Here is a 122,620-nt window from a genome sequence, read left to right as displayed (position 1 = left end):
ATGCGGAGACACCATTTTTATGGTTGCCATATTTATCGGAAATATGGCTTGCGAGATATGAACCATTTTTTACTGGAGTCGTTCTGTCTAGCTAGTTCCATAGCCTTGCTAATGAGATACAACTCTTGTTACAGGGTGACGGCAGGGAGTCATCCTGTGTCCATTGTTCCCACACCACCTCATCTCCATATCACAGGAGATGGCCATGGGATTTGTTGCTAAACCAGTTGTGTGAAGGAAAGGGGGGGTGACACCAGGAGAGGGCTTCCTGACATACTTGAATATCATGATTTATCGTCATATCTCCGGATTTACCTCACAGAAGGGCTTGCCCTAAAGAAATCGCCAGGTCCAGATGGCTTAACATCTGAGTTCTACAAGACCATTTAAGACGCCTTGGTTCCCCTCTTGACTGAGGTATGCAATGAGTGTCTTTCCTTGGGCACTCTGCCGAAGTCAATGAGGAGGTCTGCCCTGATCATCTTGTCAAAGGGTAAGGATCCATCTTACATTGAGAATTGACGTCCCATAGCGCTTCTCAATGCGGACAGGAATGTTTTGGCAAAGGTGCTATTTAATCGGCTGGTGAATTTTGCACCCCGGCTCCTTTCAGAGGCCCAGCATTGCTCTGTTCCACGCCGCAGTACATTTAGTGCTGTGCTATGTGTCTGAGAGGCTGTGGAGCAGGGTAGGGCTGACCACTGGAAGGGGTACATGCTGTCACTGGATCAGGCAAAAGCATGTGATCAGGTAAATCATGAGTACCTCTGGTCTGTCCTTCTGAGGTATGGCCTGCCGGGGAGCTTTGTTGATTGGCTTAAGACCTTGTACGCTGGGGCAGAGAGTTTCCCGCATGTGAACAGTTGGATTGGCAGCTCTTTTGAGGTTTACGTGTTTGCGATTGACCCTTTCCTTAGGAGGGTGGAGAGTGGACCATTGGCAGGGGTCGAGATGGACCGTACGGCACTGGAATCCACTCTAAGGGTGGTGGCGTATCCTGATGACATCACCATTTTTGTTTCCTCGGATGAGAAGACAGAGTGGCTAATGTCAGAGGTAGATCGCTACTCGGAGGCATCCGGGTCCAGGATCAACCGGGATAAGTGTGAGTCTCTGGTTGGGAGGAGGAGATTCTGGTTTTGATCTCCGGGACACCCTTCCAGGACCCAAAGCCTCTGCAAAAGTCCTTGGCATCGAATTTGGCCAGGGGGATTACCCCAAACAAAATTGGGACAGCAGGCTAGAGTTCGCCGCTCAGAAGGTCAACCAATGGAAGGGTTGGTCTTTGACCCTAAGGGAAAGGATAAACCTGATCAAAACTTACCTGCTCCCTTTACTCATCTATCTGGAAGCATCTGCATCTTGCCGTCTCTGGATTCGGGTCTACAGTTTGTTCTTCCAGATGTTATGGGGGAATAGCTTGAAACTGGTCAAGAGGAAGGTTACTTACCATAAGAGGAGACTAGTAGGGTCGGGTATGGTCAACCCTGTGGTATTCCTTGTGAGAGGGCTCCTCCGTGGGTATTCTCCTGTAGGGGATGGTTTCAGCCTTTCTTCCAGGAATGGGAGACAGGAGGACAAGTGAAGGATCTTCACACCACATGGACATCTTCCGGCTTATGCTACCCTGGTTCTGAAGGTAATTCGCCGGTGGGGTCTGAGAATGTGGGAGATCAGGACTCTACCAAGGAAGCTCCTTGATAATAGGGTTCTGTTGACCCAGGGCGGCTCTCCTCTGGAGCATGAGAGACTCTGCACGCAGAGGGCGGCTTCTTGGGGTACACACTGGGGCTGCCTGATCTGGTCCTCGGACGTTGGACATGGACTGAGGTATGAGACGCAGGACCAGCTCTCAGGTCAGTGCGAGGGTGGGGATGGTGGTCTGGAGTGTGGGGAGGGGGATACTTTATAGATTAGTCTTGTGTATAGTTAGTATTTTTTTATATTAAAACGCTTCGCTGGATAGGCTACTGTTTATTTATTTATTGGTTTGATTGTTTTCTTTGGCTGATGGAGCAGAAGTTGGTGATGTAATTAGTAATGTGTGTGAGGAGCGATTGGAGGACAGAGCGAACAGAGGAGCGAGTGTAGGAGAGCGTGAGCGGAGGAGCGAGCGGAGAAGAGAACAGAGGAGCGAGCGGAGGAGAGCGCCAGTGAAGAAGAGCGTGAGCAGAGGAGGGAGCAGAGGAATGAGGGGAGCAGAGAGTGAGCAGAGGAGGGAGGGGAGGAGAGTGCGAGTGGAGGAGTGAGCGGAGGAGAGCGGGAGCGCAGAAGAGATCAGAGGAGCAAGCAGAGGAGAGAGCGAGCAGAGGAAAGCGTGAGCGGAGAAGAGATCAGAGGAGCGAGCGGAGGAGAGCGCGAGCGGAGAAGAGATCAGAGGAGCGAGCAGAGGAGAGCGCGAGCGCAGGAGAGTGGGAGCGCAGAAGAGATCAGAGGAGCAAGCAGAGGAGAGAGCAAGCAGAGGAGAGAGCGAGCGGAGGAGACCGTGAGTGGAGAAGAGATCAGAGGAGCGAGCGAGGAGAGCGTTAGCGGAAAAGAGATCAGAGGAGCGAGCAGAGGAGAGCGCGAGCGGAGAAGAGAGCCAGCGGAGGAGAGAGCGAGCAGAGGAGAGCGGGAGCTCAGAAGAGATCAGAGGAGCAAGCAGAGGAGAGAGCGAGCGGAGGAGAGCATGAGTGGAGAAGAGATCAGAGGAGCGAGCAGAGGCGAGCGTGAGTGGAGAAGAGATCAAATGAGCGAGCGGAGCGGAGGAGAGTGCCAGCGGAGGAGAGAGTGAGTGGAGGAGAGCGGGAGCGCAGAAGAGATCAGAGGAGCAAGCAGAGGAGAGAGCGAGCAGAGGAGAGCGTGAGCGGAGAAGAGATCAGAGGAGCGAGCGGAGGAGAGAGCGAGCAAAGGAGAGAGCGAGTGGAGGAGAGAGCATGAGTGGAGAGAGCGAGCGGAGGAGAAAGCAAGGGGAGGATCGGAGGAGACAGCGAGCGGAGGAGAGAGCAAGGGGAGGAGAGTGCGAGTGGAGGAGAGTGTGAGCAGAGGAGAGTGTGAGTGGAGGCGAGAGCGAGCGAAGGAGAGAGCGAGCGGAGGAGAGAGCGAGCGAAGGAGAGAGCGAGTGGAGGAGAGTGTGAGCGGAGGAGAGAGCGGGCGGAAGAGAGATCAAGCGGAGGAGAGAGCATGAGTGGAGAGAGCGAGTGGAGGAGAAAGCGAGGGGAGGATTGGAGGAGAGAGCGAGCAGAGGAGAGTGCGAGGGTAGGAGAGTGCGAGGGGAGGAGAGTGCGAGGGGAGGAGAGTGCGAGTGGAGGAGAGTGCGAGCGGAGGAGAGTGCGAGCGGAGGAGAGTGCGAGCGGAGGAGAGTGCGAGCGGAGGAGAGTGCGAGCGGAGGAGAGTGCGAGCGGAGGAGAGAGCGAGCGGAGGAGAGTGCGAGCGGAGGAGAGAGCGTGCGGAAGAGAGATCAAGCGGAGGAGCGAACATGAGTGGAGAGAGCGAGCGGAGGAAAGAGCACGAGTGGAGAGAGCGAGCGGAGGAGAGAGCACGAGGGGAGGAGCGGAGGAGCGAGCGGCTGAACCAGTTCTCATTAGGTTGATTATTTTCTGATTGATATGTTCTTAGCCGTTGACATTTAACCCTTCGTGTCTTACAGTGATAGTCTAGCCTTGTCCTGGTGTTTTCTGCTCCGCACCCTCCGGCGTCTCCTCCTCTGTCCTTCGGGGGGCGCTGTGGAGGAGGCCGCCTCTGGGTGATAATCCTATTATTAAGACCCCGGGGTCGTGACTTCTCACCTTCGCCAAATTCTCAAGTGGAAAAAAAAAATCAAGAAAGCGACATCATCCCTAAATATATACATTGTAAATCCACCTAGAAAGCGTGTCCCCCGCCCGGGGGGGTCCGGCCGCCCGCTCCAATTATAGAGGGGGCCGACACAGCGGGGATTAGCTCTGCTCTTTATAAAGCTCCGCGCTCCGCACCCTCAGGGCTCCGGCAGGATCTGCGCTCAGTAAGTCCTTGTCCTGATCGGGTGTCCCGGGCGGGGGAGGGGGAGACCACCCTACAATAGCTTTTATAGCTGAGGTGAAAGCGTCCGGGGGGGTCGTCACTTCTGCGCCCCGCGTCCTTCTGTCACATGACCTCGTGATGTGGGGCGCTGCGCCATTGGGACTGGGACCCCGGGTCAAGAAGTGCCGAAAAATGGCGGAAATCTGGGGTCAACATTGATCATTTTATGTTCTTTTTCTGCCCCTTCTCGGCTCCGCAGATCTGCACCGCTCCGAGTCCCCCCCCGGCTGACCGGAACAGGTAAGAGGTCTGAGCGGGGAAGGGGTTAATGATTTCTGTGTACCGTGCACCGCCTCTACTGATCCATTACACAGTGTCGCACGCTCCCCCGGCTGAGGTGTCCGTGCACCGCCCCTACTGATCCATTACACAGTGTCGCACGCTCCCCCGGCTGAGGCGTCCGTGCACCGCCTCTACTGATCCATTACACAGTGTCGCACGCTCCCCCGGCTGAGGCGTCCGTGCACCGCCCCTACTGATCCATTACACAGTGTCGCACGCTCCCCCGGCTGAGGCGTCCGTGCACCGCCCCTACTGATCCATTACACAGTGTCGCACGCTCCCCCGGCTGAGGCGTCCGTGCACCGCCCCTACTGATCCATTACACAGTGTCGCACGCTCCCCCGGCTGAGGCGTCCGTGCACCGCCCCTACTGATCCATTACACAGTGTCGCACGCTCCCCCGGCTGAGGCGTCCGTGCACCGCCTCTACTGATCCATTACACAGTGTCGCACGCTCCCCCGGCTGAGGCGTCCGTGCACCGCCCCTACTGATCCATTACACAGTGTCGCACGCTCCCCCGGCTGAGGCGTCCGTGCACCGCCTCTACTGATCCATTACACAGTGTCGCACGCTCCCCCGGCTGAGGCGTCCGTGCACCGCCCCTACTGATCCATTACACAGTGTCGCACGCTCCCCCGGCTGAGGCGTCCGTGCACCACCTCTACTGATCCATTACACAGTGTCGCACGCTCCCCCGGCTGAGGCGTCCGTGCACCGCCCCTACTGATCCATTACACAGTGTCGCACGCTCCCCCGGCTGAGGCGTCCGTGCACCGCCTCTACTGATCCATTACACAGTGTCGCACGCTCCCCCGGCTGAGGCGTCCGTGCACCGCCCCTACTGATCCATTACACAGTGTCGCACGCTCCCCCGGCTGAGGCGTCCGTGCACCGCCCCTACTGATCCATTACACAGTGTCGCACGCTCCCCCGGCTGAGGCGTCCATACACCGCCCCTACTGATCCATTACACAGTGTCGCACGCTCCCCCGGCTGAGGCGTCCGTGCACCGCCCCTACTGATCCATTACACAGTGTCGCACGCTCCCCCGGCTGAGGCGTCCGTGCACCGCCCCTACTGATCCATTACACAGTGTTGCACGCTCCCCCGGCTGAGGCGTCCGTGCACCGCCTCTACTGATCCATTACACAGTGTCGCACGCTCCCCCGGCTGAGGCGTCCGTGCACCGCCTCTACTGATCCATTACACAGTGTCGCACGCTCCCCCGGCTGAGGCGTCCGTGCACCGCCTCTACTGATCCATTACACAGTGTCGCACGCTCCCCCGGCTGAGGCGTCCGTGCACCGCCCCTACTGATCCATTACACAGTGTCGCACGCTCCCCCGGCTGAGGCGTCCGTGCACCGCCCCTACTGATCCATTACACAGTGTCGCACGCTCCCCCGGCTGAGGCGTCCGTGCACCGCCTCTACTGATCCATTACACAGTGTCGCACGCTCCCCCGGCTGAGGCGTCCGTGCACCGCCCCTACTGATCCATTACACAGTGTCGCACGCTCCCCCGGCTGAGGCGTCCGTGCACCGCCCCTACTGATCCATTACACAGTGTCGCACGCTCCCCCGGCTGAGGCGTCCATACACCGCCCCTACTGATCCATTACACAGTGTCGCACGCTCCCCCGGCTGAGGCGTCCGTGCACCGCCCCTACTGATCCATTACACAGTGTCGCACGCTCCCCCGGCTGAGGCGTCCGTGCACCGCCCCTACTGATCCATTACACAGTGTTGCACGCTCCCCCGGCTGAGGCGTCCGTGCACCGCCTCTACTGATCCATTACACAGTGTCGCACGCTCCCCCGGCTGAGGCGTCCGTGCACCGCCCCTACTGATCCATTACACAGTGTCGCACGCTCCCCCGGCTGAGGCGTCCGTGCACCGCCCCTACTGATCCATTACACAGTGTCGCACGCTCCCCCGGCTGAGGCGTCCGTGCACCGCCTCTACTGATCCATTACACAGTGTCGCACGCTCCCCCGGCTGAGGCGTCCGTGCACCGCCTCTACTGATCCATTACACAGTGTCGCACGCTCCCCCGGCTGAGGCGTCCGTGCACCGCCCCTACTGATCCATTACACAGTGTCGCACGCTCCCCCGGCTGAGGCGTCCGTGCACCGCCTCTACTGATCCATTACACAGTGTCGCACGCTCCCCCGGCTGAGGCGTCCGTGCACCGCCTCTACTGATCCATTACACAGTGTCGCACGCTCCCCCGGCTGAGGCGTCCGTGCACCGCCCCTACTGATCCATTACACAGTGTCGCACGCTCCCCCGGCTGAGGCGTCCGTGCACCGCCTCTACTGATCCATTACACAGTGTCGCACGCTCCCCCGGCTGAGGCGTCCGTGCACCGCCTCTACTGATCCATTACACAGTGTCGCACGCTCCCCCGGCTGAGGCGTCTGTGCACCACCTCTACTGATCCATTACACAGTGTCGCACGCTCCCCCGGCTGAGGCGTCCGTGCACCGCCCCTACTGATCCATTACACAGTGTCGCACGCTCCCCCGGCTGAGGCGTCTGTGCACCACCTCTACTGATCCATTACACAGTGTCGCACGCTCCCCCGGCTGAGGCGTCCGTGCACCGCCCCTACTGATCCATTACACAGTGTCGCACGCTCCCCCGGCTGAGGCGTCCGTGCACCGCCCCTACTGATCCATTACACAGTGTCGCACGCTCCCCCGGCTGAGGCGTCCGTGCACCGCCTCTACTGATCCATTACACAGTGTTGCACGCTCCCCCGGCTGAGGCGTCCATGCACTGCCTCTACTGATCCATTACACAGTGTCGCACGCTCCCCCGGCTGAGGCGTCCGTGCACCGCCCCTACTGATCCATTACACAGTGTCGCACGCTCCCCCGGCTGAGGCGTCCGTGTACCGCCTCTACTGATCCATTACACAGTGTCGCACGCTCCCCCGGCTGAGGCGTCCGAGCACCGCCCCTACTGATCCATTACACAGTGTCGCACGCTCCCTCGGCTGAGGCGTCCGTGCACCGCCCCTACTGATCCATTACACAGTGTCGCACGCTCCCCCGGCTGAGGCGTCCGAGCACCGCCCCTACTGATCCATTACACAGTGTCGCACGCTCCCTCGGCTGAGGCGTCCGTGCACCGCCCCTACTGATCCATTACACAGTGTCGCACGCTCCCCCGGCTGAGGCGTCCGTGCACCGCCTCTACTGATCCATTACACAGTGTCGCACGCTCCCCCGGCTGAGGCGTCCGTGCACCGCCCCTACTGATCCATTACACAGTGTCGCACGCTCCCCCGGCTGAGGCGTCCGTGCACCGCCCCTACTGATCCATTACACAGTGTCGCACGCTCCCCCGGCTGAGGCGTCCGTGCACCGCCCCTACTGATCCATTACACAGTGTCGCACGCTCCCCCGGCTGAGGCGTCCGTGCACCGCCCCTACTGATCCATTACACAGTGTCGCACGCTCCCCCGGCTGAGGCGTCCGTGCACCGCCCCTACTGATCCATTACACAGTGTCGCACGCTCACCCGGCTGAGGCGTCCGTGCACCGCCCCTACTGATCCATTACACAGTGTCGCACGCTCCCCCGGCTGAGGCGTCCGTGCACTGCCTCTACTGATCCATTACACAGTGTCGCACGCTCCCCCGGCTGAGGCGTCCGTGCACCGCCTCTACTGATCCATTACACAGTGTCGCACGTTCCCCCGGCTGAGGCGTCCGTGCACCGCCCCTACTGATCCATTACACAGTGTCGCACGCTCCCCCGGCTGAGGCGTCCGTGCACCGCCCCTACTGATCCATTACACAGTGTCGCACGCTCCCCCGGCTGAGGCGTCCGTGCACCGCCCCTACTGATCCATTACACAGTGTCGCACGCTCCCCCGGCTGAGGCGTCCGTGCACCGCCTCTACTGATCCATTACACAGTGTCGCACGCTCCCCCGGCTGAGGCGTCCGTGCACCGCCTCTACTGATCCATTACACAGTGTCGCACGCTCCCCCGGCTGAGGCGTCCGTGCACCGCCTCTACTGATCCATTACACAGTGTCGCACGCTCCCCCGGCTGAGGCGTCCGTGCACCGCCCCTACTGATCCATTACACAGTGTCGCACGCTCCCCCGGCTGAGGCGTCCGTGCACCGCCCCTACTGATCCATTACACAGTGTCGCACGCTCCCCCGGCTGAGGCGTCCGTGCACCGCCCCTACTGATCCATTACACAGTGTCGCACGCTCCCCCGGCTGAGGCGTCCGTGCACCGCCTCTACTGATCCATTACACAGTGTCGCACGCTCCCCCGGCTGAGGCGTCCGTGCACCGCCCCTACTGATCCATTACACAGTGTCGCACGCTCCCCCGGCTGAGGCGTCCGTGCACCGCCTTTACTGATCCATTACACAGTGTCGCAGGCTCCCCCGGCTGAGGCGTCCTTGCACCGCCCCTACTGATCCATTACACAGTGTCGCACGCTCCCCCGGCTGAGGCGTCCTTGCACCGCCCCTACTGATCCATTACACAGTGTCGCACGCTCCCCCGGCTGAGGCGTCCGTGCACCGCCCCTACTGATCCATTACACAGTGTCGCACGCTTCCCCGGCTGAGGCGTCCGTGCACCGCCCCTACTGATCCATTACACAGTGTCGCACGCTCCCCCGGCTGAGGCGTCCGTGCACCGCCTCTACTGATCCATTACACAGTGTCGCACGCTCCCCCGGCTGAGGCGTCCGTGCACCGCCTCTACTGATCCATTACACAGTGTCGCACGCTTCCCCGGCTGAGGCGTCCGTACAGCGCCTCTACTGATCCATTACACAGTGTCGCACGCTCCCCCGGCTGAGGCGTCCGTGCACCGCCCCTACTGATCCATTACACAGTGTCGCACACTCCCCCGGCTGAGGCGTCCGTGCACCGCCCCTACTGATCCATTACACAGTGTCGCACGCTCCCCCGGCTGAGGCGTCCGTACACCGCCCCTACTGATCCATTACACAGTGTCGCACGCTCCCCCGGCTGAGGCGTCCGTGCACCGCCTCTACTGATCCATTACACAGTGTCGCACGCTCCCCCGGCTGAGGCGTCCGTGCACCGCCCCTACTGATCCATTACACAGTGTCGCACGCTCCCCCGGCTGAGGCGTCCGTGCACCGCCTCTACTGATCCATTACACAGTGTCGCACGCTTCCCCGGCTGAGGCGTCCGTGCACCGCCTCTACTGATCCATTACACAGTGTCGCACGCTCCCGGCTGAGGCGTCCGTGCACCGCCCCTACTGATCCATTACACAGTGTCGCACGCTCCCCCGGCTGAGGCGTCCGTGCACCGCCTCTACTGATCCATTACACAGTGTCGCACGCTCCCCCGGCTGAGGCGTCCGTGCACCGCCCCTACTGATCCATTACACAGTGCCGCACGCTCCCCCGGCTGAGGCGTCCGTGCACCGCCTCTACTGATCCATTACACAGTGTCGCACGCTCCCCCGGCTGAGGCGTCCGTGCACCGCCTCTACTGATCCATTACACAGTGCCGCACGCTCCCCCGGCTGAGGCGTCCGTGCACCGCCTCTACTGATCCATTACACAGTGTCGCACGCTCCCCCGGCTGAGGCGTCCGTGCACCGCCTCTACTGATCCATTACACAGTGTCGCACGCTCCCCCGGCTGAGGCGTCCGTGCACCGCCTCTACTGATCCATTACACAGTGTCGCACGCTCCCCCGGCTGAGGCGTCCGTGCACCGCCTCTACTGATCCATTACACAGTGTCGCACGCTCCCCCGGCTGAGGCGTCCGTGCACCGCCTCTACTGATCCATTACACAGTGTCGCACGCTCCCCCGGCTGAGGCGTCCGTGCACCGCTCACGCTGTTCTCAGACGGTGCACCTGTCCCCCGTGGCTTTCTTACGTGGGCGGATGATGCTTCTCCTGGGTTTGTGCGGCGGGTCTTGGATGATGTTGGAGGATGAGGTCTCCGGCACTGAAATAGCCCCCCAGTCTTATCGGAACCTTGTAAATGCCGCGGTCACATTCTGGAGTCATGATGAAGACTTCAACTTCAGCTGCAGCTCGTCTCATCCCTGACACCCACGCGAGCACCATTAACCCCTTCCCATTATCCGCCATATCTGTTGAGTTTCTGCTCCGTGTGCACAGACCCCGGGGGCCGCGGGTCACTAATGTCTCCACTTTCTGCTCCGTGTGCACAGATCCCGGGGGCCGCGGGTCACTAATGTCTCCACTTTCTGCTCCGTGTGCACAGACCCCGGGGGCCGCGGGTCACTAAACATCTCCACTTTCTGCTCCGTGTGCACAGATCCCGGGGGCCGCGGGTCACTAAACATCTCCACTTTCTGCTCCGTGTGCACAGACCCCGGGGGCCGCGGGTCACTAATGTCTCCACTTTCTGCTCCGTGTGCACAGACCCCGGGGGCCGCGGGTCACTAAACATTGCCACTTTCTGCTCCGTGTGCACAGATCCCGGGGGCCGCGGGTCACTAAACATTGCCACTTTCTGCTCCGTGTGCACAGACCCCGGGGACCGCGGTCACTAAACATCGCCACTTTCTGCTCCGTGTGCACAGACCCCGGGGGCCGCGGGTCACTAATGTCTCCACTTTCTGCTCCGTGTGCACAGACCCCGGGGGCCGCGGGTCACTAATGTCTCCACTTTCTGCTCCGTGTGCACAGACCCCGGGGGCCGCGGGTCGCTAATGTCTCCACTTTCTGCTCCGTGTGCACAGACCCCGGGGGCCGCGGGTCACTAATGTCTCCACTTTCTGCTCCGTGTGCACAGACCCCGGGGGTCGCGGGTCACTAAACATCTCCACTTTCTGCTCCGTGTGCACAGATCCCGGGGGCCGCGGGTCACTAATGTCTCCACTTTCTGCTCCGTGTGCACAGACCCCGGGGGCCGCGGGTCACTAAACATCTCCACTTTCTGCTCCGTGTGCACAGACCCCGGGGGCCGCGGGTCACTAATGTCTCCACATTCTGCTCCGTGTGCACAGACCCCGGGGGCCGCGGGTCACTAAACATCTCCACTTTCTCCTCCGTGTGCACAGACCCCGGGGGCCGCGGGTCACTAATGTCTCCACTTTCTGCTCCGTGTGCACAGATCCCGGGGGCCGCGGGTCACTAATGTCTCCACTTTCTGCTCCGTGTGCACAGACCCCGGGGGTCGCGGGTCACTAATGTCTCCACTTTCTGCTCCGTGTGCACAGACCCCGGGGGCCGCGGGTCACTAAACATCTCCACTATCTGCTCCGTGTGCACAGACCCCGGGGGCCGCGGGTCACTAAACATCTCCACTTTCTGCTCCGTGTGCACAGACCCCGGGGGCCGCGGGTCACTAAACATCTCCACTTTCTGCTCCGTGTGCACAGTCCCCGGGGGCCGCGGGTCACTAAACATCGCCACTTTCTGCTCCGTGTGCAGAGACCCCGGGGGCCGCGGGTCACTAAACATCACTTTCTGCTCCGTGTGCACAGACCCCGGGGGCCGCGGGTCACTAAACATTGCCACTTTCTGCTCCGTGTGCACAGACCCCGGGGACCGCGGGTCACTAATGTCTCCACTTTCTGCTCCGTGTGCACAGACCCCGGGGGCCGCGGGTCACTAAACATCTCCACTTTCTCCTCCGTGTGCACAGACCCCGGGGGCCGCGGGTCACTAATGTCTCCACTTTCTGCTCCGTGTGCACAGACCCCGGGGGCCGCGGGTCACTAAACATCTCCACTTTCTGCTCCGTGTGCACAGACCCCGGGGGCCGCGGGTCACTAATGTCTCCACTTTCTGCTCCGTGTGCACAGATCCCGGGGGCCGCGGGTCACTAATGTCTCCACTTTCTGCTCCGTGTGCACAGACCCCGGGGGTCGCGGGTCACTAAACATCTCCACTTTCTGCTCCGTGTGCACAGATCCCGGGGGCCGCGGGTCACTAAACATCTCCACTTTCTGCTCCGTGTGCACAGACCCCGGGGGCCGCGGGTCACTAAACATCTCCACTTTCTGCTCCGTGTGCACAGACCCCGGGGGCCGCGGGTCACTAAACATTGCCACTTTCTGCTCCGTGTGCACAGACCCCGGGGGCCACGGGTCACTAAACATTTCCACTTTCTGCTCCGTGTGCACAGACCCCGGGGGCCGCGGGTCACTAAACATCTCCACTTTCTGCTCCGTGTGCACAGACCCCGGGGGCCGCGGGTCACTAAACATCTCCACTTTCTGCTCTGTGTGCACAGACCCCGGGGGCCGCGGGTCACTAAACATCTCCACTTTCTGCTCTGTGTGCACAGACCCCGGGGGCCGCGGGTCACTAAACATCTCCACTTTCTGCTCCGTGTGCACAGATCCCGGGGACCGCGGTCACTAAACATCTCCACTTTCTGCTCCGTGTGCACAGACCCCGGGGGCCGCGGGTCACTAAACATCTCCACTTTCTGCTCTGTGTGCACAGACCCCGGGGGCCGCGGGTCACTAAACATTGCCACTTTCTGCTCCGTGTGCACAGACCCCGGGGACCGCGGGTCACTAAACATTTCCACTTTCTGCTCCGTGTGCACAGACCCCGGGGGCCGCGGGTCACTAAACATCTCCACTTTCTGCTCCGTGTGCACAGACCCCGGGGGCCGCGGGTCACTAAACATCTCCACTATCTGCTCCGTGTGCACAGACCCCGGGGGCCGCGGGTCACTAAACATCTCCACTTTCTGCTCCGTGTGCACAGACCCCGGGGGCCGCGGGTCACTAAACATCTCCACTTTCTGCTCCGTGTGCACAGACCCTGGGGGCCGCGGGTCACTAAACATTGCCACTTTCTGCTCCGTGTGCACAGACCCCGGGGGCCGCGGGTCACTAATGTCTCCACTTTCTGCTCCGTGTGCACAGATCCCGGGGACCGCGGTCACTAAACATCTCCACTTTCTGCTCCGTGTGCACAGACCCCGGGGGCCGCGGGTCACTAAACATCTCCACTTTCTGCTCCGTGTGCACAGACCCCGGGAGCCGCGGGTCACTAAACATCTCCACTTTCTGCTCCGTGTGCACAGACCCCGGGGGCCGCGGGTCACTAAACATTGCCACTTTCTGCTCCGTGTGCACAGACCCCGGGAGCCGCGGGTCACTAAACATCTCCACTTTCTGCTCCGTGTGCACAGACCCCGGGGGCCGCGGGTCACTAAACATCTCCACTTTCTGCTCCGTGTGCACAGACCCCGGGGACCGCGGGTCACTAAACATTGCCACTTTCTGCTCCGTGTGCACAGACCCCGGGGGCCGCGGGTCACTAAACATCTCCACTTTCTGCTCCGTGTGCACAGACCCCGGGGGCCGCGGGTCACTAAACATCTCCACTTTCTGCTCCGTGTGCACAGACCCCGGGGGCCGCGGGTCACTAAACATTGCCACTTTCTGCTCCGTGTGCACAGACCCCGGGGGCCGCGGGTCACTAATGTCTCCACTTTCTGCTCCGTGTGCACAGATCCCGGGGACCGCGGGTCACTAAACATCTCCACTTTCTGCTCCGTGTGCACAGACCCCGGGGACCGCGGTCACTAAACATCTCCACTTTCTGCTCCGTGTGCACAGACCCCGGGGGCCGCGGGTCACTAAACATCTCCACTTTCTGCTCCGTGTGCACAGACCCCGGGGGCCGCGGGTCACTAAACATTGCCACTTTCTGCTCCGTGTGCACAGACCCCGGGGGCCGCGGGTCACTAAACATTGCCACTTTCTGCTCCGTGTGCACAGACCCCGGGAGCCGCGGGTCACTAAACATCTCCACTTTCTGCTCCGTGTGCACAGACCCCGGGGGCCGCGGGTCACTAAACATCTCCACTTTCTGCTCCGTGTGCACAGACCCCGGGGACCGCGGGTCACTAAACATTGCCACTTTCTGCTCTGTGTGCACAGACCCCGGGGGCCGCGGGTCACTAAACATCTCCACTTTCTGCTCCGTGTGCACAGACCCCGGGGGCCGCGGGTCACTAATGTCTCCACTTTCTGCTCCGTGTGCACAGACCCCGGGGGCCGCGGGTCACTAAACATTGCCACTTTCTGCTCCGTGTGCACAGACCCCGGGGGCCACGGGTCACTAAACATTTCCACTTTCTGCTCCGTGTGCACAGACCCCGGGGGCCGCGGGTCACTAAACATCTCCACTTTCTGCTCCGTGTGCACAGATCCCGGGGACCGCGGTCACTAAACATCTCCACTTTCTGCTCCGTGTGCACAGACCCCGGGGGCCGCGGGTCACTAAACATCTCCACTTTCTGCTCTGTGTGCACAGACCCCGGGGGCCGCGGGTCACTAAACATTGCCACTTTCTGCTCCGTGTGCACAGACCCCGGGGACCGCGGGTCACTAAACATTTCCACTTTCTGCTCCGTGTGCACAGACCCCGGGGGCCGCGGGTCACTAAACATCTCCACTTTCTGCTCCGTGTGCACAGACCCCGGGGGCCGCGGGTCACTAAACATCTCCACTTTCTGCTCCGTGTGCACAGACCCCGGGGGCCGCGGGTCACTAAACATCTCCACTATCTGCTCCGTGTGCACAGACCCCGGGGGCCGCGGGTCACTAAACATCTCCACTTTCTGCTCCGTGTGCACAGACCCCGGGGGCCGCGGGTCACTAAACATCTCCACTTTCTGCTCCGTGTGCACAGACCCTGGGGGCCGCGGGTCACTAAACATTGCCACTTTCTGCTCCGTGTGCACAGACCCCGGGGGCCGCGGGTCACTAATGTCTCCACTTTCTGCTCCGTGTGCACAGATCCCGGGGACCGCGGTCACTAAACATCTCCACTTTCTGCTCCGTGTGCACAGACCCCGGGGGCCGCGGGTCACTAAACATCTCCACTTTCTGCTCCGTGTGCACAGACCCCGGGAGCCGCGGGTCACTAAACATCTCCACTTTCTGCTCCGTGTGCACAGACCCCGGGGGCCGCGGGTCACTAAACATTGCCACTTTCTGCTCCGTGTGCACAGACCCCGGGGGCCACGGGTCACTAAACATTTCCACTTTCTGCTCCGTGTGCACAGACCCCGGGGGCCGCGGGTCACTAAACATCTCCACTTTCTGCTCCGTGTGCACAGATCCCGGGGACCGCGGTCACTAAACATCTCCACTTTCTGCTCCGTGTGCACAGACCCCGGGGGCCGCGGGTCACTAAACATCTCCACTTTCTGCTCTGTGTGCACAGACCCCGGGGGCCGCGGGTCACTAAACATTGCCACTTTCTGCTCCGTGTGCACAGACCCCGGGGACCGCGGGTCACTAAACATTTCCACTTTCTGCTCCGTGTGCACAGACCCCGGGGGCCGCGGGTCACTAAACATTGCCACTTTCTGCTCCGTGTGCACAGACCCCGGGGGCCGCGGGTCACTAAACATCTCCACTTTCTGCTCCGTGTGCACAGACCCCGGGGGCCGCGGGTCACTAAACATCTCCACTATCTGCTCCGTGTGCACAGACCCCGGGGGCCGCGGGTCACTAAACATCTCCACTTTCTGCTCCGTGTGCACAGACCCCGGGGGCCGCGGGTCACTAAACATCTCCACTTTCTGCTCCGTGTGCACAGACCCTGGGGGCCGCGGGTCACTAAACATTGCCACTTTCTGCTCCGTGTGCACAGACCCCGGGGGCCGCGGGTCACTAATGTCTCCACTTTCTGCTCCGTGTGCACAGATCCCGGGGACCGCGGTCACTAAACATCTCCACTTTCTGCTCCGTGTGCACAGACCCCGGGGGCCGCGGGTCACTAAACATCTCCACTTTCTGCTCCGTGTGCACAGACCCCGGGAGCCGCGGGTCACTAAACATCTCCACTTTCTGCTCCGTGTGCACAGACCCCGGGGGCCGCGGGTCACTAAACATTGCCACTTTCTGCTCCGTGTGCACAGACCCCGGGAGCCGCGGGTCACTAAACATCTCCACTTTCTGCTCCGTGTGCACAGACCCCGGGGGCCGCGGGTCACTAAACATCTCCACTTTCTGCTCCGTGTGCACAGACCCCGGGGACCGCGGGTCACTAAACATTGCCACTTTCTGCTCCGTGTGCACAGACCCCGGGGGCCGCGGGTCACTAAACATCTCCACTTTCTGCTCCGTGTGCACAGACCCCGGGGGCCGCGGGTCACTAATGTCTCCACTTTCTGCTCCGTGTGCACAGACCCCGGGGGCCGCGGGTCACTAATGTCTCCACTTTCTGCTCCGTGTGCACAGACCCCGGGGACCGCGGGTCACTAAACATCTCCACTTTCTGCTCCGTGTGCACAGACCCCGGGGGCCGCGGGTCACTAATGTCTCCACTTTCTGCTCCGTGTGCACAGACCCCGGGGGCCGCGGGTCACTAATGTCTCCACTTTCTGCTCCGTGTGCACAGACCCCGGGGACCGCGGGTCACTAAACATCTCCACTTTCTGCTCCGTGTGCACAGACCCCGGGGACCGCGGGTCACTAAACATTTCCACTTTCTGCTCCGTGTGCACAGACCCCGGGGGCCGCGGGTCATTAAACATCTCCACTTTCTGCTCCGTGTGCACAGACCCCGGGGGCCGCGGGTCACTAAACATCTCCACTATCTGCTCCGTGTGCACAGACCCCGGGGGCCGCGGGTCACTAAACATCTCCACTTTCTGCTCCGTGTGCACAGACCCCGGGGGCCGCGGGTCACTAAACATCTCCACTTTCTGCTCCGTGTGCACAGACCCCGGGGGCCGCGGGTCACTAAACATTGCCACTTTCTGCTCCGTGTGCACAGACCCCGGGGGCCGCGGGTCACTAATGTCTCCACTTTCTGCTCCGTGTGCACAGATCCCGGGGACCGCGGTCACTAAACATCTCCACTTTCTGCTCCGTGTGCACAGACCCCGGGGGCCGCGGGTCACTAAACATCTCCACTTTCTGCTCCGTGTGCACAGACCCCGGGGGCCGCGGGTCACTAAACATTGCCACTTTCTGCTCCATGTGCACAGACCCCGGGGGCCGCGGGTCACTAAACATTGCCACTTTCTGCTCCGTGTGCACAGACCCCGGGAGCCGCGGGTCACTAAACATCTCCACTTTCTGCTCCGTGTGCACAGACCCCGGGGGCCGCGGGTCACTAAACATCTCCACTTTCTGCTCCGTGTGCACAGACCCCGGGGACCGCGGGTCACTAAACATTGCCACTTTCTGCTCTGTGTGCACAGACCCCGGGGGCCGCGGGTCACTAAACATCTCCACTTTCTGCTCCGTGTGCACAGACCCCGGGGGCCGCGGGTCACTAATGTCTCCACTTTCTGCTCCGTGTGCACAGACCCCGGGGGCCGCGGGTCACTAATGTCTCCACTTTCTGCTCCGTGTGCACAGACCCCGGGAGCCGCGGGTCACTAAACATTGCCACTTTCTGCTCCGTGTGCACAGACCCCGGGAGCCGCAGGTCACTAATGTCTCCACTCTCTGCTCCGTGTGCACAGACCCCGGGGGCCGCGGGTCACTAAACATCTCCACTTTCTGCTCCGTGTGCACAGACCCCGGGGACCGCGGGTCACTAAACATTGCCACTTTCTGCTCTGTGTGCACAGACCCCGGGGGCCGCGGGTCACTAAACATCTCCACTTTCTGCTCCGTGTGCACAGACCCCGGGGGCCGCGGGTCACTAATGTCTCCACTTTCTGCTCCGTGTGCACAGACCCCGGGGGCCGCGGGTCACTAATGTCTCCACTTTCTGCTCCGTGTGCACAGACCCCGGGAGCCGCGGGTCACTAAACATTGCCACTTTCTGCTCCGTGTGCACAGACCCCGGGAGCCGCAGGTCACTAATGTCTCCACTTTCTGCTCCGTGTGCACAGACCCCGGGGACCGCGGTCACTAAACATCTCCACTTTCTGCTCCGTGTGCACAGACCCCGGGGACCGCGGGTCACTAAACATCTCCACTTTCTGCTCCGTGTGCACAGACCCCGGGAGCCGCGGGTCACTAAACATCTCCACTTTCTGCTCCGTGTGCACAGATCCCGGGGGCCGCGGGTCACTAAACATCTCCACTTTCTGCTCCGTGTGCACAGATCCCGGGGGCCGCGGGTCACTAAACATCTCCACTTTCTGCTCCGTGTGCACAGACCCCGGGGGCCGCGGGTCACTAAACATTGCCACTTTCTGCTCCGTGTGCACAGACCCCGGGGGCCGCGGGTCACTAATGTCTCCACTTTCTGCTCCGTGTGCACAGACTCCGGGGGGCCGCGGGTCACTAAACATCTCCACTTTCTGCTCCGTGTGCACAGACCCCGGGGGCCGCGGGTCACTAAACATCTCCACTTTCTGCTCCGTGTGCACAGACCCCGGGAGCCGCGGGTCACTAAACATCTCCACTTTCTGCTCCATGTGCACAGACCCCGGGGGCCGCGGGTCACTAAACATCTCCACTTTCTGCTCCGTGTGCACAGACCCCGGGGGCCGCGGGTCACTAAACATCTCCACTTTCTGCTCTGTGTGCACAGACCCCGGGGGCCGCGGGTCACTAATGTCTCCACTTTCTGCTCCGTGTGCACAGATCCCGGGGGCCGCGGGTCACTAAACATCTCCACTTTCTGCTCCGTGTGCACAGACCCCGGGGACCGCGGGTCACTAAACATTGCCACTTTCTGCTCCGTGTGCACAGACCCCGGGGGCCGCGGGTCACTAAACATCTCCACTTTCTGCTCCGTGTGCACAGACCCCGGGGGCCGCGGGTCACTAACATCTCCACTTTCTGCTCCGTGTGCACAGACCCCGGGGGCCGCGGGTCACTAAACTTCTCCACTTTCTGCTCCGTGTGCACAGACCCCGGGGGCCGCGGGTCACTAAACATCTCCACTTTCTGCTCTGTGTGCACAGACCCCGGGGGCCGCGGGTCACTAAACATTGCCACTTTCTGCTCCGTGTGCACAGACCCCGGGGGCCGCGGGTCACTAAACATCTCCACTTTCTGCTCCGTGTGCACAGACCCCGGGGGCCGCGGGTCACTAAACATCTCCACTTTCTGCTCTGTGTGCACAGACCCCGGGGGCCGCGGGTCACTAAACATTGCCACTTTCTGCTCCGTGTGCACAGATCCCGGGGGCCGCGGGTCACTAAACATCTCCACTTTCTGCTCTGTGTGCACAGACCCCGGGGGCCGCGGGTCACTAAACATTGCCACTTTCTGCTCCGTGTGCACAGACCCCGGGGGCCGCGGGTCACTAAACATCTCCACTTTCTGCTCCGTGTGCACAGACCCCGGGAGCCGCGGGTCACTAAACATCTCCACTTTCTGCTCCGTGTGCACAGACCCCGGGGGCCGCGGGTCACTAATGTCTCCACTTTCTGCTCCGTGTACACAGATCCCGGGGGCCGCGGGTCACTAAACATCTCCACTTTCTGCTCCGTGTGCACAGACCCCGGGGGCCGCGGGTCACTAAACATCTCCACTTTCTGCTCCGTGTGCACAGACCCCGAGAGCCGCGGGTCACTAAACATCTCCACTTTCTGCTCCGTGTGCACAGACCCCGGGGGCCGCGGGTCACTAAACATCTCCACTTTCTGCTCCGTGTGCACAGACCCCGGGGGCCGCGGGTCACTAAACATCTCCACTTTCTGCTCCGTGTGCACAGACCCCGGGGGCCGCGGGTCACTAAACATCTCCACTTTCTGCTCCATGTGCACAGACCCCGGGAGCCGCGGGTCACTAAACATCTCCACTTTCTGCTCCGTGTGCACAGACCCCGGGGGCCGCGGGTCACTAAACATCTCCACTTTCTGCTCCATGTGCACAGACCCCGGGAGCCGCGGGTCACTAAACATCTCCACTTTCTGCTCCGTGTGCACAGACCCCGGGGGCCGCGGGTCACTAAACATCTCCACTTTCTGCTCCGTGTGCACAGACCCCGGGGACCGCGGGTCACTAAACATTGCCACTTTCTGCTCCGTGTGCACATACCCCGGGGGCCGCGGGTCACTAAACATTTCCACTTTCTGCTCTGTGTGCACAGACCCCGGGGGCCGCGGGTCACTAAACATCTCCACTTTCTGCTCCGTGTGCACAGACCCCGGGGGCCGCGGGTCACTAATGTCTCCACTTTGTGCTCCGTGTGCACAGACCCCGGGGGCCGCGGGTCACTAAACATCTCCACTTTCTGCTCCGTGTGCACAGACCCCGGGGGCCGCGGGTCACTAAACATTGCCACTTTCTGCTCCGTGTGCACAGACCCCGGGAGCCGCGGGTCACTAAACATCTCCACTTTCTGCTCCATGTGCACAGACCCCGGGGGCCGCGGGTCACTAAACATCTCCACTTTCTGCTCCGTGTGCACAGACCCCGGGGGCCGCGGGTCACTAAACATCTCCACTTTCTGCTCCGTGTGCACAGACCCCGGGGGCCGCGGGTCACTAAACATTGCCACTTTCTGCTCCGTGTGCACAGACCCCGGGAGCCGCGGGTCACTAAACATCTCCACTTTCTGCTCCATGTGCACAGACCCCGGGGGCCGCGGGTCACTAAACATCTCCACTTTCTGCTCCATGTGCACAGACCCCGGGGGCCGCGGGTCACTAAACATCTCCACTTTCTGCTCCGTGTGCACAGACCCCGGGGGCCGCGGGTCACTAAACATCTCCACTTTCTGCTCCGTGTGCACAGACCCCGGGGGCCGCGGTCACTAAACATCTCCACTTTCTGCTCCGTGTGCACAGACCCCGGGGGCCGCGGGTCACTAAACATCTCCACTTTCTGCTCCGTGTGCACAGACCCCGGGGGCCGCGGGTCACTAAACATCTCCACTTTCTGCTCCGTGTGCACAGACCCCGGGGACCGCGGGTCACTAAACATCTCCACTTTCTGCTCCGTGTGCACAGACCCCGGGGGCCGCGGGTCACTAAACCTCTCCACTTTCTGCTCTGTGTGCACAGACCCCGGGGGCCGCGGGTCACTAAACATCTCCACTTTCTGCTCCGTGTGCACAGACCCCGGGGGCCGCGGGTCACTAAACATCTCCACTTTCTGCTCCGTGTGCACAGACCCCGGGGGCCGTGGGGCACTAAACATCTCCACTTTCTGCTCCGTGTGCACAGACCCCGGGGGCCGCGGGTCACTAAACATCTCCACTTTCTGCTCCGTGTGCACAGACCCCGGGGGCCGCGGGTCACTAAACATCTCCACTTTCTGCTCCGTGTGCACAGACCCCGGGGGCCGCGGGTCACTAAACATTGCCACTTTCTGCTCCGTGTGCACAGACCCCGGGGACCGCGGGTCACTAAACATTTCCACTTTCTGCTCTGTGTGCACAGACCCCGGGAGCCGCGGGTCACTAAACATTGCCACTTTCTGCTCCGTGTGCACAGACCCCGGGGGCCGCGGGTCACTAAACATCTCCACTTTCTGCTCCGTGTGCACAGACCCCGGGGGCCGCGGTTCACTAAACATCTCCACTTTCTGCTCCGTGTGCACAGACCCCGGGGGCCGCGGTCACTAAACATCTCCACTTTCTGCTCCGTGTGCACAGATCCCGGGGGCCGCGGGTCACTAAACATCTCCACTTTCTGCTCTGTGTGCACAGACCCCGGGGGCCGCGGGTCACTAAACATCTCCACTTTCTGCTCCGTGTGCACAGACCCCGGGGGCCGCGGGTCACTAAACATCTCCACTTTCTGCTCCGTGTGCACAGACCCCGGGGGCCGCGGGTCACTAATGTCTCCACTTTCTGCTCCGTGTGCACAGACCCCGGGGGCCGCGGGTCACTAAACATCTCCACTTTCTGCTCCGTGTGCACAGACCCCGGGGGCCGCGGGTCACTAATGTCTCCACTTTCTGCTCCGTGTGCACAGACCCCGGGGACCGCGGGTCACTAAACATCTCCACTTTCTGCTCCGTGTGCACAGACCCCGGGGGCCGCGGGTCACTAAACATCTCCACTTTCTGCTCCGTGTGCACAGACCCCGGGAGCCGCGGGTCACTAAACATCGCCACTTTCTGCTCCGTGTGCACAGACCCCGGGGGCCGCGGGTCACTAATGTCTCCACTTTCTGCTCCGTGTGCACAGACCCCGGGGGTCGCGGGTCACTAAACATCTCCACTTTCTGCTCCGTGTGCACAGACCCCGGGGGCCGCGGGTCACTAAACATTTCCACTTTCTGCTCCGTGTGCACAGACCCCAGGAGCCGCGGGTCACTAAACATTGCCACTTTCTGCTCCGTGTGCACAGACCCCGGGGGCCGCGGGTCACTAAACATTGCCACTTTCTGCTCCGTGTGCACAGATCCCGGGGGCCGCGGGTCACTAATGTCTCCACTTTCTGCTCCGTGTGCACAGACCCCGGGAGCCGCGGGTCACTAAACATCTCCACTTTCTGCTCTGTGTGCACAGACCCCGGGGGCCGCGGGTCACTAAACATCTCCACTTTCTGCTCCGTGTGCACAGACCCCGGGGGCCGCGGGTCACTAAACATCTCCACTTTCTACTCCGTGTGCACAGACCCCGGGGGCCGCGGGTCACTAAACATCTCCACTTTCTGCTCCGTGTGCACAGACCCCGGGGGCCGCGGGTCACTAAACATCTCCACTTTCTGCTCCGTGTGCACAGACCCCGGGAGCCGCGGGTCACTAAACATTTCCACTTTCTGCTCCGTGTGCACAGACCCCGGGGGCCGCGGGTCACTAAACATCTCCACTTTCTGCTCCGTGTGCACAGACCCCGGGAGCCGCGGGTCACTAAACATCGCCACTTTCTGCTCCGTGTGCACAGACCCCGGGGGCCGCGGGTCACTAATGTCTCCACTTTCTGCTCCGTGTGCACAGACCCCGGGGGCCGCGGGTCACTAAACATCTCCACTTTCTGCTCCGTGTGCACAGACCCCGGGGGTCGCGGGTCACTAAACATCTCCACTTTCTGCTCCGTGTGCACAGACCCCGGGGGCCGCGGGTCACTAAACATTGCCACTTTCTGCTCCGTGTGCACAGATCCCGGGGGCCGCGGGTCACTAAACATCTATACTTTCTGCTCTGTGTTCACAGACCCCGGGGGCCGCGGGTCACTAATGTCTCCACTTTCTCCTCCGTGTGCACAGACCCCGGGGACCGCGGGTCACTAAACATCTCCACTTTCTGCTCCGTGTGCACAGACCCCGGGGGCCGCGGGTCACTAAACATCTCCACTTTCTGCTCCGTGTGCACAGACCCCGGGGGCCGCGGGTCACTAATGTCTCCACTTTCTGCTCCGTGTGCACAGACCCCGGGGGCCGCGGGTCACTAAACATCTCCACTTTCTGCTCCGTGTGCACAGACCCCGGGGGCCGCGGGTCACTAATGTCTCCACTTTCTGCTCCGTGTGCACAGACCCCAGGGACCGCGGGTCACTAAACATCTCCACTTTCTGCTCCGTGTGCACAGACCCCGGGGGCCGCGGGTCACTAAACATCTCCACTTTCTGCTCCGTGTGCACAGACCCCGGGAGCCGCGGGTCACTAAACATCGCCACTTTCTGCTCCGTGTGCACAGACCCCGGGGGCCGCGGGTCACTAATGTCTCCACTTTCTGCTCCGTGTGCACAGACCCCGGGGGTCGCGGGTCACTAAACATCTCCACTTTCTGCTCCGTGTGCACAGACCCCGGGGGCCGCGGGTCACTAAACATTTCCACTTTCTGCTCCGTGTGCACAGACCCCAGGAGCCGCGGGTCACTAAACATTGCCACTTTCTGCTCCGTGTGCACAGACCCCGGGGGCCGCGGGTCACTAAACATTGCCACTTTCTGCTCCGTGTGCACAGATCCCGGGGGCCGTGGGTCACTAATGTCTCCACTTTCTGCTCCGTGTGCACAGACCCCGGGAGCCGCGGGTCACTAAACATCTCCACTTTCTGCTCTGTGTGCACAGACCCCGGGGGCCGCGGGTCACTAAACATCTCCACTTTCTGCTCCGTGTGCACAGACCCCGGGGGCCGCGGGTCACTAAACATCTCCACTTTCTACTCCGTGTGCACAGACCCCGGGGGCCGCGGGTCACTAAACCTCTCCACTTTCTGCTCCGTGTGCACAGACCCCGGGGGCCGCGGGTCACTAAACATCTCCACTTTCTGCTCCGTGTGCACAGACCCCGGGAGCCGCGGGTCACTAAACATTTCCACTTTCTGCTCCGTGTGCACAGACCCCGGGGGCCGCGGGTCACTAAACATCTCCACTTTCTGCTCCGTGTGCACAGACCCCGAGGGCCGCGGGTCACTAAACATCTCCACTTTCTGCTCTGTGTGCACAGACCCCGGGGGCCGCGGGTCACTAAACATCTCCACTTTCTGCTCTGTGTGCACAGACCCCGGGGACCGTGGGTCACTAATGTCTCCACTTTCTGCTCCGTGTGCACAGACCCCGGGGGCCGCGGGTCACTAAACATTGCCACTTTCTGCTCCGTGTGCACAGACCCCGGGGGCCGCGGGTCACTAAACATTGCCACTTTCTGCTCCGTGTGCACAGACCCCGGGGGCCGCGGGTCACTAAACATCTCCACTTTCTGCTCCGTGTGCACAGATCCCGGGAGCCGCGGGTCACTAAACATCTCCACTTTCTGCTCCGTGTGCACAGACCCCGGGGACCGCGGGTCACTAAACATCTCCACTTTCTGCTCCGTGTGCACAGACCCCGGGGGCCGCGGGTCACTAAACATCTCCACTTTCTGCTCCGTGTGCACAGACCCCGGGGGCCGCGGGTCACTAAACATCTCCACTTTCTGCTCTGTGTGCACAGACCCCGGGGGCCGCGGGTCACTAAACATTTCCACTTTCTGCTCCGTGTGCACAGACCCCGGGGGCCGCGGGTCACTAAACATCTCCACTTTCTGCTCCGTGTGCACAGACCCCGAGGGCCGCGGGTCACTAAACATTGCCACTTTCTGCTCCGTGTGCACAGACCCCGGGGACCGCGGGTCACTAAACATCTCCACTTTCTGCTCCGTGTGCACAGACCCCGGGGGCCGCGGGTCACTAAACATTGCCACTTTCTGCTCCGTGTGCACAGACCCCGGGGGCTGCGGGTCACTAATGTCTCCACATTCTGCTCCGTGTGCACAGACCCCGGGGGCCGCGGGTCACTAAACATCGCCACTTTCTGCTCCGTGTGCACAGACCCCGGGGGCCGCGGGTCACTAAACATCTCCACTTTCTGCTCCGTGTGCACAGACCCCGGGGGCCGCGGGTCACTAAAGATCTCCACTTTCTGCTCTGTGTGCACAGACCCCGGGGGCCGCGGGTCACTAAACATTGCCACTTTCTGCTCCGTGTGCACAGACCCCGGGGGCCGCGGGTCACTAAACATCGCCACTTTCTGCTCTGTGTGCACAGACCCCGGGGGCCGCGGGTCACTAAACATCGCCACTTTCTGCTCCGTGTGCACAGACCCCGGGGGCCGCGGGTCACTAAACATTGCCACTTTCTGCTCCGTGTGCACAGACCCCGGGGACCGCGGGTCACTAAACATCTCCACTTTCTGCTCCGTGTGCACAGACCCCGGGGGCCGCGGGTCACTAAACATTGCCACTTTCTGCTCCGTGTGCACAGACCCCGGGGGCCGCGGGTCACTAAACATTGCCACTTTCTGCTCCGTGTGCACAGACCCCGGGGGCTGCGGGTCACTAATGTCTCCACATTCTGCTCCGTGTGCACAGACCCCGGGGGCCGCGGGTCACTAATGTCTCCACTTACTGCTCCGTGTGCACAGACCCCGGGGGCCGCGGGTCACTAATGTCTCCACTTACTGCTCCGTGTGCACAGACCCCGGGGGCCGCGGGTCACTAATGTCTCCACTTTCTGCTCCGTGTGCACAGACCCCGGGGGCCGCGGGTAACTAATGTCTCCACATTCTGCTCCGTGTGCACAGACCCCGGGGGCCGCGGGTCACTAAACATCTCCACTTTCTGCTCCGTGTGCACAGACCCCGGGGGCCGCGGGTCACTAAACATCTCCACTTTCTGCTCCGTGTGCACAGACCCCGGGGGCCGCGGGTCACTAAACATCTCCACTTTCTGCTCCGTGTGCACAGACCCCGGGGGCCGCGGGTCACTAATGTCTCCACATTCTGCTCCGTGTGCACAGACCCCGGGGGCCGCGGGTCACTAAACATTGCCACTTTCTGCTCCGCTAGCTGCCGCCATGAGTAGTGACCACGAAATGATGGCGTTCGGCGTGGCCGCACCGTTCCTCCGAAAAACCGAAAAGGAACGTACCGAGGCACAGAATCAGCCATTCGACGCCAAGACGTTCTGCTTCATCACCGACCCGACCATCGAATACATCAAGGGCAAGATCAAGAGCTCAGAAGCCGGAAAAACAACGGTGGACACCGAGGACGGGCGGGTAAGATACCGCAGCGCGAAATATGGCGGCACAGGCATTACATCACTGTGGGGTGGAGTACCAGCGGTCACCACTGGGGGTGCTACAGTCACACAGACACCACATAAAGCAGTGCATAGAGAAACAATAAGGAACCATTGGGATTATTGGGGTCCGAACTTACTGAGCCCCCCGTCTTTCTCACTTTTCAGACGGTCACAGTGAAGCCCGAGAACGTTTTCCCCATGAACCCTCCCAAGTTCGATAAAATCGAAGACATGGCGATGCTGACGCACCTGCACGAGCCGGCCGTCCTCTACAACCTGAAGGACCGCTACAAGGCCTGGATGATATACGTAAGATGTATCACAGGTGGGAGGTCACCACCGGGCCACCAGGACATAGAGCCGAAATATTACTGTATATACATCACTACTGAGGAATCACCTCTAGACCACCAGGACATAGAGCCGAAATATCACTGTGTACACATCATTACTGAGAAATCACCTCCAGACCACCAGGACATAGAGCAGAAATAACACTGTACATCACTACTGAGAAATCACCTCCAGACCACCAGGACATAGAGCCGAAATAACACTGTATATACATCACTACTGAGGAATCACCTCTAGACCACCAGGACATAGAGCCGAAATAACACTGTATATATCAGTACTGAGAAATCACCTCTAGACCACCAGGACATAGAGCCGAAATATCACTGTATATACATCACTACTGAGAAATCACCTCCAGACCACCAGGACATAGAGCCGAAATATCACTGTATATACATCACTACTGAGGAATCACCTCTAGACCACCAGGACATAGAGCCGAAATAACACTGTATATACATCACTACTGAGGAATCACCTCTAGACCACCAGGACATAGAGCCGAAATATCACTGTATATACATCACTACTGAGGAATCACCTCTAGACCACCAGGACATAGAGCCGAAATAACACTGTATATACATCACTACTGAGAAATCACCTCCAGACCACCAGGACATAGAGCCGAAATATCACTGTATATACATCACTACTGAGAAATCACCTCCAGACCACCAGGACATAGAGCCGAAATATCACTGTATATACATCACTACTGAGGAATCACCTCTAGACCACCAGGACATAGAGCCGAAATAACACTGTATATACATCACTACTGAGAAATCACCTCCAGACCACCAGGACATAGAGCAGAAATATCACTGTATATACATCACTACTGAGAAATCACCTCCAGACCACCAGGACATAGAGCCGAAATATCACTGTATATACATCACTACTGAGAAATCACCTCTAGACCACCAGGACATAGAGCAGAAATATCACTGTATATACATCACTACTGAGAAATCACCTCTAGACCACCAGGACATAGAGCCGAAATATCACTGTATATACATCACTACTGAGAAATCACCTCTAGACCACCAGGACATAGAGCCGAAATATCACTGTATATACATCACTACTGAGGAATCACCTCTAGACCACCAGGACATAGAGCCGAAATAACACTGTATATACATCACTACTGAGGAATCACCTCTAGACCACCAGGACATAGAGCCGAAATAACACTGTATATACATCACTACTGAGGAATCACCTCTAGACCACCAGGACATAGAGCCGAAATATCACTGTATATACATCACTACTGAGGAATCACCTCTAGACCACCAGGACATAGAGCCAAGATATCACTGTATATATCACTACTGAGAAATCACCTCCAGACCACCAGGACATAGAGCCGAAATATTACTGTATATACATCACTACTGAGGAATCACCTCTAGACCACCAGGACATAGAGCCGAAATAACACTGTATATACATCACTACTGAGGAATCACCTCTAGACCACCAGGACATAGAGCCGAAATATCACTGTATATACATCACTACTGAGGAATCACCTCTAGACCACCAGGACATAGAGCCGAAATAACACTGTATATACATCCCTACTGAGGAATCACCTCTAGACCACCAGGACATAGAGCCGAAATATCACTGTATATACATCACTACTGAGGAATCACCTCTAGACCACCAGGACATAGAGCCTAATTATCACTATATACACATCACTGGTGGGAGGTCACCCCCAGACCACCAGGACATAGAGCCGAAATAACACTGTATATATCACTACTGAGAAATCACCTGCAGACCACCAGGATATACAGCCAAGATATCACTGTATATATCACTACTGAGAAATCACCTCTAGACCACCAGGACATAGAGCCGAAATAACACTGTATATACATCATTACTGAGGAATCACCTGCAGACCACCAGGACATAGAGCCTAATTATCACTGTATATACATCACTGGTGGGAGGTCACCCCCAGACCACCAGGGCATAGCCGATATATCACTGTATATACATCACTGGTGAGAGGTCACTATAGAGATCAGTACTAACCCCAGATCACCAGGACATCTGTTCCATCATGAGTGACGTGTCCATGTATAGTGATCGATATCTACTCCTCTGCATTGTAGACATATTCTGGATTGTTCTGTGTCACTGTGAACCCCTATAAGTGGCTGCCCGTGTACAACCCGGAGGTGGTGAATGCGTACCGGGGTAAGAAGCGTCAGGAGGCCCCGCCGCACATCTTCTCCATCTCCGATAACGCCTATCAGTTCATGCTGACCGGTGAGTCCCCTCTGTTCATCGCATCGTGTCCTGTACTCCTGTCTAGTGATGGGCGGACGCACCGATACCCGGGATCAGCGGGTCTAACCGGGAGTAAAAAAAAAACGTACCGGACCGGACTTCATCCTGGATATCTGGCCAGACGCCGGTCCCCATATAAGTCCATGGGGACCAGAATCCGGCTCTTAAAAATGGTGGTAGAAGGGATAGGGGGATTGTAGCAGGCGCTCTGTATTTACCGAGTCTCCCGCATGGGTCTGACACTACTTCCTTGGCTGCTCATTATTCTTCATATATATTTACTGCTTCCCCCGCCCACTGGCAGTCCTGGCATCTGTGATTGGTCACAGCTGGACGTTCCCACGGTCCTTCACCTCTGACCTCAGGTGACCTCATTGAACTCAGTGACCTCACCTCAGGTGAATTAAGGTCACAGACCTGCATCTTCTGGCAGAAAGCCACATTGTTTTGCCAAACGATACAGATTTGGTGCTGAAATGTCTACACCATGTTCCTGCACCCAATCTACACCTCATTGCAAGAAAAAAAAATGCATCAAAACATAAAAAAAATATGGTTTCTGCTAGGAGATGCAGGTTTGTGAACTTACTTCACCTGAGATGAGGTCACCTGAGGTCAGGTTCCCTGCAGTCACAGGGGGGAGCACCATGGGATCCTCCAGCTATGACCCCTGATAAACTGAGTGATGTCACCGCTCATTGCTGCGGCTTAGTGTCTGCCTTATGCTCACAATGGGTGGTCATGTTCGATATCCGCATGCTGTGACATCAGATGTAGCAGAGCAGGAATCATTGTGGGACCTTGTGTGGATTACGTCAGACCTTCAGGGGTGTTTTGTGGGTTAATAAACTGGTGAAAGAGGGTGAAAGGTTAAAGGATTTTTTCGGTGTTTGTCTTTATTTCTTTTCACTTACAGAGTAGTCATGGGGTGGTCTCATAGGGGCTTAGTGGCAGTTTTGAGCTGTCATTAACCCCTTATTATCCTGATTTCCATCGCACCGAGGCATTCGGGAAGAGCCGGTTAAAGTTCCAGAATTGTCACATCTAATTGATGTGACAATTCTGGGTGGCTGCAGGCTGCTATTTTTAGGCTGGGTGGATCCCAATAGCCATGGGTCACCCCAGCCTGAGAATACCAGCCCCCAGCTGTCAGGCTTTATCACTACATGTAACTTATTCTGTAACTGAAAGACACAATATAAATTTCATTCATTGTCTCGTTTTCCCCCAGATCGTGAGAACCAGTCCATCCTGATCACGTGCGTATTTAATCGTATTGTTTAGTTTTTGTTTCTGTAAATAATGGAGTACGAGCGTTCTGCCCGGTAACCAGAGTGTGATGTTCTGCAGCGGAGAATCCGGAGCCGGGAAGACTGTGAACACCAAACGCGTCATCCAGTACTTCGCCACCATCGCAGCCGTGGGTGACACCAAGAAGAAGGAGTCCGGGAGCGGCATGAAGGTGCGGCGTGAAACTTGACCAAAGCTTCGTTCCAACACACAAAAATTTCGCAAGAAAATCCATCTTTTTTTTTTGGCCAGGGAACTCTGGAAGATCAGATCATCCAGGCCAACCCCCTCCTGGAAGCCTTCGGCAACGCCAAGACCGTCCGGAATGACAACTCTTCACGATTTGTACGTTTTTTGCGTTGTTTTTTACATTTTATGTTATTTTTACGTCATACGTGAATTTTCGGTTCTTTTCTTCTTAACAGGGAAAGTTTATTCGGATCCACTTTGGCACCACGGGGAAGCTCGCCTCCGCCGATATCGAGACATGTAACTCAGGTTTATGGATTGTTTTGACCGGATTTCATAAATAGATCCCTGACCTTTCCCTTTTCTCGGTGCAGATCTCTTGGAGAAGTCGCGAGTGACTTTCCAGCTTCAGGCGGAACGAAGTTATCACATCTTCTACCAAATCTTGTCAAACAAGAAGCCTGAATTAATTGGTGGGTGGTGGGATCGCGGGGAGGGGTCACCTTCATGAGGACACTGATTAGCTGATGTTCTTCTCTTCAGATATGCTGTTGATCACCACAAATCCATACGATTTCCCATATATCAGCCAAGGGGAGCTGAAGGTGGCCAGCATCGATGACTCCGAGGAGCTGATGGCCACTGATGTACGGAGCTTTGTGGTTTTGATCAGTTTTGGACAGGACTGTTGTTTGTTTTCTGTCTGATTTTTGTTCTGTGATTGCAGAACGCCATCGATATCTTGGGCTTTTCTCCTGAGGAGAAAGTCGGGATTTACAAGTTGACGGGCGCGGTCATGCATTATGGAGTCATGAAGTTCAAACAAAAGCCCAGAGAGGAGCAAGCGGAGCCCGATGGGACTGAAGGTGAGGCCTGGCCGGGGATGGATCACATTGGTAGATTCATGGGCCATCTAGATCAGGTTCTACATGTATGATGACAACTTCAAGACAGTAGTCCTAGCAGGCCTAGGGTTAGGTGTAGAGTAGAGTTATGTACTAAAGTAAGTGGTAGTGCTAAGGTTAGAGGTAGTGCTAGGGTTAGAGGTAGTGCTAGGGTTAGAGGTAGTGCTAGGGTTAGGAATAGTGCAAGGGTTAGGGGTGGTGCAAGGGTTAGAGGTAGTGCTAGGGTTAGAGGTAGTGCTAGGGTTAGAGGTAGTGCTAGGGTTAGGAATAGTGCAAGGGTTAGGGGTGGTGCAAGGGTTAGAGGTAGTGCTAGGGTTAGAGGTAGTGCTAGCGTTAGGAATAGTGCAAGGGTTAGGAGTAGTGTTAGGGTTAGAGGTAGTGCTAGGGTTACGAGTAGTGCAAGGGTTACGAGTAATGCTAGGGTTAGAGGTAGTGCTAGGGTTAGGAGTAGTGCAAGGGTTACGAGTAGTGCAAGGGTTAGAGGTAGTGCTAGGGTTACGAGTAGTGCAAGGGTTAGGGTTGGTGCCAGGGTTAGAGGTAGTGGTAGGGTTAGGAGTATTACTAGGGTCCCTGGTAGTGCTAGTTTTAGGAGTAGTGCAAGGGTTAGGAGTAGTGCAAGGGTTAGGAGTAGTGCTAGGGTTAGAGGTAGTGCTAGGGTTAGAAGTAGTGCCAGGGACAGGAGTAGTGCAAGGGTTACGAGTAGTGCAAGGGTTAGAGGTAGTGCTAGGGTTACGAGTAGTGCAAGGGTTACGAGTAGTGCTAGGGTTAGAGGTAGTGCTAGGGTTAGGAGTAGTACTAGGGTTAGGGGTGGTGCTAGTTTTAGGAGTAGTGCAAGGGTTAGGAGTAGTGTTAGGGTTAGGGGTAGTGCTAGGGTTAGAAGTAGTGCCAGGGACAGGAGTAGTGCTAGGGATAGGTGTAGGGTTAGGGTTAGGTGTAGTGCTAGGTTTAGGGTTAGTGCTAGGTTTAGGGTTAGGGGTAGTGTTAGGGTTGTGTTGACGGCTATTTTCTTCCATCCAAAAACATGAGGTGCCAAGTGTTTTTAGTCCCAACCTTAAAGACTGTGGTCTCACCTTCCAGGCCATCCTTGAATATTCCTTTAATTCAGGTTTCCTAGTGGTCTTTGGACTAGGGTTACGGAATATGCTAGGGATAGGTGTACAGATAGGGTTACAGTGAGGGCTATTTCTTAGTTTTTTTTTTATTGGGGGACACAGAAACCATGTGTAATATGCTGCCACCTGGTGGCTGACACTAAGAATACATCTTAGAAAAAAAAGTTGGCTCCTCCCCAACAGCCCACACCGGGATGGCCGGCACCCAGCGCTTCAGCTCAGCTATTCGCCTCCAGTCCTAGATGGCCGGGTTACAAGATACCAGGAGTGCTTGCATCTCTTGAGCTTCTAGGGGAGCGCTGGCCAGGTCTGTGCCATTTGAGAGTTAAGGTGGCAGGTTGGCTCCCTGACTGCTCTCAGCAGCGCATCGGTGCAACTCGCTGGTTACGATCTTCCAATCCAGAAGATCGGGCTGTAGTTGGGCACCCCTGCCACGGAATGGCTGCTCGTCCTTCTGCAATACCATCATTAGATTTCCAACCTCGGTCACTTTTTTACCATGTCCCATAGTTTCTGTGTCCCCCGGGAGGTGCCCAAGAAAGGAGGATTTTTGGTACTCATCGTAGAATAGCTTTCTTGTAGCCTTCCCTGGGGCACACTGCACCCTCACTTATTTAGGTTTAGCTTTACGTACTGCTTTAGCACTAACTGAAGAGCTGGGTGTTGGCTGTCCAGGTCTAGGCTGTTGGGGAGGAGCTGCCACCCATGGTTTCTGTCTCCTCCAGATTAGGAGAGACATTTTACAGCGAGTACTAAAAAACTCTATTGTTTCCATCCAAAAGTCTGAGGTGATAAGTGTTTTTTGTCCCAATCCTGAAGACCATGGTCCCAACTTCCAAGCCACCGCTGATTATACCGTAAAGACAGTAGTCATAGCAGTCCTAGGTCTCTGTGTAGGGATAGGGTTAGGTGTATTGAAGGGTTAGGTGTAGGGTTAGGGTTAGGTGTAAGGATACGGTTAGGTGTAGGGATAGGGTTCGGTGTAGGGATAGGGTTAGGTGTAGGGATAGGGTTAGGTGTAGGGATAGGGTTAGGTGTAGGGATAGGGTTAGGTGTAGGGATAGGGTTAGGTGTTGGGGTAGCTGTAGGGATTTGGTTAGCGATAGGGTTTGGTGTAGGGTTAGGTGTAGGGATAGGGTTAGGTGTAGGGTTAGGGTTAGGTGTAAGGATACGGTTAGGTGTAGGGATAGGGTTAGGTGTAGGGATAGGGTTCGGTGTAGGGATAGGGTTAGGTGTAGGGATAGGGTTAGGTGTATTGAAGGGTTAGGTGTAGGGTTAGGTGTAGGGATAGGGTTAGGTGTAGGGATAGGGTTAGGTGTAGGGATAGGGTTAGGTGTAGGGATGGGGTTCGGTGTAGGGATAGGGTTAGGTGTAGGGATAGGGTTCGGTGTAGGGATAGGGTTAGGTGTAGGGATGGGGTTCGGTGTAGGGATAGGGTTAGGTGTAGGGATGGGGTTCGGTGTAGGGATAGGGTTCGGTGTAGGGATGGGGTTCGGTGTAGGGATAGGGTTCGGTGTAGGGATAGGGTTAGGTGTAGGGATAGGGTTAGGTGTAAGGATAGGGTTAGGTGTTGGGGTAGCTGTAGGGATTTGGTTAGCGATAGGGTTTGGTGTAGGGTTAGGGTTAGGTGTAGAGATAGGATTAGGTGTAAGGATAGGGTTAGGTGTTGGGTTAGCTGTAGGGATTTGGTTAGTGATAGGGTTTGGTGTAGGGTTAGGTTTAAGTGTAGACATAGGATTAGGTGTAAGGATAGGGTTAGGTGTAGGGATAGGGTTAGATGTAGTGATAGGGTTAGGTGTTGGGTTAGCTGTAGGGATTTGGTTAGGGATAGGGTTAGGTGTAGGGATAGGGTTAGGTGTTGGGTTAGCTGTAGGGATTTGGTTAGGGATAGGGTTAGGTGTAGGGATAGGGTTAGGTGTTGGGTTAGCTGTAGGGATTTGGTTAGGGATAGGGTTTGGTGTAGGGATAGGGTTGGGTGTATGGATTGGGTTTTGTTTGGGGCTGTTTTCTTTTATCCATGAGTCGGAGGTGTCAGGTGTTTTTAGCATAGGTCTCCACCCTGTAGACTACCGTCAAACCTTCCCGGCCATCTGTTAATATAAGTTCACGGCAATAGACATATAGGGTGCTCTTTGGTGTTAGCCAACTTACCCACTGTCACTGTCTCCTACCCAGTTGCTGATAAAATCGCGTACCTGATGGGCCTGAACTCTGCAGACTTGCTTAAAGCACTCTGCTATCCCAGGGTCAAAGTGGGCAATGAATACGTGACCAAGGGGCAAACTGTGGACCAGGTAAGGACACAACCACCCACAGGTCTCATCGTGAGCTGTCCGGCAGCTGACGGTCGCATGCATTCTTATATTGTGCAGGTCCATCAGAACGTCAACGCCCTCTGCAAGTCTGTGTACGAGAAGCTCTTCTTGTGGATGGTAACGCGTATAAACCAACAGCTCGATACCAAGCTCCCCCGACAGCACTTCATCGGGGTCCTGGATATTGCCGGCTTTGAAATCTTTGAGGTTGGTCTCTGATGCTGGTCGTCATTGATGAGAAGTCCAGGCCCGTGTAATCAATGTAGGTCACTTATAGTTCAACAGCTTGGAGCAGCTCTGCATCAACTTCACCAACGAGAAGCTGCAGCAGTTCTTCAACCACCACATGTTTGTCCTGGAGCAGGAGGAGTACAAGAAGGAAGGGATCGAATGGGAGTTCATCGACTTCGGCATGGACCTGGCCGCCTGCATCGAGCTCATCGAGAAGGTACATTTGTGCTTTTAGATTCTGATCTTCATCAACTCATCTAGAAAGACAGAACCTTTGTAATAAGTCTTGACAGGTATTGTATGGGCAAGGAAAGTATTGTGCGCCCCCTAACCTGTGGACCATTAGGACTCTCTTAGTCCCTTCCACGAGTCCAGTATTGAACCTCTTATGTTATTTTATTCTTCTAGGTCTAGCCCTAGACCTATCTACCCCTAGCCCTATCTCTAACCCTAGACCTAACCCTATCTCTACCCCTAGCCCTATCTCTAGTTGTATCCTTAAGTTTATCCCTAACCCTAACTTTAATCCTATCTATAACTTTAGTTGTACCCCTCACTGTAGTCCTTTCCCTAATCATAGTCCTTTTCCTAACCATACTCCTTTCCCTATCTGTCGCCCTTTCCCTATCTGTCGCCCTTTCCCTATCTGTCGCCCTTTCCCTATCTGTCGCCCTTTCCCTATCTGTCGCCCTTTCCCTATCTGTCGCCCTTTCCCTATCTGTCGCCCTTTCCCTATCTGTCGCCCTTTCCCTAACTGCCGTCCTTTCTCTAACTGTCGCCCTTTCCCTATCTGTCGCCCTTTCCCTAACTGCCGTCCTTTCTCTAACTGTCGCCCTTTCCCTAACTGTCGCCCTTTCCCTAACTGTCGTCCTTTCCCTATCTGTCGCCCTTTCCCTATCTGTCGCCCTTTTCCCTATCTGTCGCCCTTTTCCCTATCTGTCGCCCTTTCCCTATCTGTCGCCCTTTCCCTATCTGTCGCCCTTTCCCTATCTGTCGCCCTTTCCCTATCTGTCGCCCTTTCCCTATCTGTCGCCCTTTCCCTATCTGTCGCCCTTTCCCTATCTGTCGCCCTTTCCCTATCTGTCGCCCTTTCCCTATCTGTCGCCCTTTCCCTAACTGCCGTCCTTTCTCTAACTGTCGCCCTTTCCCTATCTGTCGCCCTTTCCCTAACTGCCGTCCTTTCTCTAACTGTCGCCCTTTCCCTAACTGTCGCCCTTTCCCTAACTGTCGTCCTTTCCCTATCTGTCGCCCTTTCCCTATCTGTCGCCCTTTCCCTATCTGTCGCCCTTTTCCCTATCTGTCGCCCTTTCCCTATCTGTCGCCCTTTCCCTATCTGTCGCCCTTTCCCTATCTGTCGCCCTTTCCCTATCTGTCGCCCTTTCCCTATCTGTCGCCCTTTCCCTATCTGTCGCCCTTTCCCTATCTGTCGCCCTTTCCCTATCTGTCGCCCTTTCCCTATCTGTCGCCCTTTCCCTATCTGTCGCCCTTTCCCTAACTGTCGTCCTTTCCCTATCTGTCGCCCTTTCCCTATCTGTCGCCCTTTCCCTATCTGTCGCCCTTTCCCTATCTGTTGCCCTTTCCCTGTCGCCCTTTCCCTAACTGTCGCCCTTTCCCTATCTGTCGCCCTTTCCCTATCTGTCGCCCTTTCCCTATCTGTCGCCCTTTCCCTATCTGTCGCCCTTTCCCTATCTGTCGCCCTTTCCCTATCTGTCGCCCTTTCCCTATCTGTCGCCCTTTCCCTATCAGTCGCCCTTTCCCTATCAGTCGCCCTTTCCCTATCAGTCGCCCTTTCCCTATCAGTCGCCCTTTCCCTATCTGTCGCCCTTTCCCTATCTGTCGCCCTTTCCCTATCTGTCGCCCTTTCCCTATCTGTCGCCCTTTCCCTATCTGTCGCCCTTTCCCTATCTGTCGCCCTTTCCCTATCTGTCGCCCTTTCCCTATCTGTCGCCCTTTCCCTATCTGTCGCCCTTTCCCTATCTGTCGCCCTTTCCCTATCTGTCGCCCTTTCCCTATCTGTCGCCCTTTCCCTAACTGTCGTCCTTTCCCTATCTGTCGCCCTTTCCCTATCTGTCGCCCTTTCCCTATCTGTTGCCCTTTCCCTGTCGCCCTTTCCCTAACTGTCGCCCTTTCCCTATCTGTCGCCCTTTCCCTATCTGTCACCCTTTCCCTATCTGTCGCCCTTTCCCTATCTGTCGCCCTTTCCCTATCTGTCGCCCTTTCCCTATCAGTCGCCCTTTCCCTATCAGTCGCCCTTTCCCTATCAGTCGCCCTTTCCCTATCAGTCGCCCTTTCCCTATCTGTCGCCCTTTCCCTATCTGTCGCCCTTTCCCTATCTGTCGCCCTTTCCCTAACTGTCGCCCTTTCCCTAACTGTCGCCCTTTCCCTAACTGTCGCCCTTTCCCTAACTGTCGCCCTTTCCCTAACTGTCGCCCTTTCCCTAACTGTCGCCCTTTCCCTAACTGTCGCCCTTTCCCTAACTGTCGCCCTTTCCCTAACTGTCGCCCTTTCCCTAACTGTCGCCCTTTCCCTAACTGTCGCCCTTTCCCTAACTGTCGCCCTTTCCCTAACTGTCGTCCATTCATTATCTTAATCCTTTTCATAACCTTAGTAGTTTCCCAAACCTCAGTCCTTTCCCTAACCCTAGTCCTATCTCTAACCTTATTTCTATCTCTAACCATAGTTTTATCCTAAAAACTAGACCTAAAACTAATTAAAGTTATTTCTTTTTACCCCCCCCTCCCCCACCCTGGGACTTAGCTCTTTCTTAATCCCGTCCACTAGTCCAGCATTGAATCCCTTATCCCCAAGCACATATCGTATTTTAACAAAATGCTGATGTAATTTGTTCGCCCTTTTGCCCTCTACATTGTACATTTTGATTTTATTTTTCATTTCTTTTGTACATTTTCTTGCTTTTTTATATAACTATTTTAAAACTTAGCCCTAAAAATAGCCCTAACCCTAGACTTATCAATAACCCTAATTCTAGCTCTAAACATAGCCCTATCCCTAATCCTTGCCCTTGCCCTACTTTTGGCCTTAACCCTAACTAGCCCTAGTTCTCAAACAAACCCTAGTCCTACCCTTAACCCGAGCCCTGTCTTAACCCTAGTCCTAGCCTTAACCCTAGTTCTAGCTTTAACCCTAGTTTTAGTCTTAACCCCAGTCCTACCCATAGTCCTAGCCTTAACCCTAGTTCTAGCCTTAACCCGAGATCTAGCTTTAACCCTAGTTTTAGTCTTAACCCCAGTCCTACCCATAGTCCTAGCCTTAACCCTAGTTCTAGCTTTAACCCTAGTTTTAGTCTTAACCCCAGTCCTACCCATAGTCCTAGCCTTAACCCTAGTTCTAGCCTGAACCCTAGTTCTAGTCTTAAACCCTAGTCCTAGCCTTAACCCGAGCCCTAGTATTAACACTAGTCCTAGCCTTAACCCTAGTTCTAGCCTTAACCCTAGATCTAGCTTTAACCCTAGTTTTAGTCTTAACCCCAGTCCTACCCATAGTCCTAGCCTTAACCCTAGTTCTAGCTTTAACCCTAGTTTTAGTCTTAACCCTAGTCCTACCCATAGTCCTAGCCTTAACCCTAGTTCTAGTCTTAAACCCTAGTCCTAGCCTTAACCCGAGCCCTAGTATTAACACTAGTCCTAGCCTTAACCCTCGTTCTAGCCTTAACCCTATTTTTAGCCTTAACCCTAGCCCAACCCTTAAGCCTAGTTCTAGCCTTAACCCTACTTCTAGCCTTAACCCTAGTCATAATCTTAACCCTAGCCCTAGCCTTTACCATAGTCCTAGCCTTAACCCTATTTCTAGCCTTAACCCTAGTCCTACCCTTAACCCTAGTCTTTACCATAGTCCTAGTCTTAACCATAGTCCCAGCCATAACCTAGTCTTAGCTCTAACCCCATTCTTAGCCATAACCAAATTCTTAGTCCTAACTCTAGTCTTAGCTCTAACCTTAGTCCTAACTGTAGCCCTCACCCTAATCAGGGATAGACTAACCTGTGGACCTCTAACACTCCCTTAGTCCCTTCCACCAGTCCAGTACTGTACGCCATATCCCTCACGCTACATCTTTGAAATCCACCCCCCATGTGTTCTACAGCCAATGGGCATCTTCTCCATCCTGGAAGAGGAGTGCATGTTCCCCAAGGCCACCGACACCTCCTTCAAGAACAAGCTGTATGATCAACATCTAGGCAAATCCAACAACTTCCAGAAGCCCAAGCCGGCTAAAGGCAAAGCCGAGGCTCACTTCTCCCTGGTCCACTACGCCGGGACTGTGGACTACAACATCAAGGGCTGGCTGGAGAAGAACAAGGACCCTCTGAACGAGACTGTGGTGGGACTGTACCAGAAGTCCCCCATGAAGATCCTGGCCAACCTCTACGCCACATACTCTGGATCGGAAGCAGGTGAGATAATAAGAGCCAATGGGCCGGTCAGGGGCCACACATCGGGGACATGACCAAGGTGGTAAGAAGACTAGAAGTTCTACGAGAAGGCCCCTGCAAGACACTTTGAGGTTTCCATCCGCTCTGAATAATGGTGAAATGCTCCTCTTACAGGTGAAGGGGCAACGGCTAAGAAAGGGGCGAAGAAGAAGGGCTCCTCCTTTCAGACGGTATCTGCACTCTTCCGGGTAGGAGATTTCTATTTTACTCTGTGTTACATAGGACTGTGTCGTCTGTGGTGTTACGTGGGACTGCCGGTGACCTCTTGCCCCCTCTCTGTAGGAGAACCTGAATAAGCTGATGTCTAACCTCCGGACCACACATCCACATTTTGTGCGCTGCCTGATCCCTAACGAGACCAAGACCCCCGGTAATGTGACTCCCCTCCCCCCAGTATCAGAAGCTCGCGCCACAGATCATGTGACTGACTGGTTCTCTTCCCGCCAGGTGAGATGGACCACCACCTCGTCCTGCACCAGCTGCGGTGTAACGGGGTCCTGGAGGGGATCCGCATCTGCAGGAAAGGGTTTCCCAACAGGATCCTGTATGGAGACTTCAAGCAAAGGTGCTCAGCCTGCGTGGCCGATACCAGAGAACAATAGCTCTGGTCCACCTGTTCTGCTATCTCCCACGTTACTGTTCTCTGTTATCATCCACTTTGTATGGCCGGTGTTTATGATGATTTTTATTGGACAGGTATCGAATCCTGAACGCCAGCGCCATCCCCGAGGGGCAATTCATTGACAGCAAGAAAGCCTGTGAGAAGCTGCTGGGCTCCATCGACATCGATCACAACCAGTATAAATTTGGGCACACCAAGGTAACCCTGAAATATCGGTCCTGGGCCATCCTGACACCTGCTGGCCGCACTCAGGTATTACAGCACACCCACTCTCTATTCCTGTAGGTGTTCTTTAAGGCCGGTCTCCTGGGGACTCTGGAGGAGATGAGGGACGAGCGCCTGGCTCTGCTCATCACCCGCACACAGGCCTTGTGCCGGGGCTTCCTGATGAGGCAGGAGTTCCAGAAGATGATGGACAGGAGGTGAGGAGGGGACGAGGCCCAAGCAGAGGGGTACGCGCCCGTGCCTGCTCCTTACCATACTATCCTCCTACACTATCCATATACCAATCCTGTGCACAGCTGTACTCCATAATACCACCATACAGTGCACAGAAAAGTGTCATGGAAAAATACCGCTATACACTATCCATATACCAATCCCGTGCACAGCTGTACTCCATAATACCACCATACAGTGCACAGAAAAGTGTCATGGAAAAATACCGCTATACACTATCCATATACCAATCCTGTGCACAGCTGTACTCCATAATACCACCATACAGTGCACAGAAAAGTGTCATGGAAAAATACCGCTATACACTATCCATATACCAATCCTGTGCACAGCTGTACTCCATAATACCACCATACAGTGCACAGAAAAGTGTCATGGAAAAATACCGCTATACACTATCCATATACCAATCCTGTGCACAGCTGTACTCCACAATACCACCATACAGTGCACAGAAAAGTGTCATGGAAAAATACCGCTATACACTATCCATATACCAATCCTGTGCACAGCTGTACTCCATAATACCACCATACAGTGCACAGAAAAGTGTCATGGAAAAATACCGCTATACACTATCCATATACCAATCCTGTGCACAGCTGTACTCCATAATACCACCATACAGTGCACAGAAAAGTGTCATGGAATAATACCGCTATACACTGTCCATGTACTAGTCCCATGCACAGCTGTATTCCATAATAACGCAGAAAAGTGACATGGAATAATACAGCCATACACTTACACTGTCAGTCAGCAACACACAGCTACATATATATTACATTTAAATTCTTTCTTTTCCCCCCTCCCCCACCCTGTTAACATCCCCATCGATAATTTGCTCTGCATCGGCCACTTGTCTCCTGTCTGTAACCTCCTTTCTCGGCCTTTAACAGATACTAATTCCCCTACGTGAAGACAGGAATACTTCGGACCTGGTCTTCTCCTGCCTCTGCTCAGTGCATGACTTTACTAACTCTCCTACGTAAGGCCGGGAATACTCTGCACCTGGTCTTCTCCTGCCTCTGCTCAGTGCATGACTTTACTAACTCTCCTACATGAAGACAGGAATTCTCTGGACCTGGCCTTCTCCTGCCTCTGCTCAGTGCATGACTTTACTAACTCTCCTACGTAAGGACAGGAATACTCTGGACCTGGTCTTCTCCTGGCTCTGCTCAGTGTGTGACTTTACTAACTCTCCTACATGAAGACAGGAATACTCTGGGCCTGGCCTTCTCCCAGCTCTGCTCAGCGTGTGACTTTACTAACTCTCCTACGTAAGGACGGGAATACTATGGACCTGGTCTTCTCCTGGCTCTGCTCAGTGTGTGACTTTACTAACTCTCCTACATGAGGACAGGAATACTCTGGGCCTGGCCTTCTCCCAGCTCTGCTCAGCGTGTGACTTTACTAACTCTCCTACGTAAGGACGGGAATACTATGGACCTGGTCTTCTCCTGGCTCTGCTCAGTGTGTGACTTTACTAACTCTCCTACGTAAGGACAGGAATACTATGGACCTGGTCTTCTCCTGGCTCTGCTCAGTGTGTGACTTTACTAACTCTCCTACGTAAGGACAGGAATACTCTGGACCTGGTCTTCTCCTGCCTCTGCTCAGCGTGTGACTTTACTAACTCTCCTACGTAAGGACAGGAATACTCTGGACCTGGTCTTCTCCTGCCTCTGCTCAGCGTGTGACTTTACTAACTCTCCTACGTAAGGACGGGAATACTATGGACCTGGTCTTCTCCCAGCTCTGCTCAGTGTGTGACTTTACTAACTCTCCTACGTAAGGACGGGAATACTCTGGACCTGGTCTTCTCCTGCCTCTGCTCAGCGTGTGACTTTACTAACTCTCCTACGTAAGGACAGGAATACTCTGGACCTGGTCTTCTCCTGCCTCTGCTCAGCGTGTGACTTTACTAACTCTCCTACGTAAGGACAGGAATACTCTGGACCTGGTCTTCTCCTGGCTCTGCTCAGTGTGTGACTTTACTAACTCTCCTACGTAAGGACGGGAATACTCTGGACCTGGTCTTCTCCTGGCTCTGCTCAGTGTGTGACTTTACTAACTCTCCTACGTAAGGACAGGAATACTCTGGACCTGGCCTTCTCCTGCCTCTGCTCAGTGTGTGACTTTACTAACTCTCCTACGTAAGGACAGGAATACTATGGACCTGATCTTCTCCTGCCTCTGCTCAGTGTGTGACTTTACTAACTCTCCTACGTAAGGACAGGAATACTATGGACCTGGTCTTCTCCTGCCTCTGCTCAGTGTGTGACTTTACTAACTCTCCTACATGAGGACAGGAATACTCTGGACCTGGTCTTCTCCCAGCTCTGCTCAGTGTGTGACTTTACTAACTCTCCTACGTAAGGCCGGGAATACTATGGACCTGGTCTTCTCCTGGCTCTGCTCAGCGTGTGACTTTACTAACTCTCCTACATGAAGACAGGAATACTCTGGACCTGGTCTTCTCCCAGCTCTGCTCAGTGTGTGACTTTACTAACTCTCCTACGTAAGGCCGGGAATACTATGGACCTGGTCTTCTCCTGGCTCTGCTCAGCGTGTGACTTTACTAACTCTCCTACATGAAGACAGGAATACTCTGGACCTGGTCTTCTCCTGCCTCTGCTCAGTGTGTGACTTTACTAACTCTCCTACGTAAGGCCGGGAATACTATGGACCTGGTCTTCTCCTGGCTCTGCTCAGCGTGTGACTTTACTAACTCTCCTACGTTAGGACGGGAATACTCTGGACCTGGTCTTCTCCTGCCTCTGCTCAGTGCATGACTTTACTAACTCTCCTACGTAAGGACGGGAATACTCTGGACCTGGTCTTCTCCTGCCTCTGCTCAGTGCATGACTTTACTAACTCTCCTACGTAAGGACGGGAATACTCTGGACCTGGTCTTCTCCTGCCTCTGCTCAGTGTGTGACTTTACTAACTCTCCTACGTAAGGACAGGAATACTATGGACCTGGCCTTCTCCTGCCTCTGCTCAGTGCATGACTTTACTAACTCTCCTACGTAAGGACAGGAATACTCTGGACCTGGTCTTCTCCTGCCTCTGCTCAGCGTGTGACTTTACTAACTCTCCTACGTAAGGACAGGAATACTCTGGACCTGGTCTTCTCCTGGCTCTGCTCAGTGTGTGACTTTACTAACTCTCCTACGTAAGGACAGGAATACTCTGGACCTGGCCTTCTCCTGCCTCTGCTCAGTGTGTGACTTTACTAACTCTCCTACGTAAGGACAGGAACACTATGGACCTGGTCTTCTCCTGCCTCTGCTCAGTGTGTGACTTTACTAACTCTCCTACGTAAGGACAGGAATACTCTGGACCTGGTCTTCTCCTGCCTCTGCTCAGCGTGTGACTTTACTAACTCTCCTACGTAAGGACAGGAATACTCTGGACCTGGTCTTCTCCTGCCTCTGCTCAGCGTGTGACTTTACTAACTCTCCTACATGAGGACAGGAATACTCTGGACCTGGTCTTCTCCCAGCTCTGCTCAGTGTGTGACTTTACTAACTCTCCTACGTAAGGCCGGGAATACTATGGACCTGGTCTTCTCCTGGCTCTGCTCAGCGTGTGACTTTACTAACTCTCCTACATGAAGACAGGAATACTCTGGACCTGGTCTTCTCCTGGCTCTGCTCAGTGTGGGACTTTACTAACTCTCCTACATGAGGACAGGAATACTCTGGACCTGGTCTTCTCCCAGCTCTGCTCAGTGTGTGACTTTACTAACTCTCCTACGTAAGGCCGGGAATACTATAGACCTGGTCTTCTCCTGGCTCTGCTCAGCGTGTGACTTTACTAACTCTCCTACATGAGGACAGGAATACTCTGGACCTGGTCTTCTCCTGGCTCTGCTCAGTGTGTGACTTTACTAACTCTCCTACGTAAGGATGGGAATACTCTGGACCTGGTCTTCTCCTGGCTCTGCTCAGTGCATGACTTTACTAACTCTCCTACGTAAGGCCGGGAATACTCTGGACCTGGTCTTCTCCTGGCTCTGCTCAGCGTGTGACTTTACTAACTCTCCTACATGAAGACAGGAATACTCTGGACCTGGTCTTCTCCTGGCTGTGCTCAGCATGTGACTTTACTAACTCTCCTACATGAAGACAGGAATACTCTGGACCTGGTCTTCTCCTGCCTTTGCTCAGTGTGTGACTTTACTAATTCTCCTACGCGAAGAAAGGAATACTCTGGACCTGGCCTTCTGTTTCTAACCTCCTCTCTAAGCCTTTCACAGATACTAACTCTCCTACGTAAGGCCGGGAATACTATGGACCTGGTCTTCTCCTGGCTCTGCTCAGCGTGTGACTTTACTAACTCTCCTACATGAGGACAGGAATACTCTGGACCTGGTCTTCTCCCAGCTCTGCTCAGTGTGTGACTTTACTAACTCTCCTACGTAAGGCCGGGAATACTCTGGACCTGGTCTTCTCCTGGCTCTGCTCAGCGTGTGACTTTACTGACTCTCCTACGTAAGGACAGGAATACTCTGGACCTGGTCTTCTCCTGGCTCTGCTCAGCGTGTGACTTTACTAACTCTCCTACATGAGGACAGGAATACTCTGGACCTCGTCTTCTCCTGGCTCTGCTCAGTGTGTGACTTTACTAACTCTCCTACATGAGGACAGGAATACTCTGGGCCTGGCCTTCTCCCAGCTCTGCTCAGCGTGTGACTTTACTAACTCTCCTACGTAAGGACGGGAATACTATGGACCTGGTCTTCTCCTGGCTCTGCTCAGTGTGTGACTTTACTAACTCTCCTACATGAGGACAGGAATACTCTGGGCCTGGCCTTCTCCCAGCTCTGCTCAGCGTGTGACTTTACTAACTCTCCTACGTAAGGACGGGAATACTATGGACCTGGTCTTCTCCTGGCTCTGCTCAGTGTGTGACTTTACTAACTCTCCTACGTAAGGACAGGAATACTATGGACCTGGTCTTCTCCTGGCTCTGCTCAGTGTGTGACTTTACTAACTCTCCTACGTAAGGACAGGAATACTCTGGACCTGGTCTTCTCCTGCCTCTGCTCAGCGTGTGACTTTACTAACTCTCCTACGTAAGGACAGGAATACTCTGGACCTGGTCTTCTCCTGCCTCTGCTCAGCGTGTGACTTTACTAACTCTCCTACGTAAGGACGGGAATACTATGGACCTGGTCTTCTCCCAGCTCTGCTCAGTGTGTGACTTTACTAACTCTCCTACGTAAGGACGGGAATACTCTGGACCTGGTCTTCTCCTGCCTCTGCTCAGCGTGTGACTTTACTAACTCTCCTACGTAAGGACAGGAATACTCTGGACCTGGTCTTCTCCTGCCTCTGCTCAGCGTGTGACTTTACTAACTCTCCTACGTAAGGACAGGAATACTCTGGACCTGGTCTTCTCCTGGCTCTGCTCAGTGTGTGACTTTACTAACTCTCCTACGTAAGGACGGGAATACTCTGGACCTGGTCTTCTCCTGGCTCTGCTCAGTGTGTGACTTTACTAACTCTCCTACGTAAGGACAGGAATACTCTGGACCTGGCCTTCTCCTGCCTCTGCTCAGTGTGTGACTTTACTAACTCTCCTACGTAAGGACAGGAATACTATGGACCTGATCTTCTCCTGCCTCTGCTCAGTGTGTGACTTTACTAACTCTCCTACGTAAGGACAGGAATACTATGGACCTGGTCTTCTCCTGCCTCTGCTCAGTGTGTGACTTTACTAACTCTCCTACATGAGGACAGGAATACTCTGGACCTGGTCTTCTCCCAGCTCTGCTCAGTGTGTGACTTTACTAACTCTCCTACGTAAGGCCGGGAATACTATGGACCTGGTCTTCTCCTGGCTCTGCTCAGCGTGTGACTTTACTAACTCTCCTACATGAAGACAGGAATACTCTGGACCTGGTCTTCTCCTGCCTCTGCTCAGTGTGTGACTTTACTAACTCTCCTACGTAAGGCCGGGAATACTATGGACCTGGTCTTCTCCTGGCTCTGCTCAGCGTGTGACTTTACTAACTCTCCTACGTTAGGACGGGAATACTCTGGACCTGGTCTTCTCCTGCCTCTGCTCAGTGCATGACTTTACTAACTCTCCTACGTAAGGACGGGAATACTCTGGACCTGGTCTTCTCCTGCCTCTGCTCAGTGCATGACTTTACTAACTCTCCTACGTAAGGACGGGAATACTCTGGACCTGGTCTTCTCCTGCCTCTGCTCAGTGTGTGACTTTACTAACTCTCCTACGTAAGGACAGGAATACTATGGACCTGGCCTTCTCCTGCCTCTGCTCAGTGCATGACTTTACTAACTCTCCTACGTAAGGACAGGAATACTCTGGACCTGGTCTTCTCCTGCCTCTGCTCAGCGTGTGACTTTACTAACTCTCCTACGTAAGGACAGGAATACTCTGGACCTGGTCTTCTCCTGGCTCTGCTCAGTGTGTGACTTTACTAACTCTCCTACGTAAGGACAGGAATACTCTGGACCTGGCCTTCTCCTGCCTCTGCTCAGTGTGTGACTTTACTAACTCTCCTACGTAAGGACAGGAACACTATGGACCTGGTCTTCTCCTGCCTCTGCTCAGTGTGTGACTTTACTAACTCTCCTACGTAAGGACAGGAATACTCTGGACCTGGTCTTCTCCTGCCTCTGCTCAGCGTGTGACTTTACTAACTCTCCTACGTAAGGACAGGAATACTCTGGACCTGGTCTTCTCCTGCCTCTGCTCAGCGTGTGACTTTACTAACTCTCCTACATGAGGACAGGAATACTCTGGACCTGGTCTTCTCCCAGCTCTGCTCAGTGTGTGACTTTACTAACTCTCCTACGTAAGGCCGGGAATACTATGGACCTGGTCTTCTCCTGGCTCTGCTCAGCGTGTGACTTTACTAACTCTCCTACATGAAGACAGGAATACTCTGGACCTGGTCTTCTCCTGGCTCTGCTCAGTGTGGGACTTTACTAACTCTCCTACATGAGGACAGGAATACTCTGGACCTGGTCTTCTCCCAGCTCTGCTCAGTGTGTGACTTTACTAACTCTCCTACGTAAGGCCGGGAATACTATAGACCTGGTCTTCTCCTGGCTCTGCTCAGCGTGTGACTTTACTAACTCTCCTACATGAGGACAGGAATACTCTGGACCTGGTCTTCTCCTGCCTCTGCTCAGTGTGTGACTTTACTAACTCTCCTACATGAGGACAGGAATACTCTGGACCTGGTCTTCTCCTGGCTCTGCTCAGTGTGTGACTTTACTAACTCTCCTACGTAAGGATGGGAATACTCTGGACCTGGTCTTCTCCTGGCTCTGCTCAGTGCATGACTTTACTAACTCTCCTACGTAAGGCCGGGAATACTCTGGACCTGGTCTTCTCCTGGCTCTGCTCAGCGTGTGACTTTACTAACTCTCCTACATGAAGACAGGAATACTCTGGACCTGGTCTTCTCCTGGCTGTGCTCAGCATGTGACTTTACTAACTCTCCTACATGAAGACAGGAATACTCTGGACCTGGTCTTCTCCTGCCTTTGCTCAGTGTGTGACTTTACTAATTCTCCTACGCGAAGAAAGGAATACTCTGGACCTGGCCTTCTGTTTCTAACCTCCTCTCTAAGCCTTTCACAGATACTAACTCTCCTACGTAAGGCCGGGAATACTATGGACCTGGTCTTCTCCTGGCTCTGCTCAGCGTGTGACTTTACTAACTCTCCTACATGAGGACAGGAATACTCTGGACCTGGTCTTCTCCCAGCTCTGCTCAGTGTGTGACTTTACTAACTCTCCTACGTAAGGCCGGGAATACTCTGGACCTGGTCTTCTCCTGGCTCTGCTCAGCGTGTGACTTTACTGACTCTCCTACGTAAGGACAGGAATACTCTGGACCTGGTCTTCTCCTGGCTCTGCTCAGCGTGTGACTTTACTAACTCTCCTACATGAGGACAGGAATACTCTGGACCTCGTCTTCTCCTGGCTCTGCTCAGTGTGTGACTTTACTAATTCTCCTACGCGAAGAAAGGAATACTCTGGACCTGGCCTTCTGTTTCTAACCTCCTCTCTAAGCCTTTCACAGATACTAACTCTGCTATGTGAAGATGGGAATACTCTGGACCTGGTCTTCTCCTGGCTCTGCTCAGCGTGTGACTTTACTAACTCTCCTACGTAAGGCCGGAAATACTCTGGACCTGGTCTTCTCCTGGCTCTGCTCAGTGTGTGACTTTACTAACTCTCCTACATGAAGACAGGAATACTCTGGACCTGGTCTTCTCCTGGCTCTGCTCAGTGTGTGACTTTACTAACTCTCCTACATGGGGACAGGAATACTCTGGACCTGGTCTTCTCCTGGCTCTGCTCAGTGTGTGACTTTACTAACTCTCCTACGTAAGGCCGGGAATACTATGAACCTGGTCTTCTCCTGGCTCTGCTCAGCATGTGACTTTACTAACTCTCCTACATGAAGACAGGAATACTCTGGACCTGGTCTTCTCCTGGCTCTGCTCAGTGTGTGACTTTACTAACTCTCCTACGTAAGGACAGGAATACTCTGGACCTGGTCTTCTCCTGCCTCTGCTCAGCGTGTGACTTTACTAACTCTCCTACGTAAGGACAGGAATACTCTGGACCTGGTCTTCTCCTGGCTCTGCTCAGTGTGTGACTTTACTAACTCTCCTACGTAAGGCCGGGAATACTATGAACCTGGTCTTCTCCTGGCTCTGCTCAGCATGTGACTTTACTAACTCTCCTACATGAAGACAGGAATACTCTGGACCTGGTCTTCTCCTGGCTCTGCTCAGTGTGTGACTTTACTAACTCTCCTACGTAAGGACAGGAATACTCTGGACCTGGTCTTCTCCTGCCTCTGCTCAGCGTGTGACTTTACTAACTCTCCTACGTAAGGACAGGAATACTCTGGACCTGGTCTTCTCCTGGCTCTGCTCAGTGTGTGACTTTACTAACTCTCCTACATGAAGACAGGAATACTCTGGACCTGGTCTTCTCCTGGCTCTGCTCAGTGTGTGACTTTACTAACTCTCCTACGTAAGGCCGGGAATACTATGAACCTGGTCTTCTCCTGGCTCTGCTCAGCATGTGACTTTACTAACTCTCCTACATGAAGACAGGAATACTCTGGACCTGGTCTTCTCCTGGCTCTGCTCAGTGTGTGACTTTACTAACTCTCCTACATGAGGACAGGAATACTCTGGACCTGGTCTTCTCCCAGCTCTGCTCAGTGTGTGACTTTACTAACTCTCCTACGTAAGGCCGGGAATACTCTGGACCTGGTCTTCTCCTGGCTCTGCTCAGCGTGTGACTTTACTAACTCTCCTACGTAAGGCCGGGAATACTATAGACCTGGTCTTCTCCTGGCTCTGCTCAGCGTGTGACTTTACTAACTCTCCTACATGAGGACAGGAATACTCTGGACCTGGTCTTCTCCTGGCTCTGCTCAGTGTGTGACTTTACTAACTCTCCTACGTAAGGACGGGAATACTCTGGACCTGGTCTTCTCCTGGCTCTGCTCAGTGTGTGACTTTACTAACTCTCCTACGTAAGGACAGGAATACTCTGGACCTGGCCTTCTCCTGCCTCTGCTCAGTGTGTGACTTTACTAACTCTCCTACGTAAGGACAGGAATACTATGGACCTGATCTTCTCCTGCCTCTGCTCAGTGTGTGACTTTACTAACTCTCCTACGTAAGGACAGGAATACTATGGACCTGGTCTTCTCCTGCCTCTGCTCAGTGTGTGACTTTACTAACTCTCCTACGTAAGGACAGGAATACTCTGGACCTGGCCTTCTCCTGCCTCTGCTCAGTGTGTGACTTTACTAACTCTCTGTCACAAACCACCGGGGGGGTCACTCAGAAATCCCTCGCGCTGGCTACCAGTACGTCACAATCGGGGTGTAACAAGTGGGGGTCACCCCTACTTCATACCTCCCGACCGACAGACAGAGCACGTGACGCGCTCTCTAGCGCCCCTCTTATAGTCAGGCCAATTATGGAATTGCCCGACAATAAGAAAGGAGGCCGCTATACTACTTATGCCGATTATTGAAGGGTCCCCGGTGAGAGTAAGGTATATATTCCCCCGACCTCCGCGGGCGGAATATATAATATCTTCCCGAATCTCACTGGCCTCCCCACAATAATCCTTGGCACAACTCGCTGCCACCAACCGCTTCACGGTAACTATTAGCCGAACACACAGACGTGGGATTCAAGATCGAGATAACAGAACAGCCCAAGATTAATTATATAATTTAATCGCCTAAAGCACACTAGAAACTACAATATATACAATAGGGAATCTACAGAATATACAGTTATGTCAGAGTACAGTTACAATCAAAGCATGGGTTACAAACAGGCATACACAGTTCCAGCAGTTACCTTGTTGCGTCTGGCCACAGGGGGGCGCTGTAGACCAGGTTTCCAGGAACCCCCTCACAGGTCTTTCCCAACCAGGCCCCCGAGCAGAAGAACCCTGGAAAATGGCCGAAGTAGGGTTATCAACCTGGGCAATCCAGGTCCCCTCCTACCTTAGTGACCTCACAGGGAAGCACTGCCACTCCCCCTGCATGGATCAGAATTATCCAGCAAAGGGGATATTGGCCATAACTTTGCCTGGGAGCGTCGTAGGCAGACGCCAATGCTCTCATTGTGACAGTTATGAATTTAGCTACAGAACGAGGGGACTCATGACCTGTCTACGAGTTCCCATATGGCTGATATCACGCCTGGGGTATTTCCCAAGCTCCCCCTTCCATAAAAAAGGTGTGCCAGCATCGTCCGCCTGCGCAAACACCATTTTTATGGTTGCCATATTTATCGGAGATATGGCTTGCGAGATATGAACCATTTTTTACTGGAGTCGTTCTGTCTGGCTACTTCCAAGTCTTGCTAATGAGATACAACTCTTGTTACAGGGTGACGGCAGGGAGCCATCCTGTGTCCATTGTCCGCACAACATCTCATCTCCATATCAGAGGAGATGGCTGTTGGAGGTGTAAGTGGGATGTGACACCTTCACAGATGCTGGACATTTGGGAACAAGGATGGAGGGGGGGCACTGCCAGGGAGTGATGAGAGCAATTATGACTTCTAGTCATAATTCCTCTTCATATCCCAGGATTTACCTCACACCTCCCCCCTTTTGAGGGCGCTAGGGGGCAGCACACTCCGGTGTTCCCCCGTGCGCCCGTCCGCGACCTCTCCTTGTCGGGACAGCCCGTCTGCGTTACCGTGGTCACGGCCCCTTTTGTGGCGAATGGTGAAGTCGTATTGCTGGAGCGCAAGGCTCCATCGCAACAATCGCCCATTCGTCCCAGAGACGGTGTGCAACCAGCTGAGGGGATTGTGGTCCGTCTCCACGATGAAGTGGCGCCCGTATAGATAGGGTTGCAGACGCTGCAGGGCCCACACTATGGCCAGGCACTCCTTCTCCATTGTAGAATAGGCCACTTCCCTTGGTAACAGCTTCCTGCTCAGGTACAAGACTGGGTGCTCTTGGCTCGCAGAGTCCACCTGGCTGAGCACCGCACCGAGGCCGAAGTCACTGGCGTCGGTCTGTACTACAAACGGCTGCGTGAAGTCGGCTGCCTGTAGCACGGGCGGGCTGGACAGGGCGTCCTTTAGGGCCCGGAAGGCTGTCTCGCAGTCCACTGTCCAATCGACTGCAGAGGGCAGCTTCTTCTTGGTGAGGTCCGTCAAGGGCTTTGCCAGGCTACTATAGCATGGAACAAACCTCCTATAGTACCCAGCGGTCCCCAAGAAGGACATCACCTGCTTCTTGGTCCTGGGGGTGGGCCAGGATGCGATGGCCTCCACTTTCTCAGGCTCGGGCTTCAGCGTTCCCCCACCTACCCGGTGACCGAGGTACTGGACCTCGCTCATGGCCAGCTGACACTTTCCCGGCTTGATGGTCAAACCTGCCCGGTGGATCCGCCTGAGCACCTGTGCTAGATGCTCTAGGTGGTCCTCCCAGGTGGGACTGAAGACGGCAATGTCATCCAGGTACGCGGCCGCGTACCCTTCAAGTCCCTTGAGCAGGGTGTTGACCATCCGCTGGAAAGTGGCAGGGGCATTCCTCATCCCGAATGGCATCACCGTGGACTCGTACAGTCCAAATGGGGTAATAAAGGCAGAGCGTTCCCTGGCCTTGCGAGTCAGGGGGATCTGCCAATATCCCCGGCTCAGATCCATGATGGTCAGGTACTGAGCCCCGGCCAACTGATCGAGCAGGTCATCGATGCGTGGCATTGGGTACGCATCGGCGACCGTGACCGCATTGAGCCCCCTGTAGTCCACGCAGAACCGAGTGGTTCGGTCCTTCTTAGGGACGAGGACTACAGGCGAGGCCCAAGCGCTGTTGGATGCCTGGATCACCCCCAGCTCCAGCATCTCGTCAATCTCCTGGCGCATGTGTTGCTGCACCTCCAGGGAGACCCGATATGCTGAACGCCGGATCGGGGGATGATCCCCAGTGTCCACGTGATGGACAGCCAAGTCAGTCCTTCCGGGCTGGTTGGTAAACAACCCCCGGAAGGGGTGTAGGGTGGCCCACAGCTGGGACCGTTGGTCCTCCAAGAGCTGGTGGCCAACCTCCACATCCTCAATGGATCCGCCTGCCCTAACCTGGGCTAGCATATCCAAGAGGGTTTCCGCTTCTCCCTCCTCGGGCAGGTTGCACACGGGGAGCGCACATGCCTCCCGCTCATGATGTGCCTTCATCATGTTCACATGGAAGGGCTTCCGCCTTCCACGGGCAGGGTCCAGGGTGACCAGGTACGTCACAGGGTTGAGCTGCTGGTACACGAGGTATGGGCCTTCCCAGGCTGCCTGAAGCTTGTCCTGTGGTACGGGGACCAGTACCCACACCTCTTGACCCACTTGGTAGGTCCTCTCACAAGCGTTCTGGTCGTACCAACGCTTCTGATCAGCCTGGGCTTGAGCCATATTGTCGTGTACCAGTTGCGTCAAGGCCTGCATTTTGTCCCGGAAGCGCATGACATACTCGATAACCGACACTCCAGGGGTGGCCAAATCCCCTTCCCAAGCCTCTTTCACCAGAGCCAGGGGGCCCCGCACACGTCGCCCGTACAGGAGCTCAAACGGTGAGAATCCTGTTGAGGCCTGTGGAACCTCCCGGTAAGCAAATAACAGGTGTGGGAGATACCGCTCCCAGTCACGCCCATGGGAGTCGACCAACATCTTAAGCATCTGCTTTAAGGTGCCATTGAACCGCTCGCACAGGCCATTAGTCTGTGGATGGTACGGGCTGGCCACCAGATGTCGCACCTGGACTTGCTTACAGAGGGTCTCCATCAGCTGGGACATGAATTGGGTCCCCCGGTCGGTGAGCATTTCCTGGGGAAAACCCACTCGGGAGAAAATCTCCAGCAATGCGGTGGCCACCTTGTCAGCCCGAATGGACGACAAGGCCACTGCTTCTGGGTACCGGGTGGCATAGTCCACTACCGTCAGTATGAAGCGTTTCCCGGAGCTGCTGGGGATGGCCAGCGGGCCGACCAGATCCACAGCCACCCTCCTGAAAGGCTCATCGATGATGGGCAGAGATACCAGTGGGGCTTTGGGGCGTGGCCCCGCCTTCCCCACTCTCTGACAGGTTTCACACGAACGGCAGTAGGCAGCCACATCGGCCCCCATTTTTGGCCAGTAGAAATGCTGGTTTAACCTGGCCTTGGTCTTAGCGATCCCTAGGTGTCCGGCCATCGGAATCTCATGTGCGATCCGCAACAACTCCGTCCGGAACGGATAGGGTACCACCAACTGTCGGTCCCTGGGCCACGCCTCCGGTGAACCCTGCTGGACCGTGGCCCGGTACAGCCGTCCTTGGTCCCAGACCACTCGCTCCGGGTCCGAGTCCGAGGGAGGCTGTGCCGCCTGCTCCTTTAGAGCTTTCAGGCTGTCGTCAGCTTCTAACGCTGCCTGAAACCCCTGACCAGATGTGGCCAGAATCGACGAGACTGTCACATCTTCGGTCAGTACCCCGGGACCTGTGTCCTGGCCTCCACCTGACTCGGCTGCCACTTGGTCAGAAGGGGAAGAGCTATCGGACCTCCGGGAGGCCCCTTGGCTTCCAGCACTCCCACTGCGGGTGACAGCGGCCACAGCCGCTGCGACCGTGGGTCGTGCCTGCTCCTCCTCCGTTCCTGACCAAGTCGCCGGTTCAGGCAGATCTACCTGGCTTCCTGACACCCCGGTTGTGGGGGAACCCTGCACCGAGATCTTACCTGGGAGCACTTCCGCTCCTGGACCGGCCCCAATCTCACCTGCCTGTTCCCCTCCTGCAGCAACAGAACCCCGCTGTGAAATCTCTGGGGACCCCACATTTGCTGTGGTAGCCCCCACCCCACACACTGGTCCTCCCCCTGCAGCACCCTGCTCTCTGCTTATCCCTGCAGAGGGCAACAGATCCCAGCTCACAGGCTGGTTACTTGTAGAGGCATGGTCACACCTTCCTCTGACCCCCTCCCCTGTCACAGCTGCAGCTGAGTGTGTGTCTATGGTGTCTATGCAAGCAGAAATATCAGAGTTCACTCCCTCCTCCCTTACATCATTCATAGATAACACATTAACATTGTCCGGAGGCACGTCAGCACTGGCTGAAGGTTCAGCCTTTGGGGCGGGGCCAAACTGGGAGGTTATTTGCCCCAAATCTGTCCCAAGTAGCACGTTTGCAGGGATCCGATCAGTTACCCCCACCTCCCTCACCCCTCGCCCTGCGCCCCAGTCCACATAAATGTCAGCAACAGGCAGCGCCGGGTCAGTGCCTCCAATCCCGGAGACAGCGAGGGTTTTTCCAGGGATCAAGTCTTGGGGGGACACCATCTCAGGCCGCACCAGAGTCACCTCCGAGGCGCTGTCTCGCAGTCCTATGGTCACAGACTGGCCGACGGTGACAGGTTGGAAGCTGTCCAGGGACCTACCACCACCCCCACCCACACAATACACCTTGGGCGGCCCTTGGGACGGGGACGGAGCCGGGGCCTTGGGACGCTGAGGGCACATGGCCTTGAAGTGTCCAGGTAGGTTGCACTGGTGGCACCGTCTTGGTTCTGCCACGGGCCTGGAGAGGGGAGTTGAGGGGGACACCCCCTGCAGTCTAGGGGCAGGTGGGGCAGTCGCAGAGTTCATCTTACCCCCTCTCCAGGTGCTGCTGGTGGCTGCTCTCCTGGCTTCAGGAGCCCGATTGTTGGTGTAGTCATCTGCCAGGGCAGCTGTAGCCGTGGATCCCTTTGGCTTCTGGTCTCGGATGAACTGGCGGAGATCCTCAGGGCAGTTCCACAAGAGTTGCTCCGTGATGAACAAGTCCAGGATCTCCGGTCCGGTGGAAAGCTGCAGGCCTTGGGTCCAGTGGTCGGCAGCTCGGGCAAGTGCCCGCCGGTGGTCAGCCCAGGAGTCCTTTGGTCCCTTCTGCAGCGTCCGGAACTTCTTGCGGTAGGACTCCGGGGTGAGGTTGTACTGTTGGATCAGGGCCCGCTTGATGGTGTCGTAGCCCTGATCCGCCTCAGCAGGCAAGTCCCCAAGGATATCCAGGGCCTTACCCCTTAAACGGGGGGTCAGGTATTTGGCCCACTGGTCCTTGTTCAGATGATGCTGCAAGCAAGTCCGTTCAAAAGCAGTCAAGAAAGAGTCCAAGTCTCCATCCTTCTCCAGCACTGGGAAGTCCTCAACACGGACCTTTGGAAGTTTGGTGTCTGGAAGGTCACGGGTGGCTGATGAGGGCCGGAGCTGAGCTAGCTGCAGCTGGTAGTTACGCTCTGCCTGGCGCTCTTCACGCGCTGCTTGCTGCTCACGCTCGGCCATGAGTTCCTTGTAGCCCTCCCGGTCTCCAGCCTGGCGTAGGGCCATAGCCATTTGAAGAAGGCTATCCGAGCCTCCCAGGCTCGGTGGAATGGCACGTGGTGATCTGCGGCCCGCTGCGGAGCCTGGTGCTTCACTGTCCATTGCAGAGCGGAGGGCTGGCGTCTGGCTCGTTGAGGACCCTTGGGCGAGCTGCTCCTCATCTTGTCCAGCAGTGCCCGGTTGTGCCATGTCCTCTGCAGAGCTGTTTTCTGGCGTCGAGCTCCTGGAGGACTCGTGGACAACCTCCTCATCGTCTCTGGCCTGAGCATCGGCCATTCCTTTGGCTTTGCTCCTGGTGCTCTCAGCCATTCTTGCAGACTTTTGGTCACTGACACAGAACTGACACCTGATGCCTCCACACACCTTACAGTATCTGCACTCTGACACTCTAGTGTTGAGCTAGTCTGAAGACCCCAGCAGCCACAGCTGCTGCAGGCAGTCTTTAGTGTCTGGGAGTATGGGTCTCACACTCACACACACTATTATCTCGATCCCACCGCTTGCCACCAATATGTCACAAACCACCGGGGGGGTCACTCAGAAATCCCTCGCGCTGGCTACCAGTACGTCACAATCGGGGGGTAACAAGTGGGGGTCACCCCTACTTCATACCTCCCGACCGACAGACAGAGCACGTGACGCGCTCTCTAGCGCCCCTCTTATAGTCAGGCCAATTATGGAATTGCCCGACAATAAGAAAGGAGGCCGCTATACTACTTATGCCGATTATTGAAGGGTCCCCGGTGAGAGTAAGGTATATATTCCCCCGACCTCCGCGGGCGGAATATATAATATCTTCCCGAATCTCACTGGCCTCCCCACAATAATCCTTGGCACAACTCGCTGCCACCAACCGCTTCACGGTAACTATTAGCCGAACACACAGACGTGGGATTCAAGATCGAGATAACAGAACAGCCCAAGATTAATTATATAATTTAATCGCCTAAAGCACACTAGAAACTACAATATATACAATAGGGAATCTACAGAATATACAGTTATGTCAGAGTACAGTTACAATCAAAGCATGGGTTACAAACAGGCATACACAGTTCCAGCAGTTACCTTGTTGCGTCTGGCCACAGGGGGGCGCTGTAGACCAGGTTTCCAGGAACCCCCTCACAGGTCTTTCCCAACCAGGCCCCCGAGCAGAAGAACACTGGAAAATGGCCGAAGTAGGGTTATCAACCTGGGCAGATCCAGGTCCCCTCCTACCTTAGTGACCTCACAGGGAAGCACTGCCACTCCCCCTGCATGGATCAGAATTATCCAGCAAAGGGGATATTGGCCATAACTTTGCCTGGGAGCGTCGTAGGCAGACGCCAATGCTCTCATTGTGACAGTTATGAATTTAGCTACAGAACGAGGGGACTCATGACCTGTCTACGAGTTCCCATATGGCTGATATCACGCCTGGGGTATTTCCCAAGCTCCCCCTTCCATAAAAAAGGTGTGCCAGCATCGTCCGCCTGCGCAAACACCATTTTTATGGTTGCCATATTTATCGGAGATATGGCTTGCGAGATATGAACCATTTTTTACTGGAGTCGTTCTGTCTGGCTACTTCCAAGCCTTGCTAATGAGATACAACTCTTGTTACAGGGTGACGGCAGGGAGCCATCCTGTGTCCATTGTCCGCACAACATCTCATCTCCATATCAGAGGAGATGGCTGTTGGAGGTGTAAGTGGGATGTGACACCTTCACAGATGCTGGACATTTGGGAACAAGGATGGAGGGGGGGCACTGCCAGGGAGTGATGAGAGCAATTATGACTTCTAGTCATAATTCCTCTTCATATCCCAGGATTTACCTCACACTCTCCTACGTAAGGACAGGAATACTATGGACCTGATCTTCTCCTGCCTCTGCTCAGTGTGTGACTTTACTAACTCTCCTACGTAAGGACAGGAATACTATGGACCTGGTCTTCTCCTGCCTCTGCTCAGTGTGTGACTTTACTAACTCTCCTACATGAGGACAGGAATACTCTGGACCTGGTCTTCTCCCAGCTCTGCTCAGTGTGTGACTTTACTAACTCTCCTACGTAAGGCCGGGAATACTATGGACCTGGTCTTCTCCTGGCTCTGCTCAGCGTGTGACTTTACTAACTCTCCTACATGAAGACAGGAATACTCTGGACCTGGTCTTCTCCTGCCTCTGCTCAGTGTGTGACTTTACTAACTCTCCTACGTAAGGCCGGGAATACTATGGACCTGGTCTTCTCCTGGCTCTGCTCAGCGTGTGACTTTACTAACTCTCCTACGTAAGGACGGGAATACTCTGGACCTGGTCTTCTCCTGGCTCTGCTCAGTGCATGACTTTACTAACTCTCCTACGTAAGGCCGGGAATACTCTGGACCTTGTCTTCTCCTGGCTCTGCTCAGCGTGTGACTTTACTAACTCTCCTACATGAAGACAGGAATACTCTGGACCTGGTCTTCTCCTGGCTGTGCTCAGCATGTGACTTTACTAACTCTCCTACATGAAGACAGGAATACTCTGGACCTGGTCTTCTCCTGCCTTTGCTCAGTGTGTGACTTTACTAATTCTCCTACGCGAAGAAAGGAATACTCTGGACCTGGCCTTCTGTTTCTAACCTCCTCTCTAAGCCTTTCACAGATACTAACTCTCCTACGTAAGGCCGGGAATACTATGGACCTGGTCTTCTCCTGGCTCTGCTCAGCGTGTGACTTTACTAACTCTCCTACATGAGGACAGGAATACTCTGGACCTGGTCTTCTCCCAGCTCTGCTCAGTGTGTGACTTTACTAACTCTCCTACGTAAGGCCGGGAATACTCTGGACCTGGTCTTCTCCTGGCTCTGCTCAGCGTGTGACTTTACTAACTCTCCTACGTAAGGACAGGAATACTCTGGACCTGGTCTTCTCCTGGCTCTGCTCAGCGTGTGACTTTACTAACTCTCCTACATGAGGACAGGAATACTCTGGACCTCGTCTTCTCCTGGCTCTGCTCAGTGTGTGACTTTACTAATTCTCCTACGCGAAGAAAGGAATACTCTGGACCTGGCCTTCTGTTTCTAACCTCCTCTCTAAGCCTTTCACAGATACTAACTCTGCTATGTGAAGATGGGAATACTTTGGACCTGGTCTTCTCCTGGCTCTGCTCAGCGTGTGACTTTACTAACTCTCCTACGTAAGGCCGGAAATACTCTGGACCTGGTCTTCTCCTGGCTCTGCTCAGTGTGTGACTTTACTAACTCTCCTACGTAAGGCCGGGAATACTCTGGACCTGGTCTTCTCCTGCCTCTGCTCAGTGTGTGACTTTACTAACTCTCCTACGTAAGGACGGGAATACTCTGGACCTGGTCTTCTCCTGGCTCTGCTCAGTGCATGACTTTACTAACTCTCCTACGTAAGGCCGGGAATACTCTGGACCTGGTCTTCTCCTGGCTCTGCTCAGCGTGTGACTTTACTAACTCTCCTACATGAAGACAGGAATACTCTGGACCTGGTCTTCTCCTGCCTCTGCTCAGTGTGTGACTTTACTAACTCTCCTACGTAAGGACAGGAATACTCTGGACCTGGCCATCTCCTGGCTCTGCTCAGTGTGTGACTTTACTAACTCTCCTACGTAAGGCCGAGAATACTATGGACCTGGTCTTCTCCTGGCTCTGCTCAGCGTGTGACTTTACTAACTCTCCTACATGAGGACAGGAATACTCTGGACCTGGTCTTCTCCCAGCTCTGCTCAGTGTGTGACTTTACTAACTCTCCTACGTAAGGCCGGGAATACTCTGGACCTGGTCTTCTCCTGGCTCTGCTCAGCGTGTCACTTTACTAACTCTCCTACATGAAGACAGGAATACTCTGGACCTGGTCTTCTCCTGCCTCTGCTCAGTGTGTGACTTTACTAACTCTCCTACGTAAGGCCGGGAATACTATGGACCTGGTCTTCTCCTGGCTCTGCTCAGCGTGTGACTTTACTAACTCTCCTACATGAAGACAGGAATACTCTGGACCTGGTCTTCTCCTGGCTCTGCTCAGTGTGTGACTTTACTAACTCTCCTACATGGGGACAGGAATACTCTGGACCTGGTCTTCTCCTGGCTCTGCTCAGTGTGTGACTTTACTAACTCTCCTACGTAAGGCCGGGAATACTATGAACCTGGTCTTCTCCTGGCTCTGCTCAGCATGTGACTTTACTAACTCTCTTACATGAAGACAGGAATACTCTGGACCTGGTCTTCTCCTGGCTCTGCTCAGTGTGTGACTTTACTAACTCTCCTACATGAGGACAGGAATACTCTGGACCTGGTCTTCTCCCAGCTCTGCTCAGTGTGTGACTTTACTAACTCTCCTACGTAAGGCCGGGAATACTCTGGACCTGGTCTTCTCCTGGCTCTGCTCAGCGTGTGACTTTACTAACTCTCCTACGTAAGGCCGGGAATACTATAGACCTGGTCTTCTCCTGGCTCTGCTCAGCGTGTGACTTTACTAACTCTCCTACATGAGGACAGGAATACTCTGGACCTGGTCTTCTCCTGGCTCTGCTCAGTGTGTGACTTTACTAACTCTCCTACGTAAGGACGGGAATACTCTGGACCTGGTCTTCTCCTGGCTCTGCTCAGTGCATGACTTTACTAACTCTCCTACGTAAGGCCGGGAATACTCTGGACCTGGTCTTCTCCTGGCTCTGCTCAGCGTGTGACTTTACTAACTCTCCTACATGAAGACAGGAATACTCTGGACCTGGTCTTCTCCTGGCTGTGCTCAGCATGTGACTTTACTAACTCTCCTACATGAAGACAGGAATACTCTGGACCTGGCCTTCTGTTTCTAACCTCCTCTCTAAGCCTTTCACAGATACTAACTCTCATACGTAAGGCCGGGAATACTATGGACCTGGTCTTCTCCTGGCTCTGCTCAGCGTGTGACTTTACTAACTCTCCTACATGAGGACAGGAATACTCTGGACCTGGTCTTCTCCCAGCTCTGCTCAGTGTGTGACTTTACTAACTCTCCTACGTAAGGCCGGGAATACTCTGGACCTGGTCTTCTCCTGGCTCTGCTCAGCGTGTGACTTTACTAACTCTCCTACGTAAGGACAGGAATACTCTGGACCTGGTCTTCTCCTGGCTCTGCTCAGCGTGTGACTTTACTAACTCTCCTACATGAGGACAGGAATACTCTGGACCTCGTCTTCTCCTGGCTCTGCTCAGTGTGTGACTTTACTAATTCTCCTACGCGAAGAAAGGAATACTCTGGACCTGGCCTTCTGTTTCTAACCTCCTCTCTAAGCCTTTCACAGATACTAACTCTGCTATGTGAAGATGGGAATACTCTGGACCTGGTCTTCTCCTGGCTCTGCTCAGCGTGTGACTTTACTAACTCTCCTACGTAAGGCCGGAAATACTCTGGACCTGGTCTTCTCCTGGCTCTGCTCAGTGTGTGACTTTACTAACTCTCCTACGTAAGGACAGGAATACTCTGGACCTGGCCATCTCCTGGCTCTGCTCAGTGTGTGACTTTACTAACTCTCCTACGTAAGGCCGAGAATACTATGGACCTGGTCTTCTCCTGGCTCTGCTCAGCGTGTGACTTTACTAACTCTCCTACATGAGGACAGGAATACTCTGGACCTGGTCTTCTCCCAGCTCTGCTCAGTGTGTGACTTTACTAACTCTCCTACGTAAGGCCGGGAATACTCTGGACCTGGTCTTCTCCTGGCTCTGCTCAGCGTGTCACTTTACTAACTCTCCTACATGAAGACAGGAATACTCTGGACCTGGTCTTCTCCTGGCTCTGCTCAGTGTGTGACTTTACTAACTCTCCTACATGAAGACAGGAATATTCTGGACCTGGTCTTCTCCTGGCTCTGCTCAGCGCTTGACTTGACTAACTCTCCTACATGAAGACAGGAATACTCTGGACCTGGTCTTCTCCTGCCTCTGCTCAGTGTGTGACTTTACTAACTCTCCTACGTGAAGACAGGAATACTCTGGACCTGGTCTTCTCCTGGCTCTGCTCAGCGTGTGACTTTACTAACTCTCCTACATGAAGACAGGAATACTCTGGACCTGGTCTTCTCCTGGCTCTGCTCAGCATGTGACTTTACTAACTCTCCTACATGAGGACAGGAATACTCTGGACCTGGTCTTCTCCTGGCTCTGCTCAGCATGTGACTTTACTAACTCTCCTACATGAGGACAGGAATACTCTGGACCTGGTCTTCTCCTGGCTCTGCTCAGCATGTGACTTTACTAACTCTCCTACATGAATACTGGAATACTCTGGACCTGGTCTTCTCCTGGCTCTGCTTAGCGCTTGACTTGACTAACTCTCCTACATGAGGACAGGAATACTCTGGACCTGGACATTCGACTTCACCGCCCTGATCAACTCACTACCCAACAATCCTAAACAACCCTTTCACACTTCTTAGTGCCTCTTCAGTCCTAAAGTGCCGGCTCAGATCACCAATCTCAGGGCTAATGATCTGACTACTTACTTCAAACAACAACCATATTAAATGGAAATTGTCCCCCAATCTCCTATTATCATGGATCGCCTTCCCTCGTGAATTTCACCAAGTTCACTTTCCATCTTTGAACCTCACAGTAGAAAGAGTTACCCGGCTCCTCACATCTTCTCGCCCTACAACCTGCACCGGTGACCCTAGTCCCTCACATGTCCTTCAGTCCCTTTCCCCGGCTGTCACCATTCACCTAAGTAAAATACTTATCCTCTCTCTCTCCTCTGGTGTCTTTCCCTCCTCAGTCACACGCGTCGTCATAACCCTTTACTTAAAAAACATCCCTCGATCTTAAGTGCACTAAGTACAGACCGGTCTCTAATCTCCCCTCATCTCTAAACGTCTGGTCCACTCAAAACTAATCCACCATCTTCCAGACAATTTACTTCTTGACCCTTTACAATCCGGTTTCTGCTCCTTTAACTTTACGGAAACTGCTCTTACTAAAGTCTCCAACAATCTACTAACAGCTAAATCTAGTGGTCACTACTCTCGGCTGATCCTCCTGGATCTCTGCTGCATCTGACACTGTGTATTACCAGCTTTTTCTCAATATACTCCGCTCTATCAGGCTCAAGGACACCGCTCTCTCCTGGTTCTCCTCCTACCTCTCTGACCGCTCCTTCACTGTATCTTTTTCTATCTCCTCTTCCTCTTTCTGTTGGGGTGCCTCAAGGGTTCAGTCCTAGGTCCCCTCCTCTTACTGTCAGGGTTCCTTGGGGCTCAGTCCTAGGTACTCTCCTCTTACTGTCAAGGTTCCTCAGGGCTCAGTCCTAGATCCTGTACTCTTACTGTCGGGGTTCCTCAGGGTTCAGTCCTAGATCCTCTCCTCTTACTGTTGGGTTCCTCAGGGTTCAGTCCTAGATCCACTCCTCTTACTGTTGGGTTCCTCAGAGTTCAGTCCTAGGTCCCATCCTCTTACAGTCGGGGTTCCTCAGGGTTCAGTGCTCGGTCTTCTCCTCTTGCTGTCAGGTTCCTCATGGTTCAGTCCTAGGTCCTCTCCTCTTACTGTAGGATTTCCTTAGGGTTCAGTCCTAGGCCGCCTCCTCTTACTGTAGGAATTTTTCAGGGTTTAGTCGTTGGCCTCATCCTCTACTATGGAGTTCCTCGGGGGTTCAGTCCTAGATCCCCTCCTCTTACTGTCTGGTTCCTCAGAGTTCAGTGCTAGGTCTTCTTCTCTTACTGTCAGGTTCCTCATGGTTCAGTCCTAGGTTCTCTCCTCTTACTGTAGGATTTCCTTAGGGTTCAGTTCTAGGCCGCCTCCTCTTACTTTAGGAGTTCCTCAAGGTTTAGTCTTTGGCCTTGTCCTCTACTGTGGAGTTTCCTTGGGGTCCAGTCTTAGATCCCCTCCTCTGACTGTCAGATTCCTCAGAGTTCAGTGCTAGGTCTTCTTCTCTTACTGTCAGGTTCCTCAGGACTCAGTTCTAGGTCCTCTTACTGTAGGATTTCCTTAGGGTTCAGTTCTAGGCCGCCTCCTCTTACTTTAGGGGTTCCTCAAGGTTTAGTCTTTGGCTTTGTCCTCTACTGTGGAGTTTCCTTGGGGTTCAGTCCTAGATTCCTTCCTCTTACTGTCAGGTTCCTCAGAGTTCAGTGCTAGGTCTTCTTCTCATACTGTCAGAGTTCCTCAGGACTCAGTTCTAGGCTCCCTTCTCTTTTCTCTGTACACCGCCCCATTGGATATAATAGACTTAATTTTCAGTACCATCTCTATGCTGATGACACCGCTTATACCCTCATCTCTCGACATCATCCCACATTACTACAAAATACCTGGGATTGTCTGTCCATTATCTCTAACTTCATGTCCTCCCTTTACCTATACCTGAACTTCCCATGTCTCCTCCCTCTACCAACCATCATAAACCCAATATTACCATTTCTATGTGTGGTTCTACCATTACCCCCCAGCAGCACGCCCGCTGTCTTGAGGTCATATTTGACTCCGATCTCTCCTTCACTCCCTACAGCAAATCACTCGCTCGATCATGTCACGTCCACCTCAAAAACATCTCTAGAATCCGACCATTTAACCTTTGACAAACTCTTACTGACATTCTTGTTTGGACTATTTCATCGCTTTACTAATCGGTCTCCATCTTACTAAACTCTCCCCTCTCCAATTCATCCTGAATGCAGCAGCCAGGATCATATTCCTCTCCAACCGTTACACCGATGCCTCCACCCTGTGCCAGTCATTGCACTTGTTACCCATCTGCCGGGAGACAGTCTGAAGGAGGCATGATGGTTCAGGGTGGAGGCTGCTAGATTGCCTCCATGTGCTTCCTCCTGTAATCTAGCCCTGTGGCTGTGAGGACGCCGACCTTGAAGTCACAAGGTATTGTCTCTATCTCCAGGGAGGCCATCTTCTCCATCCAGTACAACATCCGCGCGTTCATGAACGTCAAACACTGGCCATGGATGAAGCTTTACTTCAAGATCAAGCCTCTGCTCAGGAGTGCAGAGACTGAGAAGGAGATGGCGGCTATGAAGGAGGACTTCGCCAAAGCCAAGGAGAACCTGGCAAAGTCGGAGGCGAAAAGGAAGGAGCTGGAGGAGAGGATGGTGAAACTTCTCCAGGAGAAGAATGACCTGCATCTGCAAGTGCAGTCTGTAAGTATGGAGACCTGACTGCCCACCTTGCCTGGAGGAGGATGCATCTGCAGCGCCCCCTAAATGAGGATGTGTTTGCAGCGCCCTCTGGAGGAAGATGTGTCTGCAGTGCCTCCAGAATAAGGATGTGTGTGCAGCGCCCTCTGGAGGAGGATGTGTGTGCAGCGCCCCCTAAATGAGGATGTGTTTGCAGCGCCCTCTGGAGGAAGATGTGTCTGCAGTGCCTCCAGAATAAGGATGTGTGTGCAGCGCCCTCTGGAGGAGGATGTGTGTGCAGCGCCCTCTGGAGGAGGATGTGTGTGCAGTGCCTCCAGAATAAGGATGTGTGTGCAGCACCCTCTGGAGGAGGATGTATGTGCAGCGCCCTCTGGAGGAGGATGTGTGTGCAGCGCCGTCTGGAGGAGGATGTGTGTGCAGCGCCCTCTGGAGGAGGATGTGTCTGCAGCGCCCCCTAAATGAGGATGTGTTTGCAGCGCCCTCTGGAGGAGGATGTGTCTGCAGCGCCCTCTGGAGGAGGATGTGTGTGCAGCGCCCTCTGGAGGAGGATGTGTCTGCAGCGCCCTCTGGAGGTGGATGTGTCTGCAGCGCCCTCTGGAGGAGGATGTGTGTGCAGCGCCCTCTGGAGGAGGATGTGTGTGCAGCGCCCTCTGGAGGAGGATGTGTGTGCAGCGCCCTCTGGAGGAGGATGTGTGTGCAGCGCCCTCTGGAGGAGGATGTGTGTGCAGCGCCCTCTGGAGGAGGATGTGTCTGCAGCGCCCTCTGGAGGTGGATGTGTCTGCAGCGCCCTCTGGAGGTGGATGTGTCTGCAGCGCCCTCTGAAGGAGAATGTGTGTGCAGCGCCCTCTGGAGGAGGATGTGTGTGCAGTGCCCTCTGGAGGAGGATGTGTCTGCAGCGCCCTCTGAAGGAGGATGTGTGTGCAGTGCCCTCTGGAGGAGGATGTGTGTGCAGTGCCCTCTGGAGGAAGATGTGTGTGCAGTGCCCTCTGGAGGAGGATGTGTCTGCAGCGCCCTCTGAAGGAGAATGTGTGTGCAGCGCCCTCTGGAGGAGGATGTGTGTGCAGTGCCCTCTGGAGGAGGATGTGTGTGCAGTGCCCTCTGGAGGAGGATGTGTGTGCAGCGCCCTCTGGAGGAGGATGTGTCTGCAGCGCCCTCTGGAGGAGGATGTGTGTGCAGCGCCCTCTGGAGGAGGATGTGTGTGCAGCGCCCTCTGGAGGAGGATGTGTGTGCAGCGTCCTCTGGAGGAGGATGTGTCTGCAGCGCCCTCTGGAGGAGGATGTGTGTGCAGCGCCCTCTGGAGGAGGATGTGTGTGCAGCGCCCTCTGGAGGAGGATGAGTGTGCAGCGCCCTCTGGAGGAGGATGTGTGTGCAGCTCCCTCTGGAGGAGAATGTGTGTGCAGCTCCCTCTGGAGGAGAATGTGTGTGCAGCGCCCTCTGGAGGAGGATGTGTGTGCAGCGCCCTCTGGAGGAGGATGTGTGTGCAGCGCCCTCTGGAGGAGGATGAGTGTGCAGCTCCCTCTGGAGGAGAATGTGTGTGCAGCTCCCTCTGGAGGAGAATGTGTGTGCAGCGCCCTCTGGAGGAGGATGTGTGTGCAGCGCCCTCTGGAGGAGGATGTGTGTGCAGCGCCCTCTGGAGGAGGATGAGTGTGCAGCGCCCTCTGGAGGAGGATGTGTGTGCAGCGCCCTCTGGAGGAGGATGTGTGTGCAGCGCCCTCTGGAGGAGGATGTGTCTGCAGCGCCCTCTGGAGGAGGATGTGTGTGCAGCGCCCTCTGGAGGAGGATGTGTCTGCAGCGCCCTCTGGAGGAGGATGTGTGTGCAGCTCCCTCTGGAGGAGGATGTGTGTGCAGCTCCCTCTGGAGGAGGATGTGTGTGCAGCGCCCTCTGGAGGAGGATGTGTGTGCAGCGCCCTCTGGAGGAGGATGTGTGTGCAGCGCCCTCTGGAGGAGGATGTGTGTGCAGCGCCCTCTGGAGGAGGATGTGTGTGCAGCGCCCTCTGGAGGAGGATGTGTCTGCAGCGCCCTCTGGAGGAGAATGTGTGTGCAGCGCCCTCTGGAGGAGGATGTGTGTGCAGCGCCCTCTGGAGGAGGATGTGTGTGCAGCGCCCTCTGGAGGAGGATGTGTCTGCAGCGCCCTCTGGAGGAGAATGTGTGTGCAGCGCCCTCTGGAGGAGGATGTGTCTGCAGCGCCCTCTGGAGGAGGATGTGTCTGCAGCGCCCTCTGGAGGAGGATGTGTGTGCAGCGCCCTCTGGAGGAGGATGTGTGTGCAGCGCCCTCTGGAGGAGGATGTGTCTGCAGTGCCCTCTGGAGGAGGATGTGTGTTCAGCGCCCTCTGGAGGAGGATGTGTCTGCAGCGCCCTCTGGAGGAGGATGTGTCTGCAGCGCCCTCTGGAGGAGGATGTGTGTGCAGCGCCCTCTGGAGGAGGATGTGTGTGCAGCGCCCTCTGGAGGAGAATGTGTCTGCAGCGCCCTCTGGAGGAGGATGTGTGTGCAGCGCCCTCTGGAGGAGGATGTGTGTGCAGCGCCCTCTGGAGGAGGATGTGTGTGCAGCTCCCTCTGGAGGAGGATGTGTGTGCAGCGCCCTCTGGAGGAGGATGTGTCTGCAGCGCCCTCTGGAGGAGGATGTGTGTGCAGCGCCCTCTGGAGGAGGATGTGTGTGCAGCGCCCTCTGGAGGAGGATGTGTCTGCAGTGCCCTCTGGAGGAGGATGTGTGTTCAGCGCCCTCTGGAGGAGGATGTGTCTGCAGCGCCCTCTGGAGGAGGATGTGTCTGCAGCGCCCTCTGGAGGAGGATGTGTGTGCAGCGCCCTCTGGAGGAGGATGTGTGTGCAGCGCCCTCTGGAGGAGGATGTGTGTGCAGCGCCCTCTGGAGGAGGATGTGTGTGCAGCGCCCTCTGGAGGAGGATGTGTCTGCAGTGCCCTCTGGAGGAGGATGTGTGTTCAGCGCCCTCTGGAGGAGGATGTGTCTGCAGCGCCCTCTGGAGGAGGATGTGTCTGCAGCGCCCTCTGGAGGAGGATGTGTGTGCAGCGCCCTCTGGAGGAGAATGTGTGTGCAGCGCCCTCTGGAGGAGAATGTGTCTGCAGCGCCCTCTGGAGGAGGATGTGTGTGCAGCGCCCTCTGGAGGAGGATGTGTGTGCAGCGCCCTCTGGAGGAGGATGTGTGTGCAGCGCCCTCTGGAGGAGGATGTGTGTGCAGCGCTCTCTGGAGGTGGATGTGTCTGCAGCGCCCTCTGGAGGAGGATGTGTGTGCAGCGCCCTCTGGAGGAGGATGTGTGTGCAGCGCCCTCTGGAGGAGGATGTGTGTGCAGCGCCCTCTGGAGGAGGATGTGTGTGCAGCGCCCTCTGGAGGAGGATGTGTGTGCAGCGCCCTCTGGAGGAGGATGTGTGTGCAGCGCCCTCTGGAGGAGGATGTGTCTGCAGAGCCCTCTGGAGGAGAATGTGTGTGCAGCGCCCTCTGGAGGAGGATGTGTGTGCAGCGCCCTCTGGAGGAGGATGTGTGTGCAGCGCTCTCTGGAGGTGGATGTGTCTGCAGCGCCCTCTGGAGGAGGATGTGTGTGCAGCGCCCTCTGGAGGAGGATGTGTGTGCAGCGCCCTCTGGAGGAGGATGTGTGTGCAGCGCCCTCTGGAGGAGGATGTGTGTGCAGCGCCCTCTGGAGGAGGATGTGTCTGCAGCGCCCTCTGGAGGAGGATGTGTGTGCAGCTCCCTCTGGAGGAGGATGTGTGTGCAGCTCCCTCTGGAGGAGGATGTGTGTGCAGCGCCCTCTGGAGGAGGATGTGTGTGCAGCGCCCTCTGGAGGAGGATGTGTGTGCAGCGCCCTCTGGAGGAGGATGTGTGTGCAGCGCCCTCTGGAGGAGGATGTGTGTGCAGCGCCCTCTGGAGGAGGATGTGTCTGCAGCGCCCTCTGGAGGAGAATGTGTGTGCAGCGCCCTCTGGAGGAGGATGTGTGTGCAGCGCCCTCTGGAGGAGGATGTGTGTGCAGCGCCCTCTGGAGGAGGATGTGTCTGCAGCGCCCTCTGGAGGAGAATGTGTGTGCAGCGCCCTCTGGAGGAGGATGTGTCTGCAGCGCCCTCTGGAGGAGGATGTGTCTGCAGCGCCCTCTGGAGGAGGATGTGTGTGCAGCGCCCTCTGGAGGAGGATGTGTGTGCAGCGCCCTCTGGAGGAGGATGTGTCTGCAGTGCCCTCTGGAGGAGGATGTGTGTTCAGCGCCCTCTGGAGGAGGATGTGTCTGCAGCGCCCTCTGGAGGAGGATGTGTCTGCAGCGCCCTCTGGAGGAGGATGTGTGTGCAGCGCCCTCTGGAGGAGGATGTGTGTGCAGCGCCCTCTGGAGGAGAATGTGTCTGCAGCGCCCTCTGGAGGAGGATGTGTGTGCAGCGCCCTCTGGAGGAGGATGTGTGTGCAGCGCCCTCTGGAGGAGGATGTGTGTGCAGCTCCCTCTGGAGGAGGATGTGTGTGCAGCGCCCTCTGGAGGAGGATGTGTCTGCAGCGCCCTCTGGAGGAGGATGTGTGTGCAGCGCCCTCTGGAGGAGGATGTGTGTGCAGCGCCCTCTGGAGGAGGATGTGTCTGCAGTGCCCTCTGGAGGAGGATGTGTGTTCAGCGCCCTCTGGAGGAGGATGTGTCTGCAGCGCCCTCTGGAGGAGGATGTGTCTGCAGCGCCCTCTGGAGGAGGATGTGTGTGCAGCGCCCTCTGGAGGAGGATGTGTGTGCAGCGCCCTCTGGAGGAGGATGTGTGTGCAGCGCCCTCTGGAGGAGGATGTGTGTGCAGCGCCCTCTGGAGGAGGATGTGTCTGCAGTGCCCTCTGGAGGAGGATGTGTGTTCAGCGCCCTCTGGAGGAGGATGTGTCTGCAGCGCCCTCTGGAGGAGGATGTGTCTGCAGCGCCCTCTGGAGGAGGATGTGTGTGCAGCGCCCTCTGGAGGAGAATGTGTGTGCAGCGCCCTCTGGAGGAGAATGTGTCTGCAGCGCCCTCTGGAGGAGGATGTGTGTGCAGCGCCCTCTGGAGGAGGATGTGTGTGCAGCGCCCTCTGGAGGAGGATGTGTGTGCAGCGCCCTCTGGAGGAGGATGTGTGTGCAGCGCCCTCTGGAGGAGGATGTGTGTGCAGCGCCCTCTGGAGGAGGATGTGTCTGCAGAGCCCTCTGGAGGAGAATGTGTGTGCAGCGCCCTCTGGAGGAGGATGTGTGTGCAGCGCCCTCTGGAGGAGGATGTGTGTGCAGCGCTCTCTGGAGGTGGATGTGTCTGCAGCGCCCTCTGGAGGAGGATGTGTGTGCAGCGCCCTCTGGAGGAGGATGTGTGTGCAGCGCCCTCTGGAGGAGGATGTGTGTGCAGCGCCCTCTGGAGGAGGATGTGTGTGCAGCGCCCTCTGGAGGAGGATGTGTGTGCAGCGCCCTCTGGAGGAGGATGTGTGTGCAGCGCCCTCTGGAGGAGGATGTGTCTGCAGTGCCCTCTGGAGGAGAATGTGTGTGCAGCGCCCTCTGGAGGAGGATGTGTGTGCAGCGCCCTCTGGAGGAGGATGTGTGTGCAGCGCCCTCTGGAGGAGGATGTGTGTGCAGCGCCCTCTGGAGGAGGATGTGTGTGCAGCGCCCTCTGGAGGAGGATGTGTGTGCAGCGCCCTCTGGAGGAGGATGTGTGTGCAGCGCCCTCTGGAGGAGGATGTGTGTGCAGCTCTCTCTGGAGGAGGATGTGTGTGCAGCGCCCTCTGGAGGAGGATGTGTGTGCAGCGCCCTCTGGAGGAGGATGTGTGTGCAGCGCCCTCTGGAGGAGGATGTGTGTGCAGCGCCATCTGGAGGAGGATGTGTGTGCAGCGCCATCTGGAGGAGGATGTGTGTGCAGCGCCCTCTGGAGGAGGATGTGTGTCCAGCGCCCTCTGGAGGAGGATGTGTCTGCAGTGCCCTCTGGAGGAGGACGTGTGTGCAGCGCCCTCTGGAGGAGGATGTGTGTGCAGCGCCCTCTGGAGGAGGATGTGTGTGCAGCGCCCTCTGGAGGAGGATGTGTGTGCAGCGCCCTCTGGAGGAGGATGTGTGTGCAGCGCCCTCTGGAGGAGGATGTGTGTGCAGCGCCCTCTGGAGGAGGATGTGTGTGCAGCGCCCTCTGGAGGAGGATGTGTGTGTAGCGCCATCTGGAGGAGGATGTGTGTGCAGCGCCCTCTGGAGGAGGATGTGTCTGCAGTGCCCTCTGGAGGAGGATGTGTGTGCAGCGCCCTCTGGAGGAGGATGTGTGTGCAGCGCCCTCTGGAGGAGGATGTGTCTGCAGCGCCCTCTGGAGGAGGATGTGTGTGTAGCGCCTTCTGGAGGAGGATGTGTCTGCAGCGCCCTCTGGAGGAGGATGTGTGTGCAGCGCCCTCTGGAGGAGGATGTGTGTGCAGCGCCCTCTGGAGGAGGATGTGTGTGCAGCGCCCTCTGGAGGAGGATGTGTGTGCAGCGCCCTCTGGAGGAGGATGTGTGTGCAGCGCCCTCTGGAGGAGGATGTGTGTGCAGCGCCCTCTGGAGGAGGATGTGTGTGCAGCGCCCTCTGGAGGAGGATGTGTGTGCAGCGCCCTCTGGAGGTGGATGTGTCTGCAGCGCCCTCTGGAGGAGGATGTGTGTGCAGCGCCCTCTGGAGGAGGATGTGTGTGCAGCGCCCTCTGGAGGAGAATGTGTCTGCAGCGCCCTCTGGAGGAGGATGTGTGTGCAGCGCCCTCTGGAGGTGGATGTGTGTGCAGCGCCCTCTGGAGGTGGATGTGTCTGCAGCGCCCTCTGGAGGAGGATGTGTGTGCAGCGCCCTCTGGAGGTGGATGTGTGTGCAGCGCCCTCTGGAGGAGGATGTGTCTGCAGTGCCCTCTGGAGGAGGATGTGTGTGCAGCACCCTCTGGAGGTGGATGTGTGTGCAGCGCCCTCTGGAGGAGGATGTGTGTGCAGCGCCCTCTGAAGGAGGATGTGTGTGCAGCGCCCTCTGGAGGAGGATGTGTGTGCAGCGCCCTCTGGAGGAGGATGTGTGTGCAGCGCCCTCTGGAGGAGGATGTGTGTGCAGCGCCCTCTGGAGGAGGATGTGTGTGCAGCGCCCTCTGGAGGAGGATGTGTGTGCAGCGCCCTCTGGAGGAGGATGTGTGTGCAGCGCCCTCTGGAGGAGGATGTGTGTGCAGCGCCCTCTGTAGGAGGATGTGTGTGCAGCGCCCTCTGGAGGAGGATGTGTGTGCAGAGCCCTCTGGAGGAGGATGTGTGTGCAGCGCCCTCTGGAGGAGGATGTGTGTGCAGCGCCCTCTGGAGGAGGATGTGTGTGCAGCGCCCTCTGGAGGAGGATGTGTGTGCAGCGCCCTCTGGAGGAGGATGTGTGTGCAGCGCCCTCTGGAGGAGGATGTGTGTGCAGCGCCCTCTGGAGGAGGATGTGTGTGCAGCGCCCTCTGGAGGAGGATGTGTGTGCAGCGCCCTCTGTAGGAGGATGTGTGTGCAGCGCCCTCTGGAGGAGGATGTGTCTGCAGTGCCCTCTGGAGGAGGATGTGTGTGCAGCGCCCTCTGGAGGTGGATGTGTGTGCAGCGCCCTCTGGAGGAGGATGTGTGTGCAGCGCCCTCTGAAGGAGGATGTGTCTGCAGCGCCCTCTGGAGGAGGATGTGTCTGCAGCGCCCTCTGGAGGAGGATGTGTGTGCAGCGCCCTCTGGAGGAGGATGTGTGTGCAGCGCCCTCTGGAGGAGGATGTTTGTGCAGCGCCCTCTGGAGGAGGATGTGTGTGCAGCGCCCTCTGGAGGAGGATGTGTGTGCAGCGCCCTCTGGAGGAGGATGTGTGTGCAGCGCCCTCTGGAGGAGGATGTGTGTGCAGCTCCCTCTGGAGGAGGATGTGTGTGCAGCGCCCTCTGGATGAGGATGTGTGTGCAGCGCCCTCTGGAGGAGGATGTGTGTGCAGCGCTCTCTGGAGGAGGATGTGTCTGCAGCGCCCTCTGGAGGTGCTCTAATCGTAGCCGTTAATAATTTTTTCTCTTTTGCGTTTACCATAAGGAAACCGAGAACCTGACGGATGCGGAGGAGCGATGTGATCAGCTGATCAAGAGTAAGATTCAACTGGAGGCCAAAATCAAGGAGCTGACCGAGAGGCTGGAGGACGAGGAAGAGTCAAACGCCGAACTTTCAGCCAAGAAGCGGAAAATAGAGGACGAGTGCTGCGAGCTGAAGAAGGACATCGATGACCTTGAGTTGACATTGGCCAAGGTTGAGAAGGAGAGACATGCCACTGAGAACAAGGTAGGGTCCTCCGGGGGAGAGGTGTAGGGCGCGGAGTCAGAGGTGTGGGGCGCGGAGTCGTGTGCAGTCGCTCATGTGCATCTGGCCTCTTCTGTAATAGGTTAAAAACCTCACCGAAGAGATGGCCGCCCTGGATGACACCATCGCCAAGCTGACCAAGGAGAAGAAAGCCCTCCAGGAGGCCCATCAGCAGACCCTGGATGACCTACAGGCTGAGGAAGACAAGGTCAACGCCTTGACCAAGCTGAAAACCAAACTGGAGCAGCAGATCGATGATGTAAGAGCAGATGATAGGAGTACGGATCCATAGCACCACAACCACCACCAGACTCTGACATGGGGCTTCTTTACAGTAGAGCGTGGCCTCTATATAGGAGTTACCCTTTAGTTTTGTGACTCCTGCCTGGTCAGAATGAATTATATCTCTTAACCCTTTCTTGTAGCTGCAAGGTTCACTGGAGCAGGAGAAGAAAGCCCGGATGGATAATGAGCGGGCCAGAAGGAAGCTCGAAGGGGACCTGAAGCTGGCCCAGGACTCCATCATGGAACTGGAGAACGACAAGCAGCAGCTGGACGAGAAACTTAAAAAGTACGGAGGAGCTGGGGAACACTTCCAGGAGGAGCTGGGGAACACTTCCAGGAGGAGCTGGGGAACACTTACAGGAGGAGCTGGGGAACACTTACAGGAGAAGCTGGGGAACACTTACAGGAGGAGCTGGGGAACACTTACAGGAGGAGCTGGGGAACACTTACAGGAGAAGCTGGGGAACACTTACAGGAGGAGCTGGGGAACTCTTACAGGAGGAGGTGGGGAACACTTCCAGGAGGAGCTGGGGAACACTTTCAGGAGGAGCTGGGGAACACTTCCAGGAGGAGCTGGGGAACACTTACAGGAGGAGCTGGGGAACACTTACAGGAGGAGCTGGGGAACACTTACAGGAGAAGCTGGGGAACACTTACAGAAGGAGCTGGAGAACACTTACAGGAGGAGCTGGGGAACACTTACAGGAGAAGCTGGGGAACACTTCCAGGAGGAGCTGGGGAACACTTCCAGGAGGAGCTGGGGAACACTTACAGGAGAAGCTGGGGAACACTTACAGGAGAAGCTGGGGAACACTTCCAGGAGGAGCTGGGGAACACTTACAGGAGGAGCTGGGGAACACTTACAGGAGAAGCTGGGGAACACTTACAGGAGAAGCTGGGGAACACTTACAGGAGAAGCTGGGGAACACTTCCAGGAGGAGCTGGGGAACACTTCCAGGAGAAGCTGGGGAACACTTTCAGGAGGAGCTGGGGAACACTTCCAGGAGGAGCTGGGGAACACTTACAGGAGGAGCTGGGGAACACTTCCAGGAGGAGCTGGGGAACACTTCCAGGAGAAGCTGGGGAACACTTACAGGAGGAGCTGGGGAACACTTACAGGAGGAGCTGGGGAACACTTACAGGAGGAGCTGGGGAATACTTTCAGGAGAAGCTGGGAACACTTACAGGAGGAGCTGGGGAACACTTACAGGAGGAGCTGGGGAACACTTACAGGAGGAGCTGGGGAACACTTACAGGAGGAGCTGGGGAACACTTACAGGAGGAGCTGGGGAACACTTACAGGAGAAGCTGGGAACACTTACAGGAGGAGCTGGGGAACACTTACAGGAGGAGCTGGGGAACACTTCCAGGAGGAGCTGGGGAACACTTCCAGGAGGAGCTGGGGAACACTTCCAGGAGGAGCTGGGGAACACTTACAGGAGGAGCTGGGGAACACTTACAGGAGAAGCTGGGGAACACTTCCAGGAGGAGCTGGGGAACACTTACAGGAGAAGTGTCAGACAAGGCGGCTCCTTCTGGGCAATGCAGGGAGTCGCCCAGAGTCACTCCATACATTGCTCCATCATAATCACTCTTCATCTAAAGACTCACTTTATTGTCCTGAGGGTTTGTTACAATGTAACAGTGGAAGTATCACGGTTCTTCCGTCTATTCACAGGAAAGATTTCGAGATCAGTCAACTGCTGAGTCGGATCGGAGATGAGCAAGTCCTGGGGAGCCAACATCAGAAAAAGATCAAAGAGCTGCAGGTGCAAATGACATCACTACACATATCACACATAGACAAGTCACCCAAGACACATATCACACATACTAAGGTAACGCACAGGACACATAATAATAATATAGTAATATTTATTCATTTATATAGCGCTATTAATTCCACAGCGCTTTACTTACATTGGCAACACTGTCCCCATTGAGGCTCACAATCTAGAGTCCCTAACTGTATGTCTTCGGAGTGTGAGAGGAAACCCACGCAAACAAGGGGAGAACATACTCCTTGCAGATGTTGTCCTTGGTGGGATTTTGAACCGAGGACCCCAGCGCTGCAAGGCTGCAGCGCTAACCACTGAGCCACCGTGCCACATATAACACATACCCAAGTAACATCACATACACAGGTCACATATCTCAAGTCACCCACAGGTTACATATCACACATACACAGGTCACATATCACACATACACAAGTCACACACAGGACACATATCACAAATAATAGCTACAAAAGATATACAGCTGCACACTATAATGCTAACAATGAATAAGGGAACTGTTCCCTTATTCATTGTTAGCATTTTAGTGTACAGCTGTATATGCTTTGTAGTTATAATGTGTTTTTTAGTTATAATGTGTTTTTCAGCTAGCACCTGTTCACACCTGTTGGATGTGGGGGTCAGTCTTTTGAGATATTTAAAATACGTATCACACATACACAGATTTCGTATCACACATGCACAAATCACACACAGGACACATATCACATACACAGATCACAACCAAGGACACATATCATACATACACAGATCACATATCACACATTCACAGGCCACACACTAGACACATAGGACACATACACAAGTCACATCGCACATACACAGGACACATATCACACATACACTGGTCACACAGGACACATATCACACGTACACAGGACACATATCACACATACACTGGTCACACAGGACACATATCACACGTACACCAGTCACACACAGGACACATATCACACATACACTGGTCACACACAGGACACATATCACACATACACAGGACACATATCACACATACACAGGACACATATCACACATACACTGGTCACACAGGACACATATCACACATACACAGGACACATATCACACGTACACAGGACACATATCACACATACACTGGTCACACAGGACACATATCACACGTACACCAGTCACACACAGGACACATATCACACATACACTGGTCACACAGGACATATATCACACATACACAGGACACATATCACACATACACAGGACACATATCACACATACACTGGTCACACAGGACACATATCACACGTACACCAGTCACACACAGGACACATATCACACATACACTGGTCACACAGGACATATATCACACATACACAGGACACATATCACACATACACAGGACACATATCACACATACACTGGTCACACAGGACACATATCACACGTACACCAGTCACACACAGGACACATATCACACATACACTGGTCACACAGGACATATATCACACATACACAGGACACATATCACACATACACTGGTCACACAGGACACATATCACATGTACACAGGACACATATCACACATACACTGGTCACACAGGACACATATCACACGTACACCAGTCACACACAGGACACATATCACACATACACTGGTCACACAGGACATATATCACACATACACCGGTCAAACATGGGACACCACACATACACTGTTCACACACATGTCACATATCACACATACATCAGTTACACAGGACACATCTGCTTCATCTCCTGGGTCTTACAGGGGCCCGTCCACCCTTTGGGGCTGCACTTACTGTACAGAATGATCTGTTCCAGTGCATTTAAAGGGATTATTTGTATCGCCGTGCTGTTGTTTTTGACCCTTCTCCTTCATTTTACACTTAGTCTCGTATTGAAGAACTGGAGGAAGAAATTCAAGCTGAGAAGGTGACGCGGGTGAAGGCAGAGAAGCAGCGATCTGAGCTGTCCCGGGAACTGGAGGAGATCAGTGAGCGGCTGGAGGAGGCCGGAGGGGCGACCGCGTCCCAGATTGAGCTCAACAAGAAGCGGGAGTCAGAATTCCAGAAGATGCGGCGAGACCTGGAGGAAATCTCTCTGCAGCACGAGGCCACGGTGGCCGCTCTGCGCAAGAAGCACGCCGACTTCGGAGCCGAGTACAGCGAGCAGGTGGACAGCCTGCAGCGAGTGAAGCAGAAGCTGGAAAAGGAGAAGAGCGAGATGAGAATGGAGATCGATGACATCACCAGCAACCTGGAGTCCATGACCAAGTCCAAGGTCAGGAAGGTGCAGGGCTGGTAGCCACCATACTGTTTCCATTCACTGACATGAAGCAGAGATCTTGAAAATGGTTAAAACTATTCGCTCTGAGTTACCCGAATATTCACCACTGATGTCTGTTCTTGTGTGAATGCCCAGGTGAACCTGGAGAAGATCTGCCGCACACTGGAGGACCACCTGAGCGAGTTCAAGGTCAAGACGGAGGAGAACCAGCGTACGGTGCTGGAGCTCACCGTGCACAAGGCCCGACTGCAAACCGAGACAGGTGAAAACACGAGCCGCGTGTCGAGCCACCGGGGGAGCTCTGTGCACCCCATGGTGGACAGTGTTCTTCTCGTTGTCAGGAGGACATGTTTATTAAGTCCCTCCTGGTGTTATTTTTGGTCCAGTCAGCCATATTGGTTGTAAAATTAGATACAAGTGGCCAGAAGATGGTGAATGTGGGGTCAAATGTATATAAAGGGGAACTACAGAAAAGATCACAGCAGTGGAGGCTTTGAGCTTGGAAGGCCCACGAGTTTTATGGGAATGGCCCCCAGCACAACGTGTATGAGGGACATTATTGATGTAAAAATCCCTTCATAGAAGTCTCTGAGGAGCATCGTGTGACCCTAGCTTATAGTTCTGGGCTCAGGGATTTGATGGTGGGCTCATGCTTATGGAGGGTGGCTCAGGCTTGTAGGTGGTGGGCTCAGACTTGTGGTGTTGGGCTTAGCATTGTGGTGAAGGGCTCAGTAATATGGTAGTGGCATCAGGCTTGTGGTGATGGACTCAGGCTTGTGGTGGTGAGCTCAGGCTTGTGATGGTGATCTTAGGCTTATGGAGGTGGGCTCAGGTTTATGGTGGTGGTCTCCGGCTTTCAAAGGTGAGCTCAGGCTTATGGTGGTCTTCATTGTGGTGGATAGTTCATTGTTATTGTGGTGGGGTCAGTTTTATGGTAGAGCTGGGCTCAGGCTTCTGGTGGTGGGCTCAGCATTGTGGTGAAGGACTCAGTACTATGGTGGTAGGCTCAGGCTTGTGGTGGTAAACTCAGGCTTATGGAAGAGGGCTCAGGCTTGTGATGCTGGACTTAGCTTTATGGTGGTGGGCTCAGGCTTTTGAAGGTGGGCTCAGCAGTATGAAGGTGGGCTCAGCAGTATGGTAGTCTTCATTGTGGTGAAGGGCTCACTGTTACTGTGGTGGGATCAGTATTAGGGTGGAGCTGGGCTTAGGCTTCTGGTAGTAGTGCTCAAGCGTATTGCAGTGGGCTCAGCAGTATACAGTTGGCCTCAGACTTACAGAGGTGGGCTCAGGCTTATGGAGGTGGACTCAGGCTTATGGAAGTGGACTAAGGATTGTGCTGGTGGGCTCAGCATTGTGGTGAAGCACTCAGTATTATGATACAGTTTGGCTCAGGCTTATAGAGGTGGGCTCAGGCATTTGATGGTGGGCTCAGGTGTTTGGTGTTCTTCTCAGCATTATGGTGGAGGGCTCAGGCTTATGTGGGTGGGCTCAGACTTATGCAGGAGGGCTAAGGCATATGGAAAAGGACTCAGGCATATGGAAGTGGGCTCAGGCTCATGGTGGTGGGTTCTCCATTAAGGTGGTCCCGAGTTATGGATGTGACCCCTTTTTCATGCTGTGTATTTATGAAACATCTAGAGATTGCTTTTGGGTGTGGATAATGTTTCTCCGTGGTTTGGGTGTGGAGAACGTTTTTCTGTGGTTTGGGTGTGGAAAACGTTTCTCCGTGGTTTGGGTGTGGAGAACGTTTCTCCGTGGTTTGGGTATGGAGAACGTTTTTCTCTAGTTTGGGTGTGGAGAACGTTTCTCCGTTGTTTGGGGGTGGAGAACGTTTCTCCATGGTTTGAGGGTGGAGAACATTTCTCCATGGTTTGAGGGTGGAGAACATTTCTCCATGGTTTGGGGGTGGAGAACGTTTCTCCATGGTTTGGGGGTGCAGAATGTTTCTCGGTGGTTTGGATGTGGAGAACGTTTCTTCCTGGTTTGGGGGTGGAGAACGTTTCTCCCTGGTTTGGGTGTGGAGAACGTTTCTCCATGGTTTGAGGGTGGAGAATGTTTCTCCCTGGTTTGGGGGTGGAGAACGTTTCTCCGTGGTTTGGGGGTGGAGAATGTTTCTCGGTGGTTTGGATGTGGAGAACGTTTCTTCCTGGTTTGGGGGTGGAGAACGTTTCTCCATGGTTTGAGGGTGGAGAATGTTTCTCCCTGGTTTGGGGGTGGAGAACGTTTCTCCGTGGTTTGGGGGTGGAGAATGTTTCTCGGTGGTTTGGATGTGGAGAACGTTTCTCCCTGGTTTGAGGTTGGAGAATGTTTCTTCCTGGTTTGGGTGTGGAGAACATTTCTCCCTGGTTTGGGGGTGGAGAACGTTTCTCCCTGGTTTGGGGGTGGAGAACGTTTCTCCCTGGTTTGAGGTTGGAGAATGTTTCTTCCTGGTTTGGGTGTGGAGAACGTTTCTCCCTGGTTTGGGGGTGGAGAACATTTCTCCATGGTTTGGGGGTGGAGAACGTTTCTCCATGGTTTGGGGGTGCAGAATGTTTCTCGGTGGTTTGGATGCGGAGAACGTTTCTTCCTGGTTTGGGGGTGGAGAACGTTTCTCCCTGGTTTGGGTGTGGAGAACGTTTCTCCATGGTTTGAGGGTGGAGAATGTTTCTCCCTGGTTTGGGGGTGGAGAACGTTTCTCCGTGGTTTGGGGGTGGAGAATGTTTCTCGGTGGTTTGGATGTGGAGAACGTTTCTTCCTGGTTTGGGGGTGGAGAACGTTTCTCCCTGGTTTGGGTGTGGAGAACGTTTCTCCATGGTTTGAGGGTGGAGAATGTTTCTCCCTGGCTTGGGGGTGGAGAACGTTTCTCCGTGGTTTGGGGGTGGAGAATGTTTCTCGGTGGTTTGGATGTGGAGAACGTTTCTCCCTGGTTTGAGGTTGGAGAATGTTTCTTCCTGGTTTGGGTGTGGAGAACATTTCTCCCTGGTTTGGGGGTGGAGAACGTTTCTCCCTGGTTTGGGGGTGGAGAACGTTTCTCCCTGGTTTGAGGTTGGAGAATGTTTCTTCCTGGTTTGGGTGTGGAGAACATTTCTCCCTGGTTTGGGGGTGGAGAACGTTTCTCCCTGGTTTGAGGTTGGAGAATGTTTCTTCCTGGTTTGGGTGTGGAGAACGTTTCTCCCTGGTTTGGGGGTGGAGAACGTTTCTCCCTGATTTGGGGGTGGAGAACGTTTCTCCCTGGTTTGGGGGTGGAGAACATTTCTCACTGGTTTGGGTGTGGAGAACATTTCTCCGTGGTTTAGTGGTGGAGACCTCTGGTATTTTACATCATGCGTTTGATTTCAGGCGAGCTGTCCCGACATCTGGAAGAGAAGGAGTCTCTGGTGTCTCAGCTGTCCAGATCTAAGCAGGTGTTCATCCAGCAGATCGAGGAGATGAAGAGAAGTCTGGAGGAAGAAGTGAAGGTGAGATGATGGAGACCAGGAACTGTGGGTCTTCTCTAGGCCACGAAACATGTCTGATTCCCAACCTTCCCCTATCGTCTCCCTATAACCAGTCCAAGAATGCCCTGGCTCACGGCCTGCAGTCCTCTCGACATGATTGTGACCTCCTGAGGGAGCAGTACGAGGAGGAGCAGGAGTCCAAGTCTGAGCTGCAGAGAGTCCTGTCAAAGACCAATGGAGAAGTGGCGCAATGGAGGACAAAATACGAGACTGATGCCATTCAACGCACTGAGGAGCTGGAAGATGCCAAGTAAATACTATATATGTATAAACGGGTGGAAAGGAAAATCTACATTCTGGTGGGAGTCTCTACAGTTAGAGCATTATAACTTACTACGATATGAGTCTGAAGGAGAGGACATCACTTCCACCTCTAATGTAAAGATTTCCAGGCTGAGCGTGGGTTGTGTTAACTGATATATGTATGTAGGGTCCTGGGAGGGAGTTTCTGCAGTTAGAGCAGCATAATCCAATGTATTAGAGGTAATGTAGTGTGACTTGCAATATACAGTCAGTATAGACCAGAGTGATTACTGCTTCTCCACCGCAGGAAAAAGTTGGCTCAGCGCCTCCAGGAGGCAGAGGAGCACATCGAGGCTGTAAATGCTAAGTGCGCCTCCATGGAGAAGACTAAGCAGAGGCTGCAAGCCGAGGTGGAGGACCTAATGATTGATGTGCAGAGGGCAAACGCGCTAGCCACGGCTCTCGACAAGAAGCAGAAGAGCTTTGACAAGGTAATAGGATGCGTAAATGTCTACTTCACATCACACAACACCATGCCCAAAGATAACAAACCAATGTGAGATAATAAGTCAGAGCACTGAGATAATTAGAGCACTGGTATGAGGTGAGGATCTGAAATAAGTATCTTATATGTGGTCAGGATCTGAGATAATAAGTCAGAGCACTGAGATAATATCTCAGATGCCAAGGATCGTATATAACAGGTCAGGATCCTTCAAAAATAATTGTGAGCGCTGAGATAAATGAGAAAAAAAGCCAAGATCTGAGCTAATAAGTCAGGGCACTGAGATAATAACTATGAGGTGAGGATCTGAGACACTATATGATCAGGATCTGAGATAATAAGTTAGAGCACTGATATAGGTATGTGGTCAGGATCTGAGATAATAAGTCAGAGCACTGAGGTAAAAGGTATGAGGTGAGGATCTGAGACACTATATGATACGTGATCAAGATCTGAGATAATTAGAGCACTGAGATAATAAGTATGAGGTGAGGATCTGAAATAAGTATCTTATATGTGGTCAGGATCTGAGATAATAAGTCAGGACCCTGAGATAAAAAGTATGAGGTGAGGATCTAAGATATGATATGTAATCAGGATCTGAGCTAATAAGTCAGAGCACTGAGATAATAAGTATGAGGTGAGGATCTGAAATAAGTATCTTATATGTGGTCAGGATCTGAGATAATAAGTCAGGACTCTGAGATAAAAAGTATGAGGTGAGGATCTAAGATATGATATGTAATCAGGATCTGAGATAATAAGTCAGGACCCTGAGATAATACATATAAGGTGAGGATCTAAGATATGATATGTAATCAGGATCTGAGATAATAAGTCAGGACCCTGAGATAATAAGTATGAGATGAGGATCTAAAATAGTGTCTTATATGTGGTCAGGATCTGAGATAATAAGTCAGGGCACTGAGATAATACGTATAAGGTGAGGATCTGTGATAATATGACGTGATCAAGATCTGAGATAATAAGTTAGGGCACTGATATAATAGGTATGAGGGGAGGATCTGAAATAATATCTGATATGTGATCAGGATCTGAGATAATAAGCCAGAGCACTGAGATATTATAAAATATGAGGTAGGGATCGAAGACAACATCAGATGTCAGGTCTAAATCTGAGATAATAAATCAGGGCTCTGATATAATATATATGTAGTAAGGATTTGAGATAATATATCAGGGCTCTTAGCTAATATCAGAGTTGAGGTTAGGATCTGAGATAATATAATCTCAGGTAAAGACCTTTAATCTAAGTCTGAGAAAAAATGGTCAGGGCTTTGAGATAATATCACATTAAAGGTCCAGATCTTAGGTAAGCCAAGGTTCTGATATAATATCAAATAAAGACAGCATTTGAGATAATAAGTCAGAGCTCTGAGATAACATCAGATAAAAGTTAAGGAACTGAGCAAATAAGTCAGGGCTTTAAGATAATATCTGATATGAAGTCGAGATCTGAGATAATAAATCTGTGAGATAGTATCAGATATGTGGTCAGGATTTGAAATGTAATCAGATAAGAGCTTATGATCTGAGATAATAAGGCAGAGACCTGCGATATCAGATCAGGATCTCTGATAATAGATCAGATAGCTAAGACAAAATCTGATATCCGGTTGAGATCTGAGATAATAAATCTGTGAGATAGTATCAGATATGTGGTTAGGGTCTGATATATCACATATGAGCTTATGATCTGAGATAATAAGTCAGGTAGCTGAGATAATATCAGATATCAGGCCAGGATCTGAGATAATAAATCTGTGAGATAATATCAGATATGTGGTTAGGGTCTGATATATCACATATGAGCTTATGATCTGAGATAATAAGTCAGGTAGCTGAGATAATATATCAGGCCAGGATCTGAGATAATAAGTCAGAGCTAATATCCAATATGTCATGATCTGAGATAACATCAGATAGGAAATTATGATCTGAGGTCAGATATGAGATCAGAATCTGAGATAATAACCCTTAGCTCTGAGATATCATATACAAAGTCAGGATCGGTGATAGTAAGTCATAACTCTGAGATAATAAGTCAGAGCTCTGAGATTTGATTTTTGGTTTTAATTTTCCCACGTTAGATCCTGGTAGAATGGCGGCAGAAATACGAGGAATCTCAGTCTGAACTGGAATCTTCTATGAAAGAATCGCGATCTCTGAGCACGGAGCTCTTCAAGATGAAGAACGCCTACGAGGAGACCCTGGACAGTCTGGAGACGATAAGGAGGGAAAACAAGAACCTGCAGCGTGAGTCCCGCCGCACCCGAGCATGAGCAGCCTCAAACATCGGGAATCGTGGGAAATAACCTGCTGTGTGTTACAGAGGAGATCACGGACCTCACGGAGCAGGTGGCCGAGAGCAGTAAGACCATTTATGAGCTGGAGAAGTCCAAGAAGCAGGTGGAGATGGAGAAGAGCGAAATGCAGGCATCACTGGAGGAAGCGGAGGTAACTCGCCCGTACATCAGCTCACGCAGCTCTACCCGAGTCCTACAGGCAGGGGGCGGTGATGTCCTTCTACTTCATCCATGGACCTATCATATTACTGGTCCCCTGTTTTCTACCTAAAGGCGACTCTGGAGCATGAAGAGGCCAAGATCCTCCGCATCCAGCTGGAACTGACCCAAGTCAGGGCTGACATCGAGCGCAGGGTGGCAGAGAAAGACGAGGAGATCGACCAGATGAAGAGGAACTACCAGAGGACATTTGAGACCATGCAGGCGACTCTGGATTCTGAGATCAGGAGCAGAAACGAGGCCATCAAGATTAGGAAGAAGATGGAGGGTGACCTCAATGAGATGGAGATACAGCTCAGCTATTCTCACCGCATCGCAGCAGAAGCTCAGAAATGCTTGAGAAACGTTCAAGGACAACTCAAGGTGAGACTCTTGTGGGTTGGAAGATGGTGACCACCTGATCAAAGCTACTGTGAAGCCTTCAGCATCAGTGGTGACCATTGTGTCGTCCTCAGAGCAGTATGAAATAGTCACTATAGTGTAGTCCTCTCTTCTGGTGGATGGTAGACCTTTGCGAATAAGTCCAGTTCCTCAAAGTTTGGTCATAAAAACGCAATGGAGACTTCTTGGTTTGTCACTGAAAGCCATAAAGTACCATGTCTGGTGGATATTTCTGCCCTTTTCTCAGTAACTCTCGGATGATCTCTCTCCTGCTAGGACACTCAGATCCACCTTGATGATGCTCTGCGCGGTCAGGAAGAGCTCAAGGAGCAGTTTTCCCTTGTTGAACGTAGAAACAGCCTTTTGGTGGTGGAGATCGAGGAGCTGAGGACTTCCCTAGAACAGACCGAGAGGTCCAGGAAGGTGGTGGAACAGGAGCTAATAGACACCACCGAGCGAGTTCAGCTCCTCCACTCCCAGGTAAGGGACTGATTTCCACATATCTCAAGATGGTTCCTGGTGATGCCCACTACTGACGACCTCCAGATCATCCTGCCTCAGGCCTTCTAATTGGCAAGTAGTGACCATGATGGCCTCTGGTTTTCAGAAGATACTTCTCTTTTTACCAGAACACGAGTCTCATCAGCATAAAGAAGAAGCTGGAGAGCGACGTCTCACAGCTTCAAGGAGACATTGAGGATGTGACCAAGGAGGCCATGAACGCCGAGGAGAAAGCCAAGAAAGCCATCACTGATGTGAGACTCGCTTGACACTTATACTCCTATCCATAATCACTGATCGCCTCAGGGAAACTCGTGCTTTCTTATTTTCAGGCAGCCATGATGGCCGAGGAACTGAAGAAGGAGCAAGATACCAGCGCTCACCTCGAGAGGATGAGGAAGAATCTGGATCAGACTGTGAAGGATCTACAGCTGCGTCTGGAGGAAGCCGAACAGCTGGCAATAAAGGGTGGCAGGAAACAACTGCAGAAGCTCGAGGCCAGAGTAAGAACCGGGCAAACAGGATAGGACGTAGAAGGATATAACTACTAGAATACCGCCCCTATATGCAGGAATATAACTGCTATAATACTGCCCCCTGTGGCGGTTTGTGCACAGTCCCGTCCTCATACCCGTGTTTGGCACACAGGTCAGGGAGCTGGAGGTTGAGCTGGATCTGGAGCAGAAGAGAAGTGCAGACGTGATTAAGGGCATTCGGAAGTTTGAGAGACGGGTGAAGGAACTCACGTTCCAGGTAAGAGGCTATCCGGGGATCCGGTGGATTCCTCTGCAGGACGTCTCGTTACCCTTCCCTTTATTGCAGGCTGAGGAGGATAAGAAGAATAATCTGCGGCTGCAGGATCTGGTGGACAAGCTGCAGATGAAAGTGAAGTCCTACAAGAGGCTGACGGAGGAGGCGGTGAGTGCCAGCAGAGGAGTGGAGGAGAGCGCAGCTCTGGATGTGACTGCAGCATATAATAATGGCATATTTCAGGATCGTCACTATGTGTCACTCATCACAGACGCCACTGATTAGCGCACTCATGTCTCTTGTACAGGAAGAACATTCAAACACCCACATGTCAAAGTGCAGGAGGGTTCAGCATGAACTGGAGGAGGCCGAGGAGCGGGCGGACATTGCCGAATGCCAAGTCAACAAGATGCGCCTGAAAACTCGGGAAACCATCACCACCAAGGTAGGTTCCCAAGGGACTGAATTTCCCCAATTAAAATCAAAGTAAGTTTCTCAGGGGTTAGGGTTTATTGTATTACTGATAATGGAGGTTCCTCAGGGGTGGAGATTATTGTATTACTGATCACGGAGGTTCCTCAGGGGCAGAGATTATTGTATTACCGATCACGGAGGTTCCTCAGGGGCAGGTTTTATTGTATTACCGATAATGGAGGTTCCTCAGGAGCAGGTTTTATTGTATTACAGACAAGGCAGGTTCCTCAGGGGCGGAGATTATTGTATTACCGATAAGGCAGGTTCCTCAGGAGCGGGGTGTTTTGTATTACCGATAAGGCAGGTTCCTCAGGAGCAGCATTTATTGTATTACAGATAAGGCAATTTCCTCAGGGGCAGGGTTATTTTATTACTGATAAGGCAGGTTCCTCAGGGGCAGGGTTATTCTATTACTGATAAGGCAGGTTCCTCAGGGGCAGGGTTATTTTATTACTGATAAGGCAGGTTCCTCAGGAGTGAGGTTTATTATATAACCAATAAGGCAGGTTCTTCAGGAGCAAGGTTTATTGTATTACCGACAAGGCAGGTTCCTCAGGAGCGGGGTTTATTGTATTACAGATAAGGCAGGTTCCTCAGGAGCAGCATTTATTGTATTACAGATAAGGCAGGTTCTGCAGGAGCGGTGTTTATTCTATTACTGATAAGGCAGGTTCCTCAGGGGCAGGGTTATTCTATTACTGATAAGGCAGGTTCCTCAGGGGCAGGGTTATTCTATTACTGATAAGGCAGGGTCCTTAGCGGTTTTTCTTGTGTTACAGTAATGGCAGGTTCCTCAGGGGCGGAGTTTATTGTATAACCGGCAAGGCAGGTTCCTCAGGGGCGGAGTTTATTGTATAACCGGCAAGGCAGGTTCCTCAGGGGTGAGCTTTATTTTGTTTCTGACAAAGCAGATTCCTCATGTGTGGGGAATACCCTATTGACATAAGGACAATGCTCAGCCCCGATCTACCATAGGCAGTTCTCTAGCATGTCGGCCTATATGGTGCCTTTACCTACAGGTGACAGGGGCCGAGAGGTGAAGGGACCCATTGCTGTGCCATAATACCGCCAGACTTCATCCACAGCAAATAGTGGGGCGTAGACTTCATCATGGAAATAAAACTGCTGCTCATTATTGTCAATATCAAATAAAGTGTGACTGCAGCTTTGAATGTGAGTGGAGTACACAACTGTAAAGGAAGATTTGGAAGGGGCTGGGGTATAAATACTGAATGCAGCTCTGGATGTAGAAACAGTTTAACACTTGAGCTGCTGCTGGGATGTGACAGGGTTGGAAAAAATGGAATAGGAGATCTTGAGACTGGAGTCTAAAAATTGTGCACGCAGCTCTAGCTGTGATTGGAGGATATGATTTATGAACTCATCTTTTGCTGTTACTGGAGTATATGAGAAATTAATGCAGCTCTGGCTGTGACTGGAAGCAGCTCTGGCTGTGATTGAAGTATGGGCGTTATAAATGCAGCTCCGGATGTGACTGGAGGATATGATATATGAACTCATCTCTGGCTGTGAATGAAGGACACAACATATGAATGCAGCTCTGGAGGATATAATATATGAATGCAGCTGTGGCTGTGACTGGAATATGTGCTTTATGAATGCAGCTCCTGATGTGACTGGAGTATGGGCTTTATGAATGCAGCTCTGGATGTCACTGGGGTATGGACTTTATGAATGCAGCTCTAGATGTGACCGGAGTATGTGCTTTCTGAATGCAGCTCTGGATGTGACCGGAGTATGGGCTTTATGAATGCAGCTCTGGATGTGACCGGAGTATGTGCTTTATGAATCCAGCTCTGGATGTGACTGGAGTATGGACTTTATGAATGCCGCTCCGGATGTGACTGGAGTATGGGCTTTATGAATGCCGCTCCGGATGTGACTAGAGTATGGGTTTTATGAATGCAGCTTTGGATGTGACTGGAGCACTTGGGCAGCTGCTTTTTGGTACATTAACTTTTTGTGTTTTAGGTTTTTATGACGACGCAGGAATAAGTCCTGGCAGGTGAAGATGGCGGAGGCAGCGGAGGCGGCGGAGGCGGTGGAGGCAGTGGAGGCGAGCTGCACGTAATGTGTTACCCTGGAAGCTGCTGACCACATACACAGGACTGAAATGTATCATCTACAGCGACTCTTGTCAGAAGCGGGGCGTGGAAATGGCGGTTATCGGGGTGTGGCCGTGACTTGTGCCGCCATCTTCATATGGCAGTAGAAATCTCGGGTAAATGTCAAGCGACCGAAGGAATCGTGAGTTACGTAAAGCCGCACTCATCCGCCACCTGGAGAATGACAACTTCTGCAGCGCTGTGCTCCAGAGAAGGGGCTGCTCTGACCGCCGCTGCCTAATACCCATAATGCCCCTGCATCTTGACGTAATGTTCGGTCTGCTGCCGCTAACTAATCCGGGCCCGCCGTGTAGTCGCCTCTCCTGCTGCGTCTGTACAGATCAGTCCTGTAAAAATAAATGAAATCTAGAAACACTGGTTGTGGCTCCTTAATCACGTCATCATCAGTTCTACACAGGAGCTAAATCCTTCCATAGAAGTTTCTGTGAAATCTGGGGTCATTTATACATCCGGCCACCAGAGGGCACCAGAGAGCTGTGGGAGGATGCAGGAAGATGTGTCAGAAGACTGTCACCTAGAACAGCCAATCACGTCAGCTCTTGTGGCTCCTCTGCCCCAAGCAACCAATCACATTCCAGCTCTTATGTGTCATGTGCCCTATAGCAACTAGATGAGCGAGCACTTAAATGCTCTGGTGCTTGTTTCTTGGATCAAACAGGTTGGATGCTCAGGCATACTCGACTCGAGTACCAAGCATAATGGAAATGAAGGGGAATCTGGAGCATTTTTCCAGGAGGGCTGGAAAATTGCTGCCAAAACTTAGGAAAAAATGTGTTCTGAGGCCCTCCTTTACGTGTCCTTTAGGGGGTATAGCAGTTTCTCCTATTTTTAAGGAGTGGGACTCCTAGACTGGTATGTACTAAGTTCAAGGGCTGAAAAACATTTACCCCTGGGGAGTATACATCTATATATATATGTAAAAGTGTAGAAGTAGGCCTCGTACAAATCCTGAAAAAATTATGAAGGAGGGCATCACACACACCCTGGAATAATTAAGAGCACAATGATCCTGTTGATATGGTGGAGGAGGAGGACAAGAAAAAGAAGAATACAAGAGCCATAAGGCCTGGGCACTGGAAGGGTCTAATGAAACCTTTGATAGTGTTCCCCGGCCTCTGTTGGTCCCGCTGTGCGTCTCCCTCTTCTCTACTCCTTGGTTGTCGAAAGTAATATGACCTCTGTTGCCAGCATTGTCAGATGGGAATTTTTGTTCTAATTGTTCAACTAGGGCGTTCTAGTATTGCACCATTTTACTAGTCTTCTCCACCACAGGAAGAAGAGATGGAAAGCTCTCCTTATAGCGCGGGATGAGAAGGGTGGACAACCAAGAATCAGCTTTGGTGAAAATGCGATTAACATGAGGGTCAAGGGAAAGGCAGCGGGACATAAAGTCTCCCGTGTGTGCCAAGACTTTCCTGTCCCCACCAGGAGGACCACTCTCCCTCTCTTCTTTCTCCTCCCTTTCCTCCTTCTGCTCCTCCTCTTCCCTCTCCTCCTATTCAAGCCAACCACACTGGACAGATGAGATGAAGCTGGTGGGGGTAGTATCCTCTGTAGTGTAGGCATCAATCTCCTGTTCCTTCTCCCTTTCCTCCTTCTGATCTTCCTCTTCCCTCTCCTCTTCCTCCTATCTCTTCTCCTCCTCCCTTTCCTCCTTCTGCTCCTCCTCTTCCCTCTCCTTCTCCCTCTTCTCCTCCTCCCTTTCCTCTTTCTGCTCCTCCTCCCTCTTCTCCTCCTCCCTTTCCGCCTTCTGCTCCTCCTCTTCCCTCTCCTCCTCCCTTTCCTCTTTCCTCTTTCTGCTCCTCCTCTTCCCTCGATTCTTCTTCCTGCTCCTCCTCTTCCCTCTCCTCCTATTTAGGCCATCCATGCTGAACAGACGGAATGAAGCTAGTGTGGACAGTACCCTCTGTAGTGCAGACCACCATCTCCTGTTCCTCCTCCTCAGTCTCCTTCACAAGTAGCTCAGGCAAATCTGGGTAGGTTTTCAGAAACCGCTGAGCCACTAAGTTGAGCATGTGGTCCAGGCATGGTACGTGTATGGGCTTCCCAAGCTTCAGAGCCACCACCAGGTTACGACCATTATCACACATGACCATGGCTGGTTGAAGGTTCAGCGGAGAGAACCACAGATCTGTCTACTCTGTTAGATCTTTCGACAACTCTGCGGTGGTGTCCTGTTTGTCACCTAAAGATAGAGTCTGTTGCCCTTTCACTGAGTTAGAGTTGCAGTGCTTCTGCTTGCGACTAATATGGATGACAACTTGGAGATGAAGGAGGAGGGCGTACAAGACCTTGTGTGGGAGGTGGGGGAATCCCTGAGGAAACTAAGGCCACCAAATCTAGGTGTCAGTAGGATGTGTGTCGTCAAGGCTCCATCTCAGTTCCAGCCTCCATAAGGTTCACCTAGTGTCCTTCCAGGCAAATGTAGTGTCCCTGGCCACAAGCACTGGTCCAGTGTTGGTCAAGTGGACCTTCCCAGTAACTGTGTTGGTGAGGGCATGCTTGATGTTATGGGACATGTGCTAGTGTAAGACTGGGGCGGCACGTGGGAGAAATAGTGACGGCTGGTGACCGAGTACAAGGGACCACCACCGCCATCAGGTTGTGGAAAGACTCAGTGTCCAGGACGAGAAGTCTGGAAATGTGACCTCAGTGTTTGGGCCTGTGGGTGGGTGGCTGGGTATTCCCTTTTGCATTCCAAGGGGTAGAGACAGCTGAACGCTGCGCTGGGACAAAGAACGGGACGAGGTTGCTGATAGTGCTTGTGAATGTGCAACAATAGGTGCTGGAGGCTTCTGCGCCTGCGTCCAGGATCGGGGACAAGCAAGCGTAGCGCTGGGAAACAGACTGGAAGCATTATCTACCATCCAACTGAGCATCTGTTTACACTGTTCTGCCTTCAAGAGTGGTGTCCCGTGTCCCCTGCAAAGTGGGGCAAGAGTACGAGAGTGTTTCTCTTTGTTTGGCCCCAAACCTCGGCCTCTGCCTGCACCATCAGCAGCACGTCCACTTCCCCATCCCTCACAACCCACCATGCACATTTTAAATTAGGTATATATGTCTGCAAAGGACTTTTGTTTTTAGGTTGCATCAGCAGTATAGGTTTAGAAGGACTGTAAGGCATTAAACCCTGCCTATATGCCTCTAATCCAAAACTATCCCTCCTCCACCAGCTATCCCTACTCTGAATGCAGGTAAGAATGGTTTTATTAGAATAAAGGACAGTAATGAGCCCTGAAAAGGACTTTAGATTTTAGGTTGCATCAGCAGTATAGGTATAGAAGGACTGTAAGGCAATAAACCCTGCCTATATGCCTCTAATCCAAAACTATCCCTCCTCCACCAGCTATCGCTACACTGAATGCAGGTAAGAGTAGTTTACTAGAATAAAGGACAGTAATGAGCCCTGAAAAGGACTTTAGATTTTAGGTTGCATCAGCAGTATAGGTATAGAAGACTGTAAGGCAATAAACCCTGCCTATATGCCTTCTCTACTCTACGCTCACCCTCCTAGACCAATCAGCCTCACGTCCCCGGCACTGATATAGACCTGATAATGACGTGCGGCCGGCCTATGCCTGTAATGTCAACGTGGCTATGCCATTATCGTGTAATGCAGGCAATCCCTGCATTGGCTGTGAGAAGCCGTGAAACATGCAGGGCGGGGACTAAAGCACCCAGGATACTTGGACGAGTAACGCTCACTCATCACTAATAGCAACCACTCATATTTTTGCTTTTATTGCTTTTCAGACCCAAACCAGCCAATGAGGTTCAAGCCATTATTTGTCATATGTCCTTTAGCAACCAATCATATTCCAGCTCATAAGTATCATCTGCCCCTTAGCAACCAATCACATTCGAGTTATTTAGCGCCATGTCTTATAGCAACCAATACCGGTTCTTATTTTACCTTTGCCCCATAACAGCCAATTACATTCTTGCTTTTATTTCTTTTCAGCCCCATACCAATCACTGAGATTCAAGCCTTTGTCATGTGTCTTATAGTAACCAATCACATTTCAGTTTTTTAGCTTCATATCCCATAGCCACCTGTTATACTGTTACCGCTGAATGGCCGGGAGGGTGAGAGTGCCAGCGCCCCTGCCAGGATGAGGGGGCAGGACAGTGTGATAAGAAGTCAGTGACAGGCGGTGGAGGAAGGGTCATGGTTTGGGGGATGTTTTCTGCAGCAGGAGTTGGACCTCTCATACAGCTACATGGCAGAGTGAATACAAGTGTGGATCAGAACCTTCTTCACAACACGCGGCTCCTTACTTGTGTCCATCACTCAATCAGCAGCAATCTTCATGCAGGACAATGCCCCCTGTCACAGCAAAACGGGGAAAGCAGCTCCTGGAAACAATGAAATGGCCACAGCCCAGAGTCCTGATCTAAACCCAATAGAAAACCTCTGGAAGATTCCTGGTGACAAAGTTATGGCTAAGAAACCCCCAATAGACAAAGAACTGTGGGAGAAACTGGAAGAAGAGTGGGCCAAAATCCTCCCAGAGCAGTGTGAGAGACCCCTTAAACTGCTCTAGTGGCATGGTGCACTCCTTACACGATACCGAAGCATGGTCAGCACCTTGCAGCTTCCTCCCAGCACATGCCTATCCTCACCATCGGGAGCTCTGGTGAAGATGAGGTAATCTCTAAAGGCCGCTTTACACGCTACGGCATCGCTAAAGCGATGTCGTTGGGGGTCACGGAATTTGTGACGCACATCCGGCAGCGTTAGCGATGTCGTTGCATGTGACAGCTACGTGCGATCGAAAATCGTCGCAAACACGTGGAAAATCGCTAAACGGTGACATCCCCCCTATTCCCAATTATCGTTGCTGCTGCAGGTACGAGGTTGTTCCTCGTTCCTGCGGCAGCGCACATCGCTGTGTGTGACACCACAGGAGCGAGGAACCTCTCCTTACCTGCGGCTGCCGGCAATGAGGAAGGAAGGAGGTGGGCGGGATGTTTGTCCCGCTCATCTCCGCCCCTCTGCTTCGATTGGGAGACCGCTTAGTGATGTCGCTTTGACACCAAACGAACCGCCCGCTTAGAAAGGAGGTGGTTCACCGGTCACAGTGACATCAATAGACAGGTAAGTAGTGTGACGGGTGCGGGCGATGTTGTGTGCCACGGGCAGCGATTTGCCCGTGATGCACAAACGATGGGGGCGGGTACGCACGCTAGCGATCTCACTAGCGAGATCACAGCGTGTAAAGCGGCCTTTAGTCACATGTACCGCCCCCGTGTCAGCGGTAGAGCCGCTCGGATCCGGAACCGCGGTGGTTCGAGGGGTCGGGGTCTCCGGACCCGGGGGGTTGCACAGACACTCGAAGTGAAAGGGGGGGATTTGTACAGGAAGTTTGTGACGCTACCCATGGTGCGTGGTAAGATGGATTACCACCGCTGCTGTTGGGAGCGCCCGGTGGCGGTGGGATGGCAGCAAGGTGTTTAACCCCTCCGTGGGTAGGGGGTTTTGCCCCGGGGCCCGGTGATGGTAGTGAAGGGGTGCCGTTGGGGAGGAAAGGGGTTTTTCTGCGTACTCACTCAGTCCAAGAATACTGACACCGACAGCTTGTAAACCAGAATTCTGAGCACCGCTGCAGCAAGGAGAGAGCATGTGTGTCGCCCTGGAAAATCAGGTAGCCACACAATAGGCCCCCGCATAACACCATCCCTCACCTAGGTCACACACAGCTGACCTGAAACCCTAGTCACCCCCCTCAGGGCAAGACAGGCACACCAGTGGGCGGGACCAGGCGGTTAGGGAACGCCCACCTAGGGGTCTAGACAGCCCGGGGCAGGAAAACAGTAGTTCTGAGAAGAGATCAAGTTGAGAGGAGTGTGGGCTGGGGCTAGGTGTAGCTCCAGCAGAGGAGAGAGTTCAACTTGAACGGTGCCAGGGTTGGAGCCCTGGTACCTTGGTAGGGGGCAGACGGTGGTCTCCGTCCGCAGGGGATGGGAAGACGGCTCGGCAGATCCGAGGTGGACCGGGACAGGGTTGGAGCCCGTCGGTACTGACACCGGAGACTCGACCGAAAACCGTGCACAGAGTGGGTACTCGGACCCTGAAGCCAGGACCGGAACCAACGGCCTAGCTAATCAACCGATTGGTTGGGACAGGACCTATAATCCTGGCCTCAAAGTCCCAAAAGCAGACAACCACCCACAGAGAGGGATAGGGCAACCGCCAGGGCCCATAGATCCCACTGGTCAGCGTCAGCGGGCACGGCTCCTCAGGCACACAAAAAGCCGGGAGCGGACTCCCGTGTTCCATACCGGGAAGTCTAAAACACAAACACAGTCAGTACAGAGGAGAAGACGGCGACCATCAGCCCGGACCAGAGTACAACCGACCGCGGCGGCCGGCCACCAGCACCTTGGTTTACCAAAGGACTCGTGTGATTCATTTACTCGTGAGCAACCCAACATCCCCCGGTTCATCCGGGTGCACTGACCCTTGTCATCACCATAACCTGCACAGAGACACTGGGCCCCGGGGCGGGTGTGCCGCCCCGTGCTCGATAGCCGAGCCTCTCGGGTCCGGACCTTCAGTGGGTGGCTCGAGGGTCTCCAGACCCGGGGGTCCTGTGGTCACTCCGATCAAAAAGGGGTTGGCGGTTTGGGGACGTAGGTGTACGGCCGAAGCCGTGTTAAGTTTGTGATGCCACCCACGGGATGTGGTGAAGGTGGACACCACCGCTGCAGTTACGGGGCACCCAGGGGGAGATGTTGCGCAGCAAGTTGTTAACCCCTCCATGTGTAGGGATGGTGGCCCTGGGACCCGTTGGTGGAGTTGGGCGGAGCAGGGAGATAGGCGGCCGGAGGGCACTGATGTACTCACTATTAGTAAACAGATGAGTCTCTGGTAAACCAAGGTGATGGTGGTCGGTGCCCGCAGCCGGCTGCAGTCTGGTCCCCCACCCGGTTGGTGGTCTCTGTCTTTCTCCCGCACCTGTTTTGTGATGGTGGACTACCTGCGCTTGCAACTACAGGAGTTCGCTCCTGGCTTGTGGTTGCCTAAGGAGCCCTTTGCCTGCAGACGCTGGCCCGTGGGATCTCTCTGCCGTGGCGGTGGCTTTCTATCCCCCTTGTTGGGCTGTCGGGACTTTGGGTGGGACAGAACCTCTATTCCAGGCCGCAATCAGTTAATTAGCTGCACCCCAGTGGCTTCTGGACCTAGCTTCAAGGTCTGAGTACCCCCCTTTGTGCTCCAGTTTCCGAGTTGGTTACCCGGGTCGGTACCGGCGGGCCACTACCCTGTCCCGGTCCACCTCGGTTCCACCGAGCCATCTTCCCAGCTCCTGCAGACAGAGGCCTCCGTATGCCTCCTAGCCAAAGGTACCAAGGCTTCTACCCTGGCACCTGTCAGTTAGTGGAGGTGAAGTAAAATGGAGTCAGGCCTGTGTGTCAGGTCTTCAACTAACAGACTCCCAGACTAAACTGACTGTGTTTCCTGCCTCAGGCACTCTGAACTCCTCGGTGGGTGTGTCCAACCACCTGGCTCCGCCCCCTGGTGTGTCCATCAAGCACTGAGGAGGGTGACTAGGGTTTTAATGTTTGGCCTGTGTCACCTTGTTAGGGCCCCGCATTACACCAGTCCCCTATCTGTGACTAACTGGCCCGGCCAGGGCGTCACACAACCATCTCTACCCACGGAGGGGTTAACATCCGGCTGCCATTACATCTCCCCTGGGGTGTCCCGCAACAGCAGCGGTGGTGTCCCACTTCACCACACACCGTGGGTTGCGTCACGGAGAATCTCTCTTTTTAAAGAAAACCCCCTTTTTTTTCACTTGTGGGTGGTGGACTGCTGCTCGAGCCCGGGTCCGGCTCCCGCTCGAGCCACAGCAAAGCCACCGGACCCGAGTGTCCCCAAGCAGCCCACCTTAGCTGCGGTCTAGCCCCCGCCCGCAACACATACGTGGATCCGTGCCCCTTGGTGTTGCTTATTAGCCTGTGACCTTTTCCGTGGCACTTTCTTCAGTAGTTGGACCCTGTAGTGTGGAACTAGTCGGGTCCCGTTCACCCGTATGGCTAACAGAGTGAGCTTGCTCTCAGGGTTCACGCTTGGGATTTTCTGAACGATATAGTGGGAAAATCCTATCCCCTCGTTGCGCTAGTAGCCCGATTTTGGAGCAGGTGAGGGATGAATCTTGAAGACTTCACCCCCGTCAGCTAAATTACCGGGCTGCGTGAAGCTACTTCCCGACCTAGGGTCCACGTACCCCATCGTGCCCTGGCACCTGCCCGGAGATGGCTCAATGCCGCCGGCTGCCCTCCTCGGCAGATCCATGCCCCTTGACACGATCCCCGGCGACCGGAGTTCCAGCTCCTGTCAGGCCCAGACCAACATCTGCCACCTAGTATTCTCCAAGGAGCCCTGCTCCTGACCTCCTCTCTCCATCCCCTCCAACACTTCACTCCTCTTTACTGCTCCTAACACTTCTGACTCTCCCCTACCAACCCCCCAAGTGGGTGGCCCTATTCCCTTCAGGCCCCCAATGGTGTGTCTGGTGGGTGTGGTGCAGGGTGTTCCTAGGGTTTTGACTGGATAAGCTCTTAGCAACACCAATAACAGGGATCCGTAACCAAGGAGAATGCAGATACTGTACAGAAGGGCAGGTTGCACAATACCCTGTGACGAACTGATAGGCCAGGGCGTAACATTCCCCCTTGGTTAAACGTAGCTCGTCCAGAGGTTTATTTTGTTTTAACTGTAGAAAAAGGTAAGGTAAACATTAGCAAAATTTTATTCAACAGGTTCATCCCACACAGGGGAGGTACTTTACTTAAAGTTTAGTAACATTTGAGAGTTCATCGTCCAACGGTGGGACGGTACCGGTTTCTATGGTAACGGAGGCTCAACCTGCTCCGTTGCAGCCCCTTCCTGTGACAGTCCAGTCCCAATGTCCCGGACCCAATAACCCGCCACCCAAACAACCTGACCCCCTGGAAACCTATCCGCGGGTCCGTGACCAGGTTAAGGCCCCGGGTGTTGTCTTTAGACGACTCTGGTGGGCACAGGAGGTGCAACTATTATACAATACACAAATTCATACTGGTCACGCCAGTCCTGTGACCAGGGTCCATATTTACTTATATATACCTATAAAATATAACGGAGTCCATGTACCGGGTGTACACACTGAAAAGGAATTTGGTTGTTAATCAGGTAACTTCTTCGTTCTTTTTCAATTATTTACTCAAACTTTCATTTGCTGATATCTCTATGAAAAATAACAAAACTGTGAAAAACAATAAACGAAAGCCCCGATACCTAACAGTTCTATGGCATCGTAAAACTACTGGCATTGTAACATTTTTAATAATAAATCGTCGGGTCCGGTAACCATGCTTCCTTGCGACTACGTGCTACTGACGCCGACACAAACCCTTCCTCAAACATCACATGTTTGGTCACCTCCAGGGCGTACCAGCCCCGCTCTTCGCAATGCCGGGTGTAGGTAACCATCTCCTCAGGTCGAAGATTGCGCTCAGGGTGGCCCCACGGGAGGTGCTGCGCTACGTCCCATCGGGACACATACAACCCAGCTGTGAGGCCTGCTTCGCGGATGAACCCCCATCCTTGCTCGGGGTCAAACCGCTCCACAAGGCCATGGCACCGTGGCCTTTTAACTCGAGAAGCAGCGCTCCTCACTTGCTCCTTCTCTGCTCTGTCACGGGTGGCAAGCTCCCGTCGTCGCCGATCTCGTGTTGCGCTCTCCGCTTGTAGGTGGTTCTGGTGTCGTTTCCAGTAGGGGGCATCAGTGTTCGGCCTCAGCTTCCTATCTGGCTCTGGCTTTATCTGGACTCTTGCGGCCCCAACAGCCGTCGGGATGCCGCGCGGTAGCAGAACTGGTGGATTTCTTGGTTCAGCTTCTGTGGCTGGAAACTGAAAAACCGACTGCTGCGCAGCCGTGGTTGCAGGGTCCGGGTGTTCCGCCTCTGAGGACGGGCCCGGTGATGCAGCTGGGTCTGGTCTGGCCGATGTCTGGATGACCACTGCCGTGACTGGAATGAGGGTCGTGGTCGGGATCTCCACAGATGGAGCGTCTTGTAAAGGTGTGACGCCCTGGACTAGCCAGGTAGTCACAGGTAGGCCCCCTGCACAAACACCAGCCCCTAAAAAGTGTCACCACTCTCAGGTCTTGATGTTCACACCCGGGGGCGGAACCAGGCGGTTGGCCACGCCCACCGAGGAGTTCGGATGGCCTTAGGCGGGAAAACACAGAGAGACATGTTAGGGAAGTGAAAAGGAGAGGAGGTGAAGTGGAGTAGAGAGTAGTAACGTCTGTCAGGGATCTGGGTAAGAGCCCGGATACCCTGTGGCCAGGAGGCAGATGGTGGTGGCCGCCTGCAGGAGCCGGGAAGACAGCCGGTTGAACCGTCAGGGATCGGGACAGGGTACTAGCTTGCCGGTACCAAACCGGGGAACCGAACGGAAACCGGAGTACCAGGAGGGGTACTCAGACCCAGTACGAGGCCCAGAAGCCACTGAACCGAGTCGAATTCACTGATTGAGGTCTGGACCTTAGGTTCTTTCCCACCCAAGTCCCGACTGAAAGCAACAGCCCAACGAGGGGGATAGAAAGCCACCGCCCAGGCATAGAGATCTCACGGGCCAGCGTCTGCGGGCAAACGGGCTCCCCCGACATCCACTAGCCGGGGAGCGGACTCCCGTCGCTGAAGCGAAGGAAGTCAGCATTCTACTACAGAGGTGCAGGAGAAAGGCGGGGACCACCAACCTGAGTAAGGGGCAAAGCGCAGTCGGCTGCAGGCACCGACCACCATCCTTTTGGTTTACCAGAGATTCCGGTGTATTTATAATAGTGACTACAACAGTGCCCTCGGGCAGCGCATCGCACCGCACCATCCCGCCCGCACCTCTCGCCCAATCGGGCCCCCGGGGCCACCAACTCCTGCCGACGGAGGGGATCAACACCAAGCTGCACAACACCGTCCCCGGGAGCCCAGTCAATGGCAGCGGTGGTGCCCACTCACTCACCACAACCCGTGGGTGGCGTCACGAACTTAACCCCCAAACAACCGCGGCCCAGGCCGTGAACCTCCCCACCGAACACTACCCCTCATGTAGCGCCAGCCTCCCTTCAGAGCGACGTGACCCCCGGGTCCGGGAGGAGCTCGAGCCACCCACCAACGAGCACGGGGCGGTACAAAGGCACAGAAGGTTCCGCTGCCGGGGTTGGTGGGGGCAGCTCGGCGTCCGCCGAGGACGGGGTAGGTGACGGTGGAGCGCTCACCGCGAGCGGGGGCAGTCCGGTTCCCTCAGCCGCTGTGGCCGGATTTGGGCAATCAGTAGGGACTGGGTAACTACTTACCCTGTCTTCATGTGGGACTTCCATCTCACGGGCTCCCACCGCCACCGCCAGGCTCCTCATCTCTTCCCTCCAGTGGTTTAGTATGAACAGGAACTGCGTCCGCATTCTCCTGACCAGCTAGTCCATCTCTTCTTCTATCCATGTCACGGTCCCGGGAACAGCACGTTCCGGTGACCAGTCTCGCTCCACCATCTTGCCACTGCGTCGTCCAGGAACGTTATGGCAGAGTCCTGGCGTCCCTGCTCCACTCCGCTAGTAACACATTCTGGCACGCCCCCTCGGTCTTTTCTCAGCACTCTTTCGCGCGCTGTGGCCCTTTGGGAACTTCCTGTTCCGGCCTCACATGCAAGACGAAGGGCGGGGCTTAGGCTTCGCGCGCTTTCTCGGGGAAGACGGCGCGAAAAGATGGCGGACAATGAAGGAATTGGCGGGAAAAGGACTGTTGACTCGCGGTTTTCGGCTCTCAAGGTGCACGTCACCCAGGTAAGTGGGTCCTGCTCATATCCTGTTCGTGATGCCAGGTTTTTTGAGATGTACCGCCCCCGTGTCAGCGGCCGAGCCGCTTGGATCAGGAACCGCGGTGGCTTGAGGGGTCTCCGGACCCAGCGGGTCGCACGGACACTCGAAGTGAGAGGGGGGAATATGTACTGGGGCATTAGAAGTTCGTGACGCCACCCAAAGTGCGTGGTAAGATGGCGTACCACCGCTGCTGTTGGGGGAGCCCGGTGGCGGTGGTATGGCAGCAAGGTGTCTAACCCCTCCGTGGGTAGCGGGTTGTGCCCCGGGGTTTCTGCGTACTCACTCAGTCCAAGAATACTGACACCGACAGCTTGTAAACCAGAATTCTTAGCACTGCTGCAGCATGGATGGAGCACGCGTGGATCCGTGCCCTTGGTGTTGCTTGTTAGCCTGTGGCCTTTTCCGTGGCACCTTGTTCACTGTTTGGACCCTGTAGTATGGAACTAGTCGGGTCCCGCTCACCCGTATGGCTAACGGAGTGAGCTTGCTCTCACGGTTCACGCTTGGGATTTTCTGGACTGTGTTTGGGAAAGTCCTGTCCCATTGGTGCGCTAGTACCCCGATTTTGGAGCGGGTGAGGGATGAATCTTGAAGACTTCACCCCCGTTGGGTAAATTACCAGGCTCCAAGAAGCTACTTCCCGACCTAGGGTCCACGTACCCCGTCATGCCCTGGGCCCTGCCCGGTGATAGCTCAAGGCCGCCGGCTGCCCTCCTCGGCAGATCCGTGCCCCTTGACACGATCCCCTGCGGCCGGAGTTCCAGCTCCTACCAGGCCCAGACCAACGTCTGCCACCTAGTATTCTCCAGGAACCCTGCTCCTGTCCTCCTCTCTCCTTCACTCTACTCCCCTCTCTACAGCTCCTAACACTTCTGACTCTCCCCTACCAACCCCCCAAGTGGGCGGCCCTATTCTCTTCAGGCCCCCAATGGTGTGTCTGGTGGGTGTGCTGCAAAGTGTTCCTAGGATTTTGACTGGCTCTGATCTTAGCAACACCAAAAACAGGGATCCGTAACCAAGGAGGGAGGACACTGTGCAGAAGGGCAGATTGCACAATACCCTGTGACGACCTGATAGGCCAGGGCGTCACACTCACCTCTCAGGTGAGCTGCTTCAGCGGCCCGGTGGGTCCACACCGCCTCACACCAGCAAGCATAACAACCAATCACATTCCAGTTCTTTATTGTCATGTGTCCCGTAGCAACCAATCACATTCAACGTCTTTAGGGTCACATCTTATGAACTGAAATGTGATTGGTTGTTATGAGGCAGTTAATGCATATAGCAACCAATCACATTCCAGTTCTTTAGTGTCACGTGTCGCATAATAACCAATCACATTCCAGTTCTTTAGTGTCACGTGTCTCATAGCAACCAATGACATTCAATTTATTTTGTGTCATGTGTCCCACAGCAACCAATCACATTCCAATATTTCTTTCTGGGGCCATTTTGGATTTGTTATGGCACAGCAACCCCCCCATAGTGTCCATTTTGGGGGCGTTTCCTTCGCATCTGGGGGCGGAACGCAATGTCACACCTTAGATGTTGGTAAATACGGTGCTGTGAGCTGATTGGTTGCTGTCTCCTCCCTGTTCTCCCGTTATTTGTACAGGGGGGAGGTGGCGCTATTCTCAGCCTCTTCATATATAGACATGAGAGTCTCCGGAATGTTCCGTCTTACATGAAGGAAACATAAGACACTTTAATATAAATATATCTGAGATAATCTCCTGAGAACGGAGCCAAGACCCAGCGTAACCCAAGACCGCCAACTGCACAAAGCCGCGGACAGAAATACCCCCCGAGACGTCTGACCGTAAACCGCCACATAGGGTCACCACGGCAACACCGCCGCTACAGCCCAGCAAGCATACACATTACATAGGACTGCAGGACACATGTGTGGTATTACATGGGGCTGCAGGTGACATCTACTACATTATCTGTGATAATACGTTTTATTTCTATAGCGCCAACATATTCCGCAGCGCTGTACAATTAAGAGGGGTCATGTACAGACAATATGAGACAATACAAAATAACAACATTCAGATACCAGGAGGACCCTGCTCATAAGCTACAGTCTATGAGGAAATAGGGGGGCACAGAAGGGGAATGGGGGGAGAAAAGCTTGTTATATATGGTCTGGCCATTGATATAATAGGGGATTCACAACCAGCTGCATGAACCCGTCACCGGCCAGAATTTATACAGGTGCAGGGGACGAGAACTGGAAGTACATTTTTGGGAAGGGCAGAAAGGGACTAGATTAGATCAGGGCAGTGAGGTGATAGGCCGGCCTAAAGAAATGCGTTTTTAGGGCCCGCTTAAAGGTGTGGATGTTGGGAATTAATCGGATTGCTCTTGGTAGTGTGTTACAGAGGGTGGGGTGATAGACAGAGAGGAGGGTGGAGATGTAGGGGGGTGCAGCACTGTGGAGAGGACGGGTGGGGTGATAGACAGAGAGGAGGGTGGAGATGTAGGGGGGTGCAGCACTGTGGAGAGGACGGGTGGGGTGATAGACAGAGATGAGGGTGGAGATGTAGAGGGTGAAGCACTGTGGAGAGGACGGGTGGGGTGATAGACAGAGAGGAGGGTGGAGATGTAGAGGGTGAAGCACTGTGGAGAGGACGGGTAGGTGATAGACAGAGAGGAAGGTGGAGATGTAGGGGGGTGCAGCACTGTGGAGAGGACGGGTAGGTGATAGACAGAGATGAGGAGGAGATGTAGGGGGTGCTGCACTGTGGAGAGGATGGGTGGGGTGATAGACAGAGATGAGGAGGAGATGTAGGGGGTGCTGCACTGTGGAGAGGACGGGTAGGTGATAGACAGAGAGGAGGGTGGAGATGTAGAGGGTGAAGCACTGTGGAGAGGACGGGTAGGTGATAGACAGAGATGAGGGTGGAGATGTAGGGGGGTGCAGCACTGTGAAAAGGACGGGTAGGTGATAGACAGAGATGAGGAGGAGATGTAGGGGGTGCTGCACTGTGGAGAGGATGGGTGGGGTGATAGACAGAGATGAGGAGGAGATATAGGGGGTGCTGCACTGTGGAGAGGACGGGTAGGTGATAGACAGAGAGGAGGGTGGAGATGTAGAGGGTGAAGCACTGTGGAGAGGACGGGTGGGGTGATAGACAGAGAGGAGGGTGGAGATGTAGAGGGTGAAGCACTGTGGAGAGGACGGGTGGGGTGATAGACAGAGATGAGGAGGAGATGTAGGGGGGTGCAGCACTGTGGAGAGCTTTGTGGTGATAGACAGAGATGAGGGAGGAGATGAAGGGGGTGCTGCACTGCGGAGAGGATGGGTGGGGTGATAGACAGAGATGAGGGATGAGATATATGGCGGTGCAGAGCTGTGGAGAGGATAGGTAGGTGATAGACAGAGATGAGGGTGGAGATGTAGGGCGGTGCAGAACCGTTGAGAGCTTTGTGACTTAGAGTGTTACGTTTATGTTGGAGTCTGTAGCGGATGGGGAACCAGTGCAATGACTGGCACAGAGCAGAGGCATCGGTGAAGCGGTTGCAGAGGAAAATGATCCTGGCTGCGGCGTTCAGAATGGATTGGAGAGCGGAGAGTTTAGTAACGGGGAGACCAATTAGTAAAGAATTACAATAATCCAGGCGAGAATGAATGAGAGCGACAGGAAGAGTTTCTGCAGAGTCAGCGGTAAGAAAAGGACGAATTCTTGAGATGTTTTTGAGGTGGAATTCACAAGAACGAGCGAGTGACCGAATGTGGGGAGCGAAGGAAAGATCTGTATCCAAGAGAACACAGTCCTGCACCACCCATACACGCCTATCACACCTGGGATCACTGGAGGGTAAGGAATATAGCACCAGACGTCCTTGTTGGAAGCCGGATCAGCGTGCAGGTCCAAACAGCAAAAGTCAGTTCAGTTCATCAATACAAAAGAAGAATAAGACCGCACCAATGCTGATGTCTTTTTCCGGATAATCTTTATTCCATAAACTCGGTTAAAAGGTGTTGTAAAATCAGCGGGTGGAGGAGACCTGGATGCGGCCCCTCACTATGGACGACGGCCGTTTCGCCTGTGATTAGGCTTCCACGGGTCAACCTGGCCGCATCCAGGTCTCCTCCACCCGCTGATTTTACAACACCTTTTAACCGAGTTTATGGAATAAAGATTATCCGGAAAAAGACATCAGCATTGGTGCGGTCTTATTCTTCTTTTGTATTGATGAAGGAAAGATCTGTACTCAGAGATATCACTGTGTTATCTGTTTTGTTAAATGGGACTGCAGTCAGCTCTGTACACCGTGTAGTGGTTGTTCTCAGTACTGCAGTCAGCTCTGTACATCGTGTAGTGGCTGTTCTCAGTACTGCAGTCAGCTCTGTACACCGTGTAGTGGCTGTTCTCAGTACTGCAGTCACCTCTGTACACCGTGTAGTGGCTGTTCTCAGTACTGCAGTCAGCTCTGTACACCGTGTAGTGGCTGTTCTCAGTACTGCAGTCAGCTCTGTACACCGTGTAGTGGCTGTTCTCAGTACTGCAGTCACCTCTGTACACCGTGTAGTGGTTGTTCTCAGTACTGCAGTCAGCTCTGTACATCGTGTAGTGGCTGTTCTCAGTACTGCAGTCAGCTCTGTACACCGTGTAGTGGCTGTTCTCAGTACTGCAGTCACCTCTGTACACCGTGTAGTGGCTGTTCTCAGTACTGCAGTCAGCTCTGTACACCGTGTAGTGGCTGTTCTCAGTACTGCAGTCAGCTCTGTACACCGTGTAGTGGCTGTTCTCAGTACTGCAGTCAGCTCTGTACACCGTGTAGTGGCTGTTCTCAGTACTGCAGTCAGCTCTGTACATCGTGTAGTGGCTGTTCTCAGTACTGCAGTCACCTCTGTACACAGTGTAGTGGCTGTTCTCAGTACTGCAGTCACCTCTGTACACCGTGTATTGGCTGTTCTCAGTACTGCATTCAGCTCTGTACATCGTGTAGTGGCTGTTCTCAGTACTGCAGTCAGCTCTGTACACCGTGTAGTGGTTGATCTCAGTACTGCAGTCAGCTCTGTACACCGTGTAGTGGCTGTTCTCAGTACTGCAGTCAGCTCTGTACACCGTGTAGTGGCAGTTCTCAGTACTGCAGTCAGCTCTGTACACCGTGTAGTGGTTGTTCTCAGTACTGCAGTCAGCTCTGTACATCGTGTAGTGGCTGTTCTCAGTACTGCAGTCAGCTCTGTACATCGTGTAGTGGCTGTTCTCAGTACTGCAGTCAGCTCTGTACACTGTGTAGTGGCTGTTCTCAGTACTGCAGTCAGCTCTGTACACCATGTAGTGGATGTTCTCAGTACTGCAGTCACCTCTGTACATCGTGTAGTGGTTGTTCTCAGTACTGCAGTCAGCTCTGTACACCGTGTAGTGGTTGTTCTCAGTACTGCAGTCAGCTCTGTACATCGTGTAGTGGCTGTTCTCAGTACTGCAGTCAGCTCTGTACACCGTGTAGTGGTTGTTCTCAGTACTGCAGTCAGCTCTGTACACCGTGTAGTGGTTGTTCTCAGTACTGCAGTCAGCTCTGTACACCGTGTAGTGGCTGTTCTCAGTACTGCAGTCAGCTCTGTACATCGTGTAGTGGTTGTTCTCAGTACTGCAGTCAGCTCTGTACATCGTGTTGTGTTTGTTCTCAGTACTGCAGTCAGCTCTGTACACCGTGTAGTGGCTGTTCTCAGTACTGCAGTCAGCTCTGTACACCGTGTAGTGGCTGTTCTCAGTACTGCAGTCAGCTCTGTACATCGTGTAGTGGCTGTTCTCAGTACTGCAGTCAGCTCTGTACATCGTGTAGTGGCTGTTCTCAGTACTGCAGTCAGCTCTGTACACCGTGTAGTGGCTGTTCTCAATACTGCAGTCAGCTCTGTACATCGTGTAATGGCTGTTCTCAGTACTGCAGTCAGCTCTGTACACCGTGTAGTGGCTGTTCTCAGTACTGCAGTCAGCTCTGTACACCGTGTAGTGGCTGTTCTCAGTACTGCAGTCAGCTCTGTACACCGTGTAGTGGCTGTTCTCAGTACTGCAGTCAGCTCTGTACACCATGTAGTGGCTGTTCTCAGTACTGCAGTCAGCTCTGTACACCGTGTAGTGGCTGTCCTCAGTACTGCAGTCAGCTCTGTACACCGTGTAGTGGCTGTTCTCAGTACTGCAGTCAGCTCTGTACATCGTGTAGTGGCTGTTCTCAGTACTGCAGTCAGCTCTGTACATCGTGTAGTGGTCGTTCTCAGTACTGCAATCGGCTCTGTACATCGTGTAGTGGTTGTTCTCAGTATTGCAGTCAGCTCTGTACACCGTGTAGTGGCTGTTCTCAGTACTGCAGTCAGCTCTGTACACCGTGTAGTGGCTGTTCTCAGTACTGCAGTCAGCTCTGTACACCGTGTAGTGGCTGTTCTCAGTACTGCAGTCAGCTCTGTACATCGTGTAGTGGTTGTTCTCAGTACTGCAGTCAGCTCTATACACCGTGTAGTGGCTGTTCTCAGTACTGCAGTCACCTCTGCACACCGTGTAGTGGCTGTTCTCAGTACTGCAGTCAGCTCTGTACACCGTGTAGTGGCTGTTCTCAGTACTGCAGTCACCTCTGTACACCGTGTAGTGGCTGTTCTCAGTACTGCAGTCACCTCTGCACACCGTGTAGTGGCTGTTCTCAGTACTGCAGTCACCTCTGTACACCGTGTAGTGGCTGTTCTCAGTACTGTAGTCAGCTCTGTACATCGTGTAGTGGCTGTTCTCAGTACTGCAGTCAGCTCTGTACACCGTGTAGTGGCTGTTCTCAGTACTGCAGTCAGCTCTGTACACCGTGTAGTGGATGTTCTCAGTACTGCAGTCAGCTCTGTACACCGTGTAGTGGTCGTTCTCAGTACTGCAGTCAGCTCTGTACACCGTGTAGTGGCTGTTCTCAGTACTGCAGTCAGCTCTGTACACCGTGTAGTGGCCGTTCTCAGTACTGCAGTCAGCTCTGTACACCGTGTAGTGGCTGTTCTCAGTACTGCAGTCAGCTCTGTACACCGTGTAGTGGCTGTTCTCAGTACTGCAGTCAGCTCTGGACATCGTGTAGTGACTGTTCTCAGTACTGCAGTCAGCTCTGTACACCGTGTAGTGGTTGTTCTCAGTACTGCAGTCACCTCTGTACATCGTGTAGTGGCTGTTCTCAGTACTGCAGTCACCTCTGTACACCGTGTAGTGGCTGTTCTCAGTACTGCAGTCAGCTCTGTACACCGTGTAGTGGCTGTTCTCAGTACTGCAGTCAGCTCTGTACACCGTGTAGTGGCTGTTCTCAGTACTGCAGTCAGCTCTGTACACCGTGTAGTGGCCGTTCTCAGTACTGCAGTCACCTCTGTACACCGTGTAGTGGCCGTTCTCAGTACTGCAGTCACCTCTGTACACCGTGTAGTGGCCGTTCTCAGTACTGCAGTCAGCTCTGTACACCGTGTAGTGGCCGTTCTCAGTACTGCAGTCACCTCTGTACACCGTGTAGCGGCTGTTCTCAGTACTGCAGTCAGCTCTGTACACTGTGTAGTGGCTGTTCTCAGTACTGCAGTCAGCTCTGTACATCGTGTAGTGGCTGTTCTCAGTACTGCAGTCAGCTCTGTACACCGTGTAGTGGCAGTTCTCAGTACTGCAGTCAGCTCTGTACATCGTGTAGTGGCTGTTCTCAGTACTGCAGTCAGCTCTGTACACCGTGTAGTGGCTGTTCTCAGTACTGCAGTCAGCTCTGTACACCGTGTAGTGGCTGTTCTCAGTACTGCAGTCAGCTCTGTACACCGTGTAGTGGCTGTTCTCAGTACTGCAGTCAGCTCTGTACACCGTGTAGTGGCTGTTCTCAGTACTGCAGTCAGCTCTGTACACCGTGTAGTGGCTGTTCTCAGTACTGCAGTCACCTCTGTACACCGTGTAGCGGCTGTTCTCAGTACTGCAGTCAACTCTGTACACCGTGTAGCGGCTGTTCTCAGTACTGCAGTCAGCTCTGTACACTGTGTAGTGGCTGTTCTCAGTACTGCAGTCAGCTCTGTACATCGTGTAGTGGCTGTTCTCAGTACTGCAGTCAGCTCTGTACACCGTGTAGTGGCAGTTCTCAGTACTGCAGTCAGCTCTGTACATCGTGTAGTGGCTGTTCTCAGTACTGCAGTCAGCTCTGTACACCGTGTAGTGGCTGTTCTCAGTACTGCAGTCAGCTCTGTACACCGTGTAGTGGCTGTTCTCAGTACTGCAGTCAGCTCTGTACACCGTGTAGTGGCTGTTCTCAGTACTGCAGTCACCTCTGTACATCGTGTAGTGGCTGTTCTCAGTACTGCAGTCAGCTCTGTACACCGTGTAGTGGCTGTTCTCAGTACTGCAGTCACCTCTGTACACCGTGTAGTGGCTGTTCTCAGTACTGCAGTCAGCTCTGTACACCGTGTAGTGGCTGTTCTCAGTACTGCAGTGAGCTCTGTACACCGTGTAGTGGTCATTCTCAGTACTGCAGTCACCTCTGTACACCGTGTAGTGGCTGTTCTCAGTACTGCAGTCAGCTCTGTACACCGTGTAGTGGCTGTTCTCAGTACTGCAGTCAGCTCTGTACACCGTGTAGTGGCTGTTCTCAGTACTGCAGTCACCTCTGTACACCGTGTAGCGGCTGTTCTCAGTACTGCAGTCACCTCTGTACACCGTGTAGCGGCTGTTCTCAGTACTGCAGTCACCTCTGTACAACGTGTAGCGGCTGTTCTCAGTACTGCAGTCACCTCTGTACACCGTGTAGTGGCTGTTCTCAGTACTGCAGTCAGCTCTGTACATCGTGTAGTGGCTGTTCTCAGTACTGCAGTCAGCTCTGTACACCGTGTAGTGGCCGTTCTCAGTACTGCAGTCACCTCTGTACACCGTGTAGTGGCCGCTCTCAGTACTGCAGTCACCTCTGTACACCGTGTAGTGGCTGTTCTCAGTACTGCAGTCAGCTTTGTACACTGTGTAGTGGTTGTTCTCAGTACTGCAGTCAGCTCTGTACACCGTGTAGTGGCCGTTCTCAGTACTGCAGTCAGCTCTGTACACCGTGTAGTGGCCGTTCTCAGTACTGCAGTCAGCTCTGTACATCGTGTAGTGGCTGTTCTCAGTACTGCAGTCAGCTCTGTACACCGTGTAGTGGCTGTTCTCAGTACTGCAGTCAGCTCTGTACACCGTGTAGTGGCCGTTCTCAGTACTGCAGTCAGCTCTGTACATCGTGTAGTGGCTGTTCTCAGTACTGCAGTCAGCTCTGTACATCGTGTAGTGGTTGTTCTCAGTACTGCAGTCAGCTCTGTACACCGTGTAGTGGCTGTTCTCAGTACTGCAGTTACCTCTGTACACCGTGTAGTGGTTGTTCTCAGTACTGCAGTCAGCTCTCTACACCGTGTAGTGGCTGTTCTCAGTACTGCAGTTACCTCTGTACACCGTGTAGTGGTTGTTCTCAGTACTGCAGTCAGCTCTGTACACCGTGTAGTGGCTGTTCTCAGTACTGCAGTCACCTCTGTACACCGTGTAGTGGCTGTTCTCAGTACTGCAGTCAGCTCTGTACACCGTGTAGTGGCTGTTCTCAGTACTGCAGTCACCTCTGCACACCGTGTAGCGGCTGTTCTCAGTACTGCAGTCACCTCTGTACACCGTGTAGCGGCTGTTCTCAGTACTGCAGTCACCTCTGTACAACGTGTAGCGGCTGTTCTCAGTACTGCAGTCACCTCTGTACACCGTGTAGTGGCTGTTCTCAGTACTGCAGTCAGCTCTGTACATCGTGTAGTGGCTGTTCTCAGTACTGCAGTCAGCTCTGTACATCGTGTAGTGGCTGTTCTCAGTACTGCAGTCAGCTCTGTACATCGTGTAGTGGCTGTTCTCAGTACTGCAGTCAGCTCCGTACATCGTGTAGTGGCTGTTCTCAGTACTGCAGTCAGCTCTGTACACCGTGTAGTGGATGTTCTCAGTACTGCAGTCAGCTCTGTACACCGTGTAGTGGCTGTTCTCAGTACTGCAGTCACCTCTGTACACCGTGTAGCGGCTGTTCTCAGTACTGCAGTCACCTCTGTACACCGTGTAGCGGCTGTTCTCAGTACTGCAGTCACCTCTGTACAACGTGTAGCGGCTGTTCTCAGTACTGCAGTCACCTCTGTACACCGTGTAGTGGCTGTTCTCAGTACTGCAGTCAGCTCTGTACATCGTGTAGTGGCTGTTCTCAGTACTGCAGTCAGCTCTGTACACCGTGTAGTGGCCGTTCTCAGTACTGCAGTCACCTCTGTACACCGTGTAGTGGCCGCTCTCAGTACTGCAGTCACCTCTGTACACCGTGTAGTGGCTGTTCTCAGTACTGCAGTCAGCTCTGTACACTGTGTAGTGGTTGTTCTCAGTACTGCAGTCAGCTCTGTACACCGTGTAGTGGCCGTTCTCAGTACTGCAGTCAGCTCTGTACACCGTGTAGTGGCCGTTCTCAGTACTGCAGTCAGCTCTGTACATCGTGTAGTGGCTGTTCTCAGTACTGCAGTCAGCTCTGTACACCGTGTAGTGGCTGTTCTCAGTACTGCAGTCAGCTCTGTACACCGTGTAGTGGCCGTTCTCAGTACTGCAGTCAGCTCTGTACATCGTGTAGTGGCTGTTCTCAGTACTGCAGTCAGCTCTGTACATCGTGTAGTGGTTGTTCTCAGTACTGCAGTCAGCTCTCTACACCGTGTAGTGGCTGTTCTCAGTACTGCAGTTACCTCTGTACACCGTGTAGTGGTTGTTCTCAGTACTGCAGTCAGCTCTGTACACCGTGTAGTGGCTGTTCTCAGTACTGCAGTCACCTCTGTACACCGTGTAGTGGCTGTTCTCAGTACTGCAGTCAGCTCTGTACACCGTGTAGTGGCTGTTCTCAGTACTGCAGTCACCTCTGCACACCGTGTAGCGGCTGTTCTCAGTACTGCAGTCACCTCTGTACACCGTGTAGCGGCTGTTCTCAGTACTGCAGTCACCTCTGTACAACGTGTAGCGGCTGTTCTCAGTACTGCAGTCACCTCTGTACACCGTGTAGTGGCTGTTCTCAGTACTGCAGTCAGCTCTGTACATCGTGTAGTGGCTGTTCTCAGTACTGCAGTCAGCTCTGTACATCGTGTAGTGGCTGTTCTCAGTACTGCAGTCAGCTCTGTACATCGTGTAGTGGCTGTTCTCAGTACTGCAGTCAGCTCCGTACATCGTGTAGTGGCTGTTCTCAGTACTGCAGTCAGCTCTGTACACCGTGTAGTGGATGTTCTCAGTACTGCAGTCAGCTCTGTACACCGTGTAGTGGCTGTTCTCAGTACTGCAGTCAGCTCTGTACATCGTGTAGTGGCTGTTCTCAGTACTGCAGTCAGCTCTGTACATCGTGTAGTGGCTGTTCTCAGTACTGCAGTCAGCTCTGTACATCGTGTAGTGGCTGTTCTCAGTACTGCAGTCAGCTCTGTACACCGTGTAGTGGTTGTTCTCAGTACTGCAGTCACCTCTGTACACCGTGTAGCGGCTGTTCTCAGTACTGCAGTCACCTCTGTACACCGTGTAGCGGCTGTTCTCAGTACTGCAGTCACCTCTGTACAACGTGTAGCGGCTGTTCTCAGTACTGCAGTCACCTCTGTACACCGTGTACTGGCTGTTCTCAGTACTGCAGTCAGCTCTGTACATCGTGTAGTGGCTGTTCTCAGTACTGCAGTCAGCTCTGTACACCGTGTAGTGGCCGTTCTCAGTACTGCAGTCACCTCTGTACACCGTGTAGTGGCCGCTCTCAGTACTGCAGTCACCTCTGTACACCGTGTAGTGGCTGTTCTCAGTACTGCAGTCAGCTCTGTACACCCTGTAGTGGCTGTTCTCAGTACTGCAGTCAGCTCTGTACACTGTGTAGTGGTTGTTCTCAGTACTGCAGTCACCTCTGTACACCGTGTAGTGGCTGTTCTCAGTACTGCAGTCAGCTCTGTACACCGTGTAGTGGTTGTTCTCAGTACTGCAGTCAGCTCTGTACACCGTGTAGTGGCCGTTCTCAGTACTGCAGTCAGCTCTGTACACCGTGTAGTGGCCGTTCTCAGTACTGCAGTCAGCTCTGTACATCGTGTAGTGGCTGTTCTCAGTACTGCAGTCAGCTCTGTACACCGTGTAGTGGCCGTTCTCAGTACTGCAGTCAGCTCTGTACATCGTGTAGTGGCTGTTCTCAGTACTGCAGTCAGCTCTGTACATCGTGTAGTGGTTGTTCTCAGTACTGCAGTCAGCTCTCTACACCGTGTAGTGGCTGTTCTCAGTACTGCAGTTACCTCTGTACACCGTGTAGTGGTTGTTGTCAGTACTGCAGTCAGCTCTGTACACCGTGTAGTGGCTGTTCTCAGTACTGCAGTCACCTCTGTACACCGTGTAGTGGCTGTTCTCAGTACTGCAGTCAGCTCTGTACACCGTGTAGTGGCTGTTCTCAGTACTGCAGTCACCTTTGCACACCGTGTAGTGGCTGTTCTCAGTACTGCAGTCAGCTCTGTACACCGTGTAGTGGATGTTCTCAGTACTGCAGTCAGCTCTGTACACCGTGTAGTGGTCGTTCTCAGTACTGCAGTCAGCTCTGTACACCGTGTAGTGGCTGTTCTCAGTACTGCAGTCAGCTCTGTACACCGTGTAGTGGCTGTTCTCAGTACTGCAGTCACCTCTGCACACCGTGTAGTGGCTGTTCTCAGTACTGCAGTCAGCTCTGTACACCGTGTAGTGGCTGTTCTCAGTACTGCAGTCACCTCTGTACACCGTGTAGTGGCTGTTCTCAGTACTGCAGTCACCTCTGCACACCGTGTAGTGGCTGTTCTCAGTACTGCAGTCACCTCTGTACACCGTGTAGTGGCTGTTCTCAGTACTGTAGTCAGCTCTGTACATCGTGTAGTGGCTGTTCTCAGTACTGCAGTCAGCTCTGTACACCGTGTAGTGGCTGTTCTCAGTACTGCAGTCAGCTCTGTACACCGTGTAGTGGATGTTCTCAGTACTGCAGTCAGCTCTGTACACCGTGTAGTGGTCGTTCTCAGTACTGCAGTCAGCTCTGTACACCGTGTAGTGGCTGTTCTCAGTACTGCAGTCAGCTCTGTACACCGTGTAGTGGCCGTTCTCAGTACTGCAGTCACTTCTGTACACCGTGTAGTGGTTGTTCTCAGTACTGCAGTCACCTCTGTACATCGTGTAGTGGCTGTTCTCAGTACTGCAGTCACCTCTGTACACCGTGTAGTGGCTGTTCTCAGTACTGCAGTCAGCTCTGTACACCGTGTAGTGGCTGTTCTCAGTACTGCAGTCAGCTCTGTACACCGTGTAGTGGCTGTTCTCAGTACTGCAGTCAGCTCTGTACACCGTGTAGTGGCCGTTCTCAGTACTGCAGTCACCTCTGTACACCGTGTAGTGGCCGTTCTCAGTACTGCAGTCACCTCTGTACACCGTGTAGTGGCCGTTCTCAGTACTGCAGTCAGCTCTGTACACCGTGTAGTGGCCGTTCTCAGTACTGCAGTCACCTCTGTACACCGTGTAGCGGCTGTTCTCAGTACTGCAGTCAGCTCTGTACACTGTGTAGTGGCTGTTCTCAGTACTGCAGTCACCTCTGTACATCGTGTAGTGGCTGTTCTCAGTACTGCAGTCAGCTCTGTACATCGTGTAGTGGCTGTTCTCAGTACTGCAGACAGCTCTGTACACAGTGTAGTGGCCGTTCTCAGTACTGCAGTCAGCTCTGTACACCGTGTAGTGGCCGTTCTCAGTACTGCAGTCACCTCTGTACACCGTGTAGCGGCTGTTCTCAGTACTGCAGTCAGCTCTGTACACTGTGTAGTGGCTGTTCTCAGTACTGCAGTCACCTCTGTACATCGTGTAGTGGCTGTTCTCAGTACTGCAGTCAGCTCTGTACATCGTGTAGTGGCTGTTCTCAGTACTGCAGTCAGCTCTGTACACCGTGTAGTGGCAGTTCTCAGTACTGCAGTCAGCTCTGTACATCGTGTAGTGGCTGTTCTCAGTACTGCAGTCAGCTCTGTACACCGAGTAGTGGCTGTTCTCAGTACTGCAGTCAGCTCTGTACACCGTGTAGTGGCTGTTCTCAGTACTGCAGTCAGCTCTGTACACCGTGTAGTGGCTGTTCTCAGTACTGCAGTCAGCTCTGTACACCGTGTAGTGGCTGTTCTCAGTACTGCAGTCAGCTCTGTACACCGTGTAGTGGCTGTTCTCAGTACTGCAGTCACCTCTGTACACCGTGTAGCGGCTGTTCTCAGTACTGCAGTCACCTCTGTACACCGTGTAGCGGCTGTTCTCAGTACTGCAGTCAGCTCTGTACACTGTGTAGTGGCTGTTCTCAGTACTGCAGTCAGCTCTGTACATCGTGTAGTGGCTGTTCTCAGTACTGCAGTCAGCTCTGTACACCGTGTAGTGGCAGTTCTCAGTACTGCAGTCAGCTCTGTACATCGTGTAGTGGCTGTTCTCAGTACTGCAGTCAGCTCTGTACACCGTGTAGTGGCTGTTCTCAGTACTGCAGTCAGCTCTGTACACCGTGTAGTGGCTGTTCTCAGTACTGCAGTCAGCTCTGTACACCGTGTAGTGGCTGTTCTCAGTACTGCAGTCAGCTCTGTACACCGTGTAGTGGCTGTTCTCAGTACTGCAGTCAGCTCTGTACACCGTGTAGTGGCTGTTCTCAGTACTGCAGTCACCTCTGTACACCGTGTAGCGGCTGTTCTCAGTACTGCAGTCACCTCTGTACACCGTGTAGCGGCTGTTCTCAGTACTGCAGTCACCTCTGTACAACGTGTAGCGGCTGTTCTCAGTACTGCGGTCACCTCTGTACACCGTGTAGTGGCTGTTCTCAGTACTGCAGTCAGCTCTGTACATCGTGTAGTGGCTGTTCTCAGTACTGCAGTCAGCTCTGTACACCGTGTAGTGGCCGTTCTCAGTACTGCAGTCACCTCTGTACACCGTGTAGTGGCCGCTCTCAGTACTGCAGTCACCTCTGTACACCGTGTAGTGGCTGTTCTCAGTACTGCAGTCAGCTCTGTACACTGTGTAGTGGTTGTTCTCAGTACTGCAGTCAGCTCTGTACACCGTGTAGTGGCCGTTCTCAGTACTGCAGTCAGCTCTGTACACCGTGTAGTGGCCGTTCTCAGTACTGCAGTCAGCTCTGTACATCGTGTAGTGGCTGTTCTCAGTACTGCAGTCAGCTCTGTACACCGTGTAGTGGCTGTTCTCAGTACTGCAGTCAGCTCTGTACACCGTGTAGTGGCCGTTCTCAGTACTGCAGTCAGCTCTGTACATCGTGTAGTGGCTGTTCTCAGTACTGCAGTCAGCTCTGTACATTGTGTAGTGGTTGTTCTCAGTACTGCAGTCAGCTCTCTACACCGTGTAGTGGCTGTTCTCAGTACTGCAGTTACCTCTGTACACCGTGTAGTGGTTGTTCTCAGTACTGCAGTCAGCTCTGTACACCGTGTAGTGGCTGTTCTCAGTACTGCAGTCACCTCTGTACACCGTGTAGTGGCTGTTCTCAGTACTGCAGTCAGCTCTGTACACCGTGTAGTGGCTGTTCTCAGTACTGCAGTCACCTCTGCACACCGTGTAGCGGCTGTTCTCAGTACTGCAGTCACCTCTGTACACCGTGTAGCGGCTGTTCTCAGTACTGCAGTCACCTCTGTACAACGTGTAGCGGCTGTTCTCAGTACTGCAGTCACCTCTGTACACCGTGTAGTGGCTGTTCTCAGTACTGCAGTCAGCTCTGTACATCGTGTAGTGGCTGTTCTCAGTACTGCAGTCAGCTCTGTACATCGTGTAGTGGCTGTTCTCAGTACTGCAGTCACCTCTGTACACCGTGTAGTGGCTGTTCTCAGTACTGCAGTCAGCTCTGTACATCGTGTAGTGGCTGTTCTCAGTACTGCAGTCAGCTCTGTACATCGTGTAGTGGCTGTTCTCAGTACTGCAGTCAGCTCTGTACATCGTGTAGTGGCTGTTCTCAGTACTGCAGTCAGCTCCGTACATCGTGTAGTGGCTGTTCTCAGTACTGCAGTCAGCTCTGTACACCGTGTAGTGGATGTTCTCAGTACTGCAGTCAGCTCTGTACACCGTGTAGTGGTTGTTCTCAGTACTGCAGTCACCTCTGTACACAGTGTAGTGGTTGTTCTCAGTACTGCAGTCACCTCTGTACACCGTGTAGCGGCTGTTCTCAGTACTGCAGTCACCTCTGTACACCGTGTAGCGGCTGTTCTCAGTACTGCAGTCACCTCTGTACAACGTGTAGCGGCTGTTCTCAGTACTGCAGTCACCTCTGTACACCGTGTAGTGGCTGTTCTCAGTACTGCAGTCAGCTCTGTACATCGTGTAGTGGCTGTTCTCAGTACTGCAGTCAGCTCTGTACACCGTGTAGTGGCCGTTCTCAGTACTGCAGTCGCCTCTGTACACCGTGTAGTGGCCGCTCTCAGTACTGCAGTCACCTCTGTACACCGTGTAGTGGCTGTTCTCAGTACTGCAGTTACCTCTGTACACCGTGTAGTGGTTGTTCTCAGTACTGCAGTCAGCTCTGTACACCGTGTAGTGGCTGTTCTCAGTACTGCAGTCACCTCTGTACACCGTGTAGTGGCTGTTCTCAGTACTGCAGTCAGCTCTGTACACCGTGTAGTGGCTGTTCTCAGTACTGCAGTCACCTCTGCACACCGTGTAGCGGCTGTTCTCAGTACTGCAGTCACCTCTGTACACCGTGTAGCGGCTGTTCTCAGTACTGCAGTCACCTCTGTACAACGTGTAGCGGCTGTTCTCAGTACTGCAGTCACCTCTGTACACCGTGTAGTGGCTGTTCTCAGTACTGCAGTCAGCTCTGTACATCGTGTAGTGGCTGTTCTCAGTACTGCAGTCAGCTCTGTACATCGTGTAGTGGCTGTTCTCAGTACTGCAGTCAGCTCTGTACATCGTGTAGTGGCTGTTCTCAGTACTGCAGTCAGCTCCGTACATCGTGTAGTGGCTGTTCTCAGTACTGCAGTCAGCTCTGTACACCGTGTAGTGGATGTTCTCAGTACTGCAGTCAGCTCTGTACACCGTGTAGTGGCTGTTCTCAGTACTGCAGTCAGCTCTGTACATCGTGTAGTGGCTGTTCTCAGTACTGCAGTCAGCTCTGTACATCGTGTAGTGGCTGTTCTCAGTACTGCAGTCAGCTCTGTACATCGTGTAGTGGCTGTTCTCAGTACTGCAGTCAGCTCTGTACACCGTGTAGTGGTTGTTCTCAGTACTGCAGTCACCTCTGTACACCGTGTAGCGGCTGTTCTCAGTACTGCAGTCACCTCTGTACACCGTGTAGCGGCTGTTCTCAGTACTGCAGTCACCTCTGTACAACGTGTAGCGGCTGTTCTCAGTACTGCAGTCACCTCTGTACACCGTGTACTGGCTGTTCTCAGTACTGCAGTCAGCTCTGTACATCGTGTAGTGGCTGTTCTCAGTACTGCAGTCAGCTCTGTACACCGTGTAGTGGCCGTTCTCAGTACTGCAGTCACCTCTGTACACCGTGTAGTGGCCGCTCTCAGTACTGCAGTCACCTCTGTACACCGTGTAGTGGCTGTTCTCAGTACTGCAGTCAGCTCTGTACACCCTGTAGTGGCTGTTCTCAGTACTGCAGTCAGCTCTGTACACTGTGTAGTGGTTGTTCTCAGTACTGCAGTCACCTCTGTACACCGTGTAGTGGCTGTTCTCAGTACTGCAGTCAGCTCTGTACACCGTGTAGTGGTTGTTCTCAGTACTGCAGTCAGCTCTGTACACCGTGTAGTGGCCGTTCTCAGTACTGCAGTCAGCTCTGTACACCGTGTAGTGGCCGTTCTCAGTACTGCAGTCAGCTCTGTACATCGTGTAGTGGCTGTTCTCAGTACTGCAGTCAGCTCTGTACACCGTGTAGTGGCCGTTCTCAGTACTGCAGTCAGCTCTGTACATCGTGTAGTGGCTGTTCTCAGTACTGCAGTCAGCTCTGTACATCGTGTAGTGGTTGTTCTCAGTACTGCAGTCAGCTCTCTACACCGTGTAGTGGCTGTTCTCAGTACTGCAGTTACCTCTGTACACCGTGTAGTGGTTGTTGTCAGTACTGCAGTCAGCTCTGTACACCGTGTAGTGGCTGTTCTCAGTACTGCAGTCACCTCTGTACACCGTGTAGTGGCTGTTCTCAGTACTGCAGTCAGCTCTGTACACCGTGTAGTGGCTGTTCTCAGTACTGCAGTCACCTTTGCACACCGTGTAGTGGCTGTTCTCAGTACTGCAGTCAGCTCTGTACACCGTGTAGTGGATGTTCTCAGTACTGCAGTCAGCTCTGTACACCGTGTAGTGGTCGTTCTCAGTACTGCAGTCAGCTCTGTACACCGTGTAGTGGCTGTTCTCAGTACTGCAGTCAGCTCTGTACACCGTGTAGTGGCTGTTCTCAGTACTGCAGTCACCTCTGCACACCGTGTAGTGGCTGTTCTCAGTACTGCAGTCAGCTCTGTACACCGTGTAGTGGCTGTTCTCAGTACTGCAGTCACCTCTGTACACCGTGTAGTGGCTGTTCTCAGTACTGCAGTCACCTCTGCACACCGTGTAGTGGCTGTTCTCAGTACTGCAGTCACCTCTGTACACCGTGTAGTGGCTGTTCTCAGTACTGTAGTCAGCTCTGTACATCGTGTAGTGGCTGTTCTCAGTACTGCAGTCAGCTCTGTACACCGTGTAGTGGCTGTTCTCAGTACTGCAGTCAGCTCTGTACACCGTGTAGTGGATGTTCTCAGTACTGCAGTCAGCTCTGTACACCGTGTAGTGGTCGTTCTCAGTACTGCAGTCAGCTCTGTACACCGTGTAGTGGCTGTTCTCAGTACTGCAGTCAGCTCTGTACACCGTGTAGTGGCCGTTCTCAGTACTGCAGTCACTTCTGTACACCGTGTAGTGGTTGTTCTCAGTACTGCAGTCACCTCTGTACATCGTGTAGTGGCTGTTCTCAGTACTGCAGTCACCTCTGTACACCGTGTAGTGGCTGTTCTCAGTACTGCAGTCAGCTCTGTACACCGTGTAGTGGCTGTTCTCAGTACTGCAGTCAGCTCTGTACACCGTGTAGTGGCTGTTCTCAGTACTGCAGTCAGCTCTGTACACCGTGTAGTGGCCGTTCTCAGTACTGCAGTCACCTCTGTACACCGTGTAGTGGCCGTTCTCAGTACTGCAGTCACCTCTGTACACCGTGTAGTGGCCGTTCTCAGTACTGCAGTCAGCTCTGTACACCGTGTAGTGGCCGTTCTCAGTACTGCAGTCACCTCTGTACACCGTGTAGCGGCTGTTCTCAGTACTGCAGTCAGCTCTGTACACTGTGTAGTGGCTGTTCTCAGTACTGCAGTCACCTCTGTACATCGTGTAGTGGCTGTTCTCAGTACTGCAGTCAGCTCTGTACATCGTGTAGTGGCTGTTCTCAGTACTGCAGACAGCTCTGTACACAGTGTAGTGGCCGTTCTCAGTACTGCAGTCAGCTCTGTACACCGTGTAGTGGCCGTTCTCAGTACTGCAGTCACCTCTGTACACCGTGTAGCGGCTGTTCTCAGTACTGCAGTCAGCTCTGTACACTGTGTAGTGGCTGTTCTCAGTACTGCAGTCACCTCTGTACATCGTGTAGTGGCTGTTCTCAGTACTGCAGTCAGCTCTGTACATCGTGTAGTGGCTGTTCTCAGTACTGCAGTCAGCTCTGTACACCGTGTAGTGGCAGTTCTCAGTACTGCAGTCAGCTCTGTACATCGTGTAGTGGCTGTTCTCAGTACTGCAGTCAGCTCTGTACACCGAGTAGTGGCTGTTCTCAGTACTGCAGTCAGCTCTGTACACCGTGTAGTGGCTGTTCTCAGTACTGCAGTCAGCTCTGTACACCGTGTAGTGGCTGTTCTCAGTACTGCAGTCAGCTCTGTACACCGTGTAGTGGCTGTTCTCAGTACTGCAGTCAGCTCTGTACACCGTGTAGTGGCTGTTCTCAGTACTGCAGTCACCTCTGTACACCGTGTAGCGGCTGTTCTCAGTACTGCAGTCACCTCTGTACACCGTGTAGCGGCTGTTCTCAGTACTGCAGTCAGCTCTGTACACTGTGTAGTGGCTGTTCTCAGTACTGCAGTCAGCTCTGTACATCGTGTAGTGGCTGTTCTCAGTACTGCAGTCAGCTCTGTACACCGTGTAGTGGCAGTTCTCAGTACTGCAGTCAGCTCTGTACATCGTGTAGTGGCTGTTCTCAGTACTGCAGTCAGCTCTGTACACCGTGTAGTGGCTGTTCTCAGTACTGCAGTCAGCTCTGTACACCGTGTAGTGGCTGTTCTCAGTACTGCAGTCAGCTCTGTACACCGTGTAGTGGCTGTTCTCAGTACTGCAGTCAGCTCTGTACACCGTGTAGTGGCTGTTCTCAGTACTGCAGTCAGCTCTGTACACCGTGTAGTGGCTGTTCTCAGTACTGCAGTCACCTCTGTACACCGTGTAGCGGCTGTTCTCAGTACTGCAGTCACCTCTGTACACCGTGTAGCGGCTGTTCTCAGTACTGCAGTCACCTCTGTACAACGTGTAGCGGCTGTTCTCAGTACTGCGGTCACCTCTGTACACCGTGTAGTGGCTGTTCTCAGTACTGCAGTCAGCTCTGTACATCGTGTAGTGGCTGTTCTCAGTACTGCAGTCAGCTCTGTACACCGTGTAGTGGCCGTTCTCAGTACTGCAGTCACCTCTGTACACCGTGTAGTGGCCGCTCTCAGTACTGCAGTCACCTCTGTACACCGTGTAGTGGCTGTTCTCAGTACTGCAGTCAGCTCTGTACACTGTGTAGTGGTTGTTCTCAGTACTGCAGTCAGCTCTGTACACCGTGTAGTGGCCGTTCTCAGTACTGCAGTCAGCTCTGTACACCGTGTAGTGGCCGTTCTCAGTACTGCAGTCAGCTCTGTACATCGTGTAGTGGCTGTTCTCAGTACTGCAGTCAGCTCTGTACACCGTGTAGTGGCTGTTCTCAGTACTGCAGTCAGCTCTGTACACCGTGTAGTGGCCGTTCTCAGTACTGCAGTCAGCTCTGTACATCGTGTAGTGGCTGTTCTCAGTACTGCAGTCAGCTCTGTACATCGTGTAGTGGTTGTTCTCAGTACTGCAGTCAGCTCTCTACACCGTGTAGTGGCTGTTCTCAGTACTGCAGTTACCTCTGTACACCGTGTAGTGGTTGTTCTCAGTACTGCAGTCAGCTCTGTACACCGTGTAGTGGCTGTTCTCAGTACTGCAGTCACCTCTGTACACCGTGTAGTGGCTGTTCTCAGTACTGCAGTCAGCTCTGTACACCG

At 53.9% G+C, this 122,620-nt stretch overlaps 1 protein-coding gene across 1 annotated transcript; it reads left to right on the top strand.

Moving 5' to 3' along the window:
* The first annotated feature begins 3,940 nt into the window (after nucleotides 1–3,940).
* LOC142312522 (myosin-3-like) lies at nucleotides 3,941–89,860 on the top strand. The gene is made up of 41 exons (XM_075351490.1): nucleotides 3,941–3,982; nucleotides 4,241–4,281; nucleotides 26,432–26,643; nucleotides 26,835–26,978; nucleotides 29,171–29,327; nucleotides 30,580–30,607; nucleotides 30,699–30,810; nucleotides 30,891–30,983; nucleotides 31,064–31,127; nucleotides 31,202–31,300; nucleotides 31,371–31,474; nucleotides 31,555–31,693; nucleotides 35,020–35,138; nucleotides 35,217–35,366; nucleotides 35,437–35,607; nucleotides 39,493–39,802; nucleotides 39,956–40,029; nucleotides 40,124–40,211; nucleotides 40,289–40,406; nucleotides 40,538–40,661; nucleotides 40,749–40,885; nucleotides 65,646–65,901; nucleotides 73,859–74,101; nucleotides 74,202–74,378; nucleotides 74,545–74,690; nucleotides 76,083–76,173; nucleotides 78,088–78,477; nucleotides 78,619–78,745; nucleotides 81,802–81,920; nucleotides 82,013–82,209; nucleotides 82,510–82,693; nucleotides 84,819–84,984; nucleotides 85,061–85,185; nucleotides 85,308–85,616; nucleotides 85,911–86,114; nucleotides 86,264–86,389; nucleotides 86,468–86,638; nucleotides 86,784–86,888; nucleotides 86,958–87,053; nucleotides 87,193–87,330; nucleotides 89,352–89,860. The coding sequence occupies exons 3-41, from the start codon at nucleotides 26,440–26,442 to the stop codon at nucleotides 89,373–89,375; spliced, it is 5,829 nt and encodes a 1,942-aa protein (XP_075207605.1). The 5' UTR covers nucleotides 3,941–3,982; nucleotides 4,241–4,281; nucleotides 26,432–26,439; the 3' UTR covers nucleotides 89,376–89,860.
* Nucleotides 89,861–122,620: the final 32,760 nt, after the last annotated feature.

Source organism: Anomaloglossus baeobatrachus, chromosome 5, assembly GCF_048569485.1.
Source record: "Anomaloglossus baeobatrachus isolate aAnoBae1 chromosome 5, aAnoBae1.hap1, whole genome shotgun sequence".
In the NCBI taxonomy this organism is placed as follows: Eukaryota; Metazoa; Chordata; class Amphibia; order Anura; family Aromobatidae; genus Anomaloglossus; species Anomaloglossus baeobatrachus.
The sequence above is the reverse complement of the archived record's forward strand: the minus strand, read 5'-3'. Positions and strand labels throughout refer to the sequence as shown.

Bases quoted from the DNA above. Each gene is read 5' to 3' on its own strand.
- LOC142312522 (XM_075351490.1), top strand. From the start codon at position 26,440: ATGAGTAGTGACCACGAAATGATGGCGTTCGGCGTGGCCGCACCGTTC. The intron at 26,979-29,170 runs GTAAGATGTATC...TCTGCATTGTAG, and splicing joins ACAAGGCCTGGATGATATAC to ACATATTCTGGATTGTTCTG. The intron at 40,407-40,537 runs GTGCTCAGCCTG...TTTATTGGACAG, and splicing joins TATGGAGACTTCAAGCAAAG to GTATCGAATCCTGAACGCCA.